This window comes from Diadema setosum, chromosome 19 (genome assembly GCF_964275005.1).
Source record: "Diadema setosum chromosome 19, eeDiaSeto1, whole genome shotgun sequence".
In the NCBI taxonomy this organism is placed as follows: domain Eukaryota; kingdom Metazoa; phylum Echinodermata; class Echinoidea; order Diadematoida; family Diadematidae; genus Diadema; species Diadema setosum.
This window is the reverse complement of record NC_092703.1, coordinates 32,285,833-32,391,674: the sequence shown is the minus strand read 5'-3', so window position 1 is coordinate 32,391,674 and position 105,842 is coordinate 32,285,833. Positions and strand designations below refer to the sequence as shown.

Genomic DNA, 105,842 nt, shown 5'->3' with positions numbered 1-105,842 from the left:
CTAGCAATAACAGTTCTACGATGTCATTCTATGAGACCTGTTTTGGTTTTGTTTGTTTGTTTGTTTTTTGGGTGTTTTTTGTTTTGTTTTGTTTTTGTTTTGTTTTGTTGTTTTTTTTTTTGGTGAGTTTGCAAAACAGTCAAAGTATCAGTAGAGAGTATTAGACATCATGATGTTGACTTTGATGTCTCCACACTTTGTTGTTTATGAGAGGCAATAAAGTTGCTTGGGGGAGGAGGTATTAAAGTGGGTGCACAAAAAACAAAACAAAACAAAAATCATATAAAGAAAGTATAAGAATACATGTATAAGAAAGAATATATATGTGATACATAACAACGTATTTTATTCAAACAATTACAGAACTTGTGACTGTACACCTACATACATTGTACACTGGTACAATGGCATATGAGATTGTACAGTGTGCTCTACAGTTGTACAGCTAATTCTCATCAGCAGAAAGTGAACATTGAGATGTAGATTGGATGTCAAGGGACCTACGTTGTACATGTGTATACAGGGCTGCACACTGGCGCCGGTCCGACGGTCAAAGACCGGCAAAAGTCACTGTCGGACCGGTAACTTTTCAGGAAATCCACAAGTTACCGGTCCGACATGACCAGTAAAAAAAAAAGCACTGGCGGGGTCAGTAGAAAGAAAAAGATCAGCCCCGATCAGGGAGAAACAGAATGCAAGATATCGCATTGTTCAACAAGTTTTACGCAAGTTTTCGTTTATGTCTACCGGTGCAATTTGTACAGAAAACATAATATTAGTTTTGAGCACTAGCAGTTGACCAGCTACTGTAGTATTCGCGCTCGCTTGCGCATTGGCGCTGCTCACGCACTGCCATGCCATGCAATACGTGCAGAGAATGTACGGTATACAATGTAACTGTTGAAATGCATGGATTGTAATTCCCCGATCCCCGTTTTGTTTGTTTGTTTGCTTGCGATCTGCGGTCATGCCAGAGAAGAAGCATTGATAGAAGCGCACGCATTTCTGGGTCATTTTACTCATGATTTTTTAACGCAAGATCGATCCGATCCCGGCTTCGCAGCTGCGTGACAGTTGACATGTTAGAACTAACGTTATTTATCCACTTGTGCCGATTTTTAGAAAAAGTAAAAACATATTCTATATTCAGCGATACAGTAAATGAATATTTTCATTCGTTCAGAATGGTCTCATAATGAAAATAGGCGCGAAAAGGATCACGAAATCGGCCCTTACAAAATGTGAAGAGATAATACAAGGGAGAAAAAAAAGATCATTAATCATCGCAGTCCCGCTTACGAGGTAGAAATCGTCCCAAAAAGGATCATGAATTCGGCTGCGTCATACACCTTTCAAAAGCTCATGTACGAAATGCGAAGAGATTTTTGTAGAGGAGAAAAAAAAAAAATAGGGACACATTAATTTGGTGCGTGCATCATAAAATATTACAGCCGAATAACAATTCATGAAATCAACGCAATCCCGTTGAATTATTTTGAGGAAATAATAGGCGCAAAAAGGATCTTGAATTCAGTCCTGCATGCCGTGTTGGTTATCAAAAACGCATGCACAAGTGCAACGAGATTATCGGGAGAAAAATAAAAAACACATTTTAACCCTTCTGGTGCGTGCATTACAAAAGATTACATCCGAAGTAATTCATGAAATCGCCACAATCCCGCTGATATTTGAGGTAGAAATAGACGCAAAAAGGATCGTGAATTCGGCCGTGTCGTATACCTTTTAAGAACGCATGTACGAAATGGGAGGAGATTAGCGGGAGAAAAATAATGGACACATTTTCAACCCCTTTTGGCGCTTGCATCATATAAACTTTAGATTACAGCCGAAGAGTAATTCATGAAGTCATCGCAATCCCATTGAAATTTGAGTAAACGATAATAGGCGCAAAAGAATCTCGAATTCAGCCCTGCGTGCAGTGTATAATTTTGAAAACGCATACACAAATGCGAAGAGATTATCGGGAGAAAAATAAAGAACGCATTTTCAACCCTTCTGGTGCGTGTATCACAAAAGATTACAGCCGAAATAATTAATGAAATATCGCAATCCCGCTGATATTTGATGTAGAAATAGGCGCTAAAAGGACCGTGAATTCGGCCGTGTTGTATAGGCATACCTTTTAAGAACGCATGTACGATATGCGAAGAGATTATTGAGAGAAAAAAACACATTTCCAACTTGTTTTGGCGCGTGCATCATAAAGATTACAGCCGAATAATAATTCATAAAATCATCGCAATCCCGTTGAAGTTTGAGGAAACAATAGGCGCAAAAAGAATCATGATTTTTGGTCGTGTCGTATATCTTTTAAGAACGCATTTACGAAATGCAAAGAGAAAAAAATAAAGGACAAATTTTCAACCCATTTTGGCGCGTGCATCATAAAAGATTACAGCCGAAGTAATTCCTGAAATCATCGCAATCCCGCTGATATTTGAGGTATAAATAGGCGCAAAAAGGATCGTGAATTCGGCCGTGTCGTATACCTTTATGTACGGAATGCGAAGAGATTATGGGGACAAAAGTAAAGAACGCATTTTCAACCATTTTAGCTGGTGCGTGCATCACAAAAGATTACATCCGAAGTAATTCATGAAATCGCCACAATTCCGCTGCAAGATATTTGAGGTAGAATAGGCGCAAAAAGTATGAATTCAGCGGTGTGTAACATCTTTTAAGAACGCACTTAGGAAATTCGAAGAGTTTATCGGGAAAAAATAAAGGACACATTTCAACCCCTTTTTGCGCGTGAATAATAAAAGATTACAGCCGAAGTTATTCATGAAATCGTCACAATCCCACTGATATTTGAGGTAGAAATAGGCGCAAAAAGTATGAATTCGGCGGTGTGTAACATCTTTTAAGAACGCACTTACGAAATTCGAAGAGTTTATCGGGAAGAAATAAAGGACACATTTTCAACCCCTTTTTGCGCGTGAATCATAAAAGATTACAGCCGAAGTAATTCATGAAATCATCGCAATTCCGCTGATATTTGAGGTAGAAATAGGCGCAAAAAGGATAGTGAATTCGGCCGTGTCGTATACCTTTATGTACGGAATGCGAAGAGATTATGAGGAGAAAAATAAAGAACGCATTTTCAACCATTTTAGCTGGTGCATGCATCACAAAAGATTACATCCGAAGTAATTCATGAAATCATCGCAATTCCGCTGATATTTGAGGTAGAAATAGGCGCAAAAAGGATCGTGAAATCGGCCGTGTCGTATACCTTTATGTACGGAATGCGAAGAGATTATGAGGAGAAAAATAAAGAACGAATTTTCAACCATTTTAGCTGGTGCATGCATCACAAAAGATTACATCCGAAGTAATTCATGAAATCGCCACAATTCCGCTGCAAGATATTTGAGGTAGAAATAGGCGCAAAAAGTATGAATTCGGCGGTGTGTAACATCTTTTAAGAACGCACTTACGAAATTCGAAGAGTTTATCGGGAAAAAATAAAGGACACATTTTCAACCCCTTTGTGCGCGTGAATCATAAAAGATTACATCCGAAGCAATTTATTCATGAAATCGTTACAATCCCGCTCATATTTGAGGTAGAAATAGGCGCAAAAAGTATAGTGAACTTGGCCGTGTGGTACATCTTTTAAGAACGCACTTACGAAATTCGAAGAGTTTATCGGGAAAAAATAAAGGACACATTTTCAACCCCTTTGTGCGCGTGAATCATAAAAGATTACATCCGAAGCAATTTATTCATGAAATCGTCACAATCCCGCTCATATTTGAGGTAGAAATAGGCGCAAAAAGTATAGTGAACTTGGCCGTGTGGTACATCTTTTAAGAACGCACTTACGAAATTCGAAGAGTTTATCGGGAAAAAATAAAGGACACATTTTCAACCCCTTTGTGCGCGTGAATCATAAAAGATTACATCCGAAGCAATTTATTCAAGAAATCGTCACAATCCCGCTCATATTTGAGGTAGAAATAGGCGCAAAAAGTATAGTGAACTTGGCCGTGTGGTACATCTTTTAAGAACGCACTTACGAAATTCGAAGAGTTTATCGGGAAAAAATAAAGGACACATTTTCAACCCCTTTGTGCGCGTGAATCATAAAAGATTACATCCGAAGCAATTTATTCATGAAATCGTCACAATCCCGCTCATATTTGAGGTAGAAATAGGCGCAAAAAGTATAGTGAACTTGGCCGTGTGGTACATCTTTTAAGAACGCACTTACGAAATTCGAAGAGTTTATCGGGAAAAAATAAAGGACACATTTTCAACCCCTTTTGGCGCGTGCATCATAAAATGTTACAGCCGAAGTAATTCATGAAATCGTCACAATCCCGCTGATATTTGAGTCAGAAATGGGAGCAAAAAAAAATTGCGAATTCGGCCCTGCATGTCGTGCACCTTTCAGAACGCATGCACAAATGCGAAGAGAGTGTCGAGAGAAAAATAAAGAACCCCTTGTAGCGCGTGCATCAAAAAATATCACAGCTAAAATAATTAATTAAATCATCGCATTCCAACTGAGCACCAAGAGCAGGTTATGCAGCAAGTTCGTGCGCCGATGTTTAGAAAAGGTCACAAACGCACGATACAATCTGATTTTTGTTTATTATCATTTTACACTGTAATTCACGAACAAACATATTTTTTTCTCATTTAAAAAAAAAATTCTTGTGCAGTAAATAATGCAAGTTTAAAAAAATATTAATCTGTAAAATGTACATGGGGGGGGGGGGGGTACGTCCATAAATAACAAGAAAATAAGCCTGCAAGTCATTTATTGTTTTTTTTTTAGGTTGCCGTTGTTGACCGGTAAGTTTTCTGTTCGGACCGGTAAAAAATGGTAAAACGGGGCATCTACCGGTCCGACAGAGACATGTCGGACCGGCAGAAAAAAAGGGTTAGTGTGCAGCCCTGGTGTATAAAAGGCCTACAATTTTTGTATTTTTCATGTACCGTACATGTAGCTACAATATCTTATAGACACAATGTACATGCATGTGATACAACACGTAAACTTGAATACAATCAAAACCATTATAGAACAGACTGAACATACTGTACAATCTGTTGAATGTTTTCATTACCGAGATTACACTCAGGCTTAACAATGTACAATACTACAGGTACAAATACATGTACAGAATGTGGATATCTTATCTGCCTCCAATTTTTCTTGATCTTCATATTACACGCTCACTTTGCAAAGTCATCTCCATTGGTGTTATCCCATATTCCAAGGAGCCTTGTTTCAATGAAATGCTTGCCACGCACAACATCTTCAGCAACATTTATCAAATTAGCTGACATTTTCTTAATAACTTTGTGTATTGCATGATGAGATGAAGCATTTAACATGTTAACAAATATTTTCTACAAGATGACGGAACCAGTTACGTGTACATGACATCTGCTCCTGTGACATTTGCTCCAATGAAATATCTGCACGCTAAAGCCAAACATCAATTCCAACGACAAAGAAACATAACTCTAACCCTAACCCTAATCCTCACATCAAACTAAACCTTTAAACCCTATCACCACCCTAACCCTAAGTCTTTGGAGAAAAGAAGACTGGAGCAGTTGTTGCAGGAGCAAAATGTTGTGTCATAAACAGAGCTACTGCCATGTTCACTGAATCTGACAATGGAAATAAACATCAGTGTTAAGACAACCTTTGTGAAATCCAAGAGGTGTGTTTATTCAACTTCTTTTGAGGTACACCATACAACATTGTGTATAATCACCAATTTTTGAGGCATTTCCAGCAACAGCGAAATGCAATTGTGCTTTCAAACATGGTTAGAAATGCTGATTTAAAAGGAAAAAAAGAGCTATTTCAAATGCTTTTGAGCCACAAATGCCATTTTGTGAAGTACACTGTAGGCAAAGCCACTTTGAAACATGTTTGCAATTGCATACAATCATGTGCCTTACTTGAAATCTAATTCACGGGTCAAAAAGGACAAAGCAGCTGGGCAGTGACAACTCTCAAATCGTTGTTAATATTGTACATCGACATTTGTAAGACTTAATAAACAAGGCATTTTGAGAAATGCATGTCCAACCACTATTTGTACACAGCTTTTGAAATGCTTTTTGAAAATGGCTCTGTCTTTCAAACATAAACACTGCCAAGGTGTGCACAAGTATTGTCCAGGGTGCTACAAAAACCTACTCGCCTGTTGCTGCAAAAACTCAATTCTGGGCAGATAAAATGGATGGGCACATGCCTGTTTAGGCCACTTCGACATGCGTGTGAATTCTTTTCTTCTATGCCCTGCTATGGTTGATATTTCATGTGCTGGTACAACAGTCTGCAAATACTGATTGCCAGATTTTGCCCACTACCACCTTTCACGTGACTTTGTAGTTTATCACCATGTGTTGCCATGTGCAATTACAAGTGTAAAGAAAAATAATCCCTGAATGTTGTAACAATGCTACTGGCAGTACCAAGCAGTGGTCTAACACATGTGTGAAATGTAACATTCGATATCACACACTGTTTTTTCCCACAGTGTAATATCCCCTTCTTGTTGCTCAAACATGCAAACACTGAATAAAGTAGGGCCTACACTAAACTTTTGACCAGATACATCTCATTTTGAGCATGAAATTGGGGTCCAAGAGTTTTATATTCATAGTCCTTAATATAATATTTGACATTAATACATTCATGTGTACATTGCACAATGTTATAGAGAACATACCTGTTAGAGTTACTGAGATAAGTTTTGGCAAGCATGTATTATTAAATCTTCTCAACGACTTCTTAAGAGATTAGGTCAAGAGCTCCGTTGATATCCTAGAAATTACTTCTTCTTCTTTTTTTTTTTTTTTTTTTTTTTTGGGGGGGGGGGGGAGAGATGATATACATGTATGTAATGTTTACATTGTATATCTTGACAGTTCTATGAATCAGTGTATAGTTTCAAATTGGAGAGGGCTGCAGATGAAATTCAACACCACTTTAAAAAAAAAAAAAAAAAAAACTGTCTAATTCAAACCCCAAACTTTCCCCAGAATGTTTGCCTAATCTTTCATAAATTCACTGAGTGCTAATATTTGGGGAGACATTTTCTTCATGAGGTACATTTGTATAAGCTCCTTAAGATGGTTACTGAATTAAAAGAGAATTCGGCAATAAATAAAATATACTGTAAATTTATACAATTGTGTGATCGCTAAATATTCCAATGACACAGTACAGTCCCTCAAGACGACCCAACATTGATTGTGTATGATATCATGAAGAATATGGTACCAATCACAAAAACCTTGTCAATATGAGCATCATATTAAGGCTTCCCTATGATTTTTACATGTACAATAATTGTACACGTGTCGATCAGAGAGAAAATACAATAGGTAATGATGAGTCAACAACACTTAATTTAGCTTTCGATTATGTTTGGTTATCTCAATCATATAAATGTATCATAGTCTAGTAAAAAAATACATACTGAGAAGAAACAAAACATACAGTTGTACACGAGCAATTGTTATTGTATAGTGAAATAGCGTATGCCTCCATGTCAAGGTATTTCTGGACACGGTCATTACCTTTGCTACTTTGATCTCTATCAAAATAATCGAACTAGCCTTCTAGAAATCCCCAGTCATGAATGTAACATTAATGCAAATGGTATGCACTTCAAGTGCACACAGAGCACAAGGATACAGTAAAAACAAACATCGGGGCTTGTTCACTGTGGAAAGTACCACCTCTAATTCGCAGCAGCCATGGAATAGATCCTCGGGCCGAATGCGAACTGTAAGGCCATCACCTAGTAAAATCCACCAGATCAACCATGTCCCATCAATATGACAAATAAAATAGGTGCTCTGACATTAAACAAATGTGTCAATGTGATGCACACCAACCATTTCTTTTTTCAATTCAAACATATGAAATTCCATGCACTGATACAATGTATACATGTATTTCTGTATGTCTCTAAAGAGAATCTTTAATAGCTGGTAATTCAACAGGCAATCATTTATTAACCTTTTCACAAAGGAAGATTCTGTACACAATGGCCAATCGTTCACTGGAAAGCAGAGCTCTCAAAGCTCTCATTTTGACATTATATAGATCAACTACAATGTAAAATAACTCACTGCATGTTTATTGTGTCTAAGTTATGCTTATTTTTATCTCTTTCATAGCGCATGGCGCTTACTCCTATACGAAACTTTTCGTCAGCAAAATTTGCTTACACAGCCATATACACAGGGTGCCAATATTTGCGATATCCACGTGGCTTACTTACCACACAGACAGACAGTCACGACAGTGGTGGTGCCTATTTCACGAGTATGCTCAAGTCAGCAGAATTGCTGCAATGACACAGCCAATTAAGTACCAGTAATTGTGCACTTTATGGCCCTATATTATCGGTGCGAGATTTTACCCTAATCGAGCAGTGCGTGCCAATTTGAGGACCTATCAGGCACCGCTGGTTCGACAGCACGTGTTCCATATGTGTGCATACGTGTGAGATTTCGCATTGGGATGCATTGTGTGTATGTGTCAACGTGAGTGTGCATAAAGAAGGCACTTATGGTATGCCACATGGTTGCTCAAGCACCCTTCCCTGAATGAAAAAAATCAAAATCTTATCCCGCTTATCCGATTTGTCAGTTTGTGGTGTTTAAATATCGTCTACACAGTTACCGATTTACTCGCCCAACCAGGCCCCGACCAGACGCCGTGCAAAGCACACACAGCGCAGTGCAAAGCACGCAAAGCGTGCACAGCGACAGGGCTGTGTATCACACACACACACAAGCCTCGCCCGCGTGGATGGTTTGCGCAATTTGATGGGGTTGGGATGGATGATGGAGGCATAAAATGTTCATGTAACTGTTGTGGCTAGCCAGAATACATGTTCAGAAATTGAAGTTATTGTATCACAGACTTATTGCCAACTTTCTCACATTTTACGCCATGATCATGGCAATTTTCTGCGATGTAACAATACATACATGTACTACAAACTTGTAGTATGTAAAGCTCGGTAATTCTGTAGCGGAGAACAAATGCACACGATATCGCGATCGCACAGTATTCGATGTGTCAGCTATGCAGCTAAAGGTGCAGTGAGTGAGGCTGGCTTTTTGTGACCCATCACTTGTCAAACAGCATTCCATACAGCAAGAGAAGCTCGCTCGCCAGCTGCTGAGTACGCGATGGTTCATGGGATATCACATTGGCGTACGGCGAATGAGGTACCGATAATATAGGGCCGTAAAGTGCACAATTGCCGAAGTGCCTGTGCATATTTCCAATCGAACCCCACATCCATCGTTGATGACCTCATAGGTTAGTCATTGCATTTGCACACCGCCATCTTTTCGAGGCAGGCTTTCTAAAGCTCGCGCTGAGCTGTGGTCAGTGGTGGAGAGAAATATCTATCACCAAATCACCAGTCTGGAGGAGTCTTTTAATCATAATAATTTTGTAAATTTTACTTTACGGCTCTTCTCAAGCCAGGGGATTCCGTGAAGCCAAATGCGTGAAGCATGAAGCCAGACACAATCTCCTCGGAACATATCCCCAACAACATGCAGACTGATCTTTAAGATGTTAGGTCAAGCGCTGTGACGTGGCTGCGAGCTGCTGCAGTCAGTACTAACTAATGTTAAGTGGCAGTGCCAGTGCACCCTTCGTATTATGGGCCATGTCCTCAAATGACACAGAGAAGTCACACTTAACCCGTGGCGTTAACCGTTAGTTCTACTCGCCCACAGATCTCAGTGACACGTTAGAGTCAGCACTTGTGCCAGTGGTCATTGGTGGTCAGTAAAGGAACTAGAGTCCAGAGACTAAACTCTAACCGGTTACGGTGTCTAACATCTGATGAACATGTTAATTGTTAGATTCCTTCATCTCACACATGCCCTGAACTGACATGGCCATGCATTCTCACAACTTTTAGTATCAAGATGCTAAGAACTTAGCGCAATTTTTCAGAATCCCAGACAAGACGACTTTCTCTGTTACCTTCTCATCGCAAAGCAGATTCTACACACTTCCAAGATGGATGAAAAATAGGACACACTCTAATCATGTTAGCTAAGTCAGTCTAAAAATGAATGTTGTGGTCTAGAACAGGAATAAAATAAAATTAAAAACACAAGGATCGGAATCTTACCATCCAGTAAATCTTTCGCTTTGGAACTCATAGTTCACTTTCTCTTGAGATTGTCATAATCAAGATACGCAGAAACCAAACCCAAGAATTCACGAGCCGTTACAAGTTTCGTTTCTGCCACAGTTTTCGACCTGCGAGAGCTACATTGCATTGAGGTGATGGACGACGACGAAAGCGCCTACCCATGGCATAAACGCATAGCAAGACGATGGATGAAAGGAACACCACCGCGGTACCACTGTTACAGCTCCTTGACTATACACAGCATGCATAGGCTTTGCATGCAGGCGGCTCAGGCGCGCGCGGAGTCGCGATCGCATGCAGGCAACGACAGGCAGGCGCGAGTGAACGAGATAAACGAGAAAGAAGAGAAACTCGCTGAATCGATCATCCATAAAGGTCAAAGAGAGGTCAACGACTCAATGGAAGTTCAAGAGTCAGATTTGGGGAGGAGGGATCATGATATAAAAAAAAAAAAAAAATAGACTGTAAATGGAATTGATTTCGTCAAGTTCTGATATGTATATGCGATTAATATTCACTCTTCACTAGTTTATTCATTCAATAATGTGCAATGTAAATACAATTTTATAATGTGGGGTGGTATTCCATCCTTTGGCTGCCGGTTCAGTTGTGTGTGTCATAGTCAGTGGTAAATGTGTGTACGTGGAGTGTGTGTGGCATGCAGTGTGTGTACTTGTACGTGTGTATGTGTGTGTCTAGTGTGTATGCGAACCATGTGACTTTTTTACAGCTGCAATTTATAAGTGGTGAAATGCTGACTGAAGATTAATACCAGAAAATGGCATCTGTTCACAAATTGCTGAGGTAAGTAGGATTTTACAACTTTTAAAGTTTAGTTCACTCTATCATCAATCTGTACCATGATTTAGAAACTAGCCACGTACCGCCGAGGTCCTCGTCGTCGTATGCGGTGCGTGGCCTGCGCACAGTCCCGTGTATTGATATACTTGTAAGCTTACGACAATTTACCATGCCCGGACCGACTACCCAGTCCCACGTGCTGGAATGTATGTCGGGGTCGGTCAAGAAATTGCTGCTCTTCGTGCACATCGTACAGAATGTCTTTCATCATGCATTATATTTATGAGAACAAAATCCTAAATTGTCCTACTCAAAACACTTTTAGCCAGCTACCAAATCAAATGAAATGCAGATTAAATTTGAAAGGAGTGTTCATGCCTACACAGGCTAACCTAAATTAGCCGGACCAGACGCGGAGACGCCGTTAGTAATATAATATCATTGCATTGCAGTATTGAGTATAGGAGAGTAATTGCCATTCAATAACATGCTAAAGATGAGGAGTGAAGCAATACGGACGCTTACAGACCTGATTTTAAGGACGGATTTCGGTGGGTTTTTGACGTAATAAAAAAAAATGTGCATACCGATTATTGAATGATTATCATAGATTAAATACAGGGATTCCTTATATTTTAGTTTTCCATGATTAATAAAGATATTCATGAAGGAAACGTACACCCACCGCTGAAAAATAAAAAACGTCTGCGAAGGAGTAGATGTGCAGCCACTGTCGCAAAGCGACAGCGGCTGCGTGTAGTTAGACCATGTCCAGTGCCATTTCTACAATTATGCGGAACACGATGTCGGACAAACGAGGGCGGCCTCGATTGCCATCAGCATCACCATGATCACAGTGAAAACCACAACAACTACAAAACTAATGAAAATTTATACGTTCCACCAAGAATTGTGCATTAGGCCTATAGTTTATTCACGCAAACTCCATGGAACAAAAATGGCACTTTCTAGCCCAACCCTGACTATTTTGCTACACAGGATATTGCCTTTGCCTTTGCCTTATCCTCTGCAGAGGGCGCATTTTGTAAAAGGAGTCCAGTTGGGAAAGGGTCTTGAAACCAGACTAGAAATCTATGCGCAAATGTGTGACCAAAATATGTGCTTTCGCCACCGTTTTCTGTGGCATGCGTAGCATGGTTGACGGCGTGACCTTTGAAAATGTAGTTCCAATCGCGTTCCCGATTATTTGAATATGGCCTTGCGAAAGACTGATTTTCCGTTCGCTCACGCTGTATAAAATCAGTAAATTGTGAACTGTGTACGTCAATATCGATTTATATCGATAGCGAAAACATGAGGTCTAATTAATGAAGATTGTGCCTAATGAGTCCGAGGTGACAAAAATGATGTAAAGAATCCAAACTCTACGTGATCGATATGTTTAGGCCAAGTAAAAAAAGAAAGTATAGTTTCTCGTCCGGGTTTTTTGAGATCAGTGATGAGGGAGGTCCTTACTATCTTATTTAAAAACAAAATATATTTTCTCGTCTGGGTTGTTTGAAAGCAGTAATGAGGGAGGTCCTTACTATTTGCTATTTTTGATCGAGCAGCCGTGTCAGGCTCAATTTGGCACTTATAGGTGAAGCATGCTCAACATATGAGTACAGTGAAATCTCGTTAAGAGGTCTGATATAAAACAAAACCTTGTAGAGTTCTATGAATATGACAAGTTCATTTTACTTGCGTGATACCATACCGTGAATACTTTTTCCGTACATGGAAACGCTATGGGACATAAATTATTCATAAGTTGAGTTGAAATTTTGAAGTGCGCAAGCGCGTGGACTTGCTAAAATTCTATAGCTTGGCCAATTTGTACACGAATGAACGGACTCGCATACTACTAGTATTCATGATCACATGTGATCACTGCGTGCGGGCAACTTTACAAGCTACAACCTCAACAGCCACAGGCTTGGATAAGTTGGAATTGATGCCACATTACCACTATTCGTACATGCATAAATGGCCAAATAAGAGCTCTTCCGAAATCTTTTGCACGCCCTTTTTGTTGACCGGGTACTACCACTAGTATTCGTAAATACACCGCTACCACAGTAGGCCTACTTCGTACTTGGCTATGATTCCAGTGATGAAGCAGACATGTATTCACAATCGACTTCTCAGTGCTGCCAGTGACTCGGGCATCGCGAGTGCACTTTCGAAACACAACAATAAGATCATAATACCAATCCACATGTAAACTAATAATAGCAAATCGCACGGACTTCAGTAGAGTGTAGTCTTGCATTTTCAAACTGATTAGTCAATTAGACGTACATGATATGTGAGGGTGATTGTATCCAATGTACAGAGTGCTATGAGTGTGCAATGTTATGTGTGTTGTATGTAGAGCTATCGCAAGCGGCAGTTCAGTTTCCTGCAGTTGTTCACTGATCGGACGAACCTCGTGAGTGCAGCGCAGTGACATGTTACGCACAAACGTATGTACATTGACAACGCACACACACACATGTCCCATAGCATTTCCATGTACGGAAAAAATATTCGCACTGTGCGAGTCGATATTCGGTACAGAGGATTTTCTGAGTTCGCAGCGGGACAACCGCCGGATAGAAAATAGTAAGTATCAAAAAAATTGATGCGGCAATCAAAAAGGGGTGCGGGCGGGGACGATCGAGAAACAACAGTTTTTTATATTTTTAAAGCCAATTTTTAAAAATAGTAAATGGCCCAAAAAAAAGCATGCGGCAGCCAAAATAGACGCGCGCGAGGACGAGCAACTACTATCTTTTTTTACTTTGCCTTACTTTGTCCTTTGGACCTTCCTGGTACAGCCCTGTCATGTTTTTACAGTGACTGGGCACGGGCTGTGTGAAGTTAAGCCTATATGAGCTAGCCACAATATATTTCAACATTTAGAATCTAACACATTAATTGTTTAAATAATAGACCCTAATGATATTCATGCAGGCACACATGGAATTTTCCCTGATATTATTAGAGGTGGGCTATAGAGGGTCAATTTTAGGTCATATTTTCAGAACATGCTCATCACACCTTAGTTTGATGACTTTTTGCCTACTGACACCATTTTTGAAAAAAAGAACGAAAAAAATGCAAAATCCGGGGTGCCCCAGCCGAAATCGTAAAAAATCCAAGATGGCCGCCGTTTCAGCTTTAAAAAGACATTTTTGGCCATAACTTGGCTATTTTTTGGTCTATTGTGATGGTTTTGGTGTCTAACCCCATGTTTTAGGGGTCAAGGAAATGGATTATCATGATAATTTTAGTGGAAAACCCAAGCTTCTACATGAAACTAACCTTTTTCCCATATTTAGGGTTGAATTTCCTTCTCCTTTACCCCTACCCCAACCGCCATTTTTTTTTTTGCCTTTTTTTCCCGCATTTTTTTCAAGTCATGTTAACTACCATACTTTTGATAACAAGTTCTAGCAATCTGTTTGTTTGTTTTTTTTCTACCGACAATACAGCAAGAAATATACAAATAACTTACGGTATACATGTATGTGTCATGCCAATACTGGTATGTGGCTGGTGCATTCAGAATGCACGGTAACTGTGGAACCAGTACTAAATACTGTATCTGCTTTATAGTGTCCAATAACATTTTGGTCATAAGACCTTCAACAATATAAATAAATAATAAATAATAACAAATAACTTACATTATACATGGTTTAAATAACGGTTATTACATTGTATGTGTCATGCACATATCGGTATATACTGTGGCTTGTGCATTCAGGATGCATGGTACATTGTAACAGAAGCCAGTGCTTATACTGTATCTGCTTTGTAGTGCTGATAAACATTTGGTATTCAGACCTGTAGTGCATGACACATATGTAAACCATGTATAATGTAAGTTATTTGTATATTTTTTGCTGTATTGTTGTAAGAAAACACCACATCGATAGCTAGAACTTGTTATCAAGAGTATGGTAGTTAACATGACTTGAAAAAAATACGGGAAAAAGTGAAAAAAATGGCGGTTGGGGTAGGGGTAAAGGAGAAGGAATATTTATTATTATGTCTATTTATTTTTATTGTTAAAGGTCTTAGGACCAAAATGTTAATGGACACTATAAAGCAGATACAGTACAATACTGGTTCCACAGTTACCATGCATTCTGAATGCACCAGCCACATGACCAGTATTGGCATGACACATACATGTATACCGTAAGTTATTTTGTATATTTCTTGCTATATTGTCGGTAGTAAAAAAAGAAAAAAACCCAGATTCCTAGAACTTGTTATTAAGAGTATGGTAGTTAACATGACTTGAAAAAAATACGGAAAAAAAGTGCAAACAATGGCGGTTGGGGTAGGGGTAAAGGAGAAGGAAATTTAAACCTAAATATGGGGAAAAGGTTAGTTTTACGTAGAAGCTTAGGTTTTACACTAAAATTATCATGATAATCCATTTCCTTGACCCCTAAAACATGGGGTTAGACACCAAAATCATCACAATAGACCCAAAAATAGCCGAGTTATGGCTAAAAATGTCTTTTTAAAGCTGAAACGGCGGCCATCTTGGATTTTTTACGATTTCGCCCAGGGCACCCCGGATTTTGCATTTTTTTCGTTCTTTTTTTCAAAAATGGTGTCAGTAGGCAAAAAGTCATCAAACTAAGGTGTGATGAGCATGTTCTGAAAATGTCACCCTCTATAGCCCACCTCTAATATTATTTTATCTTTTGATAGTAAAGTTTACTAGAAGTGTAGTGGATGTTGATAATGATATCAAATCAATCAAGAAACAAATGGAGACTTTGATCCATGTTGTTCATGTAGAATCTACTGAACAATGTCCAGTGAATGTCAATGTGACAATGAAATCTAGCAACAATCATCGTTTCTCATTTCTTTTTAGGTAGCCACAAGATAATCTACTTGCAATATTTGGGATGGAGGACTTTTGTCAGCAGGAATTCTATACTTTTTTATTCTAATTTGAGCTAAAATACTAAATACAGTGTATTACAATGTACTTAATCAGAAAAAAAAACCCAAAAACCATTTCATTTAAACTAAAACATGTTGCCCATGATTTTACTGACCGGGCCATATTACTGCAGTTAAATTTCACAGCAATAAATTTGTTTCTACATGTATTACGCTGATAAGAAATGCATGGACGCAGATAAAGTATTTCATATCCTTACCAATTACCAATCTACAATACTTGTGAAATAAAGATCGAGGTATTTTAAAGAGGCTCGATTGCGGAAGAAATTTGGCACCCATGATTTGACCACTTATGCCCATGGTTTGACATATCACTCAGTATCATACTGACACACACATGGATGATCTTTACTTCTCTTTTGTGGGAGTACTGTAAAAGTGGATATTTTCGCGCGACTAATTTTTTGCGCTTCGCTGGGTAAGAAGAGTTTCGCGTGTTTTTAATTCCGCGGAATCAAGACATCACGCACAGGAGCATATGGCAAGCAAAAATATTCGCGTGCTTTTATTTTCGCGCTAGTTTCTGGTTGCGCGAAATGCGCGAAAATTTCAACATCGCATAAATTTCCACTTGTACAGTATCTTGTAATGTTGTATGATTGATACATTATGATAAACTATTGGTATTACTGTTGATTGACTCGTACAGCTTCAAAGCCGACCATGGCTCGGAGAGTGATGATGGAGACGCAGACTACGATGTTCAGCAAACTGTCAGTGCTAGTGAGGAAGAGGTAAAAGTTTCCTCAGGCATGTTTAGCCCTTTCTGTGTTAATGAGCCACATGTGCACAAATCTCAAACACAAACCAATGGACAGGAAATAAACATGGCACACGAAGGGTTCAAACCCATTGAGGACAAGCTGATTTGTTACAACACGCATTTCCCATAATATAGTCCCCTGCCTGAGTAAACTGGGGATAGGTCTTCAACGGGGTAATAAAGACACATGATTTTAGCATTTTGCATTCTGTAGATGGCTTCTTCCTTCTTATTCTTACTTCCATTTGCTGATTCCCTGTTTAATCTCTTATTGTGACTTATCTGATGGCAAAAGTTGCTAACTCTGCGTTTGTGAGATGAAAATAAAACATTGCTTGTTCCTATTCAAGCTTATTCTGATTGTGAAAAAGACATTTTTCTCTGAGATGGAAGTTATTTTGAGGCAGTTAAGTTGGAGCAGCAAGCCAGTAAAAATTTAAGCAAACAAAAGCAAACAAACTAGAAAAAGAATCACTCTGTTAGAAGAAAGTCACAACAGTTGATACATGAGTGTGCCATTAATGCGGTGATGTAAACATCCTTTGAAACTTCTGTTTTGGACATTTCATTATTATGTGTTAGTATTATTCCTTTCCTTTAAAGCACAATATGATTACAATCTTTATCAGAGCTGCCATACCATGCTTAAAGTGATTTCTTAGTCAAACTGTACATAACATTTGTGTTCCATCTCGTTTCATTGGTGCTTCTTGTATAATAGACAAGTGTGCTAATGTTATAAAATTTTCTTGGTAGTTTCCTCTTGGAGCCAAATAACAACCATCGCATTTCACCTGTTGTAATCAGATACATTGCAATATGTAGAATCCAGCTTGGCTGTATTTGAATTTACTGTGTTAGGTAAATCATGGGCTTAAAGTGTTTTTGTATTTGTGTGTTTGTTTGTTTTTTCGCTGAGGCCTTCTTTTTTTTTTTAAGAGCAACCCATGAAATGAATATAGTTTATAAGTATTAAGGATTTGCAGGTAAAGTCATCACTCCCACAACTGATTTGACTTTGTCCTAGGATGATCTGGAGGATGACTCAAGACATTCTCGTTTGTTGGATGCCATCAGCTCAATGGATGCAAAAAAGAAGTGAGTTTGTTAAAAGAATTTTCTGTCTCTCATCTGGCTTCTCGTTGAGTAGCTTAAAATAAGGCAGGGATTAGCTGGGGACTTCAAAGTGGATCTGCATCTCAGCCACCGGCATATGGAATTAGTGACATGTAAACAAACAACAGAATTCTCTGAAGAGGCAAGACTAATTTGTGTCTGTAGTGATTTTTCAATTTCATTTCTCTAATATCCCTACCTGTGAAGAAAGGAATGTGTTTGCCCATCATTGGGTCAGATTCTTAGCAATCTGCCAATACAATGCCCCGATTATTTGGAGAATACATGTAGTGGACATAGTCTCCTGATGAACTAAGGTGTTGTTATAGACTTTGAGTTGTATAGAACTGTGCGATTTTGCATGATAGATGAAATACTAATGTATGATATTGATCGAGACAGGTACAAATCTCACTCAGGAGTAAACTCTGAAATGTGCTAAACAGTGGCTCATATGTATAGCAGCATAACTCGTGTATTAATACTTTCATCTGTATTTTATAATGATATTGTGTGTAACAATAAAGATTACTGCATACTTCTGTTTGAGGAGATTCTTGACTGTGAGGAAGGCAGTTTCGATGTAGTGTACACCAGAAATGGTGACTCATTGGATTGTACTTTCATATCTGTGTAACAAAGGCTTTAAATGGACATCACATGCAATATGCATCCCGCGATGTTCATGTGTCATAATCTGTTTCTTTTTATTGGTGTATTCATATATAAAACAAAAAGTAAAACATGCAAGCACATACACCCACACACACAGACACACAAAACCCTCACATGAACTCATGATTGTGAACATACAACTTACCAGAATGATTGATTCATTGTTCTCATCTAATGCATCCAAGACAAATTATGAGTGGATGTATTGTTGATATTTTATCACAGGTCAAAGGTGAAACAGAGGTCAGAGCCAAGCATGGAGGTTTCAGAATTTCAACTGAATACTAAAGATGGTGAGTACCCTGCCTATTATTCCAACAGATAGTTAAAATTTGTCAATTAATTCCACTTCTTTTGATGTTGCACTCATTGCAACTCACATGACAATTCCAGCTGAGGGGAGTGACCTCCAAAGGAAATATCTGGATATCTCATTGGTAGATCACTTTGAAGCCTCCACACTGCCATCTTACCACGCACATTGTCATACATTTGTGTACAGAGCCCACAGCATCTTGTTTTCTCAGTGACAATATCTCTGCTGGAAAATGCGTGCATGTCGGCGTAAGAGTATAGGTGGTAGCATGGCGGCTCAGAGGCTTCAATCGTTTGTACAGGTTGAATGGGCCAATGAGATATTGAGATATTCTATTATATATAGAGATCAGTGACCCCTACCCTGTTTGGTAGATAATGTGTGCTCAAATTCATGAAATTCTTCGGTCAAGATGTTTTTGTTGCAAATGATTAACAAAATGCCCTACATTGACATAAATTTATATTTACATCGATGAATGGAAATGATGTTCATTAGTTGCACATAATGTGTGTAGTCTTATATTCCCCCCCCCCCCCCTCACTTTCACAGCTCAGGGCAAGGGAGTGTGGATCCATGACTTGATGGGCTCGCTGCGGAACACGCCGTCCCATGCAGCACTCAAGAAGCAGATGAACATCATCAACAAGCGAAAAGTTCTGCCCACTCCACTCCATCAACACGAGGCAGACAAGGTATGCTAGCAATTGAAACCATTATGGACAAAGGTTTAGCTTTTGCAGCAGCAAATTCTGCATTATCATCTACTTGGCATAGAAATATTTTGCTAGATTTTGCTGAATATCCAGAGCTGCCAACTAGTACTGCTTTTCAGTAATGTCTACTGAAATTGGAAAAGAATACTGAAGGTTACAAGCAAATTACTGATTTTAGAAATCATTGTCTGTGATATGTTCTATTACACTGTAAAGGATTACTGATTTTCACTCAAAAAAGGTGCAAATTACTGATTTTCAGCCATCAAAGTACTGAAATACACACATTTCTCTAAGCTTTGGAGAAGTATTCACCGACAAGACTTCCATTACAAGCTGAAGATTCAAAGATGACAGTTTTGTTTGCGATAATCTCACTATAACTGACAAATTGGAAAAGTATCCGTTTGAAACTTCTCACATTGCCATAAAATCAAGACATATTTTCGTTGATCATTTTTCAGTTCATTCTAGTGTTATATGCTCTTGGCTCCATACAGCAAGATGGAAGTTCCATCTGCTCTTTGAAGCTTGTTTAGACTTTGAAAACTGTTATAAGAAATATTTAAAAGTTACTCCTGTGATTGCATCTTGAATTCAGTCAGACATGAAATGAGAAACGATGTGTGGAAAAATTGTCAAGAGACTAATAGGAGTCAAATAACTGAAATAATCCCTTTTTTAAATTGGGAAAAGTAATAGGCATTGCCCTTCTCAGGCTAAACTATGTTTATCCATCCTTTATCTCACAGGATGGATGAGCTGCAGTAAGTATTTTGTATTCTAATACCCCGTTTATACTGCTAGCGGGTTTCAGAGCCTCCTCGAGGAGGTTCGAAAGCCCACTCTGAAAAAGCAGCCTCTTGTCTGTTTATACTGCTCGCCAAAAGCAGAACCTGGCAGGCCCTAGCAGGCACAACCTTCTCCTCTCCTCTGATTTATGGCACGGGCTTTTGAGCGACAGTGTGCAAGTTGAAAGGCTTTCTGTAGCGAGGATCGGTCGAGATGGCTGGGTTGTTTATGTAAGCAGGTGATGACCTTCACCAATTACCTCCGGGTTGGCCAAAAAGCGGCTTCTCGAACCCCCTTTGCGTTTATACTGCAGTCGAACCTCCTCAAGCCTGCTATAGCGGGTTCTGAAACCTCCCCCATAGGAGGTTTCAGAACCCGACCCGACCCGACCTGATCGGATCGCCTTTTCTGAATTCTGTCTGTTTATACTGAGCTGGAAGCCTGCTCGAAGCAGCTACAGGGGGTTTCAGAACCCCCTTTTTCCTTAGTATAAACGGGGTATTTCTCTTTGTATTAGTTTGATTCACTTCTCAACTAATCCCTGTGCCATTATGCTGTATGCAGCTGTGGATGTTTACTTTTCCTCCAGTGAATCACAGAAAGTTTAGCCAGGAATTTTTTTTTTCTCCAAAAATACATTATCACTACAAAAACTGTAGTTTGTATTCCATTGAGTTTATTCCAAGAGGTAGTCATATATTAACTCACTCTTTGCTTGCATTTCTACAGATCCAAAGGAAGAAGGCGTATGAGGTGGTCAGCAAAGAGGTGTCGAAATGGGACCAGGTAGTGACCACCAACAGAAAGGCGGAGCATCTCTCGTTCCCCCTCAGTCAAGATGGACTAGGGCTTCCCACTACAGATCAATTTGTCAAGAAGTTTAAGGTGAGAAGATTTTTTTTTTTCTCAGAACTTGCCTTTGAATGACATCTTTTTTGTAAGTTTAAGCAAGAAAATAATTTTAGACTGATATTTTTAGCAAATGCACAGAGAGGATGATAAGTCGATATATTGGGAAAACTCAAACTAAGAAGAGATGACAAGAGGATAATTACCTACAGGGCTAATATTCCTATCACAACTTCTTTCCTTTATCTGCCATATTGCATTTGTATAGCCATGAAAGAAAATGCAAGCCATGAACTTTTTATAGAGAAAAAAGAGTGATATTACATTTAGATATATCGTTACAACAGTTTGGCAAGAAAGTACAGATTTTGTTAATATGCAGCATATTGGGGTCCTGATGCTAACAAATATTTAAAACAGTTCAATGCGTTCTTAATCTTTGAAGGATTAATCATTTCCCTAAGGAATATTTTACAGTGTACACAGATGTACAAGTATGGTGCTATAATTTGTGAGATGACATGGTACATGGCTCAAGAGAGTGGTTGTCTTTTAAAGGGACTGTACAGTACTGGTTGAGGTGGGGATTCATGTTTTGAACATTCCTCAGTGAGATAATGAAAAGCCTCTTATGAAATATGAAAGAGCATGTAATTTTAAGAAGGATTCAACGTTTATTTGATGAAAATTGGTTTTCAAATGGCTGAGATATAAAAAAAAAAGTGCTAATGATAAAAGGCGACATGCCACAACTTTATTAAGATCTCTTTGTTTCACCTTGTTTTTGGATATCTCAGCCATTTCAAAACCGATTTTCATCGAATAAACTTTTGATACCCCTTAGAACTGCATGCTCTTTGACATCTCATATAGTGGTTTCTGAATATCTCGCAAAACATTAAAAGCTAAATCCTCACCTCGACCAGAACTGTACACACCCTTTAAGCAATGCTGCAGCCATAGAGTGATTTCAATTTATACAAATATAAGTAATGCTGATCTGACATAAGTAGTTTAATATATGTGTGTGTGTGTGTGTGTGTGTGTGTGTCTGTCTGTCTGTCTGTCTGTCTGTCTGTCTGTGTTTTCATTATGGAAGTCTTCCTTTCAATGAAGGTAATGTGTAATGAGACACAGAACTGTATGAAAAATGAAGCATGAGGCCTCTCAAGCTAGATTCAACATGCATTGGTCATAATGCATTCAAGAAGATCCCCTCATGATGACAATTAACAAAAATTACACTATGAAAATAGTCTACTGTTAGTGTTAGATGAACTGGTCGTGTCCTGCTTGGAGTGTTAATAATCATCTAGATCATGTGCTCAATGGTGTCTGCTTGTCACCCTTTCTTCCAACAGCCAAGTACACCCCTTGAGCAGGAAGTGTACAAGGTCCTGCATGGCAGCAAGTTTGCTGAGCGGCCGGACCAGGAACTAACAAAGGCTGAAGAGGAGGCTATCAAAGCCATGAGCCTGTCTGAGGTAAGCCCTGCCCCCTCCTCCCCCCTCCTTAATGCAACTGAATACAAATCAATTTGCTTTCAGTCCTGTAAAAGTGGAAATTGTCGCGGTGTTGAAATTTTCGCGCAACCAGAAACTAGCACGAAAATAAAAGCATGCAAATATTTTTGCATGCCTTACGTTCCTGTACTTGGTGTCTTGATTCCGTGGAATTAAAAACACATGAAACTCTTTTTACCTGCCCAAGCGCGAAAAATTAGTCGCGCAAAAATATCCACTTTTACAGTATATTATTGATATTCATGGTCCTTTTAGGGTGAGATATGAAGTGAAAAAAACAGAAAAAGAGCTGAACATTTGCAAAACTTCAAACTCGATTTACTGGAAAAGAGGTTGCGTGAAGATATGTTGTTTTGCTGTCTCACGACTGCCGTGAATTATCATTGTTATCATTGAGAGCAGTGCAGCTGTACATGCTGAAATGGTACATATGCCATGTATTTCATCAATTGGTACATGTACTTGTGAGATGTTTTCAGTGGTGGTTGGAAAAAAAAAACAACAACAAAACACTTCCTTGTATGACATTATATTATGACAGTGAATGAGGTGCAGAATCAAATTTGTCTTTCCACCACTTCGTAACTTTTTAACTTGTCAAACCTCGATCTGTCTTATCAGTGAAAATGTAGAAGTGGCAACCCACAATGTGTGCTGGTGTTTTTGTCCTCTGTTCTCATGTGCTCATAGGCAAGAGAGCGGAGAGCTGAGCTGCAGAAACACAGAGCTCTGATGTCGTACTATGAAGCAAAATGTCGGCGGCAGAAGAAGATCAAAAGCAAAAAGTGAGTACTTATCTCAATTATCTTTGTAACAAACTTATCATTATCAAATTTTTTTTTTTTTTATTTTCTTGCAAATTGTTCATTACCCCCACCCAAAAAAAGCAACAGCAAACCCACAAATGTGTGTGTTTATGTTGATGCAATGTTATTTTACATACTTTCAAGTCCTCTTTTACTGCAGTATAAAGTAAGAAAAAGTTCTCTGAAAATGGAAGATGATAATATCTTTTAAGTATGAATTCACAAATCAGTTGTGATGTATTAGCTGTAAATGACTGATTGTTCTTCTCTTTTGGTCATATTATTATAAATGATTCCCAGGTATCCGCTTTATAGCTGCATATGTTAGTTCATGCTTCCCAATGAAATGGAATGGTTGTGCAAATAAGTAAGAATGATGAATTAGTGTAAAACTCTGAATAGCATGCAATTATATCGGGTACATTGCATCTGCATTTAAAGGGACTGTACCTTGCCCTATGATCTGTAAGGAAGGGGCAGTTGGTATCTGAACATGGTGTTGGTTTCTGAACATGGTCTTTTGTCAGGTACCATCGTATCCAGAGGAAAAGTAAGGCAAAGGAAGAGGGCAAGAAGATTGAAGATTTGATGAAGACAGATCCAGAGGTTGCCCAGGAGATGCTGAACAAGCTGGAGAAATCAAGGGCACAGGTAATAGACTCCTACTTCAGTGCACATTGCCCAAACTTCATTGATGTTGTAATTACTATACTTTACATAATTTCATCGAGTTATGACCGAGATGGAATCATGTAGTGAAGGGATCAATTTGTTTTTCCCAAATATCACAAAATTTAGTATGCTGTATGCCATCATGGGTTCAGGGGTCAATACAATATTTCCAAAATCAGGCCTTCAAGACAACATTAGTTGACAACATCAGTGTGAGAATTTGCAATTAAGAACCACGGCAACAGACTGAAAATTTAGCGTTCCTATCCAAGAGAAAAGTAAGTAATTTCCCCTCCTTTTAAACTGTATACATCACAGTTTTGTTCTGGGAGGCAATATATTGTGAGTCAATAAATGTCAGTTGACTTTCGAAATTTACAAAACTTAAACTATCTTGAAATATATAATATATACAGTACTTTGTCTCATCAGTGTGTAGCACATGTTTAGTTAACCATACACACAAGAAAGCAATGGGCATATACAGTACAATATAGTGTTTTGTGTGCCTTTGTTTGTGTTTGTGTTTGTTTGTTTTTAAGCAATGTATGTCAAGTGCTCGGAACTTTCTAGAAGCAAAGTTTATACGAATAATTATGTGAGACCATAAATTATTGTCTCTGCTCCTGTTATAGTATATGTACTTCACAAGGGATGCATTAATTCTATTTCTTTCTTTCTTCTTTTCTTGTAGGAGAGAATGAGTCTGAAACACAGGAACACTGGCAAATGGGCAAAAACGATGATCAGATATGGTCGTCATAATATTTCAGTAAGTGGCAAATATTTTGTTTTTGTTTGTTTGTTTTGTCTGTTATTTTCCATGCTGATGAGGTATTTTGGAGCTGCCAGTGTAGAGACATACAGAATATGTGTTTAGAATGTATCAAGACTGTAAAAATTGTTTAATATCAGCAGAAAATGTTGTGAATTGCGCATGTAACCACAGAATACCATACTGTTTTTAAGAGAATGAAAATTCCAGTGGAAGTGATATGTGAAAGAAAAAAAACAAAACAAAAACAAGGAAATATGTGAAAGAGTGTGAAATGTCTCCTCAACAGTCCTTGCAGTTTTCTCAATTTCCCCTTATTTGTTTATTTTCAATTATCTGCAACCTGTTTCTGTTTTTTGAATGTTTTCTATTCTTATTGATTAGCCTGAATATGGTTCTGCCCACGTAGAGAGGCAAAAATCAAGAGTGTACTCATGACACGATAATGCAGGGCTCGACACTAACTGTGGCCCGGTGGCCCAGGGCCACCAAAAATGAGAGGCGGGCCACCAAATTTAAAAAAAGGGCAAATTTGGTGGCCCGCCTCGGGCCACCAAAATTTTTTGAAAAGAGTGGCAATAAATTCATATCTTTTTGAGCCGGAAATTAGCAGTTGAATTTCTTTAAATGATGGATGGAAAGGACTGAATGAGTGCCTGAGAGTGAGTGTTGCGAGTTTGTTGAGGTTTTTTTATGAGAAGATATATCCAACTTCCAATTCTTACTATGATAAAACTAAAGTATTTGAATCATTAAAGAAGGAGGACTTTTAATGTGTTTTATTGGGGGGGGGGGGTTTTCGGGCCGCCAAATTTTTCTCTCGGGCCACCAAAAATTTGAAATTGACGATTTTGGTGGCCCAATAGGGCCACCAAACAAAAAAGTTAGTGTTGAGCCCTTTAATGAGAAGAGAGATTATTACAGCTCGCATTGCATCAACAGGGAAGACAGTAAAGTGGCATCATTTTGCTTTCATTTCATGTAGCACACTATTTTGCAGTTGATAGTAATCTGTTCTTTTGCCTACAGGCAAGGCAGGAGCTTGCACAGCAGCTTCAAAAAAGCCGTGAACTCACAGAGAAGGTCGCAGATGTGAATGAAAGTGAGGAAGCTGGTGGAAAGAATGAGGAGGAGGAGGAGGAGGAGGATGAAGCAGAAAGCATCCAACCCTCCCTCAGTGACATCAATAATCCTTGGTTCACTGGTGGAAAGGTTGGTAAAGGTGATGAGGAGGGCGAAGAGGAGGAGGAGAAGAGGCAAGAGGAAGGGTACATTGCCCTGGAAGAAGTGCGGGTAGATAGATCTAAAGATGACGCCGACGATGATGATGATGGTGATGAAGATGATGAGGAGGATGCAGAGTTGGCTAAAGATCATGAGATGTTGAAAACCATCCAGGAAGAGAGGCGGAAGTGGGCTCAGGGGGATACCAATGGTAGCGATGGCAGTGAAGCAGACGAAGATGAGGATGATGAGCCAAGCGCTAAGATGAAAAAGGTCCATCTGACGAAAGAGAAGATGAAGGGAAAGAACAAGGAGAAAGCTGGAGGGGCAGAATCGAAGAAAGTGAGTAGTAAAAAGAAAAAGAAGAAGCAAGTGAGAGTTATAGAGGTGGGGAGCGATGTGGAGGATGACAGACAAGAAGAGGAAGGACTGTTGGATGAAGGTCTGGAGAGGCGGCAGACGGAGGAGTCGCTGGAGGAACAGAGCTGGTTGCATGGGGAGGAAGAACAGAGTGCAAAAAGAGCAGCTCCCTCACTGTCCGCTTCTGTGTCGGCGGACTCCGTTGGCAGCCAGGGCCGGAGGGAGGGGGTGCCGGCATCCGGCAATGTTGACCCCAAGAAGATCTTCACCCTGAAGACCACCGAGATGAAGTCCTTGGCGCCCCAGCTGGTGGAGGAAGGGGACGACCTGGATGGGGAGAAGGGGCGCAGGGAGCACCACATGAACATACAGCAGGCGTTTGCCGATGACGACGTGGTCGGGGAGTTCCGGGAGGAGAAGGCAGAACGAGTTGAGAAGGACAAACCCAAGGACATTGACCTGACGTTACCGGGATGGGGCGACTGGGGAGGAAGTGGGGTGCTACCCTCAAAGAGGAAACGGAAGAGGTAACTTTTCTTGTTTGGTGAAATCTCAAACAAACAAACAAAAAATAACAAAGGAGGTGACAGTTGCCATACTGTGAACCCTTGAAGAGGAAACAGAAGATATAACTTTTCCTGTACAGGGGAACCTTGTTGTAATGAGCTGCCTGGTCCTACTGAAATTTCCTCATTTGTTGGGTGTATCTTGTTATATAGGGGATAAAAACAAAAGAATATAAAAAGAATGGGACCTGCAAAATCATCATGTTATATCACGTAACTAGCTATTGTCCAACCTCCTATTAACAAGGTTTGTCTGTATTCTGAAGGAACACACACACAAAAAAAAAACAGAAGATGTGACTTTGCCATCATATGAACCCTCAAAGAAAACATGGAAAAGGTAACTCTTCTCATATTCAAACTCATCAAAGAGAAAACATATGAAACACTTCAGCCGTTGCCCTGAACACTCAAAAGACAAATTGGAATACAATAGGTAATATTTCCTGTATTATGATCGACCCTAAAAGAAAGATCTACCCATACTAAGAAGACTAGAATGAATATTTACAAAGATTTGGCCCAAAATCTGTAACTTTCTATGTATCCCCCTTATAGGTTCATCAGGAAAGCTCCGCCCCAAGCACCACGGAGGGACGCCAATCTTCCTCACGTCATCATCAACGAGGATCGAGACAAGAAGTTCGCCCTGCATCAGGTGAGAGGAAAGCTCTGCTCCGAGGATGTGTCTTTCATCCGAATTCTGCTCTAAAGTCATTTTTTCCTTTACTGCTCCTTTGGTAGATATTGTGTAGAAGCAATACAGTTTGTCATTATGCGAAATGAGTCAGGCCAGAAAGTTGCATTATCCATTTATGCACTATCAGTAGAAGGTGTCAATTCGCTACAGTGGGAGACCTTGCCATGAGTCCTGCCAGAAAGTTCTTTGCTTTGTTTCAACACCATCAATGGATCACATACGTTGATTTATTTCAAGGGCCTACAGTATGTACATGCTGTGCAAACTCATCATGACATTTATTTCATATTCGTGCGGTGCATATTTTGACGTGTGTGCTGTACATTTTTATAATCTAAGAGTCAGAGGTCAACGACAAAGCAGTATGAAATACATAAGGGACAGAAGTATTCTCTTGCTAGTGATAGCCAACTGCAAGGCAGCTTGAATTGGTTGTGTGCAGTTCTGCTACTGTATGTTATCAGCACATATTGTATGCAGAAATAAAAATACAGGGCACAATCATAAAGGGCTGCAATGTTTGATTTAATGCGTGCATGAAGGCAGTTTCTTTAACCCACTGAAGACTAGTCTCGAGTATGCTCAGACAGGTGTCTATGGGAAACGTGTGTTAAAACAAAATCAGCTCTTCCTTAAAGGATTAAGGAGGATGCAGGGTGTGTATGTCTTATTGCCACCTCTTCCTGCAAGAGTTCAGCAGGCCTTGTTGCACTAGAGATCATGCATGTAGTAATATGCCTTTATCGAATCTACTACGGCAATGAACAGAAATACTCTAAGCCAAATGATTGTTGGTGCAATTTACTGTGAATGAAAGTAAATAATCAGGGCAAATCTTGTATGTCATTGACCCAAGAACTTCAGCTTTTCAGTCCAGTTTTTCGATACTTGTCATAGAAGCGAATAATGAATTTCTTTGCAAGGTCAGTTTATGAAACATTGCAGAACCAAACCCTCAAAGGCTTGGAGACAAATATTTTCTAATCCAGTGTTCCTTTGGTGTCTGCCCCCTCCTCTGCCACAGGTGAACAACCTGCCTTTCCCATTCTCCAGCACGGAGCAGTTTGAGAGGAGCATCCGCGCCCCCATCGGGGGTACGTGGAACACCCCATCGGCTGTGAAGGCTCTGACGAAACCCCGCATCTCCACCAGGCTTGGCACTGTCATCGACCCCATAGAGGCCGAGGAGGCGTTCAAGGGGCGGGGCGGGAAGCAGAGACAAGGGGACCAGAAGCCCAAGAAGACGGGGCCCACCCCTGACATTGTATTCAATGATGACAGTGGTAGAGATGGCAGTAGGGGTACGGGTCACAGTAAGGGACATGGACGGAGGAGGAAAAGGAAAGGAAAATGAATTTCAGAACACTTTAGACAGTGAACGAGATCATTGGACACAATTTTCAACAACTGATTACCAATGCTGATATTTATGACATCATTTGTATGATCATATATGATGATATGAGCGAGGTTGCATTTTCTTCCACCAGTGTGAAGACTGGAGCAAAGACTAGAGGAACTCACATATCATCCATTAGTGTCAGGAACAGAAAGTGTCATGTATTAAATGTACAGTGGAACATTGATCTAGGGAGGTTGGATATACAAAATCCAAAAACAACAAAAATGCAAAATCTCACCCAAAATGGTACACCAGAAGCACTAGTAATGCAATCTCAGAGCATACCCAGTTATGTGATGTTTTATACTCAATTACAGCAGTTACTAACAGTATATGGGGACACAGTATTATCTATTGTGTGCAATTGTTGTTAGCTCCATGCGATTTAATACATACTATTGCTTGGGCATGATTCAGTTATTATGTACTTTTGGCGTTCTACTTACCCATCATTGAGCGGGAAGGGCCCTTAATGAACGAAAGTCGGGTACACCGACTTATATTGTTTCACACTTTTGATCTCAAACTTCTCCAAAACAACTTATCATCCCAGCAAATTGCAGCAGCCAGCAAGTTTCTTAGTAGAGTCTTGTTATATTGCAAGCAAATTCCAAGTGGTGGAAGATGAATTTTAAGCCCTTCTGAGAACTGTTTTACCTCTAAGTGTAGTTTTTGTCTAAAATTCAATATTTCCTTCAGCATTCTATATTATATGCTACAGTTGTATTTCCTTTTTTTAGCCAAAATATTGTTCATCTGTACTTTTCTATCAGTTTGTTTTGTAATGTCCACCAGGAGGCCTATGTTGCTTTTTTATTGTGTGTGAGTTGGCAGCCCTGCTCATGTGTATCTGTCTGTCTGTCTGTCTCTCCCCTTTGTTTGTCTGTTCCTGTCTCGCTTACACACACACACACACACACACACACACACACACACACACACTCGATTGATTGATTGTTGTGCCAACATTGAGGAAGATTACTCTTGTCTTGATGGAAATAACCCACTCAATGTTATTTGTAGTTTTCCCCTAAAGATTTTTTTTCTGATACAGTGCACTCCCGTTATAACGAACATGGTTATAATGAAATTCCCAAACCAAAATAAAAATTCAGGCCGCAACATTATCCGCTATATGTTTTCATTATCTATTTGTTTGGTTATAACGAAATTTTGATATAGCGAAAGAAAATTGCCGGTCTCAAGGACTTTCGTATTATGGAAGTCCACTGTATTTCAAAGAAACATCAGAGCTGCAGTAATTTGTGTAAAATTATGCAGGCAGGTAGATACAAACCAGAGAGGTGTCATGATCCTACACTTGAGTGTAGGAAACAGAAATATTTCTTTATTATGTTTCCACCAATCAGCATTCTCCCTCTCTCTTTCTCTCTGTCTCTCTTTCTCTCTCCCATGTTGACTTTGATACATTTTGTTTTTTGTTTGTTTTCTTTACAGTTTATCCATACAATGGGTGATTTCAAGTTCAGTGCTAGCTCCCAAATAACTGCCTAAAATTAAAGCTTCAACACAGACGGTCAGATTAACGAAGCGATACCGCTCAAAATTATCGACCCCAACACGAGGTAGCACCATTGCGGAGCCCGTGGGAATTGCGCGACAAAAAAAGTGATGACGCATAGTTGAAGTCAAATATTAAAAGATGTAGTCATGACTGCTTAGTTTTAGACACTTAACGAGAAAGACAGATTAAAATGCTAACACCAGCACTGAACTTGAAATGACGAAAATGATACTCCCTAGGGGCCAGTGTTAGTCAATGGGGAAAAAGCATGTAAATCGCCAACACAGACAGCGGAGCTCGGTTCAGCAGACTACATTCAACACCAAGCCCAGCACCAGCTACCAGAAATATGTCATAATTTTGAGGTCAACCTCCCAACACTGACTGATTTCAAGTTCGGTTTTATCGCCAGTGCTAGTGCTGAGATACACGTAGCCCTAGCACTAGCACTAGCACCGAACTTGAAATCACCCATTGTATATTATTCTGCAGATCATATTAAGAATCACTGAAGGGGGAAAAATCAGCAATTGCTATAATAAACTGTAATAGCTTCACAGTAACAAGATTACACCAAGTTATTACTACTAGGCATGTGTAGCATTACCCTACCCGAAGATATATTTTAAAAGGAAATAATTCAGCTGGGATTATAATATAACTTTTATACATATCCTTTCTGTAGACAAGCTATCACACTTGATGCCGCAACACAAATGAGGAAAAAAAAAGTAGCAGGAGTTTGTTTTGTAGTACTGTGAGCACAAAGGAACTTTTTGTCTTACAATGAATGTTTATTTCCACCACAAATGTTCCCCAAATATTTGTTTATTTTCCATGAATAAAGTTTATTCATATTTGAAACATTGTCTTTGTCTGTTTTTGTGCCTGGCTCTGTGACATACAATAGTGTATTTCCCTTTTTGTATCCTTAGGTAATACACAGATAGATGTATCCACAGGAGGAAACTAAATTTGCATTTGAAATCAGTGCTACTTTGATAATAGGATACATGTAATAAATGCACAGAAAATCACAATAAATATATGAACACAAATTTATGTCATAAATAACTGGTAGCCAGTTGTATACAATCTGCTGAACATAAAGATATACACAAATTCTAGAATACAAAAGGATGACACACTGCAAATCATGATTGATTAAAATGTTCATTGTGATATGGATTAGTGTCATCTGAATTGAACATTTTGAAAATTTGAAATTATTTGATTTTAAAGCAAGATGTAATCATCCTCCTGCTGTGCATTCAAATGAGAGCAATGTCTTCAAGGTTTTGTTGGTAATTGCCACAGGCAAAGTCAAAAATAAGTTTGCATTAACAAGTGTGGACTTGTGCATTTGCAGTAACCTAAAAAAAAAACTCTCCAAAATGTACACTTGTGCAATTGTACTTTGAGACAGAAATCAAGGACAATGAAATTTCATTCTGAATACTGTACCCTCGTTAAAATTTTCAGCGTCGCACTGCCCAAGATAATGTGATAATTAACATGTTTATCATTTTTCTGCATGCCTGTCAAATTACACCAAAAAAAAAATTTCATAAACTGACTGCATTAACAATTCAAATTTGACATTGAACTTTGGGGAAACCATGAGTTATTGAGCAAACTTTGTACTTGTACATGTACTCCAAACAAAAGAAACAAGAAGGGTGTACAAGGACATGTCTTGTCATGTGAAGAATACTGGGCCCGGTATACCGATACATTCCAAATTCCTGGTGTTGCTTCTTGAATTCATTCATACAGGATCTTGGGTTTGATATGAAAATGGGAGAAAAGAATGGCCATCATATCTGTCTTATGCTAAATACATGTACATGCCTGTGTAGTATGCCAGTCACACCAAAGACAAAACAGGAAACATAGTATGGCTTGATGTTTTAAATTTCAGCCTTACCCGTGCAGATTATACACTGTACATGTGTATTAATTCAAAAGGTGCAATGACAGTTATTGCTAAAATCATCCATTTGCAAAGATACTGTGTGAAAATGGTGTAACATTCTACATTGTATGACATTAAATTTGGCACACAGCCACTATACCCGCTTAATGGAAGCAAACAGGGAAAACATACTAGTCAAATGTGCACATTTGTATACACCCTAACATGCCATGTAAGGCATTCCAAGATGTGCTGAGTTAATACTGATTACACAAAAGCTATACAATATATAAACATGTTTCACAAATGCTACATGAACATATTATACATTTGATAACTGTTCATATTTCAAAAGTCACTGAAGTGGCAATCCTTTGAGTACACATGAAACATACACCCACTGGGTGTATGTTTTTAGTACTGTGGCATTAAACCAGCACCAGACAAATTTCTTCCATTCGTGTTGGCCATGTATTCCTCCTCATATATTTGGAAATGCATTCACATTTGTGATATCTTCAACATGATAAATATCTTGGATTTTTATATATATGTATTTCATCAATCTAATATGTTTTTGTTTTTACCTATTTGTGTCTCTGGAAGATAACAACAGTTTGATATTCTTTTCAAATTAGCACCTGTATAGAACGCATTTAAACAGAATATTCCTTTTTACTAATGTACAATGTATTATGAAATTAATGCTGTGTATGAAACAGCACCAGTACCCTGAAAGGATTCCTAGTTATTTTTGATTCAGTGTCACCTATTACATGGAAGTTCACAATGAGTGGCAACCCCAATCTGACAAATAGTGTCTTCAATTTAGAGGGACTGTACAGTACTGGTTGAGGTGGGGATTCATGTTTTGAACATTCCTAAGTGAGATTATGAGAAACCTCTTATGAAATATGAGAGAGCATGTAATTTTAAGAATGATTCAACATTTATTTGATGAAAATTGGTTTTCAAATGGCCGAGATATCCAAAAAAGTGATAATAATCAAAGGCGACAGGCCACACCATTTATTAGGATCTCTTTGTTTCACCTTGTTTTTGGATATCTCGGCCATTTCAAAACCGATTATCATCAAATAAACTTTTGATACCCCTTAGAATTGCATGCTCTTTGACATCTCCTTGAGTGGATTCTGAATATCTCGCAAAACGTTAAAAGCTAAATCCTCACCTTGACCAGAACTGTACACACCCTTTAACATCAATTTTTTTTTTTTTTTTTCACTGATACATTCATGTCCAACTGAACCAATCAGAAACAAGCTGTGATAAGGCTTAGTCTTGACTCCAGATGTCTGCAACTTATCAAACAAATCAATTTGAACATACAATGTAGAAGCATCAGTCAAGAGATGGCGAGGAATGTTATTCAGCATGTCATTAGCGAGCTTTAGATCTGCGATACAAACACTAAGATGGCGCTATTAGGCAAAAAATGGCGTTCTGCATATGCGCGAGACGGCTGTTTCCATTGTCCAACCTGGGAGGCTGCGTCGTCTTAGCATATGCGTTGCAAATCTAAAGCTTGCTATTGTCAAGCTGTGAACAAAAAGTAGTTATTACTGAGTGACTCGAGTGTAATGACAGTGAACATCATCTCCCTTCATTGCTTTCATCATTGGACATTATGGTAATTTAGGTTAACCCTTTGGCCCGAATTCATGAAGGTGGTACAATTGAAACCATGGTTTAAACCGTGGACAAAGACCATATTTTTTTTATGGGGCCCCAAGTGCCGCATGGCTTATTTCGGTACGAAATCAGTCATTTCGTCGACGAAATGATAATACAGTTGAACCTCTCGTATCCGGACAAGTCGGGACCGGGGCTCATCCGGATAAGGGATTTGGCCGGATATGGGAGACTCAATGCTTTATACATGTACATATTATACATACACATGTACTGATGTAGCCCATTGTACCACATGTAGTAATGTGTATACTGCAACCTTTTCATTGTTACGCTCAGTAACAGACCCCAAAATAGAGGTTCGTGTTTGCAAGAATGAAATCATTTTCTTTTATAAATTCTTGGGATGATTTACCTAAATAATTATTAAGAAATGTATCAAGTATATGTAATTCATGTGTGTTTGTGTAGGAGTTCTCAAGGAGTTGGGAATCCCCCACGGCGAGATTGCGTCCGGATAATAGAGAGATCCGGATAAAGGGAGGCCGGATAATAGAGGTTCAACTGTATTGTCAACGTAATGTTAACATTTCGTAACAAAATGAACATTTTGTTGACAAAATCAACAAAATGACTGATTTCGTAACGAAATAGGCCATGCGACACATGCCCCATACAAAACTACGGTCTTTGTCCATGGTTTAAACCATGGTTTCAATTGTACCACCTTCGTGAATTCGGGCCTTAGAGTTCTTGGAGTGCCAATTGACACCGAAAACTCCAAGGTGTTGAACACACTGTCCAAAGTCCCTGGCACAAAAAGGGTTTATGGCTTATTTCAGAATCATTATTTGCAGCCATGGCTGCCTAGCAGATAGTAACCCTAATTTGCATTTCCTCAAAATTTGTAATATAATCACAATAATGCTTGTGCTTTACAACCAGGGTTTCCAACTGTTTGGGCACAATGGCAAATTCTAAGAAACACTGATGTTACATACAATCACCTTGCAACACAACATCTAAAGCACACATTGATTGTGAGAATATTTCCCTTCCTATCCCAAAGCTGGGTGAGAAACAGAAAGACATTAATGCCATGTAATGTCTTTGGAATTAATGCTCTTTTGCTTCCAACCACTGAATATTTGTGCATAGTGTATCTAATCTAATTAAATACCTATCATCACCTTCCAGAGTTTGCAAAAGATTTTCTACAATATACTTGGTGCACTTCTACCTAGTAACCTTTCATATTATTTCAGTATATATATTACAAATCTGGACTGATTTTTCTGTTCAACTGCCCACAGGAGAGTGCAGGGAATAAAGCAGATTAGCCAAGGAAACAAAGTTCAGTTGTGAGTGGTAGACTATGCTATTCCCACATAGTTCAGACTACATGGACTGGCAGAACTCTTGATGTGATGATTGTATGAATTACCTGCAGACTGCAGACAAAGTGGGCCAATTCACAAAGGTAGTTTATATAAAATCTATAGTTAGAATTTAGTCCACAGATTAAAACAAGTGCAAAGCAGGCTTCCACTTCAGATGTGTGTGTCAGCGCACATTCATCATCAGATGTCTGTTTGTGTACACTATAAATCACACTCAGTTACACACACATGGAAGTCGAATAATCCGCGGACTACTCACAGTACATATAAACTACCTATGGAATTACAGGCCAGTGTGTTTGAAAAATTACCACCCTTGATGTTGGTATGTGGGACTACAGGGTATGGGGCCAATTTCCATTGGTACTAGAAAATATTAGCATCAATTGTTCAAACACTGATTTTAATGCAGTTCTTAACAAAAACATCCACGCATTATTGAAAGCCATCACTGTCTTTCTTTTTTCCAGATCTATCATGATGGGGGGCGTAACAGAGAAACTCTGTTGTTAGCTTAACTTTCCTTTCAATGGAAAAAGAGATGATTGCCATGACTTTATTCAAACATTCTTTCACTTATTACCAATCCTACACATTCTTGATTTCTCATAAATGACATTAAGATTTTCTCTTTTTTCCAACAGTTCTGGATAGACAACTTCAGTCTCGACTCCAAAAAGTCCAGTTTAGTCCCAACTGACATCATCTTTTCTCAGCGTTGTCTGCAATGAGCGAATATCTCGCAGCATCTTTGAGTTACTCTTGCTGTTGCCGTTGGATACGTACACTGGCCCCGCCTTCTTGCCCTTCGTCCTGACGGTCGTGATGACCTGGACTTCTGCCCCGCTCGAACTCGAAGGATCAGAAGCGCGTCTGGTTGGGGCGGGTCGCGACTGTGGTTGCCTCGCTTTGGGTGTTTTCTTTGTCTTCTTTGACTTGCTTGTTACCTGCATGGATGAATAGCAAAACATAGCGCAAACAAAAATCATGATAAAATGGTGTCTCATTTAAAGACCCATGATATGAGTTTTCACAGAAACAGTGGAAACAATCAAAGGTCGACTACCATCCAGACAGGTTCAAGTCCCACGCTAATCTAGCTTACTTATCCTACTCCTTGGGGAGAGTCGTGTGTCAAGTAATCAGGCCATTATTCCTACACACATGAACACATCAATTTTCATCAAATAATGCCAGAAACATTTTCATAGAAGATTTTTTTTTTCTTTTTTTTTTTCAAAATAACATTGCTATGGACAAGTTACACTAAACACTACAGCAATAAAGAAAATAATCCTGCCTCCCCCCTCCAAAAAAAAAAAAAAATCCTCTTACATTAAAATTCACAAGGAAAAAAAAAGACTTTTGAAGATGACATTCCCTTCTAAAGTACAAGATTTCAAAAATGAAAACTTGACATCTGCCTACTTTGCAGTTACTGAATTCAACAGAATTATGATTTGTTTCACATGACCACTACGGAAACAATCAATTCTTGTAAGCAAGCCATCACATGACTGACTGCTGTAAGTCCCCTTCAAAGGTGCATAATAATAATAATAATAATAATAATAAAAATAACTAGAAAAGCACTCCGAGAGCGCAGACCTCCGCCAAGCAATTACTTTCCACCAATGATCTTGCTCTTCCTTAGAGATCAGTGATTTCCACCCACTAAAAAATTGCCCGATTTCCCAATATAGAAGCCTTTTTACGTCATAAACCCTCAGCTGCACGGTGCGCCTCGCCCCAGCAGAAACTAGAGCACGCACTTTAGTGCGCGCAGGCAAACCTCAAATACGCGTAGCCTGAACTCCGAAGTTCATTGACCCTACCTGCCAAAATGTAAAAAATCCTTCATAAATTCCCCCAAAATTCTCAGATCGTTACCAAAAGTTAATCGTGTGTTACTTGTGTCATTCTAAACCTTTCCTGCAAGTTTCATCCCAATCCGTTCTGTACTTTTTGAGTTATTTTGCACACGGACAAACTAACTAACTAACTAACGAACGAACAAACAAACCAACGGTAACGAAAACATAACCTCCTCCCTTGACGGAGGTAAAAAAAAATAATAATAATAATTTACATCTATACTGCACTTAATCCTCAGTTTCTAAGCGCCTTACATGTATCATAATTATACAAAAATTAATAATATACCAAAAATAATAGGACCTACATATAAGCCAACCACCATAATAACCTGTTCTTTGTGCCTCTTCAGAGTTGCAATCTGGTTCCCCTTGGCCTCCATCCGGAACACCAGCTGGTCCAGCTCCCGTTCCAGGTCCTCCCTCACATCCGCATCCTCTGTCTCACGGATCTGCTTGGCAAGATCTTGGTGCTCACTGGGAGTAAGTATTGAAAGCAGTGGTGGAAACAAAATCTTACCAAGAGACAATAACACGGTAACCATGTGTGGCCACAGATCCAAAGTGCAGAAGATATTACTACTACTAAAGGTGATAATGATGATGGTCTTTTACCAAGGGTACTGGGTAGTCTCTTTTAGTGTTAGCACTGTTCTCCCAGAGGGCTCTGCCATTATTATTACCCCAGTATTTATTTACTAGGTATCCATTTTTACATTTGGGTCAAGAGGGACATGGTAAAAACATATCGTCCAAGGACGTTACAAGTACCTGGCAGGACTCGAACTTGGGACCTCCGTTGGAAAGGCAAGAGTCTTGTCCACTATACCACAGTGCCCCCAGAAAGGGTTCAATTTCATGAATTGTCCATCCAGAATTCAATACTTGTTAATGCATAATGGCATAATTGAGGGTAACCTCATGGCAAGTTTGTATCATTAATGTCAAACCCATGCGCACACAAAAGTGATTAACACATCGACAATGAGTGCTAGGGAGACACGGAGTCTAAGGTGTAATTAGTAGGGCTTTTTGTTTCACATAAAACTTGTCCTATGTGCTTATAACTCCACACACAAAGATGCAAGTCTGTCAAAGTCTTTCAAATGTCTGTGAATTTTTTCTCTGTGAGTTGTCAGGATTATGTCAAAGCAATGTAAAATCGAAAGCTAAACTTGCCCCCATTTTATCAACAAATAATAGACATTGAAACACATGGAACTAATGCTTTACAATATTATGTATATTCCTCTTGGCAGGTGACTGAATAATTGTACAGAATAGTGAAGCAAACAGAGGCTTTAGAATTAGCATACATGTAGTTCATTAGGTGATGCAACATTAGATAAGAAGACTACACGTATGGATTCTGAAGACATTCTTTTCCTTCCACTCCCCTCCCCTCCCCATTCCACCCCACCCCAAACACTTACAATCCCATCTGTGCAAACTCCTCTTGCAGGCCTAAAACCAGGTCAGAAAGGTCGCTGTCCGTCGCAGACGACGAAGTGGACATCGCTCGCCTGACCTTTGCGCTCTGGGGTCTTGGGGAGTGCCGTGCCAATGGCCCGTTGTTGCACCAGGCCGTGTTGTGCGTCTTCAGGAGAGCCATGACGCTCTGGAGATTGGCGTTGACTGAGTGGCTGGGGGTAGTAGACTGTGAAAGGATGAAATGAAGGGACAGTGTTTGATCAGAGTTTCCTTTGCTGAAAATCTCATCAGAGCATCTACTCGAGCAGTACATTGATACCAAGAATCATAACAATGTGTCAAACACATTTTTTTCTTTACACAATGTTCATGAGATCTGGGGTAGACAGATGGACTAATGTACAGATTGGCAACCAAAAGAGATGACTGCAGCATCCCTCTGGATGCAGAGAGATTAAGAAAAATCAAACAAGTCCTCATCTTCAATAAATCAATAAGTCATCTAGCAGCATCCTGGGGCACTCCAAAGTAGTTCATTTGGTCATATGAATCTAAAATTACGGTACATATTAGCACACTCCTCAGTCATTTGCATACACAAATATGATATAATTTGAAATTGCTCCATTGACCTAACCACATTAAATTTTGTGGTTAGGAGTGTTGCTGACAACTTGAAGTAAGCCATCTAAGAGAGCCTTCGCACTGTCTCCAATATAAATTTAAGCCCTCTTGGGGCTCAACAATGATCAAAGTTAGTGACGTTCAAATTGACTTGGAAGTTCAAGGTGGCAGTGTGAAAACCTAACTACTGTTAACCGTTTCTATGGCAGAGACTTTGGACATTGTGTACAATGCTGATGGGTTATAAGCACACAAAAGGGGGTAATAACTCACCTTTCCAACAACAAATGGTAGGTGGCCCGTACAGTGATGCCCTGTTCCTGGAGACTGACGGGGGGAGGTCCTCTGTGGAGCTTTCCTCTTCTTTTTCTTGGTTTTTGTGGGTCTGGGACGATCAACCGCTACCTCCGTGGCAGCCATGATGCGGTTGGTTTCTGCCAGGGTTCTCAGCTAATGCACACAATAACAAATACCGGTACATATGTATAAAACGCATATCATAACTAGAAATGTCGCTATGGCGACTGGTATGCCTCCGCCATAATGCATGGTTCTCCGAATAGGCCTATAGCACAAAGTCTTGACAATGTGTGATGACAGTTTCACATAACTGGCAAAATATTAAAAATGACAGGTTTGTCACAAATGCATTGAATGTTCACTTTCCTTGAACTAGGTTTATTTGGATGAATGGCTATACTGTCTAATAAGAGTGCAGGTATTTAGGGATTTGTACCCAACTTTTGACACTTTTATAAGTTTAAAGAAGAAGTGAAATTTAGCACTTTTTCTTGACCTTTGACCTTTTGGCCTTTGACCTTTTGACAAGAAACTTCCAAGAGAATCTGTATTGGGTAATACATGCATACACTAAGTTTCAAGGAAAAATTCTACAGGCATTGCATAGATGAGAGGGAAATAATGACAATTTGATGAGTTGACCTCGACCTTTGACCCATGACCTATAAATACCCTAAATGATCACTGTCAGTCAGTACATGCATATATATTAAGTTCCATGAAGATATATCTTGAAATATTTGTACGATATGGAGAAAAAAGTTAAATTTTAACATTTTCACTTGACCTTTGACCCCGTGACCCTAAAATTCAAACAAAGTATTATCCCCCCAGGATATACCCTCATACCAATTAAACCACCACACGGTTCTTGAGATATTGACAAAAACAAAACGGGACGGACGGACGGACGGACGACCCGAAAACATAATGCCTCCGGCCACTTCGTTGGCAGAGGCATAAAAAGTTCTTCAAAGCATCGCTGATGTCCCTGGTTTGAGTCCCCCGACAGCAGCGATTGTACCCTCACTCGGGAAAAGGCACTTCATCTTTATTGCACAACTCCAACATGATACAAAAGTAATTAAATAAATATCATGTTTTGGGTTGACAACATAGCAACTACAACCAATTTCTCCCAAAATTCATCTCTGCGGGGACATCACAAAATTGTAATGATTTGACATGAAGAGCACAATATTTCCACTGATGTCATGTCAAAAAAAAAAAAAAAAAAAAAAGCATAATGAATTCAGATTGAATTAGGGCACAGGTCACTGTGAAAGTTCTGTTGCAACTAAAATCCACATTTACTAAAACCAACTAAACTTCCATACATTTTTTTTTTTCAGATAAAATCTGATTTTATTCAAAGCTCCACCATTCTGTTTACCTGATTACACTCTATTGAGGCAACGTGTTTTCAGACAGAATTGCACTTTAATTTCTGGGGTGGAAAAAAAAATATACAGACAAAATTTGGAATTCCTTACCTCTGCTGCCTGGTCTACTAAAAGCTTTCTCTGTCTTCTTTCTTGCTGTAGTCGCTCTTCAAGTTCCTTTATCTTGCCCTGTTCAAAACAGAAATTTAGTTTTGTATTTTAAATACAAATGGGACACATTCTTTATCTTACGACATACATCACTTATGTGACAAATTCGTCACACATCACCTTCTTGGCTTCATTTTGATTTTTCTTTTTTCAGCTCTATATTCCTCATTACAATGGGGTTCTAGAATATGAACAAAAGTGTGATTTCTGAGATGTAAACAGAAACTTTTGGCTCATTTTTAACACAAGAAAAAAATATGAAATTCTCTTGATGAAGAAAACGGAGAACATTTCAGGCTGTCAATAACATCCTTGTTCTCTCTGCAAATCAAAATTGTACCGACAGGTTTTCAATGTCTGTTTGGCCACGTGATAAATGTAAGAAGCACAAAATCAAAGATCCAGTAGCATAGAGATTCCTGGGTGGCCAATTCATTTACTGCCCACCGAGGTAGTTTTAAAAACCATGAATAGCACCAATCAGCTAATAATATGTACATTGAAGCATTCGCTCATCAGTAACAGACAATTCCAGCTGAGATTCTTTGACTGTGTGTGTACTTATGTAGACATCATTGATAAAGCTATACACAAGTCGCTGAAAGGACTCTTCAATATATCCGAACCAGAACAGTCTTCTTACCAAATAGTATCCCCAAGCTACTACGTCTCTAAACTGTCGGTATGTTGCCTACTCCAACTACTTTACTTAGTAATGGAAAAGGCATGGGTTCAGATTGCTGGCATAACCGGAAAGTAAAACTGAACATTGTTCTGCATTCTTATGTTGTCATGTGAATGTCTTTCTGGGTAAGATTTGCACCTCTGAAGCAGCTTGGTTGGCCGCCAGCCGGGCGTGGTCCCGCTCCATCTGACGAAGCTTCTCCTCCTGGCTCTTGATGCCTTCCCGCTGGGCGAGGGAGACCTGCGCTCGGCGGGCGTCGGCCTGGCGCAGCGCCGCCTGCCTGTCTGACTCGGCAGTCTGCACCATGCGCCGCATGTACTCCAGCTGTTTCTCCAACAGCGCCGCTCGATGCTCCGCACCAGACAGCTGAGTTTGCACTTCTATGCATGCATCATGTGGAACGGGATAGGATCAAGAACGAGTTTTAGAACGGTGTCTTTGCACCAATTCTTTTTTTGTTATGTTTTCCTTTCTCTTGTTAATTTAATGTAAAGATTAACATAAAAACTTCACATACTCACATTCCGACACTATTTAATTGTGCAGAAACCAAGTTAGCAAAGGGATTCTCAAGTGTCTAGATGCAGGGCTGCAAATCTCTGTAGACCAAAATGCACACTTGAGAACAATAAGGGAAAAAAAGAAACATTCAGAAGGAATTGAATATTCTGAAGGAAAAAATGGTAATATTTACTTCAAAATAAAGGGAATTGATGCATACAGAGTGTGCCCAACAGAATTCCAGAAAATCCTATTTTTCCATTTCAAAATCAGATCTTCATGAAGTAAAAAAAAACGACTCAATAAGGTAAAAAAAAAAAATACTAGTTGGCACATTAGAATAGTTAACCGTATACACCACTCGAAACATAGATGAATTAGCATAAATAGGTGACAAGCTTGCAAAGTACCAACCTTTGTATTGCTTAGATGTCTTGGATGCTTCAGACTGCTTGTCAGATGTTTGTTTTAGCAAGGTTTGTCTGTATTGGTTTGTCTCGGTTGATAAGGACTTGAGGTTTGCCTCAGCTTGCACCCTCTCCGCCTCCAGCCGCCGAATCTTCTCCTGTAGACCCCGCAGAGCTGATATCACTGCTAAAGTTTGCAATAAGCATGCAGGAAATGTAATATGATAAAAAAACAACTGGAAGGGGCACTCACTGCAAAACTAGAAAAAATCATACAGTCACCCGTCAAGACAACTTTCAGCAAGCAAGAAACCTCACTGACCATTCATTGTCATCTGCTGATTTGCAATTGATGGTTCTTAACCCATTGAAAACTAGTCCAAAGTATTCTTGGGCTGGGGAGAATGGGAAATGTGTGTTATAAGAAAATCAGTCCATCTTCAATGGGTTAAAAAATAAAGTTTAAGTTGTGATGCGTAACCATGGACAATAAGATACCAAAACCTGTGTGAGCAGTGAACAAATTAAATGATATCTTGATAGGTGAATGATAATGAACACTTGTACGTGAGGTCACGATAGTAAATAATCATCAATAATTTTCTCATGCAATACACACCTCTGCTGTTGCTTTCTGGAACTGCACGCACTTTGTCAGGAGAACTGCGCCTGGCAACTTGATCGGCCAAAAGGGGCCTGGCAGTGGGGTATTCCTTGTAGGAAGACACCGACTCCACATTGAACGACATGTCCTCCTGAGAAGGCCCCCCTTCCCCTCCCATGCCGCGAATTGTCCTCTGGTACGGAGAAGGTTGCGACTCTAGCCCACCCACTCCATCAAACCGCCTTGTCGGTGCCTGGTATACAGTATAAGAGGTACAAATTGCAAATCATGTCATGAAAAATATAAAATCAATATCTTTCAAAAGACAGTTCCAAACAATTCTTCATATATATGACCTTTGCATTCAATTCTACTGTACACATGTACATGTACATTATCAGTTGACATTTTTTTTTTTTTCAGTATGACCACTTTAACCTGGAAGCATTATAGATATGAAGCATGTTGATGTGAGATATCAAATCATGTATAACAATAAAAGCAGAGAAGTTATCTTAAATTAGAGTTAGAGTTACAATACAGACCAGATCAAGAAAGTTTTGAGGTTGACAGCATGAAAGGTGAGCTACAGTGTAGGGAACTGACAGTAGGTGAAACATTTAATTTCAACTCATAAACAAGACAATTTAACATTTACTCTCGCTTTTATCGGACAGCTAAAATTGTACATGGATTGGTAATGATCATACGAGTTAAGCACGCAAACAGACAAATTGTACGTAGAGCCACAGCAAAAGCTCACTCATTTCTTCCACAGGCCTACATGTACGCGCAAAAGACACGACTGAACAGTAAACTGTGAGTACGATCAAGTATTACAAATACCAATTTTTGTGACTGAATTTCAACTCAAGGTTATTTTCACAAGATTGCAATAGGCTCTTTGGCAATAAATGCCTGTATGAATGGTGGTAATTTATCATTAATCCCAAAGCTGTACATTTTCAAGCAAGTTGCTGCTAGACGATACACTTCCTGTGCTGCTGGCGAGGTAGATCAACTATCACTGAATATGGCAGCTGGCACTTGCATGGCCTGGCTAGCTCATGCTTTTTAGTTTTACATGGCATATGCTGGCATCAGAGCTGTCAAAGTTTCAGCATGCATGCTCTTGTGCTTGTGATGTTGGGGTTGTGGAATGGTAGCAGGTTTTGATTGAGCACATACACACGCACACATGACAGCACATGCGGAGTGACGACACATGCAGTGTCTAGCTTCTGCGCTTTTTACACATATTTTCTAACCACTGACTGTATCTACACTATGCTCATTATCCGATTGCTGGAGAGCTACATCTGTGAATGCAACTTTTCAGCATTGTTTGCAAACATGATTAGGACACCTTTTTGTGCGTGCTCGTCAAAAAGGGGGGTAATTAATAGTGCAGTGATGTGAAAAGTGAATTTCTGGAGATAGCAACATCATTTGTTCGCCCTGAAATTTGAAATACGTTTAAAGGGAAGATAAACCCCAAGAGCAATGTGGATTGAGTGAAAGCAACAACATTAGTAGAACACATCAGTGAAAGTTTGAAGAAAATCGGACAATCGATGCAAAAGTTATGCATTTTTAAAGTTTTGATGTTGGAACCGCTGGATGAGGAGACTACTAGAGGTAATGACGTATGAGTGGACAACAATACCAAGAAAATATAAAGAAAATTCTGCAAAAATCCATTTTTCATGAAAATTACAAATTCCATCAACTTGATGTTGACATATGTTAAGGGTAGCAATTATTCCCCCTGCTTTCTGAAAGCGGTTGGTTCATTGCTCTTTCATAATTCTAGAAAAGTGAATTTTTGTTGAATTTCCTTTATATTTTCTTTGTATTGTTGTCCACTCATACGTCATATCCTCTAGTAGTCTCCTCCTCCAGCGGTTCCAACACCAAAACTTTAAAAATTCATAACTTTTGCATCGATTGTCCGATTTTCCTCAAACTTTCACTGATGTGTTCTACTAATGTTGCTCCTTTCACTCAATCCACATTGTTCTTTGGGTTTACCTTCCCTTTAATGATGACTGATGTAGACTCTAACTAATTCTCTTTCATATGAAATAGATTAGATACTAGGGTCTAGTTCGCTAGGGTCTAGTCTACTAGGTTCTAGTTCACAATTTAGAAAGTTACACAGATGCTCCACGCCAGACACCCTAGTATCATTGATGACTTTGTTTTTGTCTGACATTATTTTGTCAGTGATGCCTGATTAATGGTGATTCTTGAATTCTTGCTGCACTGACTAGATCTAGACCTAGTCAATGCTAGTATCTAGTTAGACCCTACAACAATTTAAATTTAGGCCCTAATATTTCTGGTATTAATTTGGGGCAAAAATGCATTAAAACCAGATTCAAATTCACTCTAAATCAATGCCTTTCCTCTGCCCTGCATGCTCTCTCACATCTTTGCATCATAAAAAGAAGCTGAAAACTTGTCTGGCCATATTTTCTATGAAGGCAAGATAACACACATCATTCGCTATGGATCGGACTAGCCTACTGCTGGAACATTGACATTGCACCTCCGTGATTAACAACCATAACTTACCGACGGATATGATGAATATTTATCCATCAAGACTCTTCGTACGTTGGCAAGTAACTCGTCAAAGTAACTTGGCTCTTTTCAGCTCCAAATCATGAGAACAAATCGTAGAATATGGGTAATTATCCCAGAATGGAACATCCTTTCGCGGTGATTTCGCACGTCGAACTCGAACCACATTCAAATAAATTACAGGTCGCGCACATATCATTTTGAATAATTCACCACAAGAGGGCGCTAGATGACAACCTTCAGAGCGGGTTGAACCCGCTCTGACAACCATTCAGACTGACATGCTGGTACATTCAACAGTTTTTAGTTTAGAATCACACTGGTCCCCTTGGTACTCATCACTTTCACAGACTGTATTTTGTTTTCATTTCACTGAGTTTGTTACAAATTTGATTGAATTCATTGAAACACTCTAAACTAGAATGTATAATGTGTCCTATTCGGAACACAGTGTTCCAAGAAGTTTTTTTTTTTTTTGTTTGGTTTTTTTTTTTTTTCATTATTCGTGTGGTCATCCGAACGCAACTTGATATCACATCTTATACCAAGATATTCTTAATTCAATTCACTTTAATTATGAAAGAAGTAAAAATCAAACAGAAGAAGGATGCTAGAAATTAAACTTGATTAAAATCTATCAAAATGTAGTATAGATTGTGTTTTTCTCAATGGCTACGTTATATCCAAGAACAGTGAACTTGATCTCAATCACAATCATGTGCAGATCAACAAAGATGCATGCATGGCCATTCTTTGGCCTCGACAGGTCTCTCATGCATTTACTCACAGAAATCTGTACGATACCATCATTCTTTATCTTTTTGATACCCGTAGGCCCCTTAAATGCATGAATTCAAGAAGAGCATTCATGCATCCTTCATATCGAATTGTTGTGGAGTTGCCACGGTTGAACTGAGGCTCCAAAAGTGCTAGATCGTTACAGTTTGCATTCATTTGTTATATAAACGAACAAATGGGAAATTTGTAATGACATCGCTTTTCCTTTTGCGCGTGGTAATGACCAGTGTATATTTGCACTCATGTCGGAAAACAGGTTTACTTCAAATATATCTTTCATTCTGCCTAGTGAAACTCTTATTGGAATGTCTGTTTGAGCCTACTCTCTGATTATCAACCTGAACACACGTGACTGGAATTCTTCTAATGCAACGAGTCTCCAATTTGGTAAATAAGATAAGACTCTTTATGTAATAGAGTAAATTAGACAACAACAAAAAAGAAATAAAAAAGGTAAAAGTTTCCGTGATATTGGACATAAAGCAAAGAATGTAATGAGATTTTTAGAAATGCATGATGTTGTTTCTTTAGTAAGAATCAAACATGTATACAATGACAGACTTAATTACTATACAGGCCTATAGGGTATCTTGTTTTAAAGTAAGATTTTAAAAAAGTATCCACCGCATTTACAGAGATGTAGCCGTGATGACCGTTTGATTCTTTGGCAAATGTACACGAGATCACTCATGCTCTTATTTTTATCCTTGACTATAATATGAGTCTGAAACTGTCTTTGATAAATATATCACGAAGTATACGCCACATAAATATACCTCGCAAATTACTCCATGAAGAGCTTTCATGGCAAAACTGCCCTTTCAATTCAGGTATATGTAAGTCTTCCATCCAACGAAAAGTGATACATGATACAAAGTAGGCTTTATATAGACCCACATTTGACAATATCAGATATCAATTTGTTAAGTTCAAGTCATAACGTAGAATACAAAACATAATTATTATGTATGAATAAATACAATAAATTTAACAATGAGAAGAACATCACATATACTTTGCAATTGACAAAAGTTGATATAGTGATGGAAAGGTTGATTGCCTGTTTTGAAACATTTTAAAGTAATAGACATCATTAGATACAGAGCAAACAAAAACCTTGCCATTGATAATTTACTTTATGCATTAACAATTCTTTATGTTATGACTAATCAATATCCTATGTATTCATACTATTTTCGTTGTTTCTAGCAATTTTAATCACCGTAATATCTCAAATTATCCTTCATGCATTAACAAGGAATAATTCTTCAAGTTATGACTAAAAATATCCTATACCGCATCCTACTATTTTCGTAATTTTCAGCAAGTTTAATCACCGTAATATCTCAAATTGACAAGAATGGAGTTATGTTTTGCTATTCTGCATGTTGGTTTTATTGGCCATAGGCCAAATCATCAGGACCAGTTATGACCTATTTTAATGGATGAGTGAATTATTATGGAACCATGCATTGTCATGTCACCCTCGACCCTGACCTGGCTGGTGTAAAGAGCCTAAGAGGTGATACGATCATGACATTAAATTTTGTGACTGCAACGACTCGTACTAAGCGTCATGGTGAAGAGAAAATATCCTGTTCTATTTTTTATTTCGTTTTTTTTTTCTTCAAGATCTCGCGTTATACGGAATTGACCAAAGAGCATGAGTAGTTATTGAGAGATCAAGAGATTGAGATGGAGAGGGAAGGAGAGAGAAGCAGACCTGTTAATCGGATACCCTCCACAGAGTATGATAATGGTCACATGCTGGTATAGTCACAGTATACTTTATGGATACCCTCACACTCCGCCCTCGAGAACGGGCCAATGCTGGATGACGATTGATTTAATGTCGATATAATTTTCAATCTCACCATGCATCCGTCCCTCCCATTCAAGAAACCAAATCCTGTATTTTATATAGCTTTCAAAATCCAAAATGTGCTGGATATACCACCTATACCAATTTGTATAGTCCTATGACAGTGATAACGATAGTATACTATATGAGAGTGATATAGGCCTAAATAAACGATAGTGATGCATGATGACAATGATGATGAAAATAATGAGAATAATGTATTATTAGTATAAAAGATGATTATAACGAGATCTAGATCTACGACGCTCATCCTATACGCGGCTATAGGTCCTATAATAGGCATACAAATGTTGTTCTGCACATCATGCCCTAGATATTTCTGTTCCCAATGTATAATTAGTAATCCGGGGGTCGAGTTCCTTTGAAGCGCGTCATAAAAAATTTCGCCGCAAAAGCTCGCTGATATCGTTGCCCCTGACATGGAGGATGTGGTAGACTGTCATATAGATCTATTCTATAGGCCCTAGACGTATACAATGCCTAACTCATTCGGCTCCCTGAAAGAGCTCTAAAAGAGCAATAGCATTGAAGAGGCTGCCCTGAGTAAACAAGGCCATAAAAAATCATTATTTTCATTTTGATGATTATGAGTTCTCATTGACACCATCATCATCATCATCATCATCATCATCATCATCATCATGGCATCATCATCATCATCATCATCATCATCATCATCATGGCATCATCATCATCATCACTATGTATTGCCTCAACAATATTAGCATCGTTATAATCGCCATATCTTTCGTCGAAGTACTAAAAATTTTCTATATCTTTTGATGGCTTCCGCGTAGATACAGTGACATGATTATGACATAATCACATAGTAAACGACTACAGGGAGATGAAATTCGCTCACACGGTTGTTGTTTTTTTTTTTTTTTTTTTTTTTTTTTTTAATAGAAACTCCCCCATAAATCGATCCTGTGCCCCAGTCAGTGTGGTCTGATCACAACTTGATTAAACTGTTTTCGGGATCATTATTTCTGAGAAAGACAAAGATCTTATAAGTCTTTGAATTGTGAATTCGCCTACGGAACTGAGGTAGGGCTTATCTCCGGGAAAATGGAAAGAAAGAAAGAAAGAATCAGAAAGAAAGAGAGAGAGAAAGAAAGAAAGAAAGAAAGAAAGAAAGAAAGAAAGAAAGAAAGAAAGAAACTGAAAACAGCCTGCTTGTGCAATTCATAACAATTCACAGTGCAGCATTTTGATTCAAAAGGCTGAAAGGCTTGATCCTGATCCTGTATATAAAAGCGTAGTTATACTCAGTGGTAGGCAAACGAAATGTATCCTCGAGTGGTAGCCGTGTGTGTGCTCAATAGTTTTTAGCTTATTTCATCTAAGCTTGCCGCTTTTGTGGAAGTATTATATAAATATATTCTCATATTATACTAATTGTACATGATCTGTTATGTTGTACTCTCATACCCCTGAAGAGGGTCGATAGAGTTAATAAATAGGCTATATCTATCCATCTTTTTGAAGAAAGAAAGGAAGAAAAAAGGAAGGAAAGAAAGAAAGAAAGAAAGAAAGTTTCTTTCTTTCTTTCTTTCCTTTTTTAAGAAAGAAAGGAAGGAAGAAAGAAAGAAAGAAAGAAAGATAGAAAGAAAGGAAGAAAGGAAGGAAGAAAGAAAGAAAGGAAGGAAGAAAGAAGAAAGCAAACTCGCTGAGGCCCAGAGGGAGCGCGAGGAGATGCTTATCTTCTGAAGTACGGTGGTGGATGACGACCATTGCCGGAAATGAACTCGAAATTTGGAGAAGTTTTACTCTGAAAGACTAGCCATGCGCTCTAATTTTTTGCCGGTAGTTAGACGGAAAGACAGTCTTTTTATTTGATTTTGATGCTCGCTTCTATTAGACTGCTGGGTGCCAGTGTGGCCAATACCGCAACCTACACAAGTATAAAGATTATAAATAGAAAACGGCTGTACATAAGACTTCAAGATTTCATTATGCACACGAAAAACGTAACGCAAAGGGAACGAGCTCGAGGCACACGTACGAAGACACCGCAGTAAACTGAACTGGGTGGATCAGACTGAAACCCGCCTTCTGAAACTCGAATAATTCCATTTTACGCTGCGTAAGTGTCGTGATGTGTACATATTTCGATTATTTAGTAATTGATAAAGTGAAAGTGCAATTTATAAATGAATTCATTGACCGCATGCATGCGAAATCTATAGCCAAATGTATGAGTATGACTGTCGTACTCGTGAGTCGTAGATGTGCAAAAGTGGATGATGAGTGAAATGGCAATGGGGAACTACGTAGGCTGCGATAGCATGGCACGTCGTACAAGTATAATCATGGTGCTATGGTGCAGGGGATGCACGGGGACGGGCGTGCTGTCTCATATACAGTAATCAGTATACCGGTACCAGTCATTCATTCAAAGATCGTTCGCATCGAGTACAATTAAACCGTGTGTTTTTCACTTTATCCAGCTCGTTGTTGTCGCATGTCATGTATTAAATGTAATTTACGATTTTTTGATGATGATAGTGCATTGCAGTTGTGTACTGCTGGTGACAACACATTTTCACATGGGTCATGTCATGACTCGTGATTGTGTAGAATCTTTTTTTTTTTTTTTTTTTTTTTTTTTTTTTTTTTTTTTTTTTTTTTAATCATGATGGTACCTACGCCACAGCTACACATCATTGCATGGACAATGTCAGTGCCGTGGTCTCATGCCATGGCCATACCCACCAATAACCACATGCCATACCATGCCCATGGTTTCTTGACTGAAAAATGATTCTGAAGCTTCACAGAAAAGAAAAAAAAAAGAGAAGTCTTGATTCTTTGATATTGTGCAATGTACAACTCTGTTTGTGACAGGGTGCCTTTTTTTCCTCAGGCACTTTCATTCATCAAAACAGCTAAGGAACATCATGTGTGCTTAGTCCCACTTTTAAGGTCTATTAGCTTTAGAACACAAGCAGGAGTTTATACTCGCAAGTGTTATGAGAAGTGGCACCTGATTGGGCCTTTTCATCAATAAATGAAATGGTCCCTACCGCATACAAATTATGTATATAGGCACCCTGTACAAAGCCTGCAGCAAACAGGATATTTTACTTCATATATCATTATGGCTATTACTATCATTATAATCAGAACCTTAGATGCTTGTTTAATTGTTTTGTGATTATGTTGTGCCAATACATTGTAAGTAGAGTCCTTCTCTTACTTTAATGCCCCCCCCCCCCGAAATTAAAAATGTTAATTTCTGTTGTGTGACCTTCCCAAGTATCAAAGCTAAATGCATTTTCTATGGTCTCACTTGCCATTCTATCTTTTACTTCAATAATTCATTCATTTATTTATGTGTGTCTCATTTTTTGCTCCATGATTTACCTTACTCCAGAATAGAAGAACACAAACCATGGCTAGCTCAAACAAAGAACACTTCAGGTTATTCAAGAACAAGGCTCTAGACTCGGAGGAGCTGAGGAGGAGAAGGGAAGAAGTTGGGATCCAGCTGAGGAAACAGAAGAGGGAAGAACAGGTGAGAGATTTTTTTTGTTGTCGTGGCCGAGATGAAAATGGCCCTGATTGAAAACAGTTAGGTTGTCTGGAAAACAATGAGTGTGGGATGACAGATTTTGATGCTGAAAAGTGAATACAAAGTGAACACTCCAATTGACGGTAGCCAAATTTTGTGGATAAGTCGTTTCATTAAAAAAAGAAAAAGTTCTTCCTGATCACCAGAATGACTTATAGCTACTGAAGTAGTGCACTAGTGTGCAAATGATTCTTTTCAAATGCATTGTTGTTGTAGAAACATATGAAGTGAAAACCTACGTTGTATACCTTCAGGGGAAAATAAATGTGAATATTATAAACTGGCTTCATGTGTGTTGAGTGATATGATAAGCACACTCAGAAATCTTCTGGAAAGCCACTTCTTAGAATTTGTTTGTTTTAATCATTGGTTATTTGATTGTTTGTATTTGTCTGTCTTTATGTATTCATCTATTTATTTTTTTGAATGATGAGGAAACATTCATAACACGTGACCTCATACAGGCTATTTGATATTATGTGTTTCTGAAGGACACACCAAAGTTTTGTACTGGAATCTGCATTTTGTATTTATAAGAAAATAGAACAAAGTGGGTAACCAACAAAACAAGCATACTCACTATAAACACACACACATACATGCACACATACACTTGTCCACATTCATGTACTGCATGCATTCATCTGTGCAAGGATCACATGAAGCTCAAGGATTTACCATGAATAAAAAATGATTTACTCTGATAGTCCAGAGAACTGGACTGTTTCTGTGCATCTGACCTTGTCCTTATGGATTTTCGGTTTGTTGTGCTGTTAAAAAGCAGACTTGTACATAATGTAAACAGCTGAGTGGTGAGTGGGATTCTTGATGCTGATACTGGTACATGTTGGACATTTGTTATACATGCATTGTTCTTTTCACTGGACAATACCTTTTGTACAGGAACTTGAGTATTTCATACAGGTAACCAATGCCTTCATCCAAAATGTGCAGCAGTCAGAAAGGCTCATGACATGAATGCATGACCCTCATGTTTCTGTAGTTCAAAGTCTTTAAGTCATTATATTATTATTCATTCAACCAAAAAGAAGTGTAGTATATCAGTACAGACACAATAGAATAGAACAGAATAGAATATTCTGTATGAAAACATGATATACTCACGGCATGAAAATTTCGCGAATTGGAGCCGACGGCCTTTCTCGCAGCATGAAATTTTCGCGACTTACCACTGGCACCCATTGCATATTGTGTAGGTAAGAACTTTCAAGTGCATTTTAATTTCGCGAATGTTGCCGCTTGCAAAATTCGCAAACTCAAAATGCAGGCGAACATTCATTCCTCATTTTACAATAGAAATGAATTAGAATAGAATAGAATAGAATACAATGCAATGCAATGCAATGCAATGCAATACAATACAACACAATACAATACAATACAATACATAACACACTGAAATGACTCGGGACAATTTAAGGTCCAGTTTACCTTTGGGAGCAGTGATTTGAAAAGTGTTCAAGATATTGCCTTTCATGCATACCACAATGTGTGTATTTTACCACAAAACACCCTCCCAAATAAAATTTTTGCAATAAAGCGTAAATTATAAGATTTTAGTATTTTTCTCAATAAACCGTAACTGTAGACAGTTTAGTCTGGAAACATTTGCATTGTAGCTATTGTTCACAATTTGTATATTTAACAATGACTTAAAGGTACTAGCCCACATTTGTAAACCGGCAGCAATTGGTCTCATAGTTAGCCTAGAGTTTGGGTATGATTGCAGTAACACCTGTGCAAAATTTCGTTCCAATTAGTCTATTACTTTCATAAACATAAATGAAAATGCACCGTATGCATGCGTATAACGCTCGCTAGCTCCGGTCCACGTACAGTACGTACTACTTGCATGCGATACATGTGTAAGTTACATGTACGTATTCGTACAATTGTAGCTACCCCCGGTCCTGGCGGCTACCTCGCAGCTGAGCGGGAGCAAAAATCACTGCCACATTCACGGCGACTTCACAAATAAAGCACGGCTAAATTTCTATCATGAACACAGTGACAATTAATACATTACCTTTTCGACTTGGTTTTTCTCACCCATTTATCTAGAAACTGCAAAATTTTCTACATTCTTTTAGGAGTAATAAGCGGCCTGCCCTAGTGCAACAGTGGAGAGACTTGCTGCTATATCCATTAGTACGCATTACGCATGCTCTCAATGCACTGCACTGCATGCATGCTGTGCGCCTGTGCAAGTGATTGTGAGTTTCAGTGAGCATCGGTGAGCTGAAGATATTCGCGTTATAAGACAACATTTTCTGCATCATAAGCAATGAAATGCATTAAACAGTCGCCGAAATTAATCATTTAGGTTTAATCGACCCATGTAAGTATTCCTAGTAGTTTTTGTTGAAAAATTAAGGAAATATAGCGCCGAAACGGCACCCGTTTTGTACAACTCCTCGATCTGAATGCGAAAACGGCACAGCCCCAACGCTGCACGTTGGGGCTGGTCGCACTTAGTACGTAGCTAGCCCGCGCTCGTAATTCGATTTTGGGTCGGGTTGACCCGGTCTGAAAATTGATTTTAAAACGATGATTTTCTCTCTTTTATCGAATGGTATAGACAAAGAGCAACAGGTGAGGTATGTTAATGTTATAACTTGTACTTGAAGTCATATTGGACCTGTTTTATGCAGTTTTGATTTTCGTGGGTTTGCAAATGTGGGCTAGTAACTGATCAGTGGGAATCAGTGGGAATGCTGGGGGATGATTGTTCCAATAGGCCGGTTTACTAATGTATGCACAGATCTTTAATTTTGCACACTGCCGCAACCTCGGGCAAACAAAGGATGCGAGCCTGCAACGTCGGCTGCTGCAGCCGTCCCCGACACGTCCCCACATGTAGACTTACGTGTATGTTGTGTACATGTGTGCAATGCATCAACTTCGACTTTACCTCCTGGCATTTCGTGTGGCTCTAAATCAATTCCCAACCTTAGATGAGGGAAAATTCTTCTGTGATCAAATGCAATTTGGACTATAGTTTCGATTTTATTGAATTTTGGCTTCGATTTTGTCTTCAGTAGTTCTGAAAATGGGTGGAAAACACTGCTGCTACAGAACATACAACAGTATGACCGCATCACTTCAAACTTCAATGATTTTAAGCATTATGATTGATTGTGAAATCTAAACTAGACAACGAATCTCTCATATCGATATGTTTCCAAGGATTTTTTTTTTAAAGTTAGACTCAGACTGATTAGACTGCATGAAATAGAATGACGATTTTGACCTATCTTTCTACTGTATTAACAATAACAGTTAGGGGGCCTAACCCTATATAGACTAGATCTAGAGTAGATCTAGACGTAGACCTAACGGTTAAAATTAAAAACAAAAACAATGATAGACCTGACCTCCCTGACATTCGCAGTAGCTAGGCAACATTTATTTCCCCTGTTGACTTATTCATCACGACCCAGGTCTGGTACGTTGGTTTGTTGAGGTATGTCCGGTCGGCCTAACCTCACTAAGGAAAACATGAAAAGGGCTCGTGTCCGAAACCTCATTGAACTGCAGGCTTGAAACACTCCCATCCGCGAAAAGACAGTAGTCCTCAAATGACTTGTATCCCTTTAGCTTTTCCAGTCATAGTCAGTCCGATTGATGATCAGGTAGTTGAACACGTCAAAGAGTCCAAAATCTGGAATACTCTAGAAGTTGGATGTAAACCCAGCGAGCTTGTTAGGATCGGAGAACGAGCAGCCTACCAGAGCGAGCTTCTCCTGCAGTGACCGGCCGGTGTCCGCCCGGGAGAGGTCGGGATCGATGGGCAAATCCAAATCGGCTACGGCAGTTGCACTAGTTTGATGAGTTTCTCCTTGTTGTAGCCGCTTGTGCTCACACCTATATCCCTAAAATACTCAGTTAAATCCTTAACTGTCCAATTCTTCCATGGCTTGCTCGAACTTTGGCTAGAACTTGAAGCTGACGCCATCTCAAAGCAAGATTATAGCAAACAAAAGTTGTCGATTATCCGCAGCGAGTAATGATCGTAGACAATACACGCGTACCCCCGCGTGAATGCAAAAAACAGTGTGGTGCGCGCGTCCGCGCTTATTTCGCTTGCCCGACTTAGTTACAATCACTAGGGTCGCATGGGGTTGACGTCATTATGCATATCATTAGTAAACCGGTCTATTCTTGTGGGATTCAAAGAAAACATTATGTATCTATTGTTGTGTGATTGAAAATTATTTGCTTCAGAGTGGTCTCATATTCAAGTAATGTGCAGTTTAGTGTTTCGAGGTTAGCATGCCTGTACAGTAACGGGGCATTAAACTGCACATTACTTGAATATGAGACTGTTCTGAAGCAAATAATTTTCACACAACAATAGATATTTATACAACACCTATTTAGAATGTAGCTATCGGATTGGTCGATTGTCCATCACGTGACATTTAGTGAAATGTTCCATTGCATGTGTACTCTGGCTGTTAGTCTCAGCAGTGCAATTTTGGTTTGACCAAAACGTTCCATTGCACACGCTTTGATGTCACAATAAACAAACATGTGCCGCGCGCACTCAACAATTACAAGCGCGCTTACAAGCGCATACTTTTGCCACTCATTTTTGTAAACAACTTCATTTCGCATACATACGTACACATGTACAATTGTACACACATAGTGACTGCGACTGTGAGGCTACTCATTTGTCTTTCACGGAAAATGGTTGCCATTTTTGTGTCAAATTCAAGAATCTGTGAGTACCAAATCTGTTGACGTTCGAGGTGTTGTATAAAACAAATAGTGTATGGTCTTTACTCGTGCAATGGAACCAGATTTCGCACTCGGTGAAAGATGAGGCGCACTATTCAACTCGGCTTCGCCTCGTTGAATAGAGCTCCTCTACTGTATCTTTCACCTCGTGCAAAATCTTGTACCATTGCACTTGTGACCATTCACTATTTGTATAATAATGTACTCTTAATTATGAATCCCACAAGAATTCGAACAATCATCCCCCAGCATTCCCACTGATTAGTTACTAGCCATCCCCTTTAACATCAATTTTGCTGATTCAAATTTTCACAGTGGTTGTTTCTATCCCTAACTCACATTTTAGAAGTATTTTAAAGCACTAATGCTGGGTTTTTGTTTCATCTGCAAATGGTAAATTATGCCTTTAAGAAAGAACAGTAAATGTTACATGCAATGGCTGAATAAACTCATAAAAGCTGAGTGTGAAGTACATCATGCATGGAATATGAATGGGATGATCATAACCAGTTCCATGTCAGAAAAAGGCAATGTTTTGTGATTGAAGCAGTTTTTATAGTGTGTTAATAACAACAAATCTGAATCCAAGGAACCTCTATCCTTGTTATTATTATGATTACTCATCGTGCTGTTCCCTCCTCACTGGTTTCCTTCCCTTTTCAAAAGAGGAATAAGCCAGTTCGTAATTAGCTCATGGGCACGTTGGTACAAATGACCTTTCTTTTTTCTCAGTTGGTTAGGCACTTCAATCGTTTTTGAAGAGACATTATGGGTACCGGTAAGCTTGCCCGACGTAATAATTCATGGAATTCGTGTTCAAACAATGAATGAACTTGCGTAGACCAGGTGACCAGAATGGTCTGTCAATCAACCGTCGCGGAAGCATCCATTTCATTGTTTTGCATTGAATGCATTAACAAACTGTTTTATTCTTATTGCCAAATACCAGGTTTGCTGTCAGGTGGATGTACTGGCAAGCAACATTTACAAGGATGCATGAATAATCATTGTATGACAGATGCTTATCTCAGTGAATTTAAAAACCAACTTGCCTCTTGGTACAAATGACCTTTTTCTGCTCATGCGCAAAGTGGAACTACGAACTGGCTTATATGCTGATCATTGCATTATAAATTCTCTATTTTTAGGTTGTTTGTATTATGAAGTGTACCGGTAGTATACTAGTACAGTCATAATGTGCAGCACTCGGGCATACATGTAAACACCTTTAAACAGTGGAGACACACTGGTCATGGAGGTCCTTTGTTTTGTAATGCCTGCAGTTTTAAAGCTGAACAGATCATGGAAATGGCAAGGGAATTGAAATTGATCATTATTATAGAGGGCTGTACCTGCACGCTGTACGTCACAAATCAAGTGTTGGGGCCTCATTCACAGGAAGAATTCTACCTACATAATATATGAATACCATATTGACTTTTGTGGCATTGAAGCTCTTAAATCCTTACAACTTTGGCGAGTGGTTTGTGCGGCACGGAGACGAACGCAACACGCTGCCTCCCCCCCATTCTGTATCAAATGTTGTGACACCGAATGAGAATAGTGCTGGCTCAATGGGTCAGCGAACACACACTGGAGTCTAAATCACCAGACCCAAAATGGCTGTCCAAGCCACGAGAACTTCCGATCTGTGCCGAATGGACGCACACCCACAGTGCGCATGCGCATGAAGAGAGGCCAAAAGAGCCACGCGTCTTCTGGCCTCTCTCCTCCAATCACCGCAGCTCGCGGTCACAATGTTTGTGTATGATGCGTACACACACACACACACACACGCGCGTCTCAGTGGCAGCACTGTCCCACACGTTTATGGATAGCACTGCAGTCTGGCATTGCGCAAGTGCATGCACAAACTTCGGTCATTCGGAAGAGTTACACAGTAACGTACCATTGGGGGTGACGATCGTCCGACTTAAATGGACAGGTTCACTTTTCTGGAACAAGGGAGAGATGAGAAAGGCTGAGGAGCAGGGAGAGAGGAGAACCCCCCCCCCAAAAAAAAAAAAAAAAAAACTAGACTTGGAATTTGTCAAGACTGACAAATTAGGTGATCCGATTTGTTTTAATCGATGATTCGAGTCCTGATCGCAATAGGCATGACCATATAGGTTTCATCTGTGTTTAGAGACATTGGCCGTGTAATGTTTGGATTGCCATTTAGAAAAGAGAGTCAGGTCTGCCATCTTTGGTACCAAATTCGGTATACACTATAACGAAGATACAGAATGAAGTATATTTGACCATTGACCCAACTTTGCACAGCCAAGATGGCATCTGAGCAAAAAGTGGTTATTTTGTGAAATGATTCTTGTAACATGGTCTTTGCGTGTGGAAAATATGGGAAAGATAGGACATGTATTCACCAAGATACAGGTTGAAACATTTATGACCTTTGACCCTAATTTACATACCCAAGATGGTGTCTGATCAAGTAGTTGTTTTTTTATGAAATAATGTACGTGACATGAACTAAACATGTGCAAAATATGGGCGTGATAGGGGCTGATTTTCTTGACTTATTGCAAAGAAAGTTGCAGAAAGAAAGAAATATCTCAATACATCGAAGATAAGTTTGATTTCAACCAAGTTTTTTGATGTGATCTCGGCATCTTATGAAAAATTGTTGAAACAGTGACGATAGCCCAAAGTCTCAGCTACAACATATTAAAATCTGGTAGAAATTCACCAAAGAGTAAGTGAACTAGTGCTCAATAAAGACCGTCATGTCAATTTTCATTTCCAGAAAAATTCCCTCCCATAGAGATAACACGTAAGCTGGTTAAATTTGACAAGGTTACATTATATCTATTTTCACGAGGTGAAGACATCATCCGATTAAAATTTTGATGAACAAAACTTAAAGAGTATTAAATTGGCTACAACATACTAAAATCTGGAAGAAATTCACAGAAGGGTAAGTGAGCTAGTCGTCGATAAAGACAATCATGTCAATTTTCACATCTAGAAAAATTCCCTCCCATACAGATAACACGTCATAACGAAGATACAGGAAGAAGTACATATGACCTTTGACCCCACTTTGCACAGCCAAGATGGCATCTGAGCAAAAAGTGGTTATTTTGTGAAATGATCCTTGTAACATGGTCTTTACGTGTGCAAAATATGGTAAAGATAGGACATGTATTCACCAAGATACAGGATGAAACATTTATGACCTTTGACCCTAATTTACATACCCAAGATGGTGTCCGATCAAGAAGTTGTTATTTTATGAAATAATGTACGTGACATGAACTAAACATGTGCAAAATATGGGATTGATAACCATTGTTGTTCTTCATCTATTGCACAGAATGTAGTAGAAAGAAAGAAAAATAAAGAAAAAATTATGTTATTTAATAGAAATTTGAAGGAGAAGCATTAAAAAATCAGAAAAAGATAAAGTTAGGAAGGGAGATTAAGACTAAATAAAGAAAAAGAAGAAAAAAGAGTTTGGAAAAAAAATAAAAAAATATTGGCAAGGGTGAGGCTCGAACCAGGGACCTTAGGATTACGAGTCGGATGCGCTATGCAATGACCTATTTCATGCTCCATAGGCCCTGTGTATTAAGCAAAATGACGCTGCATCGAAGCCACGTGCCATTTTCAACCAAGTTTTTCGACGTGATGCCGGCCTCGTATGAAAAAATGGAGGGCACACTTACGATAGCCCAAAGTCTCAGCTACAACATACTAAAATCTGGGAAAAATTCACCGAAGCATAAGTGAGCTAATGCTCGAAAAAGATAGTCATGTCAATTTTCACTGCCAGAAAAACTGCTCTCCCATAGAGATAACACGTAAACTGGTCAAATTTGACAAGATTACTTTTAATCCATTTTTACGAGGTGATGCCGCCATCCAATCAAAATGTTGTTATTACATTAATGAAAGAACATTTAATAAGCTACAACATACTGAAATCTGAGTGAAAATTGGCAGAGGATAAGTGAGATACGCCCAAGTAAACTTGAAAATTGATGACGTCATTTTGAAAATTTACTTTTTTTACTTTATTAAGAAATTTGATATCTTTTAATCACTTTTTCAGTATCGCCAACCCATAAACTGACATGTACAACTCATCAGCTTTCAGAATATGTAAAGAAAATGGGGGGTCACCGTCCATCCTGACGAGTAAAATCGGATTTAAAATTGGCGGTTTTTGGGCATTGTTGTACTGTATATCGCCATTGACGCGCGCGCGGAATTTCAACTTTGACAGTCCCGTATGACGTCATATTGAGTCGGCTTGACTTGAAACTTGCTAGAAATGTTCCTTGACTTTTCAGACATCCGATAAATGTAAAAAATCGGGAAATTTCTGTTGCATATGAGCTGTACGTGCGTATATGTGCGCGCGCGTACGCGTCCGTCCAATTTTTTCAATTTTTCAAAAAATGCTGCAAATGGTCTGAAACGTGTGCAAAAAAAATTTGAGCTCGATTTGAGCATACAAATATTTCAACGCGCGCGTACGCGCACGTTTTAAGAGAAAATATGAATTTTGAGAATATGAGTAGAATGCGCATAACTTGAAATATATGTGACGTAAATTTCATTGAAAAACTCTATTCCATTAGTGAGATATGATTGAGAATGTGTTTTCATATAATGACGTCACAGTGACGTCACGGTCGACTGATCACTATTATACATTAGATCTGTCGTCTTTGGGACATGATACATATATGGTATAATTTTGAAATTGATAGGAAGAGGACTTTCTGAGCTAACCTCTACACAAATTTTGTCCAGAAATAAAGAAGAAGAAGAAGAAGAAGAAGAACCAACAAAGAATCCGTACAGATACAGAAGGTGATCCGAGAGGATTCTCGGATCACCTAAAAACAAAGAATCAGTACAGATACAGAAGGTGATCCGAGCGGATACTCGGATCACCTAATGAAGCTAAGCTTTGATTACTTAAGCCGAGTTTTTCGACGTGCTTTTGACGTCGTATGAAAAAACGGAGGACACATTACGATAGCGCAAAGTCTCAGCTACAACGTATTAAAATCTGGGAGAAATTCATCGAAGGGTGAGTGAGCTAGTGCTCGATAAAGACAATCATGTCAATTTTCACATCTAGAAAAATTCCCTCCCATAGAGATAACACGTCATAATGACGATAAAGAAAGAAGTACATATGACCTTTGACCCCACTTTGCAAAGACAAGATGTCATCTGAGCAAAAAGTGGTTATTTTGTGATATGATCCTTGTCACATGGTCTTTACGTGTGCAAAATATGGGAAAGATAGGACATGTATTCACCAAGATACAGGATGAAACATTTATGACCTTTGACCCTACTTTACATAACCAAGATGGCATCGGATCAAGTAGTTGTTATTTTATGAAATAATGAACGTGACATGAACTAAGCATGTACAAAATATGGTGTTGATAGGGTATGTTTTTCTTGAGTTATTGCAAAGAAAGTTGCAGAAAGAAAGAAATATTTCAATACAACGAATATAAGCTTTAATTTCAACCACGTTTATTGACGTGATCCCGACATCGTATGAAAAAACAAAATGCACACTAACGATAGCCCAAAGTCTCAGCTACAACATATTAAAATCTGGGAGAAATTCACCGAAGCATAAGTGAGCTAGTGCTCGAAAAAGACAGTCATGTCAATTTTCATTTCCAGAAAAACTGCACTCCCATAGAGATAACACGTAAACTGGTCAAATTCGACAGGGTTACTTTCAATTCATTTTTATGAGGTCATGCTGTCATTCAATCAAAATTGTGTTATTACATAACTGATAGAGTATTAAATAAGCTACAGCATACTGAAATCTGGGTGAAAATTGACTAAGGATAAGTGAGATACGCTCGAGTAAACTTGAAATTTGATGACGTCATTTTGAAAATTTACTTGTTTTGATTTATTAAGAAATTTGATATCTTTTCATCATTTTTCCAGCATTGCCAACCCATGAAATGACATGTACAACTCATCAGCTTTCAGAATATGTAAAGAAAATGGGGGGTCACCGTCCATCCTGACGAGTAAAATCGGATTTAAAATTGGCAGTTTTTTGGCATTGTTGCACTGTATATCGCCATTGACGCGCGCGCGGAATTTCAACTTTGACGGACCCGTATGACGTCATTTTGAGTGGGATTGACTTGAAACTTGGTAGAAATATTCCTTGACATTTCAGACATCCGATCAAAGTGAAAAAACGGGAAATTTTCATTGCATATGAGCTGTGCGTGCGTATATGTGCGCGCGCGTACGCGTCCGTCCGATTTTTTCAATTTTTCAAAAAATGCTCCAAATGGTCTGAAACGTGTGCAAAAAAAATTTGAGCTCGATTTGAGCATACAAATATTTCAACGCGCGCGTACGCGCACGTTTGAAGTATATAGATGAATTTTGAAAACATGAGTAGAATCACGTTGACTTGAACTATATGTGACGTAAATTTCATTGAAAAATTCCATTCCATAATTGAGATATAATTGAGAATGTGTTTTCATATAATGACGTCATAGTGACGTCACGGTCGACTGATCACTTTGATTTTAGTTCGATTGTCGTCTTTGGGACACGATACATATATGGTATAAGTTTGACATTCATAGGCAATGCACTCTCTGAGCTAATCTCTACACAACTTTTGTAGAGAAATAAAGAAGAAGAAGAAGAAGAAGACTAGACTCGGAATTTGTCAAGACTGACAAATTAGGTGATCCGATCTCTTCGAAAATCAATGATTTGAGTCCTGATCCAAATATTCATGACCATACAGGTTTCATCTGTGTTGACGGGACATTGGCTGTGTGATGTTTGGATTCTCATTTAGAAAAGGGAATGAGACCTGCCATCTTTGGTACCGAATTCCGTATACACTAACGGAAATACAGAATGAAGTATATTTGACCTTTGACCTCACTTTGCACACCTAAGATGGCGTCTAAGCAAAAAGTGATTATTTTATGAAATGATTCTTGTAACATGGTCTTTGCGTGTGCAAAATATGGGAAAGATAGGACATGTATTCACCAAGATACAGGATGAAACATTTATGACCTTTGACCCTAATTTACATACCCAAGATGGTGTCCGATCAAGTAGTTGTTATATTATGAAATAATGTACGTGACATGTACTAAACATGTGCAAAATATGGGACTGATAGCCATTGTTGTTGTTCATCTATTGCACAGAAAGTAGTAGAAAGAAAGAAAAATAAAGAAAAAATTGTTATTTTATAGAAATTTGAAGAAGAAGCATAAAAAAATCAGAAAAAGATAAAGTAAGGAAAGGGAGATTAAGATTAACTAAAGAAAAAGAAGAAAAAAAGAGTTTAAAAAATAAGAAAAAATATTGGCAGGGGTGAGCCTCGAACCAGGGACCTTAGGATTACGAGTCGGATGCGCTACGCAGTGACCTATTTCATTCTCCATAGGCCCTGTGTATTAAGCAAAATGACGCTGCTTCGAAGCCTCGTGTCATTTTCAACCAAGTTTTTCGACGTAATACCGACGTCGTATGAAAAAATGGAGGGCACACTTAAGATAGCCCAAAGTCTCAGCTACAACATACTAAAATCTGGGAGAAATTCACCGAAGCATAAGTGAGCTAGTGGTCGAAAAAGATAGTCATGTCAATTTTCATTTCCAGAAAAACTGCACTTCCATAGAGATAACACGTAAACTGGTCAAATTTGACAAGATTACTTTCAATCCATTTTTACGAAGTGATGCCGTCATCTAATCAAAATGTTGTTATAATATTAATGAAAGAGCATTTAGTAAGCTACAACATACTGAAATTTGGGTACAAATTGGCAAAGGATAAGTGAGATACGCTCGAGTGAACTTGAAATTTGATGACGTAATTTTGAAAATTTACTTCTTTTATTTTATTAAGAGATTTGATATCTTTTAAGGTGATAAGCACAATCAGGGTATGCAATCATGACTTTCTCACTTTAAAAAATTGTAACTTCTAAAAGAATGCGCCAACTGACTTAAAAATTCACATGCAGCATGCCAAGACATCAGTAATCACATGTGGTAAGACAATAGCTAATTTCTTCTCATTTACTGTTAATTATTAAAGATTAATTACCAAAAAGTCCCCCAAAACCCACGTAATGCGTCAAAAAAAGCGTTTTACAACTTACGTAAAATCAAGATTTGAGGTCCATATTTTAAGTCTACCCCTATGTGTTTGGTATCAAATTAATGGATTTTTTCCTGGCATTGCTTGCATGCAATAAAAAACAGTGGTTCTTTCAGCTGGAGAAAGTTATAAGGTCTGAAGTCCCATCCTGGTAGGAGTGTAATGCTGGCTTATTTTTGTGACATTGTGACCTTTTAACCCATGCTGTACAGCTATACATGGAGAAACAGCTTATTTTTTCGCTTTTCCTGAAAGTACTGAAGACACACTACAATATGGTGTGCTGTTTGCCAATAAATGTTCAGCCAGTTTTGAGTTTTGAGCCATTTTCAAATGCTGAATAAAATAAGTGCAGCCGTTTTTCAGTACTTTCAGTTAGGTATATCCTGATTTGACTACTTTAAAGAATCTTTTCCCCTTATTGAATATCCTTGTTTTTTTAACCATGAATTGTACATATGTAGAAATCTATTGTGTGAAAATTTTAGCAAATTTGAGCAATAGGAACTTATTTTTTTATATTTTTACAAATTGCTGAGCATAAATAAGACCGATACACGCCCATGTAATACTGCATGAAGGTCATATGATAAGTGTTCCGTGTTCATATTTCAATGCTTGTTCAATTTCTAAAGATATCATAAGCAAAAGCATAGTATTTTGTCTTAATATGTCATTGTTTGAGTGTCACAGCTTGGATATCAACTCAAGTCATCATAAATCTCACATTCATTCTTCTATCTGTGTTTACAAATATGAGAATTGATCCAAACACTGTGCGCACATTCAAGGTCAAACTGTACAGATAATTTTTTAGATGAAAAATATAATATCTTCCAAAGTACCAGCCCTAATTTCATAAAAATTTGTAATAATGGCCACTATATGTCTGTTACCTATTCCTGAAAGTTTCGCCTCTTCACTCTTTGGCAAAAGTGAAATATGATAAAATATGTAAAAGTGGTTTTATTTGAATTAAAAATAATGCCTACAAAATTGATCATCCATTTTGAGAAGTGAAAATATGAAATTCATTCATATTTTGTGATATGTCATGGCTATGTGCTGGTGGTGAATGAAAGGGATATTTATCAGGAATATCTAACAGCAATATCAGATGAAAAAAACATTCTCCTTTTTTTTAATGAATTTTTCCAATATATTAGTTATTTCAATGTAATTCGACACCCCTAATTTAAATGCTAATTTATGCGCAGTTTAATGCAAAATTTTGACTCTTTCTTTACATGAAATGAAAATTTGAGCACTCAGCTACAACAAACAACAAAAAAAGCATTTTCACCAAGTTTTTTCATTTTTGCCCTGTTACACAATTGCATACCCTGATTGTGCTATTGACCTAAATCACTTTTCCAGCATCGCCAACCCATGAAATGATATTTACAACTCATCAGCTTTCAGAATATGTAACGAAAATGGGGGGTCACCGTCCATTCTGACGAGTAAAATCGGATTTAAAATTGGCGGTTTTTTGGCATAGTTGCACTGTATATCGCCATTGACGCGCGCGCGGAATTTCAAGTTTGACGGGCCCGTATGACGTCATATTGAGTCGGATTGACTTGAAACTTGGTAGAAATATTCCTTGACATCTCAGGCATCCGATAAGTGTAAAAAAATGGGAAATTTCTATTGCATAAGAGCTGTGCGTGCGTATATGTGCGCGCACGTACGCGTCCGTCCAATTTTTTCAATTTTTCAAAAAATGCTCCAAATTGTCTGAAACGTATGCAAAAAAATTTTGAGCTCGATTTGAGCATACAAATATTTCAACGCGCGCGTACGCGCACGCTTTAAGGATAAATATGAATTTTGAGAATATGAGTAGAATGCGCTTGTCTTGAAATATATGTGACGTAAATTTCATTGAATAATTCCATTCCATTAATGAGATATGAATGAGAATGTGTTTTCATATAATGACGTCATAGTGACGTCACGGTCGACTGATCACAATGATTTTACTTGCGCTGTCGTCTTTGGGACATGATACATACATGGTATAATTTTGACATTGATAGGAAGAGAACTTTCTGAGCTAACCTCTGCACAACTTTTGAGGAGAAAAAAGAAAAAGAAGAAGAAAAACAAAGAATCAGTACAGATACAGAAGGTGATCCGAGAGGATACTCGGATCACCTAAAAAGTGAGAAAATATTCCATCATGGGAAAAATGGCAGAAGTCACTTCACAACCACTGCATCCTTTATATCATACTTTGTAGGTTTGTAGACATTGACTCAGCATGTAATCAGTCACTCTTAGTCAATACATACTGAACCACCACTGTGTACCTTGAACCGTTGAAGAAATAATTTCTGTGGCAGCGTGCCCAACAAAATACATGTAGACTGTGTGCTTTGCTGATTGATTCATTTGCAAATGACACATGCGTATGTAGCCACATTTGTACAGTACATGTAGAGAGCAGAGCAATTTATATTCCACATAAATTTGGAAATAGGTATTACAAATTTTGTAGATGGAAAGAAGTTACACTGTACATATGCATGTTGTATTTCATGTTTTAATTAATAATTATACATTGTTTATTTTAAAGGATGTGCTAGTTTTGTCTTAAAGGGGATGGCTAGTAACCGATCAGTGGGAATCAGTAGGAATGCTGAGGGATGATTGTTCCAATCCTTGTGGGATTCATTTAAGAGTACATTATATATCTACTGTTGTGTGAAAATTATTTGCTTCAGGACGGTCTCATATTCAAGTAATGTGCAGATTAATGCCCCGTCACTGACCAGGCACGCTAACCTGGAAACATTAAACTGCACATTACTTGAATACGAGACCATTCTGAAGCAAAGAATTTTCACACAACAATAGATATATAATGTACTCTTAAATGAATCCCACAAGGATTGGAACAATCATCCTCCAGCACTCAGACTAATTCCCACTGATCAGTTACTAGCCATCCCCTTTAAAATCAATTTGATTGTCATTAAAGTTATCTAGATTATAGCTTGTCAGTAAAGTTCTGTAAACCCTGTGTTGTCTTAATCTTTGTGCAATCATACAGAGAAAAACTAGACATTTTGATAGGTAGTAAGGTGAAAGGTCAGAAGTTCAAATCAAAATTTGAAACTAACACTTCATGAAATTCACCCAAATTTGATACAATGAAGTGTGATTTTGGGGATAAATCTAGTGAAGGTCAAAGATTGATTTTTCTTTCTTCTTTTTCCTCAATGTAACTCTAGAAATGATTGAAAAAGTGAATTTGCTGTCCAAAGAAAAGCATGCAAGAAAAAGAGAATTAATAAAGAGCCAACCTCCTACGTAACTGTGCCAGTGTGAAGAAGAATCACTTACCCCTCTGTACTTTTCACTTGCCTGTGGTAGGTCTGGCGTTTTTTAAGACAACTCATTGGATTTCTATCACCTGCTTGAACTAGTGTACAGCCTTAGCATGCTGTGGTAATCAGCATACGAATGCCTTGCTGCGCCAATCTGAATTTTCTCAAAACTTTATTTAAATCGTTTCCTCTCCTTGTGTTCTTTCAATATGACATAGCTCTATATTTTACTTTTTATGTTTTTCCAACCGTTTTTACTACTTATTAGTGTATATTGATGCACATAATTCGTATGATTATGCCGACACTTTGTTGAATTTTGATGTACTGTGTTGACAATGGAAAGCAGGTATACAAAACTGAACTTTACTCTGTATCTCAAGAGAATCCTTTGTATACCGGTAAGTTATAACCAGAGAAAAAAGGCAGTACAAGAACATTTGCCAGAATGTGAATATATCTGACACCACTGACTGTTAATGCGAGTGATTTGATTTTAAGAAATACAAACTATTAGAATCTACTTCTTCATGGAAATAAAAATATTGATGCAGTCCTTTATGTATGACCTATCATCAGGAATCATTAAACATTGAACTTTCAGTTTTTAGTCTACAGTGTGTACCGTATGACAACTTATCAGATGCGATGTACAATGTATTCGAAATGACCAACTATTAAAGACCAGTGTGAAATGCAGATCTGGCAAGAGTGCTGGTCACCAGAAAGTGCTGGTCACCAGAAAGTGCAGGTTGAAAAAACATTTATAAGCTTTGAAGTTAATGTAGATGGATTCCAGCATGCAGGAGATTCTGCATTTTAACCTCACTGAGATGACAAATGTAAAGTCAGCAGCCACTTGGTTCAGGTAAAAAAAAAAAAGAAGTTTTCTGCAAAATGATATTCTTTAAGAGAAATTAAGATATGAGCTATGCTTGTTGAGAAAATATTAAGTTATTGTCTTTCATGGAAATCACTGTATTTTGCAGTTTACCAGTTTTAATGTATTTTGCATAAACCTGATACTGTATTTAATGGAAAGGAGTGTGCAGGTCAGAATAAATGTGGCCTGTGCTTGCAAATTCAGACCATGCTTTGTTGCAGTCTGGTAGATACAGTGTGTCACAACATAAAGTTGCACACTCCAGGTTTTTTTATCCGGGTGGTATTCCCCCAAATATGCTTTGGGTTTTTACCTCTTTCAGTGCCAGGGACTTTGGACAGTGTGTACAATGCTATGGGGTTTTCTGCGCCAATTGGCACTCACATCACACAAGGGATTTTATAGACAACGCAAACCACAATATGGAATTGGGTTGTACATGTCCCTGCATGTGCCAGTGAGATATAACACCCTGTCTGTTGACAGTAGGGTTGGCAAACTGTATTGTAGATTCAGGCATGTCCCACCCTGTTACAGTGCTACATGTTTGTACAATGTGCAGCTGTCTAGTGTATACATGTACTTGGTAAGAAATATTATGGTGTTCATATCGGGGCAGACTGAAGATTCATTGTCATTTCCTCCTGCAAAGATCTCCCCTGTACAGTCGTAGCTGCACCTCATAATAGTGCTGGTGAACTAAGAGCATACTAATGATACTTTTCGGGGTGGTGGTGGTGGTGGGGGGGGGGGGGAGGGATAGTTACCATGAATGAAACAAAAGCAGAGAAAATAATTAATTTCATTTATGTTTGCTGTGTTGGATTTGCAATATTAGGGTGTATTTATTCATGCAATTAAAAAAACCCAAAAACAAAATAGGGTGATTTTAGTGAATTAATTTACAAGGCTGTATGAACTACAATTGTACCAATTTCATATGGTAGGCCTACATTTATCTGTATAGATGTAAAGCTTGGACATAAAATATGGAAACAAAATATGATTTATTATCAACCCTTGTTTTGTCATATTGTGTGCATTAATTATGTGTACTGTGTACCTGGAGTGGTGATTGGCTGTGATTCACAGGAACTGTATCACAACATGGTACAATGTAAATCTCTTTCGAAACCTTGATAGTTTCCTAGTACACTTTATACACTGTATGTCAAAGCCCAACTCTCCTGCAATATGCCTGTGCTGTAAGGCCTTACCAAGCCCTGCTCTTTCCTTCACCTTTGACCTTTTCTTGAGTTTCCCTGTTTACCTGATAGCTCAGAAGGATGTGCAGTATCTGTGCCTATCAGGCATGTATACAATTACTGCATCAACACACGCATGGCTTGCTACATGGCAGATATGAGAGGAAGAAAAGGTCATGCGTACTGTGGGAGGTGGTGAAACTAGAATTATACGCCTAGTCATTTTGGCAGTTGCAATGGAGTGTGAAGGTGTTTTTTTAAGCTACAAACATATCATGACAAAATGCCTTTTTTTTTTCTTTCTTTCGTTTCCAAATATTGATCTTGCCTCACCATGTTGGAGAAGGTGCCTAGTGCATTTCAGAACAATTCATTCACCACACATTGTTATGTACAGTATGTGTTTATAGACTCAGTAGCATGAGGAAAGAATGGTCACTGGTTTGAATCGATTTCCATTCGCTGCCCAGCGGGTACATTGTACATGGGTAATTCCATGAAGTTGGGGCAGTGTCCATGTAGCATCGTGATATTTAAAAAATACATTTCATATGCTATACATTTATTGTTTTTAGGCTTTACATTTGCATTGAGGCCACACATTTTCCTGGAAATTTTGTGCCATTCAGACTCAATTTTGATGAAGTTATTAAACAATATGTAACAGTGTCCTGTAGCATCGTGACGTGTCCATGTAGCATCGTGATATTTTAAAATTTGGTCCTGAGAGACAAATTATGGCAATTAGCTTGACCAAAATTTGATGCAATATAAGATATGCATTTACAAGATATGAATGAGATAGCTAAATATCTCAAATTTCCTGTACACAGTTTTAATTTTAAAAGAAAATTACAAAATGTATCACGCTGCTATGCGGTGTCCTTTTTTGTTACATTTGGTGGACACCGCGTAGCATAGTGACACATTGAGTAATTTTCTTGTAAAAGTAAAACTGTGGAAAGGAGAGTTAAGATATTTAGCTATCTGACTAATCTAGTAATTATGCATATTATATCAAATTTTGGTCAAGCTACAGTGTATTTGCATTAATTTGTCTTTTAGGACCAGATTTTAACTATCATGATGCTACATGGACACGTCACGATGCTACAGGACACCGTTACATATTGTTTTAATAACTTCATAAAAATTGAGTCTGAATGGCACAAAATTTCCAGGAAAATGTGTGGTCTCAATACAAATGTAACGCCTATAAACAATATATGTATAGCATACTTAGTATTGAGTTATGCTAAAATGTAACACTTTGTGCCCCAACTTCACAGCCTGCTTGCCCATCAGTGAATACAGTATATGCATCGAAATTTATGCTCATGGGCAACATTCAACTCTAGTCGGGATTCTTTGGGCGTGTGTACCCACATAGAGATCAGAGACAAAGCTACACACAATTCTAGGGAAATTCAGGGAAAGAGAAAAAAGGTTGGAAAAGTATGGAGCTAAGAGAGAGAAGTGAGGAAGATGTGAAATTTGAAAAGATGTATCACAAAATGAAGCAAGAGAAAAAAATTTAAGGATCTGCTTATTCAGCCATCAGAGAAAATTTCAGAAGAGTAGCATTTTCACTTGTCTTTAAAAAGGTTACATTCAGAAGTAATAGGACCATGACATTAAAGGGGAAGGCTAGTAGTAGTAACTGATCAGTGGGAATCAGCGGAAATGCTGGGAGATGATTGTTCCAATCCTTACGGGATTCATTCAAGAGTTCATTGTTTATCTATTGTTGTGTGAAAATGATTTGCTTCAGAATGGTCTCATATTCAAGTAAAGTGCAGTTTAATGCTTCCACGTTAGCGTCCCTGGTCAGTGACGGAGCATTAATCTGCACATTACTTGAATATGAGACCGTTCTGAAGCAAATCATTTTCACACAACAATAGATATACAATGAACTCTTGAATGAATCCCATAAGGATTGGAACAATCATCTCCCAGCATTTCCACTGATTCCCACTGATCAGTTACTAGCCTTCCCCTTTAAGATAACCCATAATTTTGATAAAGAGCTACATTTTGTAGAACCGTAGTTAATGCATTTTGAATTCAGCATTGCTGTATAGAGGCATTGCAAAGATTTATGCATAAAATCATGATTTGTGAATAGATTGGTCAATTTTTCAGCTCAGGTATGATGCACATGGGTTCATTGTGTAAAATGTTGCAATACTACAGTAGTATCACTGCCCTCATACACTTTTGGAAGCTGTTTTTATGTTGTGCAGTGATTGTAGTCATGTTCTACTGCCCAGGACACAGGTCAGAAAGGGATTATGAAGAATGGGCTTATTATGATTTGAATATAATGTGTTGCTGAAGGCTGTGTAAGCATGTAATCTTGAATTATTTGTTCTAAAATCACTGTTGCTCATTGAATGAATGAAAGTGGGATCATTATGTTTCAGTGTGTGTGACATACAATTGTATATACACGCACATCTGCATAGCTGTCATGCAGGATGTTACCATACATGTATTTAATGTGTAGTGAGTTTATGCCTCCGCCACCAAGTGGCACTGGAGGCATTATTGTCCCCGCCGAACGAGTTCGAGCAGGGGACTATGAAACGGGCTCCGTACGTGTGTGTGTCCGTGTGTCCGTCCGTCTGTCTGTCCGTCCGTCTGTCTGTCTGTGCGTCCGTGTGTGATCAAAATGTTCAATTTGCTACTTCTCTGTCATTTATGAGCCAATTTTGATTCTGTTTGCTTTGTATGATAGCACTATATGGGAGCTTTGAAACTTCTACACAGAATTTCAGTTGTGACCTTTGACCTTGACCTTTGACCTATATTGTACATTTTGCTTCAAAATGCTACTCCTTCGCCATTTCTAACCCGATTTCGATTCCGTTTGCTTTATGTGATGGCACTAGGTGAGGGCTTCAAAACTTCTACACAGAATTTTGACCTTTGACTTCTTTGACCTTTGACCTTGATTTTTGACCTATATTGTACATTGGCTACAAAATGCTACTCCTTGGCCATTTCTAACCCGATTTCGATTCCGTTTGCTTTATGTGATGGCACTAGGTGAGGGCTTCAAAACTTCTACACAGAATTTTGACCTTTGACTTCTTTGACCTTTGACCTTGATTTTTGTCCTATATTGTACATTTTGCTACAAAATGCTACTCCTTCGCCATTTCTAACCCGATTTCGATTCCGTGTGCTTTATGTGATGTTACTAGGTGAGGGCTTCAAAACTTCTACACAGAATTTTGACCTTTGACTTCTTTGACCTTTGACCTTGATTTTTGACCTGCCTTGTACATTTTGCTACAAAATGCTACTCCTTTGCCATTTCTAACCCAATTTCATTTCCGTTTGCTTTATGTGATGGCACTACAGTCTGTAGGTGAGGGCTTCAACACTTCTACACAGAATTTTGACCCTGGACTTCTTTGACCTTTGACCTCGATTTTTGACCTATATTGTACATTGGCTACAAAATGCTCCTCCTTTGCCATTTCTAACCCGATTTCGATTCCGTTTTCTTTATGTGATGGCACTAGGTGAGGGCTTCAAAACTTCTACACAAAATTTTGGCCTATGACTTCTTTGACCTTTGACCTTGATTTTTGACCTATATTGTAAATTGGCTACAAAATGCTACTCCTTCGCCATTTCTATCAAAACCTGATTTTGATTCCGTTTGCTTTTTGTGATGGCACTAGGTGAGGGCTTCAAAACTTCTACACAGAATTATTGACCTTTGACTTCTTTGACCTTTGACCTTGATTTTTTACCGATATTGTACATTTTGCTACTAAATGCTACTTCCGGCGGGGACATATTTTACGCACCGCGTAATTTCTACTTTTCCTTGTTTTCTCTGTTCCAGATGAATTGAATAAACATTGATTTTGCTGGAAAATATGAATATTTCATCTTATTTATTTTGTATGTTGTGTGCAAACCATTTCCCAATTTTTGACCCAATGATACGTTATGCTTTTGGAATGTGTATTTTCATTTGTGTGCATCAAGTTTGCTTTGTTGGTCTGCAGAGGTTACCCAGCTCTATATGGACTCATGCTGTGCAATAGAATGGACATTGCCTTCAAATAATACAGAACAGTCTCTTCAATGAGATTGGAATTGGAGAATGTGGAGATATTGATACATTCTTTGTTGTTTTTGTTTCTTTTGTTTGCAGCTCTTCAAGAGGAGGAATGTGGACGTTGTTCTGGAACCTCCCGATATCACGGTTCAGGAGAGCTTCATAACTTCCTCACAGGTAAGCTGATTATTCTTATTCTCATACTAATGTTTTGAAAATGTTTGTGAGCTGATTATTCTTGGTCTGATGTAATGTTTTGAAAATGTTTGTAACTTTGTATGTTCTTTTTTTGTAATGCTTTTCCACAGCAATGCTCATCTCTCAAATAGTGTAATGTGCTTTGTGTTCTAGGTGATAATGTCTTGTCATGCAAATGCACTGAATATCAAAATGTCAAGGTGGTTTTTGTGCAAATGTCGGCTTATTTTTTAAGCCATCAGATAATTCACAAAATTCCGAGCTTGCCAAAATATTGCTTCTGATGACTCAGATAGAAAGTATTGTGAACGGGGGAGGGGGAAGGAGTGGTGGTGACTTTGCTTCTTTCGTAGAAAGGGATGGTTCTCCATTGCAAAAATAATCACTTATCAAGACCTCGTATCTACAGAATGTCAAATGTTCAGGAGAGCAAACAAACATGGCAGCCAAAGCACTGTATCCAATGGAATAGACATTCCTTTGACATACCGTGGTGGCTTCATTTTTTGGGTAAGACAGCTAGGATTTAGATAGGACATCACTTAAGTGACTATCTGACCATTAATGCAAAAAAGTCATTTTCACCAAATTGTAGATACAAGGTCTTGTCACCCCAGCGACGTTATAATATTGGCTATAGTCTGGATTCGTAAAATGTCATGCTCATGAAATGCAAGGCTTAAATATTTTATTAGGAAGGGATATCTGAAATTGCAAGTGAACTTAGTTTTTCGATGTATGAAGTGTTACTCCTTTTTAATATCATAATCTATTTCAATGACAAAGTATTTAGGTAGAGGCATAGTCCATTCAAAGGATTTCAGTAGTACAATGTGTACATGTACAGTGTAGTCACTGAGTGTGATTTGGAAAATGTAACAAAAACAAACACAGTAAACAAAGAATCATGACAATGTAGAAATCTCATTCACTAATAGACCATTTTGTAAAATATGGCTCATGTGTACATTTCAGAATTTTTTTTTTCTCAGTTGGTTAGGCACTTCACTCATTACAAAGAGACATGATTCAAAAGGTTACCCGACGTAACCTACAACAGTGTAAATTGAATTTTTGTTCAAACAAAGAATGAATCTGCATACATAATGTAGACCAGTTGACCAGAGAAGCCTCTCAATCAAAAAGTCAAGAAGTATTGTATGCAGTAACAAAGTATATTTTTGCCAAATACCAGGCTGTAATGAACATTTTGTTGCTGTCACATGGATGTCCTGTAAAGCACTATTAAGGATTATGTGAATAATCATTACATCACAGATGCTTTAATATCTTAAATTTTTAAAACCAACTTTCCTGTCATGGCAAATTACCTTTTGTTTTCAGCTCTTTGTGCAAAGTCGAACTGTGAAATGGCTTTTAGACGTGAGGTTTGGCTGCATTGTAAAGGGAAAACAGGAGCAGTGGATATTATCACACTGAATTGAGAAAAACAACTCAGTCATCAATCATGATTGTGACTCAAAAACAGCAAAAAGTTGTTAAAAGAGAATATTATTGAGCTGCAACAGCCGTTAGATTGCTAGCCAACGTGACTGCTTGCACGGCCCCAGGCTGTGTGCACATTATAGATATCATGTGAAGCAGACGTCACTTCCCTCCCCACATGCAGTGCGAGGAAGCGATTGCTTTGAATGTGATCAATGTTTCCCCGTGTCGGGCTGAATCACACAGGATGCACATTGCATTCCGCTCCTACTACTTCCCCCCTTGGGCAGGAACCGCTGAGGTGGAAATATGTAGAAAGAGAGAGGGGTAGCTCAGGGGGGAGAGATAGGGAGATACACCCTCGGTGGATCACGGGAGAGGTGCAAAGTTAACAGGATGACCACAAAATTATTCATCATCACTCACAATGTATGTTCTGTTTCTGACACATTATTCAGATGAATGCTTATATTCCTTTGATGTTTATAGACCTCTGAAATTAAATGCACTTGTATGTCAGAATTAATCATTCTCAAGATAGTGATTCATCCACCCTAGGAAATTTCATCCATCCTATTTAAAGGGGAAGGCTAGTAACTGATCAGTGGGAATCAGTGGAAATGCTGGGAGATGATTTTTCATACATTCCTTATGGGATTCATTCAAGAGTTCATTGTATATCTATTGTTGTGTGAAAATGATTTGCTTCAGAATGGTCTCATATTCAAGTAATGTGCAGTTTAATGCTTCCAGGTTAGCGTCCCTGGTCAGTGACGGAGCATTAATCTGCACATTACTTGAATATTAGACCGTTCTGAAGCAAATCATTTTCACGCAACAATAGATATACAATGAACTCTTGAATGAATCCCATAAGGATTGGAACAATCATCTCCCAGCATTTCCACTGATTCCCACTGATCAGTTACTAGCCTTCCCCTTTAAGTTGAAATTGTGCTGAGTAAAGCTTTTTTTTTTCTTACCTGTTTACTTTTCCCCTTCACTTCCCTTTTGCTTCCCTTTTATATTGTCAATTGTGTAGGGCAGGGCTTCACACTAACTTTTATTTTTGGTGGCCCAAAGGCAATCATCTAACCTTTTTTGGTGGCCCGATCAGGCCACCAAATGCTTCATTTCTGAAATTTTGGTGGCCCGACGTGCATTTTTGGTGGCCCCGGGCCACCGGGCCACCGTTTGTGTCGAGCCCTGGTGTAGGGTATGGGAGCAAACATATAAACTGAAGATACATGTAAACTCTGCATGGTGTAGATGTTCTTTCATGTCATTGAAAATGCATTAGGGCCATGTCAGCATTAGTGAGCACAGTCATCACCTCTGGTCACCTGCTAGTGCTTACTAGAAATATTCTGTGGAATTGATTGAACAACGATCCTTCAAGGGCTAATTGGTTTTCTCATGTACTCAAAACTCAATCCATTTGCCATATTATACCAGCTCTGAAAGAGTGCCAGAGGTGACATTTTTCTCTACCTGTACCTGGATGCATCACTTTACAATACTATAAAACCAGAAATTATTGCATGCATTTTAATTTTGTGAATTTTGCAAGAGCCAAGATTTATGAAATGAAAGTAGAGGCTAAAGTTCATGTTGCAAAAAAAGGTAATCGGCTCAAATTTGCAAGAATTTCATGCCGCGAAATTATCTTGCTTTACAGTAGCTATCTTTATTTTGTTGTGGCCAATAAAAAGTACAGCCATACATGTACATGTAGCTGCAAAGCGATGTGACAGCATACTTCTAAGATACATCAGTTGGGCAATTCCGCAGGTAGGTGGACATGACATGGATAAAAGAAATGTGCCTCTTTATCTTACCCTTTAATCTAGGTATCAACTAATGCCATGGATGTTCACCAATCATTAGGGTCTTTTAAATTCAGTAGATTTTATTTTTCGCATTTATTGATTTTGCGAGATCTAAAACCATCATTTAAAGTGTACATGTGGGACTGGGGACGCTGAAATTCACTTAAATGCAAATTACAGTGGGTTCCTTTGAAATTTTTTCTTCAAAGTTTTGCTAAAGGGTAAAAGATGAATACATTTAAATACTCCAGAAGTCATGTGACATTTTGTCAATTACAAAAGGGTGAAATGACCTGCGGAATTATTCCGGACAAATGTAACGTTACTAACCGTAACGTTACTAACCATGCTTTTGGGGGTCTAGCTAAAAAATTATCGGTCGAACTGCTAAAAAAATTTGCATGAACATTTGTCATGATGCAATAATTGAAATTAATGCAACACTTTGTTTGAAGTAACTTGAATTTTTGCACACTTTTTGTTACAAAACATTGATTTTTTTGTCATGTCCTTTTTTCGTAACGTTACTAACCAGCCCTTTAAGTTGCTGTAGCAATTCTAATATTTCTTGGATTGTGTTCATTCTTTTCTGTATCATAAACCTGGGAAGGATGAACATGTTTTTGACATAATTTTGACTTGAAATGAATAAATGGTAATTTAGTGGTAAAAACAAATATCTAAATTTGTTCAAATGTAACGTTACTAACCGCGGAATTGCCCAGTTGCAGCTAAAATTATGACTCCTTTCTCAAATAAAAAGTCACCTAGTCTGCTGAATACAGTAGGAATTACAGACAATCAAGCTTTACAGGACATTTTTCTACAGCGAGTATTTCAATGCTGCTTTAACCTGTTGAGGACGAGTCCTGAGTATACTCGGGCAGGTGTCTATGGGAAATGTGTGTTGTGGCAAAATCTGTCCATTCTCAACAGGTTAAAATGAAAGCCAAGGTTTAAGCATTAGGTGGGCGTCTTGGTCACAATATAGAGTTACATTCAATTTCAGTTTTCTACATCCAACAATTCATCAAAGTCTAAAGATTCCACTTTATACACAAAATATGATATCTTTTAAAAGTGTTTAAGGTACTGTCACTTAAACAAATATTGCTCAGATATTGAAAAAGGAAACAGCCAATTAGTAAACACTCTATAGAAATCACATGAGTATAACTTTTTATTCGTCTTTAGAAATGCCAAGGTATTCAGAGCAAAGCAGTCTGCTTTTTGGCATTCTTTTGCTCCATGCTGAGGAAAAACCTGTGATTGAAAATATTCTTAGCCCACAAAGAAATGAGCTGAAAAGAGAGATTCATTGTACCATTGTTGAAGGGGAAGTGGTGTGAAGGATATTTTTAGGAAAAGGGAAAGTATTTGTTCTATGATGAGATGGCTTGACAGTGCAACTTGTTTACACCCTTAGTACATTGTACCTCCTTTTAGAAGCAGGAAATGTTTTGACGAAGTGCTTCCATCTACAATCACAGTTGCTGCCAAGTGTTATTTTAATTGAATTTTCGTTAGGATCTTTTTTCATACCAATTTGTTTATCAGAATGAGTGTTGTTTGTATACTTTTATTAACAACCTCTTTGCTATTCCAAAAGTGCTTTGTTAAGTTATGTACGTGGAAAAAAAAAGTGGACAAAGTACATTCATAGTTCATGACAGAAGTATTTTACTGTGTTACGCGATGCAAGTCTAAAATCCCCTGTTATTGACACATACTGTGTAATGTGCATGTAGACTCTTTTCAAAAGGGCTCCCCCCCCCCCCCTATTTTCCTGTAGGATTTGAGAAGAACAAGGAAAGAAATGACTTGCAGCTTTTGTAATCCTACCTGAACTTTGACATTCCCTGTGTTGCACACACTGTTTGGTAATAATGAGTACCGGTACAACTTTGTGCCGGTAGAGTTGTGTGCATTGAACGTGCACTACATAGTGTACATAAAGCAATATTGTTGTACACAGGTTGTTAAAAAGCAGATTGACTGCACACACAATGCATGAGGAATAGAGAGTGTGTCCATGGTTTACATGCTTATTCTTCAGTGGAAAAAGCCCTAGAGCTATCAGAGGGCATTTTGTGATCCAGGAAACTGAGTGCAGTCCCAACCCTGACTGGTGATAAAATTGGTTCACACAAGATGTGAAAGAATGTGTACACATATGACATATTCCCCTTCTGACCAGTGTAATGGTGAAATGTTTCTTTTCTTACAGAACAGAGCAAGGTATAGTTATGAAAAATGGACACTGTTTTACTGTAAATATATTCATATCATTACATCCTTCATTTTACCCTGGTGTTTGCTCGTGCTTGATAAATTTTTGTTACAAGTTTTTTTCTTCCATTTTATATTCATTTTTATTCATATCACCTTGTCTTCAGAGTTGTTTTTCATATAAGAGGAAACTGACAGAAGAGGTGGATGAAAAAAAATAAATATTTTGGGAGTGGAGGTTGGTGAATGCCCCAAAGTTGTTTTCATATCCTACTGCAAGTCATGGTACAGCGACGTGGAACATCTGTTACCCAGATATTAAGGAGTGTTTATTGCAAAAAATACCCTTAAACACTAATGTCACACAAGCAAAGCCTCGTCAAGTTTACTGTCAACGCAATCACAAGTTCCTTTCTTCTGAGAAAAACGGAAATTTTGCAGAGAAGTGTCAATTCTGATCCCTAGCTGTCATACCTCCTCTTTCCCCATGACCCACAGGGTTTTGTCACCCAGGATATGGTGGAGAATGTGCTGTCGGATGACCCAGAAATGCAGCTCAATGCGACGCAGCGATTCAGGAAACTTCTATCGAAAGGTACGACCTGTGACTCATCCACTACTGTCTTTGTTTCCAAACTATGATATTGGTAGTCAACCACTTGCGCAATTTAGCTATTAAGGCATTGATATTATCAATGCTCTTTGTGAAGTATATGCAGTGCTTGACATTTACTTGGCCTAGTGGCCCAGCACCACTAAAAATTGGTGTCAGGCCTCCAAATTTGTCTTTTGGTGGCCTGATTCGAAGATTCGAAGTGGATTGTTTCTTTTACTCTTATTTCTGGCCACTACATGTTCATATCATTTTTGGCCACCAAAGTTTTTGTTTTCTTTTAGTGGCCCAAACAGGCCTTCAGACAAAAAAAAAAATAAATAAATAAAAATAAATAAATAAATACACCTTAGTGTCAAGCCCTGCAATATGTACCCCCCCCCCCAAAAAAAAAAAGAAAAAAAAATCTTATTTTGGTAGATCCATGGCAACTACAAACCTCTCCACATCAAACATGTCATCATTACAGTGGTATTGAGACACAACAAAACTTTTGGTGCAAAAGGGACACGGTGTTTCTCTTTTATTTCGTATTATAAAAAGGAGGAGGAAGGAAATAAATGAAGTTTCATGTGTAGATCGATGAGAGATTTTTGAGGTCAGAACACCATCCCTTCAACCAATATACACATGTACAGTGTACTAGCTGGTGTAAGGTCACAGTCTTGTGAAAGCATATATTGGATTTCTTGATGTAGGTCAAATGAAAAGAGACCTGTGTACCATCTGCTTTGTGTGACTTTCACTCTATTAATCACAGCCAACACAGAGAACATGGTGTAAAATTGCACTTTGATGTATTGTTTAGTGAGGCTAAGTTTTCACAAATGGGGACTTCCCGAAAATTTCCCGATTGGTCAAATTCACAATCATGGAGTACAGTTATGAACAGGGAAATGTACGTGTGCAAGTCATATGCATGTCAGGATCAGAGTTTACATTTACACGTTTATAAATTCCTGAATAGCACTTGACTCGCAAAATTTGTGAAAATGAAACCCCTGCAAACTGATTACATATACAGTATCAATTTATGTTTTTGCTGCTTGTTTTGCTGGCAGAGCCAAACCCACCTATTGATGAGGTCATCCAGATGGGAGTTGTTCCGAGATTCGTTGAATTCCTCCAAGCCAAAACCAACAGTACACTACAGGTTAGTCCTTTTGTTCTCTTCCTCTGTCAGAATTTTTGTCACATGTTCACGTGCCATTGCGGTAACTGAAAGTATGCAATCAGATACTGATGAAAACTTCGTTCCTTGTTCCTTGGTGACACAGATTCTGGACGTTGCAGACCAGCAAGCCCTGAATCAAATTTTGATAACTTGCGAAAAGTCCTAATGTTTTTGTATTGAACTCTTTTGCTATTTTGAAAAATTGCATGATCTGAAAATAGACCAGCTTTTCCTTCATGCTTATTTTTATCTGTACAGAGCATGCCTGTTCTTAATCCCAGAGAATGGAAACGTAGGATCAAAGTTCATATTACTTTATTCTCTTGAAATCTGAAAGGATACACATTTTGTATTACATGTCATGAAGTTTCATTATACTTGGAAGATACCTTTTTTCAGAGGTGCCTATTCCCATCGTGAAGCTTACTTCTATTTCTGCACAAAGCAAGTAGTGAAGAACTTTGAGAATTTTCTGTCTGGATGTGAAAGATACTTTACACAGACCCAAACTTTGAACACCCTGGTGGTGCCCATCTGGATACATATTGATATATGCATGCCGTGTCAGGCTGGTTTCTCACCAATATCCTGTCGTGCTATCCAATCCCATTCCAGTTTGAGGCGGCCTGGGTGTTGACAAACATCGCCTCGGGCACCACGGCCCAGACGGGGACGGTGATCGATGCTGGCGCTGTCCCAATTTTTATACAACTGCTACAGTCCCCTTATGAGGACGTACAGGAACAGGTGAGTCGGCAGCCTCTTGTCGGGATGGGGGAGGGGGGAGATCTCTAGCGACATCTAGCTCCTCTTCATATTTCAAGGGTCCCTGCAATCCAAATGTATGTTGACCTCTATTGATGCCTTTTGGTCTGTCCATCACCAAGACACTAAGTACTTCATGAAAATATGCATCATACATACTTGTCTTGCCCGCGTGGTGGAAGTGAGGCATAGGCCTCAGTTTTCCGTTGTCCACGTTGGTGTTGGCGTCGTCCAGAATATGGTGTACTGTCTCTAACTTTCCACAGCTTTGAGCTATGACCACCAAACTCACACCACATGCACTTAGACCAAAGGTGCTGGTCAAGTTCAAATATGGGTTAAGTCTGACAAGTTCAAAGTTCAAATGGTCAATGAACTTCACCTGATAAGCATTGTACACATAGTACTGTGGTGTGCTCTCAATAAGAGTTCCACAGTGTTGACCCCCATGGCACTCTCTATGCTGTCCTGTCTTAAATGTGAGGTCAAGCTCTCTTCCACCTCCTCAATTGTGTTTCAGAGGTCAAACTATTCAGACCTGCAAACATGTTTACAGAATTAAAACAGAATTGAGATGAAAGAAGCCTCCAGACAACAACTGGCCAGATGATGAGATACAATACTGTATATGCCATATGTTTAGTGAGTCTAATTTTTCGCAAATCGTGACTTCTCGACAATTTTGCGAGTGGTTAAATTCACGATTGTGGAGCGCAGTACTAAACAGAGAAGTGTATGTGTGCACATCACATTCATGTCAGGATTAGAGTTGATATTTTCGCATGTTTTTATTAAAATTCGCAAATAGCACCCAACTCACAAAATTTGCGAAAATAAAAACCTCATGAAATATTTGGCATATACAGTACATTCATTGATTTTGTTTGTAGGCAGACAAAAAGTCCTTGATTAGTTTGAAACATGTGGCTTTCTCCTCTCGGTCTGAAACCTCTCTTTGTAATTTTTGTCTCTTCTCCCCAGGCTGTGTGGGCGCTAGGCAACATCGCTGGAGATAGTGCAGAGTGCAGAGATCGCGTTCTCAACTGCGGTATCCTCATCCATCTACTAGCGTGAGTGTGATGCGATTTTTATCAGTGTGGTTGAAATTCTGCATTAAGCTTTGTTTTTTACTCATTCAGTAACCATGACATTTATACATGAAATCATCAGTAGATGGGAAATATAACATTGACATGACATAGCATTTGCTCCTGCGACAATTGTTCCAGTCCTATTTTCCCCAAAGACTTAGGGTTGGGGTTGCGGTTGTGATAGGGTTTTAGGTTTAGTTTGATGTGAGAATTAGGATTAAGGTTAGGGTTAGGTTTGTGTTTAGAATTTATGTTTGCATTAGTGTGCAGATATTTCATGAGAGTAATTGTCACAGGAGCAAATGTGGTTGAACCGAGAAATGCAGTATTCCAAACTGCCTCAAGTTGGGCAAGAATATGGTAATGTTTCATTTCATGATATTTTGCATTACAGGTTAATGATTCAGTCACATAAATTAAAGCTAGTCTCCACTCTGTGAGTAGAAATACTAGACGTATATGTTAGCAATACCAATGAAACTATTTCCATTTATAGAGCTTGGATTGCTGTTCAAGAGGTCTCAGTGAAATCATTTTATTTCAAAACGGCATGAATTTCTGCCAAAGAATTCCATAAAGCACAGAGTAGTCTCTCAGTAGGGATATTTGTACAAAGTGATTTATACTCACTTGACAACATGGATCAGTCTGAAATATCTCTCTATGTTAATGCTGTGAATGTTATTGCTCAGTGCTCACTGTAAAGTTGGTTTTGTTTTGTTTTGTTTTTGTTTGATTGTTTGTTTTTTTGGGTTTTTTTTTCAGGACTGTCTATGGTATGCACAAATGTGCTTTACCATTTTCAAAATGTTTGGTGCTCCTTTACTTGACTGTTTCTTTATTTTTGTTATGATTATTATTTTACTGAACCAAGGATATCAGCAAGGCTATTATTCTTGTTTTTCCTCTTTTTTTTTTTCCTCCCAGGATGTCCATTCATTTCAATAAACTCCTCTCTTCCTTTAGATGAAATTTGCATTTTATCAAAATTCAGTATGTGTTTGATAGCCTTCATCATGATGGATTAATTTTTTCCCCATTTCCTCAATCAGGGTACTATCAGAATCCAGTAGGCTTTCAATGACAAGGAATGCTGTGTGGGCGTTGTCAAATCTCTGCAGAGGAAAGAACCCGCCCCCAGATTTCAAGCAGGTATGGTTAAGTGTTGGAATTCTTTTGCTCAATACCCTTCTCAGTATATTTACAGAAGTCTACAATAGTTCACTAAGCCACTAAGGATGTTATGGTTTTCCAGCATTGGTTTGTTTGTCTGTCTGTTTGTGCAGTGACTGAAAATGTTGCAAATGAATTTTGATGAACTTAATATGAAAAGTTGTTGACACATGGAACAGACTATTAGATCTTTTTTGTGATCCAGGTCATCATCTGGATCCAGGAATTAAAAAAAAGAAAGAAGTTGAAGGAGTCTTTACCATTAGCAAATAAGGCCAGCAAAGGAGGGAATTTCAGCTGCACATATTAAGGTGCCCATACAGGCTCTTATACAGGCTCGTATATGCACATAATGTGTTGTATTTCATGTGTGTGAGAGTTTTGTTGTAATAATAGAAAACATGGAAGAAATGAGCAAGACTTACATACTTATTACCATCATCATTTTATATTTTTGAATGTATCATTATCTTGTTTTCGTTGCAGGTGGCCCCGTGTCTGCCAGTCCTTTCCCGTCTTCTCTTCAGCAGTGACCAAGACGTCCTTGCCGATGCTTGCTGGGCCCTTTCTTACCTATCGGACGGTCCTAATGAAAAGATCCAGGCCGTCATCGACAGCGGAGTCTGTAGGAGACTGGTTGAACTCCTCATGTAAGTCTGCAGTGAGCAGTATCCTGAGCACTCTCTGAAACCAGTCCTGTATATTTGTTTTCCTCTTCTTTGTCTTGTCCTCCTTCTTCCCCTATTACTTCTCCTGCTTCTTCTTCCTTCTTTCTTTTCTCCCTTTCTGTCTCTCATTTTCTTTTTCTTTTCTTTCCTCCCTTTGTCTTCTGTGCATCCTTCTGTCTTTTCATCCCCCTCCCCAAAACACCATTGACAACATATATTTAGCAAGGCTAACTTTTTCCAAATCGGGAGGGAGTTCCTGACAGTTTTGCGGGTGGTTATACTCGCAATTGTGGAGTAGAATCAGAGATGGAGAAATGTATGAGTGTTGCATTGTATTCACATCAGCGTCAGAGTCAATATTTTTGCATGTTTTTACTTCTTGAAGAGCAACCGACTCGGGAAATTTGCATAAATGAAAACTCTGCAAAAAATGTATGGCGTATACAGTGAAGTATAAATCTTTCCTACAACTGTGTAGCGTTTCAAATATTTCTGTTTATGTCATTATCTGAAAGATCTTTATCTGTCGTATATATACAATTTTTAGCAGATAATTATAGCAGAAGTCAAAAACTAAGACCTCGGATAAAAGAATATCAAAAGTCCAATGACTTTGAACCTTCTGTACTTTGTGTGCTTCTGATGGTTTATATGAGAATGACTTCTTCTTGTTTTTCCAAAACCTGTTTTAACTGCTCTTTCTGAAAATGTTCATTTTCACAGGCACTCCTCCAATAGTGTTGTGTCTGCTGCCCTCAGGGCTGTGGGTAATATAGTCACCGGTGATGATGTCCAAACACAGGTAAGCCTTTCTTTCCTTTACTTGGCTTGTGTTCCTTAAATTATTAGGAATTGTGATCATGTAAAAACCAGTAAACTTCCTAATAGTCTGAAAATGCGTAAGAGCTTGGACGCTTGTAAATCAGTATTGAACCCTGCGCTCTACGAGTGCCTTTCTAGTTCATCACTTTGGCAAGTCATGCTGAGGTATGTGGGGGAGTTTATATGTCCAGCATGATGAAGGCATCCATATTTGAGATATATTTATTACTTTGGGAGAGTTATGATTGCATTTTTGTTGTTGTTGCTGGCTAGGTGATCCTCAACTGCTCTGCCCTGCCCTGCCTTCTGAGTCTGCTGAGCAGCTCCAAAGAATCCATTCGCAAGGAGGCCTGCTGGACCATTTCCAACATTACCGCTGGTAACAGAGCTCAGATCCAGGTATGATTTAGGGCCGTGTAAAGCCCAGTCATGGCGTCTTATGACCAGTGTGACGTGCTGTAAAACAAGGAATGTTCACATGCATTTTAGTTTTGTGAATTTTGCGAGAGCCAATATTTGCAAAATTAAAATGCATGCAGAAGTTCTTGCTTACGCTATGTGCATTGAATGCCATTGGAAATTAGTGAATATTTCGTGTTGCGAAAAAGGCTTTTGGCTCCAATTCACAAAATTTTCATGACGCGAATATATCATGCTTGGCAGTACTCTTTTTTTCATTTTTTTACGCCTCCTCCACAGAGTGTTGCCAGAGGCGTTATTTTTTTCAAGCTGTATGTCGGTCCATCTGTAATAAATTTTGTGGACAATGTGTCTTCAGAACTGTTTGAGGTATCCAAATGAAACTTGGCATATGCATGTATGAGTGGGCGAAGCATCGTAGTCGTGTTTGCCAGATTGTTTCTTTAAGTTGTTAACCCACGAGTTTTCAGCTGATTTGTTTTTGTCTCAATGTATACATCATAACATGTAAAACCTTTTTGAGTTCCTCCACCCCCCCCCCCCAAAAAAAAAGACAGTCTTCCCCTCTCCTTAAAAAACAAACAAAACCAAAACCAAAGCAAAGACAAACAATTTAAAAATGCTTTTGTGAAACTTAGCGCACATAGAAAATAAGAAAGAAGAAATAGATTGTGAGATGTTTTGATGAGCCATATTGCAACAGCAAGGCGGAGATGTATGCAAGTTAGCACTGCAGTGCACCAAAGTCAAGAGTTTGCTCTCAGTAGAGTGACAGTTATAAGAATAGTGCAGCCCTGAGGTGATACTATTTTAGACATGAATGAAAAAAAAAAATCCATATTCATCCTTCACCTAATCAAACCCTTCTGTGCTTTGTTTGCTAAGTGGCACATCCCATAATGTGCTTTCTTTGCCAGTTGGCACAGGCGATTTCGATTGTCATTGAAAAGGGATTGTGCAATCTCAGTAATGCCTGATGTGTTAGAAATGTCTTTGTGATGGACACTGTATTACCTCAGTGATTTTGTTTGAAAAATCTCCCAATAAAGACCTTTTCTATGGGGGGTGGGGGTGGGGATAACCAAATGCCATGAAAATAGTTGGGCATGTTAAACTGCCATTGGCGTAGAAGTTAAAGATCATAATGCAACTTTTCCTCTCACCAATTGATCTTACTAGGCTGTGATTGATGCCAACATCATACCGACCCTGATTGATATCCTGGGGAAGGCTGAGTTTAAGACGAGGAAGGAGGCGGCCTGGGCCATCACCAATGCCACCTCGGGCGGACGACCCGAACAAATCAAGTAAGAAACTTGCCTCCTGTTGCTGATAGTTGGCGTAGGGAAAGGAGCCATTCCCCACCTCATCCCACGCCCTGCCCCTTTACCCTCAGTTCAAGGCAGGACAAAGTGAACATCAAAAGAAGAGAAATTAAATTAGATTGAAGTGAGCAAAATAACCTCATCGTTTCTTGATGAACGTGATTATACAAATGATGCACAGGATAGAGTGTGTTAGTGAAGGTGCGGCGCGCTTGAAAGTATTGACAATGGTGCGACATGCACGAGGCGCAGCCAAGTGCATGTTTGCAACCGTTGTCAATACTCGAGAGTGCGCCGCACCTTCACTAACGCCACGAAATAATCCTGTGCATCATTTGTTTTATAAAATGGGTCGAAAACTAACAGCATTATTCACGTACCTTTGTGGGTCAACACCAGTCAGCTACATGTAGCACTCGCTCAAAAGTCAAGATGTCCGAAGTTCGTCCCAAACATTTACGCACGTCGCACTCGGAAATCCCGCACATAAGTACTGTACGTACGTATAAGAGTATACGTACGCCACGTACTGTTATGCACAAGAAAGGCCGCCGGCTGTTGTGGCAGCCCGCGGCCCGAACTAGGATTGACAGCGCGTATAGTAGCGCGTGACGCACTTGTAACAACTGATTGAGTGCGCACTGCCTAGTGTAAACATTGTGACGTACGTCAGGCCAGGGAGGTGGAAGAGAGACTCTTCTTATAGTGCATACCTGAAGAAATTAATGCACGCACATGTGACTCATTTCAGCGCTTCCAATTGGCTACATTCTTGAACCCATTTTATAATGAGTGTTATAGAATTTTACGTAACGAAGAGCAATTTTGATAGATTTTTGTTGATTGCTTAAAGAGCAAGAAAAGAAAATAAGTCTTTCCTTTCCACATGCCATATCTTAAGTGAAAGTCCTTAGAAAGCGGTGTGGTGACAGTAGGTTGGTACTTTATCTGCCCTTGATTATTATCATAGTGAGACAAACTTTGTGGCACAGCTATGCAGCTAAGAGATTGAGAAGAGGAAAATATGAAAAAATGGCAACAATGCTATTTAGTTTCCTATGCCATATTGGACGAGGAAGTTTTTACAGAACAAATTTATTGTTACAAGAAACTTACACAATGATCTAAACTCGACAAAGTTTGTTGCAACCAAAATCTGGATTTTTTTTTTTTCTTCTTTTGTCTGATAGGTTCATTGTGGATCAGGGCTATTTTTTTCTTCTTTTGTCTGATAGGTTCATTGTGGATCAGGGCTGCATCAAGCCACTGTGTGACCTGCTGACCGTCATGGACACTAAGATCGTGCAGGTGGCCCTCAATGGGCTGGACAATGTCCTGAAGCTTGGTCAGCAAGAGGCCAAGGCTACGGGCACGGCCAACAGATACGCCCTCATGGTTGAGGAATGTGGAGGTTTGTTGTGACAGATTCTCACTGGCACAAGGCTTGCACTGTTCTTTGTCACTGTACTGTAAAACCAAAATTTTTTGCATGCAAGATTAAGGAAAGTAACATGCATGCGAAAGTTTTTGTATCCATAATGCATTTGATTTATAATTGATGATTAAAAATTATATAGCAATCATGATCAGGTAAACTTTGAAAGAGTGGACTTCCAGCTAACCTTTTTGGTTAATATTTTGCTTTTTTGTCCTGACACAACTTAATTTGTGTTGTATACAGTGTTATTTCACTCATTTTTTTATGCATGCATGCACATTTTTGAGCAATAATCGACAGTTCTGCAGACATAACAGAACTATGTTTTGGCTTTAAAGAGGGAAAGTGTGAACGTCTGTATTGGCATATCAAGGTTCTTATGTAGCAAGAAATAAGACCTCTGTTCCGAATGGCATAATTTGGAAACATATGCATGGCATCTGTGATCAGGTCATGTCACTGTTATGGCATATCTATCTAATTATGTGTTTGTTTGTCTCTGTGTGTGTATTTTTATTTGTATCCATGTATGTATATATCTTTTTGTCTATTTGAGATCTTAATGTATCGTGAATAAAGATTATCACCTTTCCCCTGCAAAAAAAAAGAAGGATTATCATGGCTATTATTATCAGATGCCTTGCTTTTCGAACATCCATCAATCATACATTGTAGCTCCCTTTTCTCTTGTAATTTTTTACATTTTGCTGCAAATTTTGCTGAATTTTGCTTTACTTCTCAGCTGTAGCTCAGGAAAAAATAACCTTCCCTAGCAATTCCATGATTAAATGACTAAAGGTTACACTCCACCCTTGAAGAGATTTAATTTTGCGTCTTGTTTGATGTGCTTTTGTTGTAGGACTTGACAAAATCGAGTTCCTCCAGAGCCACGAGAACCAGGAGATATACCAGCGAGCCTTCGAGATCATCGAGCACTTCTTCAGCGCAGACGAAGAGGACGAGAAATTGGCTCCAGAAGTTGATCCAGCCGCCCAGCAGTTCAACTTCAATCCCCAGGACAATGTCCAAGGATTTGAGTTCTAGATGAGTACCCCATATTGCCGATTTTTCTCTGCGGCGGGAATTGACTGTAAGAGAACGGGAACTTTCATCTTCTTCACTGTTAATCACTTCCCATTATAGTCATTCAGGCAAGTTTTGGCATAGATGTATAGTTGATTCTTACCTATTGACAACGGAGGTATTATGATAATCCTTATCAAAAATTTGTCGCCTTTCAGCCTGTATTATGAAAGGTAACTGGCCTTGGTTTCTGTGGTTAGCGACTCGGCTTCTGTCGCAAGATGTACAGACCCAGTCTAGAGTTTGTGACATGGGTCGCTAATCTACCTATCATGCAGACAATTAACTCAAGTTATAGTACTTAAAAAATCACATGTAGACCTTCTAATGATGTGATCATACTCTATATTTGCTGCCATTTTTTTTTCATTTTTTTTTTCTCACTAGTTATGTTGATATCATCTTTCCTCTTTCTGTAAGCAACAATTTCTTGGAAATGTTTGAAAAGAAGAGATATAGAAAAGTATTTCTTTAGCTTACACTGAAAAGCAGCAAGACAATATTCTGGAAATATGGGAAAATAGAGATGTAGAAAAGCATATATTTTATATTTTCTTTTACTTTATATTTATTTATTTTTTGTTGTTGCTTGCATGCTACTTTGGGTGGCACCGAGTAGGAGCTAAATGGGGGAAAATCTGGCAGAAATCATATGCTTTCTTTGGGAGGAGTTTTTGCTTTGGGTGAGAGGAAATCAACAGCAGTAATGCAGTGGGGACGGGAAAACCAGTGCATGTGTACATGTATGCAGACAAGGTTTTGTTTCAGCCAACTTAATTAAGGTGAGGGGAAGAAAAAGAGGGAGCGATATGGTGTCATATTGCAAAATGTCCACTAAAATCTTCCCCAGTCTCTTCTGGTCATACTGGGCGAGCGATGTCATCATATTTGCGCAATTTTGAGAGAAAAAGCGAGAGAGTGTGAGGGAGAAAGAGAGGGGGAAATAGGAATAGGATGTAAATAAAACATGCATGCCACATTTCCATATACTTTAAACAGGCTCTGGATGCTTAGCACTAGTCATGCAGGTTGTGGAGGGAATACCCGATCCAAAACTTTTTGAGTTTTCAAAGCAAGAGGAAACTGGTTACCCCTTACTGCACTTCATGCACCAATTGGCATATCTGCTGGAAGACTTCTTTTGCCAATTGCCACAGCGATGTCTTGAAAATACCTGTTGATAATTATAAAGGATTGCCTAATCCTTTAATCCCTATTCTCTCACCACAACCTTCCTAATTGATTGGGATGTGTGATATAACGCAATTTGGCTGACTGACTCGACAGCGAGTATTAAAATGATAAAGTGTCAGGACATGTGAAGGGTTAAAGACAGAATGAAAGCTTGGGAGATGAGGAGAAGAAGGAGAGTCATAAGTCATATATGATAGATGATCTGACAAGAATATTGTACTTTAGCCACCTGTGCCAATATTGAAAGTAAAGGTAACTCTCCATTTGGCTTGGGCAGGTTCGTTGCAATCCTGGTTCACTGGCATCCTTTCAGTAAGAAGTTAAAGGGAATATTTTTGTTTTTTTTTACTTCTTCTTTTTTGTTGTTGTTGATGTGATGCAAGCTGTTTCTGAAATTGACTTGAAAAAAAAAGTGAAACATACCTTTTCTTCTTTTTTGTAAGACATTTATGATACTCTGAAGGAAAGTTAGTAATTTCATGCAGGCGCTATGAAAGAGAGGAGTAGGCATTAAAGCTATAAAGTAGCGTTGTTGCTAAGAGTTGATATTTATAAGTGCTCACTACCACTTTCAGTCTCTTCTGGTGCTGAGCTGGAAGATGACTTACAGAAATCACATTCAATATGTGTTCGCTCTTCAGGGTAATTGGTCGAGTCATGATTTCATTATAAAAAAAGAACAATGCTGAAGATCATCTCCCATCGAAAGAGGTTTTCATGTTTCAAACTTTTTGTTCAATGTGGGCAATGCGACTGGTATGCGTAACCTGCTGAAGAAAATAGCTGTCATTTTGAACTTATACGTAAGTCTCTCTTCTGATCTCTATGACAATTTCGACAAGAATGTGTGTATATAAGGACCTAGCTTTTTCTCTTCTAATACAACGTGCTTGAATTTGCTAGAGGCATGTAAAACAAACATAAACCTGTTGTTTAATGTCTGTATGTCTGTGGGTGACAGATTATATTCCTTTCATACATGCATTCATTGTGTTCAATAGGTGTTATACCTTTTCATCCACATTATGTAGGCGTTGCATATTGTATTTCTGTTTACTTTTATTTTGTGCTAAGCATGAAACTTGCTTTTTGTAGAAATTGGTCGAGAAATTCTCGTTCATGATTTAATGAGGGATTCCCAGGGAGGAACTTCTGCAATTTATAAAGGTGAGGATCTTCCTGTGTTTTGGAAAAATAACTGGCACAAGGACTTTGCCTTGGTTGTTTTGTGGTGGTTGTTTTTCTTGACATTGTAAATGACACAGCAGCAGGTGGTAAATTTGCCGCTTCACTCGTCGTTGGTCCAAAGCCTTGAATTTCAATGTGTGTATTGAAGAATCTTTTTCTTTAAATTCGGTGATGATGATAACTTCTTTCTTCATGTGTAAGTTTGGGATGTTCTGCTGAATCGCTGTTGGTTTAGTCCTGACTTTAGGGTGCCAGGCTGTTCAACTATTCTTATTGGTAGCAGGAATGAGGAAAAGTTCATTTTCCATTTAGAGCATCGCAGCATTGATAATCTTTGTTCGTAGAGATGTATAGATAAGAGGAAACAAGATGGATATAGTTAGATATAGAATCAGAATGGTCTACGCGAAATCTTTTTGAAAAAGACAAGAGAGTGGGGATTCCTTCTGACAATGCTTGATTACCACCATACCTAATATGTTGTGCATAATATAGGGGGACAAAATTGCAAGCATGGATTATGTCACCTTTAATAATCATATAAATAAAATACATCGACACAGACATAGAACATGGCATTAAAGACACATCTAACATGAACATGGATTTTTTTATTTTTTTTTAAGAGCAATATTTTATTCAGTATTGTGTGTGTTATTTTTCTTTTAACACAGGTTATATGTCCATTTGAACAGTGTAGCCTCCCCAGGACCACCCCATTATATTGTTTGCTTTCATTGTCCTTTAGAGAACGATATTATTCGTATATCCACTTTAACTCGCATTTGCTGCTATCTGTCATGTTCAGAGGGGCAATGTGTTGATACATCGGAGTCAAACTATTGTTAATCTCTTGCAATACTCTTCTCGCCGGTATTTCTTCACGGATACTGCCCCGATAGAATATTATATTGTCTCGTGATAAGTAGTTGGAAGAGCAGAAATATCCATGGTACATACCAAGTATGCCAAAAACTTTATGTCACAGTCATCCAGATGTGTGTTGACTGTTAATGTGCAAATTCATTTTCTTTTTTTTTTTTTCCAAACTTCTTGGAAATGCTGCGAAGGTGGAGTTCATGGGGAGGCTAAAGTGTTCTTACTTTCACTCAGTGAAATAAACAAAGACATGTTTATACATATATATTTAACAAAAAGAATATTTTACAAGTGCAATACATACAAAGAAATACATTATGAATATGTACAAAATGTTACAAAGATATATATGTACAAGTTTAAATGATGTACTGACATTTTTTTCTTATTGTTGCGAGAATACAAACATATATAGACAAACATGAGATATTTACATGTATTTCTCAAAGAAAACATTGATAATCAAAAACGCAAACAATCATGTTTGACAACATGTTAAAGATTTCTACCTCTCAACATATACATCAGTACAAATGTTTTCACTGTGCGATTGAGAATTTTGCCCAGCGAACTTGAAATTTAATGATAATTGGCAATGTGTGTTATTGTGTGATTTATTCAGTATAAAGAAATCTTCAGATGTGTAGTTTTAAGCCAAATCTAACTCATTATTGTAAACTCCGGTCACAAATTATGCGGGCAAAATTCTTGATTTTTATTATCTCACTTGTGTGGAACCAGAACTCTGATATGTAGTTGAAGTAACTTTTTGTCAGTTATGTTCAACTTTTGGTAATACTTCTCTGTGTAATATTTGAGCAATAGCTGTTTTGCTAAGTGAAGCAATAATTGATTGTCACCCATTTTGAGCGAGGCTTTTTTTTCTTTTTCTCATAAGCCAATAGTTGGATTTACCAATCCCATTGAATGGCGAAAAATCCACATGCTCATTAAGTGTGGCCCAAATTTCTTTCGTATGTGATTCATTTTGGTTCTACACTTGTGTTGACTTGATCTTTTGTTGATTTTATCTTTTATTCAGTTGCATATTTAACATTAACATCAACATGTACATAAAGATGTTTTTCTACCAAATTTATATTTTTGCACATGAAATATGAAAACAGTACATGAACATTGAACACGACAAAGAAAAATAAATGGACCGACAGACTATTGTGACAAAACTCGGACGATACTATGACAGCGGACTGGACTTTGTATGGGTATGATGTGATGTAATGAAATACTCTATATTGTGTGCATGTGATTGCATGCATATGTGACGATGAGTGTGTGAATGTGTCTTGGATTGTGAGTGTGTGTAATCATGTCTGTATGTTTACGTAAAAGTGTGTGTGTGTGTGTGTGTATGTGTGAGAGAGAGATTGTGTGTGCATTTGAGTACCAACTGTAAAATGTCCATAATTGAAATATTGAGCGCAGCCATATGGTGAATGATATACCAAACTACCAGTGTAAAGCAAGGAAGAAATGTCTTGATATTTAACTCATTATTACAAATAATATGGCCTTTGGATCTATGCAAAGTTTTTTTTTGTTTTGTTTATTTAACCAGTGTTTATTCCAGTGATATTCTTTTGTACTGCCACTATCTATTGTCGATATTTTTGATGTAACGAATTTGAGCAAATTGAAATAATTGTCAAACAATTGATTTGCTCGCATTGAATATGAATGAATAGAGCAGAAATGCAAGCTGAAAGGTCAATAAAATCAACACTGGTGCTATGTGTGTGTGTGGTATTTCATGAAACTTTTTCCATGTCAACTGTTTTTTGAACTTGATTGTGCTAGGCAGATTATTGCCCACAGTCAAATGCTACTTAGACCATGCGTAAAAGTGTTACGTTCCTAGTAATTCATATATATATGTGTGTTTGTGTGTGTGCCACTGAAATTATTGAGAAATATGAAATTAATGAAATTAACAGTCATTTGCGATGAAGGAGTCGTAATTGTTGAATACATGTTCCATGACCACAATGGTTTCATTTATTGGGTATATGTTCTTGTTTTTTTTTGAAAGTGCAATTTTCTTTTTGATGACTTCATAATGTCTCCACCTGCTACCATTCCATATTAAGAATATTTGTTGTTGTTTTTTTCTTTCTTTAAAATTGACATCGAGTAAAAGATTCAGTGAAATATATTCATCATGAACGTTCTTTGCCGTAACTTTCTTCACAAATATTTGATATCCAGCAGATCATATTTACATGCCGGATTGAAGTGGAGACACCTGGACATAATTGTATCAAATTCATTTGTTCATTTTTCAGCCTCTTGTGAAACGTAGCAAATCTCATTCAGAATTAGTGTAATTCAAGAGAGGGACAACTGTTGAGGAAAAAGTCTCCTGGAAAAATGTGGCATTTTACGGGAGCTCTAGTGTTTATACAATGATGTAGTTTGTGGAACAATATTCAGTAACTTGCATCGTTGATAACTGATGGGGCTCTGGAACAATGGCTGTATTCTGAATGTCCCCTGGCGTGAGATCAAATTATAGATGTTTTATCAATGCCTTCACCGGGTGAGGAACATTAGGGCATTTATTTTGTACTTTTTTCAGTCTTTTTGAATTGTCTAAATGTCATATTTGTTTCTTTCTTCAGCTAATGATGGACTTTTATCCCATACTAGTTTCTGCAAGAGAGACAGAGTGGAAATCCTGTTCTGAACCTTACAGACATTTTTTTTCCTTCTTTATTTTGATTTGTAAGGCTGAGTGTTCCAATAAGGCCCTGTGTGCACAATTCTGTACTGGTGTGCCACTACCCAAAGCATGAGGACACAGGGTGAAGTTACTTGTGCATCGTGAGAATGCGGTGACTGAATACTAATTCTATGGATTTGATTTGATGTTGTAAATCTATAAACTCATATGTACATTTTGTGTGTGATAGGTGTGTGGACGTACTTTGACTTTGGCGGACTTGTTAAAACATTTGTTAATCAGAGCATCATAAAAGCCTTTGCTTGGCCTTTGAAGACATGATGATGTCACTGTTAGAGCTCCAATTACCTTTGATATGATGTGATGTGTGTATGAAGCAAGAGAATATGTAGTCTTGGTCACAGTCTTATTCTGTGGTGTTTTTAACACCAGACTCTTGTACCCTGCAAAGGTTCACTGGTGACAAATGTGTTGGTATAAAGATTTTGTGCAAATTCCACGTTTTCGGAAGGCATGGAAAATTTGTCTGATTCGGAGAGTGTAATGTTAAGTTTTGTGATGTTGATAAGCTGTGGATGTGAACAGGGCAGCTCCAGAGTAAGTATACAGTGTGATCATGCCACTTGTGTAGCCGCTATAAGTGAGTTGTGTATAAATGCCAGCCCATGTGTTTAATGTTTATGTATCATGATAGTGATTTGTTGTAGCACTAGTGGAATGATGTAGCAATTATTTAACAGTCTGTGCTTGGTGTAAAGCAAGGCTGCATGATGCTCTGATTAACATTTTTACATTCAACTCTTTGAAGAAAAAGAGAAGAAAAGTGAAAAAATATTGAGAAGGTACATATCATTTCAGTATCTTGACTTCATTCAGCTTCCATGAACATGGTAGGACTAACCCAGCACAACGTGTGCGTGACATGGGACCCTAAGTCTGATACAGTGATGATACTGAAATGATGAAACATACATAGTATATTACGAAATGATCAAGACATGTTACAAGAGTCAGAAAACATTTCGAAATACTGTGGACAGGAAATAATTGGAGACATATATACAGATATACAGTCGTTCGTATGCATGTTAAACTTTAGCGTGAGCTGAACACTTTTGCAAGGTTTGACTGCACATAAATATATGCACAGAAATATGATTAACAAATATTTGGGGGTAAATGCACATACTACCCGTGGTGTTGTAAAATCAATCAAAGTGCATAATTTTGAGAATAGCTTTTTAACCTGTTCTTCTTGGTAAGATGATATGGGTTTGTAGCGTGGTATACTGTCATACATTCTTTGTCTCATTTTATTCCTCTCATGTGCAGGATTGCTTGATTTCAAGATATAGTATTGTATTAAACTGAAGTGTAAAAAAAGTATAGTTAGCCATTCACCATTTTGTATATGTTCCTGAGATAACAAATATACATGCTTCCAAGTGTAATAAAAATCTACAGTTTCTGCCTTTCTCCATCCACTGTAATCTGTGGTACTTGACAGTTAAGAAGTGATTTTATATGTGTTAACATGTATCTTCTACCACCTTATCCATTGAATATTCAGAATTGTTGCATGTACTAGAAACATGCATGACTTGGGAGAATATACCCATCATGTCCTCTGAATGTACGGCATTAATATTTGTTGTTTTTCTGTCAGGGGTTGATCTCGGTAAACAGTTTTTCTTTCCTTGCTGCACTGAAATTATGTGAAACGAAGGATCCCTCCAAGGTATACGTGGGCCTTGTATCATTTTGCGAGTTTTCTTGGAAAGGGAAGTGCAGATAGTAAAAGGTGCTTTTCTGAGATCGGTTAAATAGGACTGTTTGTCTGTGCCAATTACATGTACATTAATGTAGCTTGAACTGAGCGCAATGGTTTTTGGTAGAAAATTTCTGTGTTTTCAGAGCAGACTGAAACATGGGCCAACTTTTCATTTGCAAAGACCCGTTTTGCCATTCACATACATGTAGATATACTTTAACCAGTTTTTGTCTACAAATGTAAGATTATAAAAGTGTTTGTAGTATAAAGTTGGGTTTCTGCAGGTATGACATGTACACCTGTACATTGTATGTGCCTCAAAATGTTTGTATGAGAGCACATGCTATTTACATAGTATTGTAAAGAACCCAAAGTGGTTTATATTGAGAAACCTGAAATTCTTTCCTTATCAAGTGTTGCTATGAAAGCAGTAAAACAATGGGAGTTTACTGTACTGAACGGGAAAACAAAAAGTTAAATCTTACGAATGGCCAAAAACACACTATTTGAGATGATATCAGGAATTGAAGAAATGCCAGAAATACCTGTAGATTGCATCCAAAGCTATGTTACGTGCCTTTTATAGTATCATTCAGAGTACGGGACGGACTTGTGATATAATATAAACCTCTCTTTTTTTTTTCCTTTCCATGGATTAATCTTCCTGTCTTTATTACTATACTTGTCTACAATGAATTAAATCTGCAAGGATGGAAGAATGATTTGCGAGAAGGTAAAAACGATTTGTAGGAAGTCAGATGATTTACAGAGAAGTGGATATCCTGAGGTAAAAAGAAGAACTCTTTCATTGCATTAAAATGAGAGGCAGGTAAGGAGTTTTTCTGGTAGTTTATGGACTTGGTAATTCTTCTTTTTCTCAAAGCTTAAAAAGCTAAGGTATGGGGAAGGTGAACTGAGAAAGTATATTACCATGTTTGACTGAATTTAAACTTTTGACTTTTGACTCTGAAAAATACTGATGTATTAACTCTTAAGACATGTAAAACAGATTGTACTAGAATCATTTCACATTGTACAATGTATGTCCGTTTTGTTTTCAAACACATTTTCACCAGTGAAAAGCCATAACTTATTACTTATGTCAGTGCACTGCATTTGAGTGGTTATTTTCAAATAATGTGCTGAATAAACCTGAAAGGTATGGATCGAATTTTGCAATCAAGCAGATTTGATAATTGTAATTGATTTTAGAAGTGAACATTTTTTTTCTTTATTTGATATTTCTAGGTTATAAAGAGAGCACACCAAAGCACAAGCCATCATGTGTTAAGTTAAGATATGAAACTGACTGGAATACACATATTTGAAAGATATAAACTTTGCAAGTTGACTTTGTGTGTTATCCAACACATATTCATTGTCTTGGTCCTGCTTATATCAGATTAGTCTTTGAGCAGATCATTGGCCTCGCATTGCAGTTATATGCACTATATAATTTTTGTGTTTTTCTTTCAATTTCATTTCTGCATACTGCCTCATAGCTCGAAACAAAAGAGAGAGAAAAAAAGTAAAATTGCTCTCCTTGTACAAGATCCAAGGGATAATAAAAGATTTCCAAGTTTACCTGACTTGTGTGTACTGTTTGTTTGTTTTCCCTGAATGTGGTTGCATGTAGAGTGGAAATGTACGTTGATTAATCATTACCGAGAGGTGTACCATTTTGACATATTTTGCATGTAGATAAGATTGCAATCAAAGACAACATTAAGAGAAAACACACACACACAAAAAAAAAAATGAGTTTTAAAGGTCCTGTTTACCTTTGGGAACAGTGATTATAAAAATGTTCAAGATATCACATTTGATGCACATGTGTAGGTCTATTGTATCACGAAACATCCTACATATACAATTTTTGCAATGAAGCCTAAAATATAAGGAGATATCAGTATTTTTCTCATGAAACCATAACTGCAGACGGTTTAGTCTGGAAACATTTTCATTATAACTATTGTTCACATTTTGTGCATTTAACAATACAATGTACTTAACATCTATTATACGGATTCAAATTTTTACAGTGTTTGTTTATATCCCAAACTCACATTTTAGAAATATTTTAAAGCACTAATGCTGGGTTTTTGTTTCATCTGCAAATGGTAAATTATGCCTTTAAGCTTTCACTTGATATCATGAAACAGTAAAGACAGCCACAGTGACATGCAAATAATTGTTATTTGAGAGAATACCATTTTGACATCTTATTCATATGTGACCCTGCATCACACAACCAACAAAAAGTCGCCAGACATGGATTTTTAGTTAAGAGCAGATTCTGCAAGAGCAGACTCTAAGCTTTAAAATGATGCATAACTCAATTCAAATGGACTCTCCTAAACCTGTATATATATATATATATATATATATATATATATATATATATATATATATATATATATATATATATACACACATCTATAAAACAGCCAAAGGTTTCTGCTCAGAGTCTAAGAAGATACAGATATTGGTTCACAACAGTAGTAATTATGGAAACCCTGTGAAAGACATTTTAGTGAAAATTCGCTGAAACAGCGTCTCTCACGGAGTTTCCTTTATTACTACTGTTGTGAACATACATACATCCATCCATACATACATGCACACACAGTCCTCAACTTTTATAGCATGGCCCTGGGCCACTAAACTGCTAAAAATTGATGTCTGGCCATCAAATTTCCAGAAAAGTTATTTGTTGGAGGCCCAACTGGGCAACAGGGCTTCAAAATGGTTGGATTGTTATACATATTTCCTTTTACTTCTGGCCAATGCATTTCTTTATGGGCCACCAAATTCCACATGTAAAGATTTTAGTAGCCCTGATTGGCCATCAGAGAGAGAAACAAAAAAATGTGTTAAGCCCAGATATAATATAAGTACACACACTTCTTGTACACATACAAACAAAAAGAATATCTTCACCTGTTGAGGACGGACTGATTTTGCTACAACACGCATTTTCCATAGACACCTGCCCGATTATACCCGGACTCGTCCTCAACGGGTTAACAAACACACCTCATTATACATGTATTTCATAGAGATCACTGAAGCCCCATTTTTATTAAATACACAAATATGAACACATCAACCAACAAAAGATTTCCATTTTTCTTCGATAATCTACTTTAATATTTCAGCATATTTTCATTTTTTAAAAATTCATATGAGAGAAAGACATCTACTTTATTAACCTTTGTATGAAACTTGCTTTCTATGTCAAATTGCACGATTTTATGGCAAAGTTCTGCTAACATTTGAAATAATTATGTTGTTACGGCATTATTTACATGCACCATGTATAGATTTCTGTTGAAGCAAATTACATGGCCAGAAGGGAAAGTGTATGTAATCATTTCAGTTAGTATATGACTTGAGTTGCACAAAGCATGTATATTGTACTTATAAGCTATGGGGAGAAATAAAAAAATTATAGCATGCAAATTAGCCACAATTTACACACTAGCAGAAATACAAACAGCCTCTATAATTATACTATATGGATTGTATACTAAAATAGTACAAAATATAAATGTGTTAATATATTTAAACTTTCTTTGTATGCAAAATTTAGTAATCTCTTCTACACGTATATAGAATATCAATTTTCTCAACATACTAGCTCTACATGATAGAATAACTTATTGCTTGCAATACAGTTATGTAATGATTCAAGAGTATACAAAGTAATTCTGATGGCATGGTTAATAGAATGGTCAAGCCTACATCTTTTGACAGTCCAGTTATTCCATGAAAAAGACACATTCCTCACAAAATTATTTCCTTGGCAGTTAACTATAAAAACCGTGAAAAGTATTGATGTTGCAGTAATTACTGAATCTAAGACACGATATTGGTGTCCCCCTTTCATAAAACTTGTTATCAGTGACAAGATGTTATAGTTGTGACAAGCTACTGAAATCCTTGCATCTGATTGGCTGAGAGCAAATTTGTCATAGAAATGGGGCAGTTGTCAGTGATACCAAGTTTTATGAAACGGGCCCCAGGACCGTTGGTAACCCTTTGTTTGCTTTGAGTACTGATTGGCCCAGAAAAACCCCACAGCTTTGTACACACTGTCCAAAGTCCCTGGCACAGAAAGGGGGAACACCTTGAGACACTGCCATGCAACGGGCATTCCCTTTTTAAAGGCACTGTTCACTATTGGAAGCAGTGATCTAGAAAATGTTTGAGTTATCACATTTGATACATATGCGTAGGTCAATTGTACTTGTATTACAGCGAAGGTCAATTGTACTTGTATTACAAAACACCCTACCATCTGAAAATTTCACAATAAAGCCTGAAATATAAGGAGATATCACTTTTTTCTCACTAAACCATAACTGTAGACACTTAAGTCTACAAGCAATTTTATCATAACTATCGTTCACATTTTGTATAATTAACAAAACTTAACATTGATTTTTTTTTTTTTTTTAACAACCAATTTTTACACTGGTTGTTTCTACCCCTAACTCACATTTTAGAACTATTTTGAAGCAATAAAACTGGGTAACGGTAAGTAATACCTTTCAAAAAAGTCTCAAAGACAGTGTGCTTTCATCACAAGCATGTGAACAGAAATATACCATGAAAACACTTATTAAAGCTGTGTGTATATTTTGTCTTATCTGATTATACACTTACTACAATAGATGAGGAAAAGGTAATATTAGGCACTCTGTCACAGAAATCTTGGTTCAATTCTATGATCCCAGAGAAGGAGAGAGAGAGAACAAAAATTGTATTCCCATCCACATTTCAGAGAACCTGTGATGGTAAATATACAAAATTCATTGAACATGATGCACAGCATTCACTGAAAAATGTGCAAAAAGATGTTTCAGAAAGCACAGAGTTGGTACAAAAAAGTCACTTTAATAGAAGTGAATTTTCCATGATTGGAATGTGTACTACATAGGTATAATATGCTACAAAATTTAACATATCACGGGCAAGGGAGAGAAATATGTTTGTCTTGTACAAATGTACTGTAAAATGAGGAATGTTCGCATGCATTTTAATTTCGCAAATTTCTCTCGAGCCAAGATTCCCAAAATAAAACTGCACGCGAAAGTTCTTGTCTACACTACACGCATTAAATGTTACAGGCAGCTCACGACAATTTCATGCCACGAAAAGGGCCGTCGGCTCCAATTTGCGAAAATTTCATGCCGCGAAAATATCGTGTTTTACAGTATACACACAAGGTCAACAATGTATACAAAAGCAGTGTTTTGTCGCAAGACATGGCACAGAATGCAGACTTTTTATCTGGACAGTGGTGTGGCAAGGAGTGAAGTGGCAGAACATTTGTAGGAGCCACTGGCAACTGCCCACACTACGCAACACGTTACATTCACAATCAAGTGTGATGAAGTTGATGCTGCAATAATATTTATAAAGATATCTCCATTGTCACAATGGAACACACTTTCTGTGCATTTCCTGATACATCTGGCTACAAAATGGATTTGGTTTTTTTATAATGGGTATTTCCTTTTTTTTTCTTCAATGTTTTTGTTTTGTTTTCTTTTTTATTACTAACACTCAGCCAAACTTCAATGATGATTTTGGGGCCTGAACTTTTACCTTGCCTTACCTAAATTTCATTAGAGTCATATTTTCATAATGATAGAACTCTGTACTTCATTGATTACTAAAGGATTTAGACTTCTATTAGGAGACAGACGAACAGAGCAACATTTCCTCATATAACATGGTTAGACGAAGACTATCAGAAAATGGGGGGGGGGGGACACAGAATATGGAACATTACATGTTCATCTTCGATGGGAAGGACGTTGCATGTTCTTTCACTGGAGACAATTTTTGTGTGTGTGCAAACAAATGACAACTCAGTGAACAACTCAGTGATAGGACGATCATATTTTCAGTGAGATAGTGTTTTCATTACAATATTCTTATTCTACACAATGCTAATAGCTTTTTATATAGCAAAACACAAACACTGACAGTTGAAGAAAAAATGATTTCCTTTCAAAATATAATCACTTCTCCCAAGTTCTTTCGCCTCGTAGAAGTCTTGAAAGTGCCTGAAGATATTCTCCATTCCAGACTCAGTTGAATCTATAATTGCATCCAATGAGTTGAAGGTATGCACTTTCAGAGTTCTTTGACTAATGCATACATGAGATGGTGACTGTTCTTGGAAATATACACATTGTTCTACCCTCGGTGCTTGATATTGTACTTCCGGTATGTTGTACATCCACCTGTATCTGAGATCTTTGGATGCAACATTCTGTAGGTTCACCCCGCCCCCATGATCTTTCGTCTATAAACTGTTCACTCTAGCACAGTCACAGCCAAAACATGAGGATCAGTTTAACCTTCCCATCAGCATGAACAGTATGAACAATGCTGAGGAATTAGTGGTATGAACTTAGAACGTCACATACTTTGATCATGGGAAATCACCTTGAGGTGAGAAATATTAAATCGATAATTTTCATGTAGTCAAATGCATACCTGTACATGTAGTAGTGATTCCTTCATCAACTAGTCATTATGCACATTATCCTCTACTCCTCACTCCATTAATTTGCAAGAAGGTAGGCGTGAAAACAGATAATCACAATGGATTTCATGCAATTGTCTTCTATGTAAGTTTGGTCACCTCACATTTACACCAATATTTGTGATCTTAAAAAAACTACATTGTACAAGGTAACAATCATTCTCAGGGTTATTCTCTTTTTGCTGATCTAGCTATACATGTACCACTCAATGCACATATAAATACACATCTCCACTACTTGAGTAAATCTTGGCAAATTCTAACTGCACATGTATTACGAATGACATTAAATTAC

The 105,842-nt window shown here is 38.1% G+C and overlaps 3 protein-coding genes across 3 annotated transcripts; 2 read left to right on the top strand and 1 right to left on the bottom strand.

Annotated features, from left to right (window-relative positions):
- The first annotated feature begins 10,891 nt into the window (after nucleotides 1-10,891).
- LOC140242236 (U3 small nucleolar RNA-associated protein 14 homolog A-like) lies at nucleotides 10,892-30,122 on the top strand. The gene is made up of 13 exons (XM_072321980.1): nucleotides 10,892-11,000; nucleotides 16,624-16,708; nucleotides 17,765-17,835; nucleotides 18,754-18,821; nucleotides 19,397-19,539; nucleotides 21,082-21,237; nucleotides 22,563-22,685; nucleotides 23,415-23,509; nucleotides 24,058-24,181; nucleotides 24,897-24,974; nucleotides 26,007-27,088; nucleotides 27,686-27,785; nucleotides 28,852-30,122. Exons 1-13 carry the CDS (start codon nucleotides 10,975-10,977, stop codon nucleotides 29,179-29,181), a joined length of 2,481 nt encoding a protein of 826 aa, XP_072178081.1. The 5' UTR covers nucleotides 10,892-10,974; the 3' UTR covers nucleotides 29,182-30,122.
- Nucleotides 30,123-35,131: 5,009 nt separating this feature from the next.
- Nucleotides 35,132-46,350, bottom strand: LOC140242783 (centrosomal protein of 57 kDa-like). The gene is made up of 9 exons (XM_072322542.1): nucleotides 46,279-46,350; nucleotides 43,717-43,954; nucleotides 43,105-43,284; nucleotides 42,328-42,569; nucleotides 41,445-41,522; nucleotides 39,925-40,101; nucleotides 39,030-39,253; nucleotides 37,929-38,073; nucleotides 35,132-36,669 (listed from the first exon to the last, which is right to left on the bottom strand). The coding sequence occupies exons 1-9, from the start codon at nucleotides 46,303-46,305 to the stop codon at nucleotides 36,409-36,411; spliced, it is 1,572 nt and encodes a 523-aa protein (XP_072178643.1). The 5' UTR covers nucleotides 46,306-46,350; the 3' UTR covers nucleotides 35,132-36,408.
- Nucleotides 46,351-50,965: 4,615 nt separating this feature from the next.
- Nucleotides 50,966-91,489, top strand: LOC140242782 (importin subunit alpha-7-like). The gene is made up of 14 exons (XM_072322541.1): nucleotides 50,966-51,053; nucleotides 52,344-52,484; nucleotides 75,075-75,155; nucleotides 81,179-81,275; nucleotides 82,355-82,446; nucleotides 83,083-83,214; nucleotides 84,214-84,302; nucleotides 85,376-85,475; nucleotides 85,983-86,146; nucleotides 86,888-86,966; nucleotides 87,260-87,385; nucleotides 88,586-88,713; nucleotides 89,967-90,142; nucleotides 91,029-91,489. The coding sequence occupies exons 2-14, from the start codon at nucleotides 52,362-52,364 to the stop codon at nucleotides 91,211-91,213; spliced, it is 1,572 nt and encodes a 523-aa protein (XP_072178642.1). The 5' UTR covers nucleotides 50,966-51,053; nucleotides 52,344-52,361; the 3' UTR covers nucleotides 91,214-91,489.
- Nucleotides 91,490-105,842: the final 14,353 nt, after the last annotated feature.

Coding starts and splice junctions, on each gene's coding strand:
- LOC140242236 (XM_072321980.1), top strand. CDS start 10,975: ATGGCATCTGTTCACAAATTGCTGAG. Junction 18,822..19,396: donor TCAACTGAATACTAAAGATG/GTGAGTACCCTG, acceptor TCACTTTCACAG/CTCAGGGCAAGGGAGTGTGG. Junction 27,786..28,851: donor AGAAGTTCGCCCTGCATCAG/GTGAGAGGAAAG, acceptor CCTCTGCCACAG/GTGAACAACCTGCCTTTCCC.
- LOC140242783 (XM_072322542.1), bottom strand. CDS start 46,305: ATGGATAAATATTCATCATATCCGTCG. Junction 42,570..43,104: donor GACATCTAAGCAATACAAAG/GTTGGTACTTTG, acceptor ATGCATGCATAG/AAGTGCAAACTCAGCTGTCT. Junction 36,670..37,928: donor TGAAGAGGCACAAAGAACAG/GTTATTATGGTG, acceptor TCATCCATGCAG/GTAACAAGCAAGTCAAAGAA.
- LOC140242782 (XM_072322541.1), top strand. CDS start 52,362: ATGGCTAGCTCAAACAAAGAACACTTCAGGTTATTCAAGAACAAGGCT. Junction 75,156..81,178: donor GCTTCATAACTTCCTCACAG/GTAAGCTGATTA, acceptor CATGACCCACAG/GGTTTTGTCACCCAGGATAT. Junction 90,143..91,028: donor CATGGTTGAGGAATGTGGAG/GTTTGTTGTGAC, acceptor CTTTTGTTGTAG/GACTTGACAAAATCGAGTTC.